At 35.6% G+C, this 143439-nt stretch overlaps 13 protein-coding genes and 3 non-coding genes across 20 annotated transcripts; 9 read left to right on the top strand and 7 right to left on the bottom strand.

The window, feature by feature from the left end:
- Nucleotides 1-3814: 3814 nt before the first annotated feature.
- LOC108221490 (uncharacterized) lies at nucleotides 3815-5233 on the top strand. Its single transcript, XM_017395363.2, has one exon. It carries the CDS (start codon nucleotides 3815-3817, stop codon nucleotides 5231-5233), a length of 1419 nt encoding a protein of 472 aa, XP_017250852.2.
- A 3442-nt stretch (nucleotides 5234-8675) lies between these two features.
- LOC108221488 (uncharacterized) lies at nucleotides 8676-9587 on the top strand. The gene has a single exon (XM_017395360.2). It carries the CDS (start codon nucleotides 8676-8678, stop codon nucleotides 9585-9587), a length of 912 nt encoding a protein of 303 aa, XP_017250849.2.
- Nucleotides 9588-17779: 8192 nt separating this feature from the next.
- Nucleotides 17780-19494, top strand: LOC108220936 (gibberellin 2-beta-dioxygenase 1). The gene is made up of 3 exons (XM_017394836.2): nucleotides 17780-18320; nucleotides 18463-18796; nucleotides 19038-19494. Exons 1-3 carry the CDS (start codon nucleotides 17950-17952, stop codon nucleotides 19290-19292), a joined length of 960 nt encoding a protein of 319 aa, XP_017250325.1. The 5' UTR covers nucleotides 17780-17949; the 3' UTR covers nucleotides 19293-19494.
- A 17604-nt stretch (nucleotides 19495-37098) lies between these two features.
- LOC108219664 (polyadenylate-binding protein-interacting protein 9) lies at nucleotides 37099-43263 on the bottom strand. Its single transcript, XM_017393154.2, has 10 exons — nucleotides 42446-43263; nucleotides 40766-40876; nucleotides 40618-40662; nucleotides 39134-39206; nucleotides 38907-39019; nucleotides 38727-38786; nucleotides 38498-38545; nucleotides 38357-38425; nucleotides 37681-37742; nucleotides 37099-37597 (listed from the first exon to the last, which is right to left on the bottom strand). Exons 1-10 carry the CDS (start codon nucleotides 42773-42775, stop codon nucleotides 37540-37542), a joined length of 969 nt encoding a protein of 322 aa, XP_017248643.1. The 5' UTR covers nucleotides 42776-43263; the 3' UTR covers nucleotides 37099-37539.
- Nucleotides 43264-45018: 1755 nt separating this feature from the next.
- Nucleotides 45019-51691, bottom strand: LOC108223140 (ethylene receptor). 2 transcript variants are annotated; one of them, XR_010291993.1, is made up of 8 exons: nucleotides 51447-51661; nucleotides 48826-49771; nucleotides 48207-48575; nucleotides 47849-48118; nucleotides 47650-47777; nucleotides 47284-47487; nucleotides 45773-45912; nucleotides 45516-45655 (listed from the first exon to the last, which is right to left on the bottom strand). XR_010291993.1 is itself a non-coding variant. In XM_017397241.2 (7 exons), the coding sequence occupies exons 2-7, from the start codon at nucleotides 49726-49728 to the stop codon at nucleotides 45298-45300; spliced, it is 2232 nt and encodes a 743-aa protein (XP_017252730.1). In that variant the 5' UTR covers nucleotides 49729-49771; nucleotides 51447-51691; the 3' UTR covers nucleotides 45019-45297. The 2 variants fall into 2 exon arrangements, 1 of the variants encoding a protein (XP_017252730.1); XM_017397241.2 differs by lacking the exon at nucleotides 45773-45912 and having other exon boundaries at nucleotides 45019-45655; nucleotides 51447-51691.
- A 19476-nt stretch (nucleotides 51692-71167) lies between these two features.
- On the bottom strand, nucleotides 71168-73214 carry LOC108220601 (9-cis-epoxycarotenoid dioxygenase NCED1, chloroplastic-like). Its single transcript, NM_001329173.1, is given in 1 exon segment — nucleotides 71168-73214. A coding segment is annotated over 1 exon segment (1767 nt). The 5' UTR covers nucleotides 73130-73214; the 3' UTR covers nucleotides 71168-71362.
- Nucleotides 73215-81915: 8701 nt separating this feature from the next.
- Nucleotides 81916-87356, bottom strand: LOC108222617 (protein STRUBBELIG-RECEPTOR FAMILY 6). Of its 4 annotated transcripts, XM_064093082.1 has the most exons (8): nucleotides 87077-87354; nucleotides 86585-86714; nucleotides 86267-86404; nucleotides 86128-86193; nucleotides 85988-86050; nucleotides 85598-85896; nucleotides 82918-82975; nucleotides 81916-82808 (listed from the first exon to the last, which is right to left on the bottom strand). In XM_064093082.1, exons 3-6 carry the CDS (start codon nucleotides 86344-86346, stop codon nucleotides 85818-85820), a joined length of 288 nt encoding a protein of 95 aa, XP_063949152.1. In that variant the 5' UTR covers nucleotides 86347-86404; nucleotides 86585-86714; nucleotides 87077-87354; the 3' UTR covers nucleotides 81916-82808; nucleotides 82918-82975; nucleotides 85598-85817. The 4 variants fall into 4 exon arrangements, with proteins under 4 accessions (XP_063949152.1, XP_063949151.1, XP_063949150.1 ...); XM_064093081.1 differs by having other exon boundaries at nucleotides 81916-82831; nucleotides 86585-87356; XM_064093080.1 differs by having other exon boundaries at nucleotides 86585-87356.
- A 7703-nt stretch (nucleotides 87357-95059) lies between these two features.
- Nucleotides 95060-95454, top strand: LOC108221486 (probable glutathione S-transferase). The gene is made up of 2 exons (XM_064093946.1): nucleotides 95060-95223; nucleotides 95292-95454. Exons 1-2 carry the CDS (start codon nucleotides 95060-95062, stop codon nucleotides 95452-95454), a joined length of 327 nt encoding a protein of 108 aa, XP_063950016.1.
- Nucleotides 95455-96459: 1005 nt separating this feature from the next.
- On the top strand, nucleotides 96460-101343 carry LOC108222073 (endoplasmic reticulum oxidoreductin-1). Its single transcript, XM_017395961.2, has 9 exons — nucleotides 96460-96768; nucleotides 97385-97516; nucleotides 98048-98306; nucleotides 98628-98738; nucleotides 99017-99135; nucleotides 99891-99995; nucleotides 100091-100293; nucleotides 100637-100760; nucleotides 100865-101343. Exons 1-9 carry the CDS (start codon nucleotides 96580-96582, stop codon nucleotides 101066-101068), a joined length of 1446 nt encoding a protein of 481 aa, XP_017251450.1. The 5' UTR covers nucleotides 96460-96579; the 3' UTR covers nucleotides 101069-101343.
- A 207-nt stretch (nucleotides 101344-101550) lies between these two features.
- On the bottom strand, nucleotides 101551-108722 carry LOC108222919 (translation initiation factor IF-2, chloroplastic). The gene is made up of 13 exons (XM_017396895.2): nucleotides 108551-108722; nucleotides 106770-108382; nucleotides 106643-106675; nucleotides 106269-106382; nucleotides 106026-106175; nucleotides 105817-105915; nucleotides 105651-105713; nucleotides 105289-105444; nucleotides 105087-105152; nucleotides 104566-104802; nucleotides 103331-103606; nucleotides 102912-103100; nucleotides 101551-102088 (listed from the first exon to the last, which is right to left on the bottom strand). The coding sequence occupies exons 2-13, from the start codon at nucleotides 108315-108317 to the stop codon at nucleotides 101927-101929; spliced, it is 3093 nt and encodes a 1030-aa protein (XP_017252384.1). The 5' UTR covers nucleotides 108318-108382; nucleotides 108551-108722; the 3' UTR covers nucleotides 101551-101926.
- A 6075-nt stretch (nucleotides 108723-114797) lies between these two features.
- TRNAK-UUU (transfer RNA lysine (anticodon UUU)) lies at nucleotides 114798-114870 on the top strand. The gene has a single exon. It is a non-coding gene; the product is annotated as a tRNA-Lys (tRNA).
- Nucleotides 114871-116555: 1685 nt separating this feature from the next.
- Nucleotides 116556-116628, top strand: TRNAK-UUU (transfer RNA lysine (anticodon UUU)). Its single transcript has one exon. It is a non-coding gene; the product is annotated as a tRNA-Lys (tRNA).
- A 1082-nt stretch (nucleotides 116629-117710) lies between these two features.
- Nucleotides 117711-117783, top strand: TRNAK-UUU (transfer RNA lysine (anticodon UUU)). Its single transcript has one exon. It is a non-coding gene; the product is annotated as a tRNA-Lys (tRNA).
- Nucleotides 117784-118023: 240 nt separating this feature from the next.
- On the bottom strand, nucleotides 118024-119294 carry LOC108220144 (CASP-like protein F16). The gene is made up of 3 exons (XM_017393822.2): nucleotides 118874-119294; nucleotides 118618-118735; nucleotides 118024-118506 (listed from the first exon to the last, which is right to left on the bottom strand). Exons 1-3 carry the CDS (start codon nucleotides 119083-119085, stop codon nucleotides 118231-118233), a joined length of 606 nt encoding a protein of 201 aa, XP_017249311.1. The 5' UTR covers nucleotides 119086-119294; the 3' UTR covers nucleotides 118024-118230.
- A 3677-nt stretch (nucleotides 119295-122971) lies between these two features.
- Nucleotides 122972-124596, top strand: LOC108220145 (uncharacterized). The gene is made up of 4 exons (XM_017393823.2): nucleotides 122972-123361; nucleotides 123826-123862; nucleotides 123940-124061; nucleotides 124139-124596. The coding sequence occupies exons 1-4, from the start codon at nucleotides 123116-123118 to the stop codon at nucleotides 124199-124201; spliced, it is 468 nt and encodes a 155-aa protein (XP_017249312.1). The 5' UTR covers nucleotides 122972-123115; the 3' UTR covers nucleotides 124202-124596.
- A 12756-nt stretch (nucleotides 124597-137352) lies between these two features.
- LOC108221485 (flowering time control protein FPA) lies at nucleotides 137353-140229 on the bottom strand. Its single transcript, XM_064093945.1, has 3 exons — nucleotides 140209-140229; nucleotides 139014-140125; nucleotides 137353-138484 (listed from the first exon to the last, which is right to left on the bottom strand). The coding sequence occupies exons 1-3, from the start codon at nucleotides 140227-140229 to the stop codon at nucleotides 137686-137688; spliced, it is 1932 nt and encodes a 643-aa protein (XP_063950015.1). The 3' UTR covers nucleotides 137353-137685.
- Nucleotides 140230-143439: the final 3210 nt, after the last annotated feature.

Raw genomic sequence — 143439 nt, 5'->3', positions numbered from 1 at the left:
AAAGAAAAACCGCCGCTTCTCCTTCCTAATTCAAATCCAAGGATATTCCTTCAAAACAAAGATGCTCAGGTTTATACACGTTTCGGATGCTTCCAAGCCCCTAAAGAGGCGTTTCCGCATCCGAGGGGCATCTGATAGCCCGCAAAGCCGTAGGCCCTAGACCTGATAGCCCGCAAAGCCGTAGGCCCTAGACCTTGGGCTCGTAGACCCGTAAACCCTTAGGCTCCCCTTGCGGAGCTCACCCGCAATAAATCCCAAGAAAGCCGTAAGCCTTACCCCAGCAAGTGACACAGCTACTAATAAACACCCTGCTTACTAATCATAAGCAGCTGGACACATGGCGATCATCCCAATACCCTGTCAGCTACTAATAAACACCCTGCTTACTAATCATAAGCAGCTGGACACGTGGCGATCGTCCCATTACCCTGTCACCCCCGAAATTCGGGATTAACCTCCATCTGTGATATGTAGATTATCCGACTCACCCACCTACATGCTAGACTAGCCAACTCCCCCTCGTAAGCATCCGCCTCCCTTAGTATAAATAAAAGTGCCCAAATAACATAAGAGGGTTAAGCACCATACACATACCCAAAAAATACCACCATGAAGGCTACGGACCAGTATTGACATCCCTACGGCCATCAGGGATAAATCATAAAAGTGAAAAGTGGATGAGCACTCGAAAAACGAGTGTACTGGTAGGACAACGTGGCCAACGGAAAAGACTGAGTCAGCACATTAAATGAAGCGGTGCCGACGTGGAACAGTTAGACAAGAGTTATTGTTCGAACTTCGAAGCCATCATTCGATTTGAGTACAGAGTGTTCACATCTTCTGTCCGTCCCGCTCCTATCGGCTCTATCTCCTCGATATTAAGATTCCATTGGTACCGGATAAAATGGGTTCCGTTTCATTTATAACCGGTTTGTTCAACCATTTTTCAAAACTAACCAGTTTTTTTTCGTATTTTCAAAACTAACCAGTCTAATTCATATGAAAAATGGCGACCCAAACCAATACAAAAACCCAGTGGGGGGCGCCCTTTCAAAAGGCGACCCATGCTAGCCATATGGGGCGCCCTTCCAAAGGGCGACCCCTACGGGGTTTTTTTTCCTCTCCCACGGGTCGCCCGTGGCAAGGGCGACCCGGTTTTTTAATTTTTTTTTATGAATATATATTTAATTTAACGGTTATATAATATAAAATATATAATGTAAAATATATATATATATATATAAATTAAAGATTGAAAAATATATATATATATATATATATATATATATATATATTATATGTGTGTGTATATATGTATATTATTTAATGTATTTTTCTAAAGAGTGTGAAAAAACTTTAAAACGTATGGTCAAATCATCTGTTTGCAATTATGATTTTTTGAAAAGTGTGCATCATCTGTTTATACGGAGACCACTTTTTTTGGAGACCGTGGAGACCATTATGTTCTGCAAGTAAAATATTGCATAAAAACATTACAAAACTCATTATTTTGCAAATCAAAACACATTATTTTGTGAAGTATGTACTACAAATTTCACGAATTCATCAAAATTATTGAAGAACATCTATGTTGAATAAGTGGAATGTGTATGTTCTGCAAATTGAACAAATGTTCTGCAAATGGAACATATTGCGCAGGATAAAATATTTTATAATATTCTACATGCAAAACATACATGATAATCAAGATTTTAAATGATATAATGATCTTTGTACAACATTATTTGCAAATTTATGAGTTTTGCAATGTTTTTATGCATATTTTACTTGCAGAACATAAACGGTCTCCACGGTCTCCGAAAAAAGTGGTCTCCATAGAACTTAACTCATATATATTATATGTGTGTGTGTATATATGTATATTATTTAATGTATTTTTCTAAAGAGTGTGAAAAAACTTTAAAACGTATGGTCAAATCATCTGTTTGCAATTATGATTTTTTGAAAAGTGTGCATCATCTGTTTGCAATTATGAGCTCGTTTAAAGTCATGCAATTATGAGTTTTTGAACAGTGTGCATCAGCTTTTTTCGTATGGTCACATCCCTCACATTTAACACATAGTGCAGCATGCAATAATATCAATGGATTTATGCAGTAGCTTGTCCAGAGAATCATTCATTCAGCAACAAAAAGATTTACTTTATTGCTCATTGATAGATTGACTGCATACCAATAAGTGGACACAAAAAATTGCATGCACTATTGAAGCACAGTGGTTAACTTTGAAATTCGTCCTTAAAAGCTGAAGCATTTGTGGTTGCCTATCCACAAAACCATCATCACTTGAAAAAACCTTATTGGCAAGCTATCAGAACACCAAAACCACCAAAAGCAAAACCACTCCAAAAAATCCAAAACAAAGATGGACGGATACGTAAACGTTAATTTCTTCTGGGGAGGTGAAATCATAAAACAAGATAACGATGTTCTCTACACCTTAGATCCGAAAGAAATGATGTATGTGAAATTGAGCAGCTCACTTGAAGAACTACGAGATATGGTGTTCGGGTTGATGCATATAAGTAGGCATCATTGGGATGTCAAGCTTAGTGTGAAATATCCTCGAATCGGGGTTAGTAACCTCGTTTCGGGGTTCTTTGTGAAGTCTGTTAAATCGGACGACGATGTTCGTAGGATGTTAAGTATCCCCGAGAGATTTCGCTTGGGTGGAGACGTATCATTGTTTATCGAGGCTGAGAGTATTGCTCAACCCAGCCAACACTATGGAGGCGAGTATGGGGGGAACTATGGACAAACCGCTGCAGGTGGCCAAATTTCAAATTATGTTGAAAACTACGGTGGGAGTTTTGGAGGCGATTATGGGGGAAACTATGGACAAAGCCAGGGCATGCAAGGGTGGTCTAGCGGCTACAACTACGGGACGATTGGAGAGTTTGGTGGTGGCTCGAGTAATACGGGTCGTTTTGTTGTTGAAGAGGTTGTGGACGAGGACGATTTGAGTGGTAGACAGCCATCACCGGCTCGTCAAACCCCGAAAAGAGGTGCAGCTATAGCTCTTGCATTGGAGAACGAGGAGGATGATGAAGAGTATGGCTCGGAAAGAGCCATAAGCAGCAGTGACGATTTGGAGTGGAATCTATCACAGGAGGATGTTCCGGAAAGTGAAGATTTCTCGGAGGTTGATTCCGATGAAGAAAGAGAGGGAAACATGCACTTGCAAACACATGCATTGTCTATTCATGAACCTAGAGCTGCATGGTTTGGATCCCAGGATTACGAGCCTGTGATTGTGTCCAACAAGGACGCAGTTATGTCACTCGGGTTTGATCCAGCCACCGATGAGTTGACCGAAGGAGCTCTATTTGCTACCAAGGAAGTGCTCGTAGCTGCTGTGAAACATGCACACATAAGTACAGATCGAAATTTCATCATGGAGAAAAGCTCCACGCAAGTCTACAAAGTTAAATGTGTGGTTTCAAACTGCAAGTGGAAGCTAAGGGCCGCGAAGAAGAAGTCCCGCGACCTTTTTCAAATAACTAAATGTCCAGAGATTCACACATGCCTACTGGATAGACCCACGCAGGACCACCGCAAAATTTCAGCAAAAATGATTGGCTATGTGGTTGCTCCCTACGTAAGTCCTACAATCTTGGATATCATTATATGTCTAAATATTATCGTTTATTATTCATCGTTAATGTTAATATATTTTGTTTCAACAGATCTCCCAGACCCCTCAATTGAAGGTAAGCAACATCATCACAATGGTCAATGATGAGTACCACCATTTGGTTAGTTACTTGAAAGCATGGAGGGGGAAGATGGTCGCCATGGAAAGCGTTTATGGAAGCTGGAAGACAACCTACAACGAGCTCCCTCGGTTCCTTAATGTCATGGCCAGTACAAATGTCGGAAGTATAGTTGTGGTTGAGGTTGTTCCACATCATAAAGAGAGGGGTACATCGACATTTGTTCGTGCATTTTGGTGCCTAAAAGCAATGATTGATGGTTGGCAGTATGCACGGCCAGTTATTTCCATTGATGGTACAATTCTTAAGGGAAAGTATAATGGGAAATTGCTGGTAGCGGTGGAAGTCGACTCTAATAACCACCAATATCCCATATGCTTCGCCCTTGTTGATGAGGAAACAACTGAAAATTGGTCTTGGTTTCTACGTCTTCTACGTAGACATGTATGCCGAGATAGATTGGGGGTTTGTATTATATCTGACCGTGCGACGGGGATCCTTGCTGCAATGAATGACGAAGAGAGTGGTGTTACCCCTCCGATGGGCTATCACAGATTCTGCCTCCATCATGTTAGGAGCAACTTCTCCAAGACATTCCCGGGAAAGGAGCTTAAAATGTACATGTGGCTAGCCGGCAATACGCCACAGATTAGGAAATATGATGCCTACATGAAGAAGATTGGAGAGCTTTCTCCTCAAGGCTTGAGGTGGTTGCAAGGGATAAGTCCAGCCCTCTGGACTATTTGTCATGACACATGCCACGCTCGTTTAGGCCAAGCTACCACAAACATCACGGAGAGCTTTAATGGTAACGTGCGCGTGGCTCGGCACCTACCTATGACCGCAATGATTGAATTCATGTTTTATAAAACTGTTAGGACGGTCAACAAGGAGAGGAACGCAGTGCTTGAGGCCATTGGGGAGGGTCATGAACTTTGTCTAAGGACGAGAAATAAGTTGGAGAAGATTGCAGCCAAAGGTAACACACACCAGGTCGAGACATTTAATAGAGGAACCGGTTTGTTCTCCGTAAAGACGCAAAGGTACATGGTAAAAGGGTGCAATAAGGGCGGGAACACGCAGGTGGTTGACATAACTCAGCGTGCATGCACTTGCGGGAAATGGGCTTGCCACCGCCTGCCGTGTTCACATTTGATTGCTGCTTGCAACCACAATCACTTAAACTGGAAACAGTGGATTGGCCCCTTCCACTACAACTCTACTTTGTTGAAATTGTGGGAGCCAATGATATATCCATTACCAGCAACTGGGTATTGGGATATTGATTTGCCAGTGCAATGGAGAATGTTTGGAACTGTGGTACCGAACGAGGCCTTGCGAAAAAGAAGGCGTAAACGAGGAGAAAGGGGTCAATCCGTCAGAATACGCACGGAGATGGACAGTTCCCGTACAAGTCACAAATGTGGCCGCTGCAAGCAAGAAGGACACACTAGACGTAGTAGAAGGTGTCCATTGTACAATGTTGACCCTACTGTGTAATTTAATTGCCATTTTCTTTTCAGTCCTTGTTTTTTATTTTTAATCTATATTTTCCTTTTCAGTCCTTGTTTTTTATTGTTAATCTGTATTTTTCTTTCCAGTCCTTGTTTTTTATTGTTAATCCAATTTCGTTAATTAATTTAATGTAATGGTGTTGAAGCAATAAATAAACTTAAAGGAAACAGAAGCATTCGGGACAAGATATTACATGTCGTTTTCGGAATATATAATAAAGTAAAGGTGCTGCGAAAAGAAAGGCTCTATAGATTAGACTACACACTGGCAAACCATAGCAAGCATGTAAAGAAAAGATTCTGCTCAGTTAAAGGACTTGTCAATTCCAAAATTATTATCATATCCGAAAATATATTTACCTGAACAATACTCCATTGGCCTATAAATAGGTCTTCATTATGTGGTTGATACACATACATTCAACCAAACAAACACATAAAACACATAATTTTGTTACAATTTCGATGATATCATTGTCTTCAAGCTCTCTCGTTGCATCAAGCAACCACCTCTGTAATTGTGGTTTGAGGGCTGAAATACGAACTTGTTGGAATGATGAGATGATGGCTCAGAGATTTTACTGCTGCGGTTCTCAAAATGTAGGTAAAGTTTTGGAATATACATCATATGTTTACATTCTTTGTGCTTAAAACTGTAAAATATTTCACTGCAGGCAAATAGCTGTTATTATTTCAAATGGCTTGATGATGAGCCTTTGGAGGACGATGCTATAATTACTCGATTGAATGATGAGCGTCTACATCTGCAGGACACTCTACACGCTTATGAGACAAGGGAGTAAGAACTCGAGAATGCAATTATCCTGGAGAGAAGCAGGAAAATGCATAAGGCATTGACTTCCGTAGTAGGATTACTTTGTTTAATGATCGCATTGTTTGTGGCTTTTCTCGTGATTTAAATGTTGTGTTGTTAAATTTGTCGCAATTTGGTTTAAATCACTTGTAATGACATATTTTCAAGTTAGTGTCACGGATTTAATTGTTGTACATTTATCTATCGTGCTTCAGTGCATGATCTAGTTTTTATTGTTATTCTGTATTTTTCTTTTCAATCCTTGTTTTTTATTGTTGTTAATCCATTTTCGTTAACTAATTTAATGTAATGGTGTTAAAACAATAAATAAACTTAAAGGAAACAGAAGCATTACATAAACTTAAACGAAACAGAAGCATTACATAAACTGAAAGGAAATGACATATGATTAAAATGAGAACATGACATAAGTTCTCAATCCTTGGTGATGTCCACAATATAGTCGGAACCATATTCTTCATAATCATCTTCATCGTCCTCAGCGTCAACATCTCCCCAAATTGCCCAATAATCAGCTTCATCACGTGCATAAAGTTTAGCCTGCAATGCATCGCATTCTTGCTTAATTCCAGCCATGTATCGATTGTAGCGAGCATCAGAAACTACTTTATTCAACGGACGAAGTCTGTCTTCTAAAAGTTTATCAACTTCAGGATAACGTCTCCCCTCGTCCTCAACCTCCTGCTCTGTCGGCACCCAATCTTTGCCGTTTCGGGCTCTCCTAGTAGAAAACTTGCGTTGCAAATAGTACGCATGATCCCGATTGATCTTCAACGTCTGTGGTGGTTTGCTTTTACGAGCTACTGCAGGTCGTTGGTTGTTTTGGTTGCTGCGCATCCCTCCCAACAATAGCTCTGGTTGTTGTCTTCTCTGTTGTTGCTGTTCCAGGCATTTTTCGTAGCCAGGGGACATTGGCCTTTTACCCTTTTCCATCTTGGTGCAGTTGAAGTGATGTTTTTTCGTAGTTCAAATGTGGAAACTGAGTTCAATGTATGTGTAGAAGACAGACTGGAGGACCTATTTATAAGACAGCTCCCCAAGGAATTATTGTTAGGCAAAAATTCAAATCCGACTGTATTCTTAAGTATCTTTTCATTAAATGCATGCTTTGATTTCTTTAAATGCATGCGTATTTTGATGGAAGACATGGTTCACATGTGTACAGTAATAAGCCTGACATTTTTAAAAGTTTGAAATAACAACTCTCTGATGCAGTGTTGTTTCTTTGCAGTCTTCTTTTGCAGTGTTGTCTCTATTTTGTTTAAAGTGGTGAGAAGACAACTCATATTTACAGTTTTGTGACAAGGGAAATTCAATACAGGTCTTTACTGCTAAAATGACTACATCATGCACTAAAGCACGATAGATAAATGTATAACAATTAAATCCGTGACATTAACTTGAGAATATGTCATTACAAGTGCTTGAAACCAAATTGCGACAAATTTAACAACACAACATTTAAAGCACGAGAAAACCAACTTAAACTGAAAAGTAGGAAACAATCACGATGCTACTACAGAGCACTTATTCGTCCTCGGACGACATGGAACTATCAGAATAATAATCCGGACTGGTGACCAGTGCAAGGTATTGTTGTTCCTTAAACCAGTCCCCTGCTTCCCGAAACATCCTAGCATCATCGTATAGACTCTGACGATGCAGACGCAGCTGCATGCGATTCTCCTCTTCTCTCGCTCTGAATAGGGCGGCCTCCATCTCCTGCGGCGTCTCTCGAGGCATAGTACGAGCCTTTTGTTTAGGAATTGGAATCCCAGCTAGTGCACAACGTTCCCTGCACACTTCAAGCGTACGCACACGCCACGTCCACTCATCCAACATGGTGGTAATCGACTCAGGGGAGTAGCGTAAATTAGGATTTAAAGAGTACCTAAACTCATCCTCACACCACCATTTCCTACCCATGGCAACAAACAGATCACCTGGTGTGTAACTCATGATTTATGATGAACTATTTATTGTGCGAGTTCTATGGTTGTGAGTGCATTGTCAATATTGTATGTGAACCTATTTATAGGCACAGCATAACATTGCAACGAAATAATGCTCATATTCACATGATCAACAGTTGTATCTCATAATGCTGATATTCACATGATCAACAGTTGTATCTCATAATGCTGATATTCACATGATCAATAGTAGTATCTGATAATGCAGAGGGTCACATGATGTACAGTAGGTCATAAAGTAAAGGTTCTGCAAAAGGAAAGACTGCATTAGAAGTAAAGTGCCTCACTGTAAAGACTAGACTCTACAAAGTTTCTCACTTTATAGATTAGACCCACGTTTTCATACTGCCAAACCATAGCATGCATTGAAAGAAAAGATTCAACTCATTTAAAGGACTTGTCAATTCCAAAATTGACACTGAAATTCGAAAATATATTCAGCTAAACAATAATCCATTCGCCAGCCAACCAGCAGAAAACTAATAGCTTCAACTACAACTAATGAGTGAAAACCAATAGACCTTTGGACCTTAACGATTTTCTCTCCACATATGTGAGAGTCTTTGTTTTCTCTCTACTTTTCTTCACCGAAGGGAAGGTTGTGGGAGTTAGGGTTAGTAATGGCGAGACATGAGGATATTGAGATGCAATTGGCTGAGTTAGATATTGATGGAGAGGAGAACGAACAATTGGTGTTTGAAGAAGGTGTTGACGAGACGGTGAATAAGTTCGAGTTATGCTTGATAGGACGTTTCTTAACAGAGAAAACTATCAATAGTAGAGCGATGATGTCCAAGATGGCGGATGTCTGGAAACCGGCAATGGGGATCAACATCAAAGAACTTGATACAGGTGTCTTTATTTTCCAGTTCTATCATAATGAAGACATGCGGTGGGTGTTGAATGGAGGACCTTGGTCGTTCGATAACGCCATGCTGGTTATGGAGACCATTCCTTTGGGTGTGGAGCCAATGAAGGTATCTCTTTGGCATCTAAATATATGGATTCAGATTCATGACTTACCAACGGGCTTTATGTCAGAGATCGTAGGTAAGCAACTGGGGAACTTTTTTGGAGAGTTTTTGGAGTATGATCCGAAGAATAACTCTAGTATTTGGAGGGAGTGCATGAGGTTAAAGATTCGTCTGGATGTGAGGAAACCACTCAAGAGGAAGAAGAAGATCACCAGGAAGAATGGGGGAGATTTCATTGTTAATTGTAAATATGAGCGCCTTGGTGAGTTCTGTTTCATCTGTGGTCTGGTCTCTCATACTGACAGATTCTGTAGAAGATTTCTGGATAAAAGAAGTGAAAGTGCAGTAAAGGAATGGGGTGTGTGGCTTCGTGCGCCACCACGGCGGGCGGTAGGTCAGCAGAAGAGCAAGTGGCTCCGGGAAGAGAACGACGGTGAGTGGGAGACAAGGATGGGTAGGAGCAACGACATCCCACCTTTTCCGGAAAAGGCGAAAAATGGAGGGAGGGAGATTTTCAAAATATGGATAAGGATGGGGAAGGCGCTGATAGAGCGATAATTAGGGTAACTGAATGTGAGTCAAATGTCTATGCGGGTCCTGACAGTGCTGAGCTGGAAATTATGAATATTGAAGAACGGAAAAGAAGGAGAAGTGAATATGAAGTAAAGGAGAAATCAATTATGGGGGATAGAATCATAAGTAATGTTTTATTTGAAGAAAGTGTTCAAGAGGCTGGTATTTCTGGAACGGATTTCCCAGGCTCTCATGGTTCTGTTTTGGCTACGCTTGCAAGGCAAGCTAGCCAATCAAAATGAATTTCTTAAGTTGGAACTGCCGGGGATTGGGGAATTCCCGAGCAGTTCGCCACCTAGGGGATTTAATCAAATCTTCTAACCCGAACTTTTTATTTCTTTCTGAAACTAAAGTTGGCAGTAATAAGATTGATGCTTTATGTAGGAATTTTCGTTTTGCTCATTATTTTGCAGTAGACAGTATTGGTACAGCAGGGGGTCTTGCTATCTTGTGGAAGAATCATATTTCTTGCACTGTTGTAGATTCGTCGATGAACTATATTGATGTCATTATGCTGGAGAATAATGTTCAGTCGTGGCGGTGCTCTTGTTTTTATGGTATCCCGGAGAGAACTAGACGGAGAGAGTCGTGGAACATTATTCGCAACCTTTCTACAAGATCTCACCTGCCATGGCTTATCTTTGGTGACTTCAATGATATGCTTCTAAGCACCGATAAGAAGGGTGTCCATCCTCATCCTCAATACCTCTTGAATGGCTTCCGTTCAGCAATCGAGGATTGCTCTTTGTTAGAGCTTGACCTTGTTGGTGGTAAATTTACTTGGGAAAAGAGCAAAGGTACCCCAGAATGGGTTAGGGAACGCCTCGACAGGGCTTTTGCCACTGCTAACTGGTGGAGTAAGTTTCCTCTGTGCAAGCTCTCAGTGTCTCATTCCATTCATTCAGACCACGATCCCATTTCTGTTGAACTTATGAACCTGGCTTTTACAAGAAAACAATTTCGTTTTCGGTTTGAAAACACCTGGTTAAAGGAGGCAAATTTCAAGAAGGAAGTATCTCAACATTGGGAGAAGCTGCCAGCTATTCACCTTCTCCCTAAGTTGATCTCAATTTCGTCCTTTATGTCAAAGTGGGGGCGGAATTTCTTCCACAAGTTTAGAGAGAAAGTAAAGAAACAGAAGTGTGTGGTGGACTCTTTATCAAAATTTGAAGATGAAATTAATATTCGCAGATATTTTGAGGAAAGGAAGAAGCTTGATGATCTTATGGTGCATGAGGAGGAGTATTGGCGGCAGAGAGCTAAGACATTCTAGCTCGAGGATGGGGATACAAATTCTCGATTTTTTCATGCCTCGGCTTCGACCAGGAAGAAGATAAACCATTTGTCTTACCTTAGAACAGAGGATGAGGAGGTAGTGAATACGACTCAGGGCATGAGCATGGTGGTTAAAGAGTACTTTAGCAATGTCTTTGCTGGAGGAAATCAGTACTCAACAAGTTACCAGGAGGATGAGGAGGGGGTGATAACTGAGAATCAGAATAGCATGTTAACAGAGGAAGTCAGCTTTGCAGAGTTTACGTTAGCAGTACAGCAAATGCATCCGGATAAAGCTTCTGGCCCGGATGGGCTCAATCCGGCTTTCTTTCAACATTTTTGGGAGATGCTTGGTCCTGATGTTTTCAAGTGTTGTAAATCATGGCTTCACGAAGTGATGTTCCCAGCTGAGGTAAATGATACTAATATTGTTCTCATCCCTAAGAAAGAAAATGCTGATACTATGAAGGATCTTCGGCCAATAGCCCTTTGTAACGTTCTGTATAAAATTCTGGCGAAGGTTCTCTCTAATCGACTGAAACGAGTGTTGCCCTCAATTATTTCTGAGCATCAATCTGCATTTGTGCCTGGTAGAAATATTTCCGATAATGTATTGGTTGCATTCGAGCTCATTCACTATATGAAGCAGAAGAAGCGGGGATCTGAAGGTGATATAGCTCTCAAATTGGATGTTAGCAAGGCCTATGATCGGGTAGACTGGAGTTTTCTACGAAACCGGATGATTAGAATGGGGTTTGATGACAAATGGGTGAAGTGGATTATGCTCTGTGTAACTACTGTCTCATATTCGGTTTGTTTCAATGGTACATCGGTTGGACCTATAATCCCCCAACGAGGGCTGCGGCAAGGCGACCCTCTCTCGCCTTACCTTTTTCTCCTTTGTGTTGAATGGTTATCAAAGTCTATTATATCTGCTACGGAGAATGGAACTCTTAGTGGGTGCAAGATAAGTCCGAGTGCACCAGCTGTTACTCATCTGCTTTTTGCAGATGACAGTTTTCTTTTCTTTAAAGCTTCGAGGGAGCAAGCAGTGGTGGTTAAGGAGCTCCTAAATAAGTATGAGAGCCTCTCTGGTCAGTCCATCAATCTACAGAAGTCGGGCATCATGTTTAGCTCCAATGTGCGGCTGGATAAACAAGCTAAACTTACAAGCATTTTGGGAGTCTCGAATGATCTCAGAACGAGTAACTATCTGGGGCTTCCATCTTTTATTGGAAGGGCGAAAAAGTCAGTGTTCAATTTTCTTAAGGAGAGGGTTTGGCAGAGAATTCAGGGTTGGAGTGCAAAGCTTTTGTCAAAAGCGGGTAAGGCAGTGCTTCTTCGTAATGTTGCACAAGCGATCCCTTCATATTGCATGACATGTTTCTTAATCCCCAAGAACCTCTGCAAAGAAATAGAGAGACTGATGAATGGTTATTGGTGGAAATCAAACACGGGACCGAGTCGTGGCATTAAGTGGGCTTCCTGGAGCAACATGAGTATGGCCAAAAGTAAGGGAGGGCTTGGCTTCCGGGATCTTCATGGCTTCAACCTAGCTCTCTTGGGAAAACACGTCTGGAATTTTGTTAACAATCCTCAATCGTTGGTGGCAAGAATTTATAAGGCGAGATATTTTCCAAATGATCATGTTTTCCATGCTAGAAGAGGAGGGGTCGATAGTTTCATATGGTCGGGGATCTGGCAAGCAAAAGAAAAACTCAAAGATGGCTTCAGGTGGGTGTTGGGAAATGGAGAAGATATTCATGTTTTTTCAGACCCTTGGCTGAGGTTAAAAGAAGGTTTTCATGTCGACCAGTCTCACGAAAATAATAACAGGGAGGACAAGGTTAGTGATTTCTTTTTAGCGGGCACTAAAAGATGGGATGAAGTCAAGATTCGTGAAACTTTTAATCAGACAGATGCTCAGCTGATCTTGAGCACCCGTATTCCCCAGAATAATATCCGAGATCTTGTTGCTTGGTCTAAGTCTACTAATGGGTGTTATAGTGTCAAGACGGGGTATAAACAATGGCAAGACTGCTTTGCTGATTGTTTCAGGCCTCCGTCGTCGACTGGCTGGAACAAATTGTGGAGAGTTGGGTTGCCTCACAAAATCAGGATGTTCTTATGGAGGTTTTGCCGCAACAATGTTCCAGTTAGAAAGTTGTTAAGAGGTAAGGGGGTGAATGTTACGATATCGTGTCCTTTCTGTCGGGATGTGGAACATGTCAGGCATGTCTTCTTAGAGTGTGAGTTTGCGACTCAATGTTGGAGTTACTTAAGGTGCAACCTAGATATAAGCAATGCGGATGATGCGTGCGCTTGGCTGCTGGATTTTTTAAGCTCAGGAAGTGAAGAAGAAATAACTAACATTGCTACGGGGTTGTGGGGCATCTGGTATGCTCGAAATATGCGTGTTTGGGAGAACAAGATCTTGTCTCCAGCTTTGGCCGTAGATTGGAGCAGAAGGCAGGTCACTGAGTGGAGGGAAGCAAGGAGGAAGCATCAGACTCCACAACAAAGCATAGCAGAAGATACTCGACTACCAGTAAAGGACTGGATTGCTCCTAGTCCTGGGGAATTTAAGCTTAATGTCGATGCGTCGGTCAGAACGGAGGATCACTTCTTCTCGATTGGAATGGCCATTCGTGACTGCAAAGGAACATTTGTTAGAGGCAGAACAATGAAATGTGCAGGAACAGTTTCAGTGCTAGAAGCTGAGGCAATGGGAATTCGAGAAGCTCTCTCATGGCTTATTACTTTGCCTCGCATGAAGTTGTCTATTGAATCTGACTCGCTCACTTCTGTCAACGCAATATCAAAGGAGATGGTGTACATGAATGAAGTTGGTCACATCTTTGAGGAGTGCTGTGTTTTGCTTAAAGTCTTGAATAGGGTCTCTTTACATTTTGTTAATAGGCAAGCGAACAAGGTTGCCCATTTGATGGCACGTGTACCTTGTTCTCTTAATTGCCAAAATGATTTTGTGTCTCCTCCATCGTTGTTGTTGGAAACGATTGTCGCTGAAGCTTTGGCTTAATGAAATTTCCATTATCAAAAAAAAAAAATCCATTCGCCTATAAATAGGTCTTCATTATGGTTGATACACATACAAGCAACTAAACAAACACAAAATTCACTCATCACTTAAGCTGAAAATGGATAAGGGCAAGGCACCAATGGATAAGGGGAAAGCACCAATGACCCCCGGCTACGAAAAACGCCTCAAACAGCAACAAGATAGGAGACAGCCGGAGCTTGTGTTGGGAGGGATGCGCAACAACCGAAGCAACCAACAACCTAAACCAGCTCCTAAAAGCAAGGCACCACCGGTCGTGCAACAAAAGCAAACTCGGCCACCGTTGGGACGGATGCGCACTGACTTTGACATCAACAAAATGATAGAGGAGATGAGAGAAGAGAGACGTCTCGAGGCTGAACATCAACAGAACGTGAAGAAGTGGAACATTCTCTTCCGTAAAATCTGCAGGTATGTTTATAAGAGAATTAGAAGGGGCAAAGATTGGGTGATGACGGAGGCGGAAGATGATATCCATAACAGAAAATTCTCTGAAGTTCACAAACTCTATTTTCAACGCCATCGTGAGATGGGTATCCCATTTGGTGATTCTCGCTGGAGGTATTATGCAGATAAAATCGATGAAGAGTGCGCCGCACTGCAGGCTAAACTCGAGGGACGTCAAGAAGCCAGATTTTGGGTCGAGTGGGGAGATGTGGACAATGTAACTTATCAGTGCCGTCGAGTACAAATGCCTACCCCGTGGGCCGATGATGATGTTGAAGATGAAGAGGAAGGCGGTGTTGCTGATGATGGTGGAGACAATGATGCTCACGCTGAGGACGATGAAGATGATGATGAAGGATATGGTTCCGACTATATTGTGGACATCACTCAGGATTGAGAACTTATGTCATGTTCTCATTTTAATCATATGTAATTTCCTTTCAGTTAATTACATTAAATTAATGAAATATTTAGTGGTGTATCCGGCTAGCAACTGCTAGCGGTAGGAATATATATAATTAATTACCTTTTAAGTACAATCTATATGAGCTTAAATATTTAAACATTACAATCTATAATATTATATTATATCATTACATAATATAATAATATAAAATATAATATCACAAATAATGTATAAGAATTATCCGATTAATGAATTTTTTTTAAAACAATATCATTATATGATTTTTTTTATATTATATCATTATATAATATAATATTATAAAATATTATAATATAAATAATATATAAGAATTTTGGGTTTTTTGAATTTTTTTTTTTAAATAAGCCAGGGTCGCCCTTTGGAAGGGCGACCCATATGGGAATATAATCAAGAAGGGGTCGCCCTTCCAAAGGGCGTCCCATGCTGTGGAAAAAAAATGGTTTGGGTCGCCATTTTTCATATGAATTAGACTGGTTAATTTTGAAAGCTCGAAAAAAAACTGGTTAGTTTTGAAAAGTGGTTGATCAAACCGATTAGAAATAAAACGGAGCCGGATAAAATGACTAATATTAATATTTTTGTGATTGAACATTCATCTTACAAGCTCACCATTGTGTCACTTGACTCACTTCTAGATAGGAGAATATAATGTCATTTCGAAGTCTGGGAGCTCCCCCTCCCCCCGCCCACCGGCTCCCTTTCAAAACTAACCAATACGTTCGATCACTTTTCAAAAACAACCAGTTTTTTTTTTCGAGTTTTCAAAACTAACCAGTCAAATTGATTTGAAAATTTTCAAAAAAATTTACAAAATTTAGAAAAAAAACCCTTGGAATCAATGTTAGATTTAAAATATATATTAATATGAATATAATATTTACATACTAATTCCAATTTTATATTTTCATATTAATTCGAATATATTATATGTTTTTATATAATTCGAATATAGTATACTAATTCCAATTTTATATTTTCATATTAATTCGAATATATTATACTAGTCATTTTAATTTTTGTACGTGAGTAAAATATGGTTTTAATAATTATGTTTTACGAATTTTTTTAATAAAATTAAAATGATCAGTATTTTTTGTTCGAGTAATTATTTTTGAAACATAACATATTTGTATACAGTGATTGACATCTTAAATTAAATGATTAAATTTTATATTCATAAATCAAAACATATATAGTTATAATTTATTTTTATTTGAAAAAATATAAGATATATAATTATTTCTAAATCATTACCAGGTCACTACAACAGCAAATAAGGGGGTAGTGTTTGTATTTAATCTCAGTCCACACATAGAAGACGGCAAATCATGTATAGGAGGTCCAGGACGCACGGGTCGCCTGCGTAAGTGGCGACCCTTGTTATCAAACAAGTTTGGGTCAAGGGCGCCTCTCACTTCTCCAAAAATATAGTTTGGGCCTATTTTCAAATCAATTTGACTGGTTAGTTTTGAAAATTCGAAAAAAAATTGGTTGTTTTTGAAAAGTGGTTGAACGTATTGGTTAGTTTTGAAAGGAGCCCTCGCCCACCCATCCCCGAATTTGATATCGATTTTCGAGACTCGATCTTATAAGATGGGTGATATCAGAATTTTAAAATTATATTTAATGATACAATTTTAATTATCACTATTTTAATGAATTTATAAATTCAAAAGTCAGGCGAAACACACCCTATATTTTTATAAGAATGTTGAAATTCGTATAAATAATAGATGCATGGATTTCAATAAGAGGAAAGGAAGAGAGAAGTAATTACTCCATCTGTTTTGAAATATAAGTCGCTTGACTTTTGGCACACATTTCTAAGTACTTTGACCGCATAGTTAAAATCATTATTTCTAAAAAAAAAAAATTTACGTTATAATATTAATCATATATTTTTAAAATTAAAAAAAATGATTTTAGCTACGCGGTCAAAAAGACTTAAAAGTGTGTGTTAAAAAATAGAACGACTTATATTTCAAGATAAAAGTAGTAAACAGACTATGGATTTGACTGGCGGAATAAACCCGCACAGTATCTATCGCTAGTTGCATCATCATGTAACAAATACTCTTAAAATTGTAGTTTCTACGATTTTCCAGGCTTTGCGAATGTACATGAGAGCACACATTGTCATGTCATCATATGATGTGTGTACCTGATGCGAATAAAAGATATTGCAACTATCGTAACAGAATTAAGTCGATCACATGATCAAAATCCAGAGTTGTAACAATCATGCAGACTATTAAATTCCGAGAAAAACAAGTTGATTTTGGGAATTCAGATATTGCAATCGGACCAGTGACTTCAATTTATTTTTTTTTATCAGAGGCTGAGATTGCAGTTCAAATCTTCTCGGATTTACTTGAGTGTGATTAATTATTAAAAATATTAAGATTACTATAACAATGCGGGAACGTTCCCTTGAGAAAATATTGTGTCGTCTCAAACTACTACTTCTTTTCCTTGTGCTGCTAAAGATACTAGTATTGTTATCATTCTTCATCTTCTTCACTTTAATTGGTTGATTTTAGTTGATTTGTAATTATTTTTGATTGATTTTGTGTTCCGCAGCAATATTCATTTTTCGTTATTTACGATTACTTGCAATTTATTTTGTAATTAAAAATAATCTTCAATGATAAAAATTTCATTGTACTTTGATTACATATATTTCTCCATCAACAGCCGCCGGAGATATAGAAATTTCATTGTATCTAGGAATAAGAAGGTATCTAGACTAATATCCTGAGGGAAAAGTTTGTGTGGCGAAGTTGAATATTGCTACCTTTTCCAAAAGATTGTCAAGAAAAAAAGATTTGAAATAAGGAAAAGGCGAGAAATATCTGTGTCTCTCTCCTCGATCTCATGTTAACAGGGAGGGGGGGCTCTTCCCTCCTATAAATAGCTAAGCAATGCCACCAAGCCATGTGTTCATCTGCCTCTCTCGCTCTCTCTCTCCCCTCCCCACTGTACTTAGGTACTACCCCAACTCATCTCTCTCCCTCTCTCTCTCTTCTATATACTTCATTCATATTATTATTATCAACATCATTCTCTCCTCTCGTTTGAATTAATATAATATTCATCCAGCCATGGTGCTCGAGCAACCACAGTTGACTACTCCCACATTGCTTCATGGCGTTCCTGTCATTGACCTCTCAAACCCTGACTCTATTCCATGCCTTGTCAAGGCCTGTGAAGACTATGGTTTCTTCAAAGTAGTCAACCATGGCATCCCTGCTCATTTCATCTCCACTCTTGAGTCACAAGCCATCGATTTCTTTTCTTTACCTCTACATGAAAAAGAAAAGGCAGGACCTCCTCACCCTTTTGGCTATGGAAACAAGACCATTGGACGTAACGGCGACTTCGGCTGGCTTGAATATCTCCTCTTAACAACCGACCATGCCTTTGATTACCACAATCTTGCTTCTGTCTCTGCTCAGACCCCGGAAACTTTTAGGTAACATTTTTTGTTTTTTTTTCTAATTAAGGAGGACATGACTCTACTGAGACTTGAACGTTCAACCTTACGTATCTGTCACCTTATCAAAAAAATTATGATTAAATTCAACCTTAAATTATTTTTTTCGCGTAATTTGCAGGCGGGCCGTGAATGATTATGTATGTGCTGTGAAGAATATGGCATGTCAGATTCTGGAGCTTTTGGCGGAAGGTTTGAGGATTCAAGAGAAGAATGTGTTTAGTAAACTTCTGATGGATGAACAGAGTGACTCTGTTTTTAGGCTGAATCACTATCCTCCCTCTCCGGATAAAAATTTGATTGGGTTCGGAGAACACACCGACCCACAAATCATATCTGTTCTGAGGTCTAATAATACCTCAGGCCTCGAAATCTGTTTGAAAGATGACAGCTCTTGGTTTTCAGTTCCTCCTGACCAAGACTCCTTCTTCATCAACGTTGGAGACTCTTTACAGGTCCATAAACAATTATTAATTCTACGACGTCACTGTCACGTTTTCAACTGTTTGATTCATATTCTAGCAGTAGCAAATCTTTTGCCTTAAATAAAATTAGTGGTAAAATTCATGTTGAAACAGCTCTATCTGCATGGTGATTTCTCTTTATGTACATAGGTTTCATTGTCAATTCCTCTTTTCTTGAAATGGACTTGACATGGAATATTCACCGTGATTTAAAAATATATCGAAATCGCAGGTGATGACTAATGGGAGGTTTAAGAGTGTGAAGCATAGGGTTTTGGCAAATAGTGAGAAATCAAGGGTGTCAATGATTTATTTCGGAGGACCACCACTAAGTGAAAAGATAGCTCCATTGCCTTCTTTGCTCATGGAAGGAGAGAACAGCAGTTTGTACAAGGAGTTTACTTGGTTCGAGTACAAAAAATCTGCCTACAAGTCAAGGCTTGCTGACAATAGGCTCTGCTTGTTTGAGAAAATCGCAGCCTCATAACATGGCTACTCAGTGATTCACAAGTGAAAGTGAAATGGCAGTCATTTTATATTTACCTGTGGTAAGTTTGTTATGACTTGGAGAGATAGGGTTGGAAGTAAAATTTGTGTCATCATGGTTATCTTTTTTGCTTCGGAAATGTTATGTTGTTAATGGCCATCCATTTAGCTAATTGTGCATGGCCAGTGTTTTTTCTTTCTTCTACGACTGTTGTTTGTAAAAGTACCGTCTTCAAAGAAGAAGTTTTATGCGAAACAAATGGTAAAACCAGTGTCGTAAAAAGCGAGAATCATACTTAATCGGTGAAATCACGAAACAATGATTAATCAAGAATTAATTTGATTGATCGAAGATTAATCAGATATTTAATTAAATAATCAGATATTTAATCAGAACGGCAAGCTACAAAATTGAGATTGATTACCACCGAATTGAGATTAATTAACGCCGACATTTAGAAGAGAGGGTAAATCATGTAACTAGTTGATATCCTTTTGTTAGAGGAGAAGAAAAAAGAATTAATTTAATAATTGTAAAGAGATGGGACTGTAGAAAGCAAGGACATATGAAAGTGAATCAATGTCTGCATCTCTGGATGCTAACAATTCCCATAGATAGAAAAAGAAAGAAAAGCTAGTGTCAAGAATCTGGACCATACCAGGCATCACTCATCACCAACTAAGCATATATAAAAGGAAAAGAACAAGTGTCAAAACTCAGAAAACAGCACGGGATGACCTAGCAAGTTCCATAACACGGCTAAATTAAAGTCAGATACTCCTGTCCTCCGTCCATAAGGTCCTCACACTTCCTGGACACGGATCCGTTTAAGAAAAGTAAGCAAAATATGAGAAAGTGGGCGTAAGATTGTACGACCTATTAATACTCTTCGTGTAGATTTTTACCTTATTTTTTAACACGTATTCTGAGGTTATTATAAAATATAATTTCATAATATTTTTAAAACTTTTTTTATTTGAATAAAATTTTAACGTTTAATTTTTATTAAAAAAATAAATTAAACAAATATTATGGAACTATAATAAACAAATGAACTTAAACAACCTGCCGGACGAAAGGCGTATTAGTAAATAAAGATATGATGATGATATCTTCTTCTTTTTTGGTCAGGAAGCACGATCTTCTTGATTGGCCTAAATATATCATTAATTTTCTGAAGAGAATGTTAAACTTTAACATAATCACGCTCAATCTGTTCTGTAATTCTAATTTCCTTGCTCCAAAACAGTCTGCAGCTTATCCTGTACTGCATGGAGCCATGAGACAGTAACCCTACATATTACAACATACTAGTAATTCACTACTCCTGCTGAGTTGTATATACCGGGGACGGGGACGGGGGAATATGAAGAGTACATGCTGCAGCTGTATCCATGAGATTCAGTTTGATTTGAATGTGACCGGGAGACATAAAGCGAAAAAAGAGATTCACTTATAAATTTATTTATATTCACAGAGATGTTAAAATTAAAAAAACGTTATCTGAAAAATTAATGTACTTGTCAATTCGGCAACAAAAGACACATGATAACACAAACGTTGTGTCAATCTCGGTCGGGGAGTCGTTAGGTGCGAGCAGATGGTCGTCGTCCGATAAAAACTTAGCTTGTTATATGCAGATTGTTGGGATGGTAGGAAGCAAGCAATATATAGTTGGATTCTCAGCCTTCTCCAAACATAAAACACTCACTCATAACACGTCCCCATACCAGCTTGCTAAATTCTATGTGAAGCCTTCCAAGAAGCATCTTATTCTAAATCAAAATCATGTAATTCTCTTTTTTGTTGCGCTGGGGCTGAAAAGATCCGCGTGCAGGGATCCAGGATTGGACTGGACATACATGTAACATCTGTTATATTTTCGTATCAAAATGGTCTAGAAATTATTATGTACTCAAAAAATCAAGTAAAGTTTAAATATCGGTTGATTCTCGGCTTGAATATTCCATCTATCCCATTTTAATAGTTAAACATGATTGACATCATATTTAGAAAGGAGCCATGTTACTTATCCCAAATTCTGCCTCAAATCCCCCCAAATGACATGACAGACATGTTGAATAATTTAATGTGCATACAGGATTACCATTATTAATGGTAATCGGTCCATTATTTTTAATGTGAGGGAAACCAATCACACATTATCAATTCGGATTTGAGAAAAAGTTTCGGTAACAATTTTGGGATATTTAACATTTTTTTTTTGAAAGAATCCACATTTTAGTTATATTTCGGTAAATTTAATGTAATTTTAATGAAGAAAAATCAATTAAAACATCATATTTCATATTGTGAAAATTGTAAAGAGATCGTTAAAATGGGACGGAGGGACAATATTTTAGAATGTAAAAAGAACGGAACACATTAGTTAGCTTTCTAGATGTTATTTGATTCCCAACTTGATATCCTTTCGTTTTAAGCAAAGATGAATTCGGAAAGAAAAGGAAGTAAAAAGGAAAAATGAGGAATCTTTAAACCAAGGCCATACGAGCGAGATTCAACAGTCTATATCCCGGCTGGCTTAAAAGAGAGAGAGAGAGAGAGAGAGAGAGAGAGAGACTGAAACAAGTGTCGAGAATCTGGAGCATCAGCTATGAGTGAGCACCAGCTAGGCAAAAGCAAAACAAGTGTCAAAAGTCGGATACCAGGAAGGAATGACCTAGCAAGCTAATTAAAGTGATGCTGTGCAGTGAAAGCGAATATACTACTGTACTCTAAAGCTCCCTGATATTTACAGCAACTAAAACTCCACGTGATTGTTACATGTGAGGCCTTCAGTTTGACAGTACAGAGCTGGTGGTATTTCAACTCGTGATCCACGGGATCACAAACCCCAATTCAAGCTGTCTCACTGTTGCTCTTCGGATATCAATATCAATATAAATTTCACCAGTGTACACCGGTGCTATTTGGTGTTGCAGACAACATTTTTTTATTAAAAAATATGTGAATTTTTTTTTGGTAAATTTAAAATTGATTTTTAATTTATAACTCAAAATATGTAAATAACAAAAAAATTTACTAAACAGCAGCTATGTAGTTTCTACAACATCTTTTCTGACCGCACCATTATATTTAACGACACCCCCAATTATACGTGACAACTAATGGGAGCTAAATAAGGTGGTGTTTGGCGACGCATAATAAGCCCAACTTATGGTTTATAAGTTAGAAGCACTTATTTGTACCGTTTGTGTAAAAAGTCAAGAAGTACTTAAAAAAAGCTAGGATTACTAGCTTTTGTTTCACGACTTCTGCTTCTTTTCCAAACAGTTTAGTCACTTATAAGTCTTCATTTGCTTCTGACTTCTACTTTACTTTTTTATTTTAAGTAAAAAGCACTTATTTTAAGCTCAGCCAAACGGCCCCTAAGACTTAAGGTAGTCCCGAGTTCTATGAATATTTAGGTTTCCTTAACTCTCGTAAATAGGTGTCCTAAATTCAACGAATATAGAGGGTCTCAAACAGCAAGTATGGGTTGTCCGTACTACAATTGCAAGGAGAAAGATTCGAAATGTATATACGCTGAGCAAGTACATAAATGTGTCGGTACGTTTCATTCAACTGAGGACAGAGAGACATAAAGCGAAAACAAGTCAGTTGTATGTTCATAAATATTAAAAAAAGAGAGAGAGAAGCAACTTGCATTATAATATCCAGTAATTAAATTTACATGTCATTTAGCATCAGGCCATCAGAAAACACAGTGAAATTACACACCTAGAGGGGATGAATAGGTGTTATGGTTAATATGACCGATTTTTAATTGTTACTGAATAGTTAAACTGTCACAGACAGCTTGCTGTTAATTTCAGAGTAAACAGTCAGCTAGCTAACAATGCAGATGCAATGCAAAACAGATATAATCAGTAAGCTAGCAACACAGAGAATTTTAGCCAGGTTCGACCCCTAACCCTAATGGTCTACGTCCTGGTCCCCTACCAACTGGTAAGAGATTATATTATTAATCAATAATATAACTCTCTTTAACCCTTGTTCCTGTTATCAGCTTGCTGAAACCCCTGAACCACGAACCAAAAGCTCTCCAAGACCTATACTTCCCAAGTATACTCTTCTAGCTAACTAGTCCCCTTGTTCCCTTGTTTCACAAGCTGGATACACAGCAACAAACCTTTACATTTTGAACAATACAATGTACGAGTGTAATACAACCGAAACTATGAACTCAATATAGATATATATTCAAATATAAGTACTAGAGCTCAAGTAAAGATTTTGCAATGAAAGTGTGTTGTATTTCAGAAGCTTGAAGTGTGTTCTTGTTATTAAAAACGGAAACCACACTCAAGTATATATAAACAAAGATCCAACGGTCAATTCGTTAACAAATTCAAACGTTCTTGTTCCAACCGAACTCACGCATAATTTGTTCCCAATTTGAACGTTTAATCTTGTGAAGTTTACTGAGTAAAAAGCGTCAAAACGTTGTGAATATATCTCAGTAAAACATTTATATAAAAACCATAATTTGAAATAGGATAGGAGTTGTTTTAGATAAGATCGAAATAGAGATAAACTCTCCTATCTTTTAGGAAATCGTTTTTGTTTAAAAATCCTGTTTAAAAACCGAGCTCTAATATTTATATAAGTTATATATAAATATTAAATTCCTTACAAATCGATTCCTAGTAAATCTCCATGATTTTAGGACTTCATCTATATCCGCTTGCTTTCCTGTCAGTATGTTGTGAGCCTGCTGATAGTCTGTGAACTTTCCTGTAATCTTGCTGACAGTGAGCTGTCATTACTTAATTCCTGAAACACTGTTAGCACATATAGACTTCTTTGATAGCTCGCTAACAAGCCTCAGTTTTATTCTATTAGCTTGCTGGCAGTGTGATCATCAAAACCTTGAGAGTATCAATCTCCCCCTTTTTGATGATTACACCATATTTAGGAAAAGTAATAATACTCCCCCTGAATACAGCAATCTAATATCATGAAACTCAACAAATATATCAATTCAGTAAATAAAAACAGATATAACACATATGTCATGTAAAGTAGGGGTGAGCAGAATAAACCGAAACCGCAAAAAAAACCCTGAAAAAACCGAAAAACCACACCGAGAAAAACCAAACCGAAAATAAAACCGAAAATAACCGAAATAAAAAACCGAAATTAATGGTGCGGTTTTATTTTCGGTTCTATGCTAAAACCGCACCGAAATTAACCGAACCGAAATATATACATACATACATACATATATATATATATATATATATATATTAATAATAATAAAGCACCTCAGTCATTTTTACACTTCACGTCTTATTTTTATATCGAGACTTCCTGTCCAGAGACCCTCACTTGTTGAGTCACTTAAATAACTGAAAGGGCACCCAAATATTTGGAGGAGCGCTTACACGAAAACTAGGACTACTATAGTTTGCCACAGAGCAGAAATATTTATGTTGTTAATCTGTAATCAAAATTTATTATGAAACATATTCTACTCTTTTTATTTAGGTACCTTCTTAAGACTTTTTATTTGAATTTTATGATTAGTTAATTGGATAATTATATTGATTTGACATCATCTAATTTCTTGTTGAAATATGTATGCTTTAGTTCTTATTGTGTATAATTTTTTTAGATGAAAGTATGTAATGTTTCCTATATCCTCATGTATGGAAACAGGAGTAACCGAACATACTGTACATGTTTATAAAAATTATATATATTTTTTTAAAAATAATTATGGACATAAGTAGAAAAACCGAAAAAAACCGCAACCGACTAATGGTTAACCGCAACCGAAAAACCGTTTTAATTGGTGTGGTTACGGTTAATGATAATTAACCGAACCGAACCGCATTTAACGGTTTGGTTACGGTTAATGTCCGGAACCGCACCAAACCGCACCATGCACACCCCTAATGTAAAGCAGTAGATATATCAAACAAGTTATGCAAACAAAATTACTAAACCAAGTACTTGCATAGATAATTAAAATAAAATCCTAACCAGGATAAACCACCTGGTATCCAACATTATCCAAAACAAATTTAAACAAATTCAACTCAGGATAAACCACCTGAGGACCAACCAAATTCAACAACCTAACAAACTTAGTCTTAAGCAAACGTAGGGCCAATAAGTACTTAAGCAGAGATAAACACTTAAGCAAAAGTATTATTTTCCTAAATTTTTCCCCCTTAATCATTAAAAAGAGAAAAAAAATTTAAGCCTCGTCATCGTCCACAGCTTTCTCCTTATCAGAACCCAGCTTCTTGGCAATCTCCACAGCAGCAAGAGCTTCAGCCACCATCACATTTCCCGCTGCATCCTTCGAAACAGTTCCAGCAGCTTCCTGAAGAGCATCCATTGCTGTGGGTGGCCTAGGACTTTCAGTTACATCATCCTCAGAAGTGAAGGTAAACTTCACATTAGAAGAACCTGCAGAGCCAAACATCCTCCTACGAAGCTCATAAACAAAGCTCCCAGAGCTACACTTCTCAGGAGAATTTCCTGTCTTGCCCCCAAAAACAATATCTTTCCAGAATTGAAACTGGTTGGCCAAATCATCCATTTGCTCAGACAACAACTTCTGACCCTCAACCAGCTGCTTATGATTATCACGGAGTTCATCCATGAATTCCAGAATCTCCTTAGCAGATATACCCAAATCAACACAAACAGTAGAGGTTGACTGAACCGGAGGTGGAGGTGGAACCTCTACAGCAGACAATGACCCATCTTTCTCAAGCTTTAGATTGGATTGAGTGAGGCACTTAACATCTAGAAATTCCTTGGCCTGGACACTCTCAATCCCAATAACACTAACACCAAACCACTCGAAAATACGAGTTAGCAACAGCCCATAAGGCAATCCAGTGTTTGACTTGCCCTCTATAGCCCCAATCATATTTTTCAGAATCAAATCCCCAATGTCAAAAGACTTCCCAGATAACAACATAGAAACTACAATCACATCCTGAGCAGATAAGTTTGACCTAGTTCCCAATCTAGGACACAGATTATCAATCGAAACCCTAAACAGAGCATGAGCCAGAGGTAGGATTTGAGTAGTAGAAGGAAAAGTTTCAGTAGGTCCATCAGCCCCAAACAACACATGAAATTGGTCCTTAACACTAAAATTATCCAACTGCTTAAAACCTCTTTTAGTGTAAATTGAAACCGGTGAGGGAGGGGTTTTCAGAATTGCATTCAAAAATAGTGGAGACAGAGTGATTTTAGTGTCAGCAACAAAAGACACATACTGACCAGATGCATTTCTGATAATTGTGAATAAAATTCACGAACAAGCGAGAGGTAACAAAGTTCAGGCATATCAACCAAAAACGATTCAAAACCTAAATCGCTAAACAGCTTAACCACACCACAGTTGAAGAAAGCCTTACCAGACAATGGCTTTCCTAAAATGATTTTCCGATCCTCAAGACCCTGACCATCGGTTTTCTCTTCTGCCGACATGCGAGCTCTCTTTCCAGATTTCTCAGCTTTGCGAACTCCCGACTGTTCATCACTGCTCTCAACATCCACCAACTCAGCATCCAACTCGGTGTCATCCTCGTCAATGAGTCTTCGCTTAGTGACCGTTGAAGCAGAGGTTGGAGTCTTCATCGAAGCCCTAGTTTTCTTCTTCATCGCAACACGAGCACCGATCGTCGCAATCGTTAATTGAAAGAAGCGATTGTGTAGGAGAGATAAACCCTAGAGGGTTGTTGAGGGCTTTTAAAGAGGAAACTGTATAGACTCGGAGAGATGATAGATTTTAAAAATCTTTTGATAATGATCTCGGGAGAGGATTTAGGGATAATATTTGTAAAACTAATTTTGGTTATAAACGACATGATATATCTAAATAAATTATCCTGACAAAATCTAGTAACAAGTCTTAGCAGATTTCCACTTAAATAGCTAACACTAAAATTTGAATTTTAAAACTGATCATAGATTGGCACATAATCACGTATTAAAAATTCAACACATAAATTCATGTAAATCAGCACATAACGGATAGTTAATTTATGAGGCTAAACTAACTATACACTCTTGAATTGACCTTCATGCAAAAATAATTAAGATTATGTAAAGTACTGAGAGTAAACTGATAGTATCCGGACCAAGCTTATTAGCTTGCTGACTGCACATCACACATGCCCAATTCCTTTCTTAGCACGACATAGCGTTCTTCAGGAAGAGGTTTTGTGAAGATGTCAGCTAGCTGATCTGCTGTAGCCACAAAAATCAGCTTGACAGCACCCTTTGCAACATTATCTCTCAGAAAATGATGTCGAACATCAATGTGCTTTGTCCTTGAATGATTGACAGGATTTTCTGAAATATTGATTGTACTTGTGTTGTCACAAAAGATAGGAGTTTGCTTGCATTTGATTCCAAAGTCCTTCTATTGTTGTCTCATCCATAGCATTTGAGAGCAACAACTACCAGCTGCCAAATACTCCCCCTCAGCCGTAGATAGAGCAACTGAAGTTTGCTTCTTGCTTAACCAAGAAACTAAACTTTGACCCAAAAATGCACAAACACCACTTGTACTTTTTCTATCAGTTTGACTACCTGCATAATCTGCATCACTATACCCAACAAGATCAAAAGCATTTGTGATAGGATAGAATAAACCCAAAGTAATGGTTCCACTTAAATATTTAAATATTCTTTTAACAGCTTGTAAGTGAGAATCCTTTGGTTTTGCTTTAAATCTAGCACAAACACAAACACTATACATAATATCAGGTCTAGAAGCTGTAAGATAAGTAAACTACCAATCATACCTCTATACATTCGAACATCAACATCTTTACCTTGCTCATCTGCTGTCAGCTTGCTAACAACGCTCATTGGTGTTGATTTCGCCTTGATATTCTCATATCCAAATCTTTTGAGTAGATTCTTGATATACTTGGATTGATGCACATAAATTCCTTCTGGAGTTTGGTTAATTTCGAGCCCCAAGAAATAATTGAGCTCTCCCATCATGCTCATGTCAAATCACTATGCATGCACTTTGAAAACCACTTACACAAAGAATCATTAGTAGATTCAAATATAATATCATCTACATATATTTGAACAACTAATATATCTTGACCTTTGAAGATAGTAAACAAAGTAGGATCAATTTTACCTCTAATGAAACCATTTTTGATCAAAAATTCACTTAACCTTTCATACCATGACCGAGGTGTTTGCCTTAATCCATATAGTGCCTTCTTGAGCTTGTAGACACGGTTGGGATATTTTTCATCCTCGAATCCTGGTGGTTGCTTGACATAGACTTCTTCCTTTAGATATCCATTTAAGAATGCACTTTTGACGTCCATTTGATGTAGCTTGAACTTCTTGAAGCATGCAAATGATAAGAGCATCCTAATAGATTCCAATCTTGCAACCGGAGCATATGTTTGATCAAAATCAATTCCTTCTTGTTGATTGTATCCTTGTGCAACAAGTCTAGCTTTGTTCCGAGTGATAGTACCAAATTCATCAACTTTATTCTTGAACACCCATTTGGTTCCAACAATTGAAGCATCCTTTGGTGGATCTACAAGTTCCCAAACATCACATCTTTCGAATTAGTTGAGTTCTTCTTGCATTGCCATGATCCAATTTTCATCTTGTAAAGCTTCTTGAACATTCTTTGGTTCCTCTTGAGCTATGAAGGCAGCATAAGCACAAATGTTGGCTTGAGCTTTCCTTGTCTTGATTCCAGCTGATTTATCTCCAATTATCAACTGAGGAGGATGATTCTTCACTGTTTTAGTTGATTTTGGTAGATTATGTTGAGATATGACCTCTTCATTCCTTGTAGTCTGCCTATGAGGAGTCTCATCAACAACATTTTGGCTTGCTGATGAAGTTTGACCTCTGGATTCATCCAATGTGAGCTTTGACATCTTATCCAAAGTTTCTTCAAGAGATGGAGTGGATTCAGTAGCTTTATTGCTTTCTGAAGTTGTGGCAGTTGACTTGTCAGCTTGCTGATTTCCAGTTTCCTGCACTGTCAGCTTGCTGCCAGTACCTGTACCTGCACATTCTTCCTCGTCTCTTGCAAGATCATCAGTAGACTCTTGAAATGAAACATCAATAGACTCTTCAACAATATGTTTAGCAAGATTATATACTCTATAAGCACGACTTGTTAAAGAATAACCCAAAAATATAGCTTCATAAGATTTAGAGTCGACTTTACCATCCCTATTAATGGTTTTGAGTATGAAGCACTTAGATTCAAAAACCTTGAAGTAGCTGATATTAGGCTTCTTTTTCCTTAGCAATTCATAAGGAGTCTTGTTGAGAATTGGCCTGATAAGCACTCTGTTAAGAACATAGCTTGCTGTGTTGACAGCTTCTGCCCAAAAGCTTCTTGGCAGCTTGCTCTCCTGCAGCAATGTCCTAGCTGTTTCTTGTAAGGACCTGTTCTTACGCTCTACAACTCCATTTTGCTGAGGTGTACGCGGTGCTGAGAACTCATGTGAGATTCCTCTTTCTTCACAATAAGTAATGAAGTCTTTTTGGAATTCCCCACCATGATCACTTCGAATACCTACAAGTCTTGTATCTAGTTTGTTCTCAAGCAACTTGATTAGTTTCTCAAATTCACTAAAAACACAATCTTTAGTACGCAAGAATAATACCTAAGTGAATAGAATAATCATCAACAATAACAAAGGCATATTGTTTACCTCCAATACTCTTATAAGCTTCGGGATCAAAAAGATCCAAGTGAAGAAACTCTAAAGGTTTAGAAGTAGATACCATTTTCTTTGCCTTATGTGGAGTCCTTGTTTGCTTTCCCAATTGACAAGCAGAACATGTCTCCATCTTGACATACTTAAGCTTTGGTAAACCTCGAACAAGCTTTTTTGCTGACAGCTTGCTGAGATGATCCATATGAGCATGTCCAAGCCTTCTATGCCAAATTTCTGGATTATCATCCACAGCTGCTAAACAAACACCTGCCTCATGTTCTTCAAAGTTCAAAACATATATATTTCCTTCTCGTTTTGCAACTAGAGGAGTTTTGTTAGCACCAACAAGTATAGTAAATTTATCCTTACCAAAGTTAACAATATGACCATCATCAAATAACTGACTTATACTAAGCAAGTTATAAGTAAGACCTTTAACATATTGTACCTTGTTAATAGAAATGATACTATTACCTATAGTTCCCTTGCCAAGAATAGGAAGAGTTTTGCTATCACCAATTGTGACACGTCCACCCTTCTTCATCTTCAAGCTTAGAAACTGAGATTTGTCTCCACTCATGTGCCTAGTGCTTCCACTATCCAATATCCATTGATTTGGCTTTACTTTAGACACGAGACAAACCTACAAAACAAACACAAAACACTCAACGTTTTGGTACCCATATTTTATTGGGTCCTGCAGTGTTAGATGATAAAACATATAGAACATTAAGATCAGATTTCTTGATCCACATTTGGACCACTTTAGAACTCTTCTTCCATGTTATGCTGGTCTTATCAGCATACTGTCCTGGAGCTGTCTTCTATCTGTTTCTGTTGTCAGCATACTGCCTGTGAGCTGACTTCCTTCTCCAGCTTGCTGATTGAGTATTCTTCATTGGACAATTATTAGCAAGATGGCCCTTCTTTCCACACTTATGACAAGTTACCCAAGGCATGGCATAATTGTATGGAATGCTATTTTTCCCTTCATATTTCATTGAAGATGTGGATGTAGAAGCTGCACCAATGCCTCCTTTATCATGAGAACCTTTAGCTTGTTTCATCATAGATTTGAGACTTTCTTCTCCTTGAACAAACTTTCCCATGGCTTTCTGAAGGTTTTTAACTTCTTGCTCCAATGACTTGATCTTTTCTGCTTGAATAGTTATTTCGGCTAAGCTTTGAGATTTGCTCAACTCGAATGCCTCCAAGCTTGCATCCTTTGCTTTAAGATCTGCTCTCAGCGAGCTGAGTTCCTTCATGAGTGTATCATTCCTTCTTTGGATTTGCATGTTGTTCCCTTCAAGTTGTGAGATTTGCTCCTTGAGAGTAGCAATGATTCCACTACTAGCCTTGGCACTCTTTTCATTCAAGAAATCACCTATGACTTTCTTCAGATGAACATTTTCTTTCTCGAGCTCATAGTTCTCATTCTTTAGATCAATGAGCTCCATAATTGATAGACAACTCTTATCCTGCATGGTTAGTTCACAAGATGTTGTATCAATAGAATGTAATTCAGAATTAATAGAATGTACCTCACTATTAGTCTCTGAATCTGAATCAGTTGTCTCCATTGAGCCATCAAGACCAACAAGAGCCAAGTTCACCAACTCATCACTTGAATCCTCAGAAGCTGATTCATCTTCATCATCACTCCAAGTGAGAAGTGCCTTTGATTTCTTTTTATTCTTGTAATCAGCTTGCTGTCTAGGTGGCTTTGGCTTGTTTTTGAGCTTGTAGCAATCCCTTTTGAAATGCCCTTTCTTGCCACATTCAAAACATGCATCATCTTTTGGATCTTTCTTTGCACCAAAGGCTTTGCCCTTTTCTTTTTTCATTTTATTTTTCTTTTCAATCATTCTCTTGATTTTCCGGGACAAAAGAGCTAGATCCTCATCTGATTCTGTTTCCTCATCTGATTCGAGCTTGCTGACAGAGGAGTGCAGTGCAAGATTCTTCATTTTCTCTGTTGGCAGCTTGCTGCTTTCTGAGCTGTTAGCTTCAATCTTAGCTTCAAATTGTTCCAACTCAGCAAATATAGCTAGGTGATCCATAGTATCAATGTTGAGAGCTGATTCCAATGCTGTGACCTTGGCACCATATTCGAATGGAGCTGCATTTAGAATATTCATGTTGATTTCCGATTGAGGAATCTTTTTGCCAAGTCTTTCAAGGCTGTTAAGAGTGACTTGGAATCTAGCTTGGCTTTCACGAATGGATTCTCCCTTCTTGATAGCGAAGCTTCCAAATTCTTTCATGAGCTTTCCGAGCTTGACCTTCTTTAAGCCTTGTGAGCCTTCATGATATGTCTTCAATGCATCCCAAATTTCCTTAGCTGTTTTGAGAGAAGAGACCTTGTCATATTCAGCTTGATTCAGCCCATTGATCAATGTACTCCTTGCTTTTCCATTGGCAGCAACCTTTGATAGCTCGTCCACTGTGAGAACATCAACGTCCTTGACTTTGCCATCTTTATCAAGATATTCATAAGGACCTCTTGGCACAACTCTTTACATTAGGGGATCTCTGGATAGATGAGCCTCCATTTGGCCTTTCCACCAATTGTAGTTGTCAGAACCCGTGAAGAGAGGAGCTCTAAAATCGGACTTTCCCTGAAAGTTATCAGCCATATCGATCGATACTATTCCTGTTACAGAAGTATTAGTACAAACACAGCTCTGATACCAATTGAAATTACACACCTAGAGGGGGGGGTGAATAGGTGTTATGGCTAATATGACCGATTTTTAATTGTTACCGAATAGTTAAACTGTCACAGACAGCTTGCTGTTAATTTCAGAGTAAACAGTCAGCTAGCTAACAATGCAGATGCAATGCAAAACAGATATAATCAGTAAGCTAGCAACACAGAGAATTTTAGCCAGGTTCGACCCCTAACCCTAATGGTCTACGTCCTGGTCCCCTACCAACTGGTAAGAGATTATATTATTAATCAATAATGTTGACAATTACAATGATTCAATAATATAACTCCCTTTAACCCTTGTTCCTGTTATCAGCTTGCTGAAACCCCTGAACCACGAACCAAAAGCTCTCCAAGACCTATACTTCCCAAGTATATTCTTCTAGCTAACTAGTCCTCTTGTTCTCTTGTTTCACAAACTGGATACACAGCAACAAACCTTTACACTTTGAACAATACAATGTACGAGTGTAATACAACCGAAACTATGAACTCAATATAGATATATATTCAAATATAAGTACTAGAGCTCAAGTAAAGATTTTGCAATGAAAGTGTGTTGTATTTCAGAAGCTTGAAGTGTGTTCTTGTTATTAAAAATGGAAACCACACTCAAGTATATATAAACAAAGATCCAACGGTCAATTCGTTAACAAATTCAAACGTTCTTGTTCCAACCGAACTCACGCATAATTTGTTCCCAATTTGAACGTTTAATCTTGTGAAGTTTACTGAGTAAAAAGCGTCAAAACGTTGTGAATATATCTCAGTAAAACGTTTATATAAAAACCATAATTTGAAATAGGATAGGAGTTGTTTTAGATAAGATCGAAATAGAGATAAACTCTCCTATCTTTTAGGAAATCGTTTTTGTTTAAAACTCTTGTTTAAAAACCGAGCTCTAATATTTATATAAGTTATATATAAATATTAAAGTCCTTACAAATCGATTCCTAGTAAATCTCCATGATTTTAGGACTTCATCTTTATCCGCTTGCTTTCCTGTCAGTATGCTGTGAGCCTGCTGATAGTCTGTGAACTTTCCTGTAATCTTGCTGACAGTGAGCTGTCATTACTTAATTCCTGAAACACTGTTAGCACATATAGACTTCTTTGATAGCTCGCTAACAAGCCTCAGTTTTATGGTATTAGCTTGCTGGCAGTGTGATCATCAAAACCTTGAGAGTATCACACAGCACAACACACAAGTGTAATTCAGATTCCGGGTTCCGCAGTCATGAAGCTGCTAGGTGAGAGATTAGATCATCTTCGGTACTATATACATACCATCATGTCCAACAATTTTATTTTAGTATAATCTTTGATGGATTTTAATATTAATCTTTTAAACCAATAATAAAATATATGCCATGAAATATGATTTAGCATGACATTCTTTTTGACGTTCTATCAAATTGAGGAATACCAATAGCAAATTAAGTAAAAAATGTGATCAAAGTACTTTCGGTCAAATTTAGAGCGGATTTCATTAATATATTGAAATAGACTCAATTGGGACAAACCATCAACTAGCTGCTTTGGTTCCGAACTACTTAACTAACTGAATACAAATATATGTAAATTAAAAATATAAATAATGGTTTTCCGAATAATTCAGTCTACATCTCTCGTGAAAATGATAGTTTCAAAACTGATACTCACGATAATTTCATGAGTGGTGCAATGTTCAGAAGACTCGACTACAATCACAAATCTTGCTTACCTGCGGAATCCGACTGCTTTCGACAAATTAATCACAGAGAGAGGAACGGAGTTATGGCTTGTGTAATGGAGCTCGTCTGTGTTGGTGTGTTGTTGTGTGTGCAGTCCTAAAAATAGCTGGAAAAGACAAGAAAGCCTCCAGCTTATTCCATATTTACTAACGAAATTTAGTGAAACTAAGCCCAGTACACAACATGCAAACGTTAAATGTTATTTCCTGAAGCAGAATTTTTGTATCCAGAGCTGAAAAGAATGAAACTACCCTTCATATTGTTTTTTCTTTTGCTGTTATTGTGTATGCACATGGTTGGTTTTGTCTTTTCATGCTTTGTATGTTCTGGAAATTAAAAATCAGCCCTGAATATATCATTTCCCAATTTTAGATAAACATATTGTTTAATTGAAACCTTAAGTACACAAAGTGCACTTAAGGCCTACTACAAGTATACTTCGTGCATTTGTTCTTATAGAAACTGATAAATAGATTGTGGAGAAGTTTTTAGTGTTTAAGATCCACATGCAAGAATTTTACAATGATCCCCCACGTGTTATGTAGTTCTCCCTCCATACTAAGAAGAATAATAACATATGATTGGAGCTTAAGTAGTAAAAAAGCCGATCGCATTTGCGCTGAGTCTTATTCTTTGACAGTTGCATGTTTATCATACTAAAACAGCAGGACTATACAATACAGCAATATACCAGGCTTACTACGGATTTAAGGGCTTAATTTCCGTCGTAAAGAGGCCATTTTGTTGTAGTGGAGAAATGTAGCATGATGATAGTTATATAACTAGTTAGATGCACAGCTGAGAAATTTCTTCCCACGAAGGCAGCCTATCCAGATCACTCAACGACGACACTCGTCTCGAAATCATATGACTACTACCATCAGTGCCCGATACAGACGGAGGAGGAGGGATCATCAGTCTCGGACGTTGTTGAGGTGGAGGCTGGTAATCACAATCAAAGCCGCGAGAATGCTTGCCGGTGAGCCTCTGAACAACGGACTTGAAGTAGTCAGGGTCCGTGTGGATGTATCGAGTGGTGATGATCACCACTCTCACTGCTCCTCCCCTGTTTCCTTCTCCTCCAGCTCTTGACATGCTTTTCTTCAATATATATAAGCCTACACTTTGTATGATATGATGAGTACGTAAATTTGGATTTGGTTGTGTAAATCTGAATGACCATTGTCTACACATATATATGTGTTTGATGTTTGTGAGGAGAATGAGGAAGTGATCAAAACAAGGACTTTGTATCAGAGGGCGCAGCGCAGCAATAAAATCATTAAATGTATCAAGGGGCCGGGGCAGTGGTGAAGCTGATCAACACGACCACTACATCCCCAGATTGACTCATGTTGAGGATTCAGTCAAATTATTTATGGATTTCAACACTAGTCCTTCCGTCCTCACGCATACTTTACGTTCACTGTTTATACGTATTTTAAGACTCGTATAAAATACAGTTCCATAATGTTTTAAATTTTTTTTGTGAATAAAAATTTAAACGTCATACTTTTATTCAGGAAAAAAAATTAAAAAAATATTATGAAACTATATTTTATAGAAGTTTCAGAATTCATGCCAAAAAATAACGTAAAAAACCTGCATCGAAGAGTATCTTTTTAACACAAGCGACAAAAATTACAATTAATGACAAAGAGATAAACAGATGACCTGGATGACGCTTGTTGAAAATCTATGAGAATTAAGAGAAGATTGTACAAACAAGAGAGGCAACCTTTCTTCAAAGAATCTTTCATGTTGTTTACCTGGTCTTCCCAATGCCAGTTGCAAGACCTAATTAATAATGGAGGATAAGCTTTCAATTACAGTACTAGTTGGTAGTTAACGAATGTCTTGTATCATCCGTTCATCCTAAAGCCTACAGGATGCACAATGTTTGGCGGCAAATACATAAATCTTTCTTTCTTTTTTGAAATCCCACCAATGTCAATAAGATTTTCAAGCATTGTCCTTGAATCCTAATACATATATAGATATAATTATATATCAACTTTTCGACATTTTATCAAGAATTCGCACAAAATCAAAATCACATATAATCCATATATATTAAAAACAATTCATTAAAATCTCAATCGAATACACCCCCTTAAACTAAAATAATTTAAAACTAAATGAAATTAAATATTTAAATATTAAAGCTAAAGTCATTTAAAACTGAACAGTTAAGTGATGAAATTTTGGTAACGAGCCTGCTAAAGAGAGGGCCTAATGTTGCCAGTGTGGCAATATCAGACACGACCCGAAACCCGACACGAACTCGACCCAACCCGAAACCCGATTAACTGAGACTGAAACCCGAAAGTGACCCGAAAATCACCCGAAATGACCCAAAATTAGAATTTCATTTCTAATAACTTCAATTTTCAGCTTTATTCAATTTTAAGTGATAAGTGATTTTAGCTTGACCCGAAATCGACCCGACTGCTAACACGAACACGACCCGTCACCCGAAATTGCCACCCCTGCAGCACCACCTCATCTATTTAAACTGTTAATCTTAAACATAGGCATAATTTATTTGTTAAGAAATCATGAACCACATTTATCAGATGATAAGGACTTGAATAAGTAAAGAACAAACTGACATATATGTTGGGTGAGGAAATTTAGAACGGTAATAAGATTTAAAGCACCTGCATAAGCATGATCTGGACTTGCTAATCATAGAAGAGTGTTGTGGAAACTAACAGGTAACAGCATTAGCAATGGATTGCAATTTCTGCTATCAAAGGACCTAGTTTAGTTTGGAATTTGGAATCAAAATAGATAAATAAGTAATAGAAGAAAACTAAACATCGCTATGGCCCCCTTCAACACTTCAATTGAAAAGGCCGGTCTGACACAAGATGTTTTGGTTGTGGAGGAAGTACTGCTTGCTATGGAAAAGATGGAAATAACTGAAACAAAGAAAGTTTCAAAACCACTTGATCAAAACAAAAGTTTATCCTTTCTCTTTCTTGACCGTGCATACACCTCATTCCTTCAGGGGTTCTCGGACTATGATATTCATCTAACCTCATTCATTTCATAGAATATAGATCTCCGACTGCAATAGTCATTTAATGCATACCAGGGCGAGTAACTCGTGGCCTGACAGGTGTCTTGGATGGACTGACCCTACACAAGTATAAAATAAACTAAAATAGTCATGACAAAGAAACAAGAAACAAAAAGAAAATGTATCACAGCTTAAACAGTACCTGACGGGTTGGGATCCCATAATCTGTCCACAACAATTCAGCGCAATGATGGCACTCTCGGCCTGCAAACCACAAATTAAGCCAAGGTTAGAGCGGTATGCTCCCACTGAAATAGAGTAAGATTACTTAAATAGCCCATTGGCTGATAACAAATTACAAAACTCTTCAGGTTTCTTAAATTTGCCAGCTCGACTCCCTATCGATCATATAACATTATATATCCACGAACAATTTTTCCTGATAATAACCAGTGATATATACCTTTTACATAATTACACTCATCAATACAAGAGTGGGCGTAGAACTAGGGTTCACCGATACAAAAAAATACAGCTGGGTTGTCTATGTGCAAAACAAGTAGGCTAAATAACTTAGTTCAAAGTGGAAACTGGCGCAATAAGTTGAAAAACCACCCTGGAATGACATCAGATTTATTTCTAAAAGGGGAGGATATGTTTCAAGAGGGCTGAGAGATCTTAGAATCTCCACTGAACACTTTAGGTCCCGTTAAAAAAGAATTTGAAAAATGTGAAACCAGCCAGAAATTGCTGTACCTACGTCAATGCTATGTAAAAAAGAAATTGAGCCATACGCTGTTTATGATTTGAAGATAACCACAAGTAAATAAATGAAACAAATACAGTCTTTTGTGCATGCAGTTCAAGTATCAACTTACCAAAACAAACTCAACAAAAGCGATACGAGTTGAATGCACGTGATCACCCAAAAGCCTCAGGCGAGAAACCTGCATGTATCAAATTTAGTCAATTTTTGGCGGAGAAGCATCAAGGTATTTGCACTCAAAGGACCATTAGACCTCGCCACATCTTGTTTCAAAAAAGGCCTTCACATCAGCTTGAGAAATCTGCAGAGACAACACTTGTTATCATCTTGATATAAAAGAGCTTAAACAACTCACCCATGAATTAAAAGCTTGTTATTACAGTATACTTTAATATCCCAAAAGTAGAGTTTGTAGATAAATCACACAAATATCCAGGACACACAAAAGTACAGCAGTAGAAGTTATTAAATGTGTTGCACACCTTCTTATCAATATTTGTACAGTAGACTGTCCTTGCACACATCTCACGTTCATCCTCTGACTATACATATAACATTAGAAATATATTACATTAACGTTGAATTAAGATACTCAAAAAGGAAATGGAGGCAACAGCAGTCATCATAAGGATGCTAAAACAAAATTTGAGATGAATTCATACTTTGGGAAGAAATGTCGGATTCACAGGAAGGATAGCAGTTTTTGAAGGCAAGACCTTAACCGGAGAAAACCCCAGCTGTGTCCCGCCAAGGCTAAGTGCTGCTCTAGCAGAGACTGCCAATAATTGCAGATAACATGAGAACTTCGCAAAACAATTTAACCGCATAAAATTTAGCAACATAATCAATACAAATTTAAGAATGCAACTAATTAGAAAAGGTAACTTACACTCATCAGCAAACTCTACAAAAGCAAAACGAAGATGTGAATGTGGATCACCACACACCCGGCAATCTACAACCTTAAAACAAATTACACCAAAATCAAACAAAATCAGTTATATGGAACAGTCTGATGCCAAACCTAAAAGTTGGGTGAAGTGGAAGAGGATTTTAGGAGTAGCCTTGTGGTCACTGGTTCCAATCCCCATCTAAGGGTCAATGTCCTTTCATCAGTTAGCAACACAGAAACAAATGCAGCAAAAAAAAACAACGGGTTCTTGCCAAATTACATTAAGGTCCATTCATCCCTGCTTACATATATATAATATTTAACTTCAGATCATTAAAATTTATGAGGTCAATGATTTTGTACCAAACATCGTCGGAAATATTGATAATATATGAATACTGTTTTGTAAGAGAAGGAACATCTAAACGACTGCTAACGGTCATACATTCATTTATAGATCAAGTTTAACTTCGCGTTCATATATATATGTTTCCCTTTGGACATCTTGATGTGCCATAATGTATATTCTACCATAATAATCTGAACAGAATCTACAAGGAAGTTAATTTGCATTACAATGGAATCCCCTTTCAGAGTTTCAGGTGATCAACATGTATACTACGAAGAATCTGTCAGAAATAAATGACAGCAGCAAGTTGTTGTCTTTCATATTCACTAATATTCCCTACTGAATCTGCGAAAAGAACATTAAAAATCCTTATAGGTACTTAAAATAAGTCCATATCATTCAATGCTACTCATTTCTCTATATGACTTCATTATACGCCAGGAACTGATCACTTGTTAAACTGCAAAGTAAGAAGGCCACACACTCCATTTCATATGTTAACTTTCATATACTGTGATAGAAATTAGAGGTACATGGTAAAAACAAGAGAAAGTTAATATCCTAAAACTAGTTGATGTTTAAAAAAGAATGTATACTTTAAGTGACCAACTCTCCCATAACCTTAAATTGTAGAAAGGAGGACCTAATTAGATCTTATTATATCTTTAACAATCCCCTCACTCGAAAGTCCAGTTTTTGTTTAAAAAGTGTATCACTAGGAGTCCATCTTTGGGGCAATAACCAACCTTAGTATCTAAAATGAAATATATAAGAAACATTGGGGGTTAGGATGGTTCAAACATGAGACCTCTCCCAAACCCAAGAGGCAAGATATATGTTAACTTGCAGCTCTCCAGAAAGTTGGTTACTTAATTCCCTGGAATCTTTTTCATGCACTTTCAGAAATTTGCAGAACAAAAGGTGCAAAATAATTGTTCTCACAGGTTCTCATGCTAAAATAATTTTCCTTTGTATTAACCTATAAATATTTCTTCTATGTGGAAATGAATATCTTGCTTTAGACTTGGCTAAAAACTGCAAATAATTTGTAGAGGCTTGTTAAGCTGATTACGATAACATAAACGTCAATTGGAATAAATTTAAATTATTTTAAAGTGCCAATATGACTTACTTGTCCATAGCCACAAAATAAAGCAGCAAGCTGCTCTTCAGTCACCTGTTTCATAGAGGAAGAATAGTCAGTTGAAGAATATATTAAATACTAGACCATATACATATTGATCAATTTAAAGGTTAGCTTTTTTAAGTCTTTTACTAACATTATGATCAATGTCAGATACATATACTGTTCGTCGAATGCTATCTTCTCTTTGAGCTCTGAATGCTCTCCCATTGAGACGCCTCTTGCCTTGGCTAAAGCCATTTCTTCTCTGCCAGAACATTAAAAAAATTTCAATTAACAATTTCAAGAAGCACAAAAGGTCATATATTTGAGAAATTCAGATTGGCAACCACAAATAAAGAGCAATCATTTAAAGGTCTGATCTGAAAGGTAAGAGAGATTAAGAGCAAAACCTATAGTTTACGCGTGACAATATAATACAAAAGAAAAGAATTCATGAAGGAATTTGCACTTTTGAGGAGGTAGGAACCCACAATCAAACCTCGAGCCTTATTTTTTCTAGCATGCTGTTCAAGATGTTATGAGCAAAGGGGATGACAAGAAGATAGTCAGTAAAGACTCCACAGGTCAACTAGGAGAAGGGAAGTGACAGCTTATATATCTCAGTGGGGATTAGGGGATATAGCATGGCCTTCAGATGTCAACCACCAAATGGATAGAGAAAGAATTATGCTACTGCACATTGAAACCACATACACCTCTTCTAGGGTTGCAGGATGCCAGGAACAATTTCAAACATCAAGAAAGCATGTCGAAGACTAAAATACTAACTTGAACAACGACACTACACCACAGATTAAAGTCCACATCACCTCAAGACCTAAGTACCTCATCATAACACCACAAAGAAGCTAAATTTCAGAAGCTCAACTTACATCTAATAGTTACAGACAATACCCCCACAAAGTGGAGACACTGCGCTGATCAAACCTTCCTAGTAAAGACATCATAAATCATGACCTGCTTTTTGAAAAACTTACAGGGAACACGACACACAAATTACAAAGCCAAACCTGGTAAATTAAAGATCTTGCGTGGATAAGTATGATAACTTTACCATTATCAAGTAAGGGAGTTAACCAACATATGAAATGACTCCACAAATCTTGCTTTGTTCTAAATATTAATTTCCGAAACAGAAATTCTAACAAACGACAAGTTAAACAAACAAACTGGGCTTTCGAAAAAGTTAATGATCACATCACATACCAGTGTATATTATAACAACTGTGCAAGGAAGAAGATGAAAGTATCATAACAAAAACTGTTGAGGGTCATAAAAATTTACAGTACAAACATTAAGTAAAGAGTAACACAGAAAAGGTAAACTTCACCTTCTTAGGCACAACTGATATAATTGCATTTATAATCAAGCCAATACGAAAGACAAATGGGAAAATTCCCTTTTTTATGATTTCTTAATCACTTGTGTCAAACCGCTCCCTATAATCAAAAATTACTAACGCTAAAGCTAAATGCACAACAGAAACTTACAGAGGTGAATTGATCAAATATTGAAATTAGATGCTAAACACCCCTCTTTTACCATTCATACATGTATGATATGATTCAAAACTCCGTTTTAATTAAATTCGATTGATAGGCACATAAATATGCATTTTTTTTTTATGCCAAGTAATTTGATTGTGCATAAAGTCCCAAACACATAAAGATATCAGCCTCCAAAAATCCACGTCACTTAAGGTGGAAACAAGGACAACTCGGTCATCAATTCATAATTAAAACAATAATATCTAAACATGTAACAACAACAAATAATCGCTCGTATTAAATATATTGGATAATCAGATTATACCTTTCTGTTATTAGGGAAACCATCATTCGCTGAATTCTTATCAGCTGGCACAAAGAAATTCCCTGAAAACTGATCAGGACTCCGATAATTCAAGCAATAAGAAGGGATAAACTCTTTAGCCATGGGATTAAGCTTCAAATTGGACAACATATTCACTATGTGTTGCATACGAAACCCCGATTTCGAATCAGAATCCTTAACAACATGAGTCTCAGATACAGCATTTCCACCGGAACCAATACCAGAATCATTGGTTTCAGGTGAAGAAGTGTGATCAGCTACTGGAGCTGCCACAGCTGCCTCACCATTCATTTCTGCACCAGCAGCCATGAAATCAAACCCCACAAAACACAAACCCCAGAAAGACTTAAACTTTACAAAATCGAAACCCCTCAAACACAAAACCCAAGAAGATTGAAACTTTATATAATCAAACCCAAAAAAGTCTCAAACTTTATCAAAACAGTAAATAAAAGCAGCTATCTTTACAACAATTTCTTGAAAAACAGATTAAAAAAGACAGCTTTATTCGAATTTCACCATCTTTATACAAACACATATATAAATAAAAAAGCCTATAGTATGTAAAATCAAAATGAGGGGTTCCAAGAAGATGATCACAACAAGAACACAACAGTGTGATATACACAAAAGGGCATGTATATTATACTAGTGTTACTCTATGATTATATACACACAGAGATACGTAGCTAACGTCTTTGATTATTTAAGGCGAAGCTCTTGTTACTTTCTCCAACAATTAATTATGGATATGTCATCCTTACTGTTTCTTTGTGAAGTTTGTTGGGATTGTAAATTTTTTATTTCCTCAATCATTCCGTGTTAATTATTTTAATTTTATAAAAATAAATAAATAATTCAATCTTAAAAAAGTATAAGAGCATCTCCAAGCTAAAAGTCCTTTCCAAAATTAAATTTTATAGCCAATGTTCACAAAAAATAGAACTCCAACCACAGCAACCTCTTGTGTATAATTATAGCCACCGCCTATGGATAGCTATATTTGTCGATCCGCTACAGATCTGTAGCGAATTCCACGTCATCTCCCGCAATTTATTTTCCTCCTTCACACTGATTACATATTATTTATTACCATATTAAATTGATATATTCTATTTATAACAATCTAAATATTAATAACATACTATTTTTAAATTATAGCCAACCAATATAGCCAATACCATTGAAGCATAATGTCTACAGGTTCGGCAAATTTTACATAATGTCTTACAGATCCAATTTAGCCAACGATTATAGCAACATCATTGGAGATGCTCTAAGGTCAAGTACCATATAAATCAATAATGAAAAATTTAGTTAAAATTTATTGATTATAATTGTACTCGAAACTCTTTTATTTTTATTTCACATATTTGGTAAGATGAAATTATGAATGTATCAAAATCAAATAATACAAAATTTTACTAAATAATTTGAAATCTGGATGTATATTTATTTTAATATGAGTTGATAACGTCGTAAAAAATTACAATTTATTAAAATTATTAATTAATTTCAATTAATTTTTAACTTTTTTATCTGTTATACTAAAATTCCTCCACCATTTCCGGTTTCCGATTTCTGTAACATGATTAATAATAATATAAGTCAATGAATTTTAAGCAAATAATATTCCTCAGTACAAAATTAGTTATTGTTGTACAGTAGCACAAATTTTATAATATTTTTTGTTCATTGGAAGTGCAGCCACTATAATGGCAGCATTTAGCTAGCTGCTTGCTTTTGAATCACTGTACCTCAGAATGCTAATTGATGATTGTATTGATTGGTGGTCCGGTAGGGCAGTGTTTGGAAAAACCAGAATAAAAAAAAGATGAAGCACTCAACTTGGACTGTGATTAAGAAACTCATGGAAGCTGATGGTGACACAACATGTTGGTGGTGGTGGTCATATTCATGTACATGTAAATGGGTCACACCAACAACCAAATTTTATTCCAATGCTTCAAAACTGCGATTTTCCTTATTATAAACAAATACAAACATCTCGTAGATTCGTCCTGCCCCTCTTTTGACATCATACTAGATTCTAACAAGATATATTACCTCTATTATCGAGTTTCAAAATTATGAAAAATAGAGCACGGTTAGATAGCTCAAATGGTTAAGAGTTTATCCTCTGTCGATGACAGGTCTTGTATTCGACCCTGTCTCACCCGAGATCATATAATACACCAACACTACAAGGACAATTGTAACAAGTTTCTATTATAAATTTGAAAATGACCAACTACAGCAACATTCGAGAGTTACTTCACACCATGCACTTATGATTCGTTGAGATTAAATTACTGAATTACTGGTATATGGATATTAGAAATAATATATACGTGATATATACACACCAGATGGGGCATTTTTAACAAGAAATGTTACTCAAAAATACTAGGTGCTTTAATAGGCATTTTTAGTCATATGTCATACATTCATACTAATGATTGATGTTTTCACAACATACCAACCCTACCCCTCACTGCATAGTGTAGTAAGCCAAGGCAAGGTTGTTAAATTATACATCACAATTGTACAACTTATAGACAGATTTGTAAGTTGATTATGGTAAGCAAATCAAGAACATTAGCTCATTACAAATTTAACTAAAAAGACAATGGTAAGTTCTCTCAAAACTGTCAAATGTTCTACAAGTAAATAACCTACCCAACAGGTTTGACAGAATTCACAAATTGCTCTGTGGCACGTCTAAGTTATTTTCCTTGAAAAATATTCCACTGCTGCTGCAAAGCTTGTGTTATGTACAGGAATACTATTCAAAAGCAGTGTTCACTCTCATGCAAATTGTCTTTTCCTGCTTATTGGACATCAAATACACATCCATGCTCTAGCAGTTCTGATAGAACACTTCTCATTTTGTCTACTGAAAAAGGCTTTAATACTAGTCCATCCATACCCACCCTCATGCAGTTCTCTTTCATCACTCTGTCTGCGGTACCCGTTAGTGCTACAACAAATGGTCTATCATGACGCGTTGAATATTTTTCACGAATTAGGACAGCAAGCTCATAACTGTCTGTACCGGCCACACTCATATCCAAGAGAATCACCCTATGCTCTGGAGTTAGAGCTCCCAAACACTCGTCTCCTGAGCCAACAATTGTTATGTCGCAACCTAGGTGCACGAGGAGTCCCTTTGTAACTGACCTGCTAACCCTGGATCACATGGAAAATTGTAGAACATTTAAGACAACAATTGGTAATTTATTTGAGTAATCTACGGTGTGATATCTTTTTTGAATTCTCAAATGATGAGGGTTTTGTCAGTCTTGCCTAAACAGGGTCAACCTGATGTAGGAAGCTCTAATTAAGCAACATGTCAACACAGGTACTGGGACAACTACTGAATCCATTGCTTAAGAATAAAATGGCTGAAAGTCCCGTGTCCAAGTTAATGCAACACATGGCTTCCATTGTAACAAGGAATTTATCATTTTTCATATGCATTACTATTTAATATATGAACTACCGAGTGAGAAAATGTGAATGGCAGACTTTGGCTACATAAACAGAACTAAAGGTGGCAACAATTTTATAAGATAAAACAGCAGTGCTTTCGATGATTCACCTCAAATCCATAATAGTGATTGAAGGAAACAAATTGATTAATATTTTAATCACAGTTGTGGACTTTTCCAGTAGAATTTTTTTTTTTTTTTTGCCAAGTAATTGATTAAATAGATCAAAGATGATTACAAGAAAAGAAAGTCCTGACAAAAACAACTATGCAGTAATATATGCTGCACAGTAGCTAAAGGCAATACATGCTCCAAGATTTAAAATAACTAAGTCTAAAAAAGACCAGCAACAAGAACAGCCGAGAATAGGGGTGGCAATTTCGGGTAATGAGTCGGGTTCGTGTCGGGTTGTCTTACCTGGTCCAGTTTTTAGGTCAACCCGAACCCGACCCGAACCCGAAATGGGTCGAAAATCTCAACCCGAACCCGACCTGTTCAGTACCCGATTGACCTGAAAATGACCCGTTTTGACCCGAAATTTATTAAAAATTAATTATTTTAATTATATTTAATTATAATATATTATAAATATATAAATAATAATTTAATAAGATTATATGTGACAAAAATATTCTTAATATTATATAAATATATGTAATTTTAAAATATAAATATATATAATTAATATAATATATGTAATTTTAAAATATAAATATATATAATTAATATAATATATTTATATATAAATATTTCGGGTCGGGTTCGGGTACACTGGGTCAACCCGAACCCGACCCGAGTTTTTCGGGTAAAAAATTACCCGACCCGAAATGTAAAAACCCCGACCCTAATTCGTATTTTTTCGAGTCGGGTTTGTGTCGGGTTTCGGGTCGTGTCTCATTTTGCCACCCTTAGCCGAGAATTCAAGCCAAATGCTAATAAAGCATAGAAGCTACAGTAGGATCTCTCATGATTTCTCTGTGGAATGCGGGTGAGGAATATAGTTTTCCAGTAGAATATTGTGGATACAGTTCTGGACCTTTTTTTTCTCACTAATAGTCCCTCAGGTTGCTGCATAACTCAAAAAACCGAACATTCTTGTTGGTTAGATGGAGCCCACTACTTCGCAATTTAGTGTGTTTCTTTATTCAATTTCATATAATTTAGGTTCAAGTACTTCTTATACCTTCTGTTACATGTATCCATTGAACCTTATTCCAGCCTATACAGAATTAACAAATTACAATGCTTTTACTATCTATCTAAGAAGATAAATCACAACAATACACCGGGAAAGAAAGAAGAAATTTAAAGTAAAGGATCACTCACCCATTTTCAGCCATGACGAGAACTTTTAGTCCTGGAAAATGTGTCCGCCCTTGAGATACCGGCAACATGGCACCAGGTGCAAAAGGTAACTTAGAATCACTTAACCGCTGTGGATATCCCAGTTTTACAACAAAAACAGCTGTACATCCCTTGCCAATACCTTCACTTTCGAGATAAATGTGGCCTCCCATAAGGTGCACAAACCTGGTTAAAAGTGACAATATAATATTTATAATATACGCAGTTGCAAAATAACTACTGATCAGCCATAGTATCAGGCAACTGCTATGGTGCCCGCAAGGCAAAATATAGGAGTATATAATAAAGTGAGCTTATCAGGTAACTGCTATGGTGCTACGGAAGTACCTTTTGCAAATCGCAAGGCCAAGGCCAGTACCACCGGAGTTATTAGTTGCCAGTGCCTTGCCTTCTGCAAATTTAGTGAAAATTTTGGGGATGTCTTGGGGATCAATCCCAGATCCCGAGTCTTTTACCTGCATTTGAAGAACTAATAAATTAATAACATATATAGTAAATAGCAGCGACCAGTTAAACATTTACCCACCTGTACTTGCAAATAGAAATGATTACTGTCAGCAGGCATAGGGAAATTATCTTGAGCTCGAGGATCTCTCACTGAATCTGGCTTTGCAACAAAGGCAGATATCAAGATGCTCCCCTCTTTCGAGAATTTTACAGCATTCCCAACAACATTTAATATAGTTTGCATAAGCCTCTTTTCATCACCAATTGCAAACTCTGGTAAATCTGAAGCCAAACTCAGTGAAATAAATAACTTCTTGACAGTTGCAATAGGCTTTATCAAGTTAAATACCTGAAACAAGCACAAGATCACATTGCATTAAAAAAGTTGTACACTAAGTTGTAAATATGTTAACCAACAGAAAGATGCACCCTTGTACCTCTCTAAAGAGCGCATGAAGATTAAAAGTTCCTATGTCAAGTTCAAGGCTTCCATCTTCAAGCCTCGATAAATCCAGCACGTCATTTATGAGGGTTGCCAAAAGGTTACTGCTCTTGAGTATTGTTTCAACCATCAGACGCTGCTCAGGTGTCAAATCAGTTTCTTGCAATAAAGATGATAGTGCAATGATGGCATGCATCGGAGTTCTCATCTCATGATTCATAACAGCTAAGAAGTCATTTCGAGCACGAATAGCTGTTTCTGCTTCTCGTCGTGCCAGATCTAGAGCAACATTCTGCTCCATAAGAAGATCTCTAGCCCTCATTGACTCTTCTAGAATTGCAGCATGTGAAAGTGCAACAGCCACCTAATTTAACCATGAGAGCCTAACGTATTAGCAACTTCACTTCTAAAACCATCATTTAGTTTTGAACTGAGATGGACTATTATAAAATATATATATGTCTTTCGTTGAGAGACTTCCTCAACATATCTTTCAACATAAGCAGTCAAAAAAAATAATAATGTGGTTGTAGCTAAGTGTGCTTGTAATGCACGAAGTTCACGAAAATTTGATCTACAACTACAGATTACAGTATAAATCATTAAATCCTAACCTGATCTGCAACTACTTCAACCAGCTCCATCTCATGAACATGCCACTGCCTTGCACTTCCAGAAGGAAGCATTAATACCATCAAAGCATAACGTTTTGTTGAAAGTTCTGGCCAATCATATATCTGGAAATTAGAAAGATGAAGAAGTGGAACACGTACTGCGACCACCTCACCGGGCATATATTTCCCACTAAGAGGACGTAATCTCGCTACCGGGCTATTCGGAGATATTTTTACTGCACGATTGGTACTAAATGCTTGATTAATAACAGGGAGCTGTATGGGTACAGTAAATCCAACAGGGTTTTGATGACGCAGTGTGTATGAGAGTTGAAGCTCCAGCCCTGTTCGTGTTGGCATCCATAGAGCACACTCTTCTAAAGCTAAAGTTCTTCCTAACTCAACAAGTGTAGTTTTTAGTATAGTATGTCGATCAAGAGTACTCCGGATTTCATGAGTTAGCATTCTAACATGTCTCCCTGTTTCTTCCTGGGTACGGATCAGGCCCATTTCTCGATCAAGCTCTGCAGCCTTATTTTTCAAAAATAGTTCCCGAGTTTTAACACTTAAGAGGTCAGGAATGATATGCACTAGAGTAAGAGCAGTGGCACATGAAACTGCAGCCGTCAAAATTTTAGCACAGGTCATGACAACAGCAACTGTTTTGGTATGAATACTGAAGGTCCATAAATTTATAAGATGAGTTGCTCCACAAAGTACAATGAAAGCGCCAAATTGAACAAACACCCACTTATATGGAAATACTGCAGATTTCTTTACAAAGTAAATCAGCTCTAGTGGGATGGAGAAATAAGCAAGGGCAATAAAAAAATCCGAAATATATTGATATTTCATCAAAATTTCGTCAGGTGGCCATTGTGGCTCAATACAATTGCATTCCATACTGAGAAAATGACTTTCAGAAAGTATTTCCTGCCTCACATACCTGAAAAACACAATATATAGAAGTTCATCAACAACTTAACATCAGATAATGAAAACCATCAAGTTGACTTCTAACTGGAACTACCAAATAGAATCCCACAATTCTAAAGCTTATAGTTTAAAACAGAAATGGTTGATCTTTATTACATCTTCTGATAGCATCCATACATATCATACAAAATAATCTAACCCAGGATATGACCTAGAAATGGAGGTGGTCTACGAAGTCATAACCTAGCTACAACGAGACCTAAGTTCCCTGCAGATTCTATCATACACCTATGACCTATTCGCAATTACAAGTTCTACCGAATAAAAGGACCTACATAATAGCAAACTCATAATTCATCCCTAAATTTATGGCTGAAGAATACAGGTGTCAATGTCTATCTCCAGATTTATGCGTGAACTAGACAGACAGAGTTTAAATTTGAAACGAACATATAGTCAACTAGATTTCAACAAATTATATAAAGTCACAAATGACTTCACCAAACTTTATATAATTAAAAACGAATATAACGATTGGTATGATATATAATGACTCGAGCATATATAAACAATAAAACATAAAATCCAAGTAGTATATAAGATTTAAGAGCTGAGCCAAATAACAACCCCCCTAGCAATGCATCATGATGCATCAAGTATTAATTCAATATAACATAGACAATAAATCAATATCTTAAAAAGTTCCAATCTTTCAATAAGGTTTTGCTGCTTTCACATTTTTACAATACTTTAGCTATCTTAAATAATCATTAAATCAGAATCCCCCTTGTATGATTCACTTGCACAACATTGCAGGGAATAGGAACACGAATAACAATCAGGAAAAGTACATCAAAAGATAAGTTTTTAAAGCAGCAAAGTCAAGATAGAGTTCTAATCTTAAACACATGAACTCAATTTGATTCCGAAGAGTTTTGTGAAGCCATAGAGTATTGTACGATCCATATAATATAAAAAGGCTCAGGTGTGTGATACAAATAATAAAAGGTAAACTTCTGATAGTACATTAAACTCAAGAATAAATCACATTTGCATAAGAATGCACCAAGTGTTGCCTCAATATAACATTCAGAAATCTAGTCAACATCTTTAAAGTTCCAATCTTTCAATAGGGTTTTGCTGCCTTCACATTCTTTTCTGACTTTCACGATCCATAGAGTTTAAATGTTAAACAACATCAATCCAATCTGATCTCGAAAACCTTGTGAAGCCATAGAGGATTGTACTATCAGTATGATCTAAAATGGTCTAAAGTGTGTACTATATACGAACCTTGACTTCGACGAGTATATCAAACTCCAGTTATATATCAATCCACCTAATTACTGCATTATTATTTATCAATATCCAATCTTAAGAAGTTCCCATCTTTTTAAAGGGTTTGCTGATTTCGCTTCTTTTTTTTCATAATATCAATTTTTACAATCTTGCCACCAACTTAACAACCAAAATCTCCCAGCAAAGATGCAATTGCACACACAATCAGCAGGCAATAGAGACAATCACAACAATCAAGAATATCAAAAGCTAACCATTGAAGCAACAAAATCAAGATACCACACCAACTTACAAAAATTAAAACTAAAACTACTTAAATGCAAAAGTCAATAACTTGAACCAAATAAAACATCAAATTTACAAAAGGTGTGAAAGAGAAGAGTTACCCATGAAAAATCACTTAAAGTTGGTGGTTTCTCTCTCTGGAAAAAGGGTGCATAGAGAGAGAGAAGCAGAAGGTGATCGGAGCTGCTCAGCTAGCTTAGATCCCTTGTGATCTAGGTTGCCGCTGCAAATTTTTTTATGGGTCTATCTCTTTCAGCTATAATTGGATATGCTATGCAAAGAAGTGCCTTTGCCCTTTTCTCTAACACAAGTGGACATTTAACTTGATGGTTTAAGTCACACGCCTGTTACGTTTCTATATTTAACAGCCTTCTGTAGTTCTGTTCTGTATGCTATGATCAAAAAAATTTCTTCGGCATCTTATTATCATGTTAAATAAATATATTCGTATGAAATATAATTTTCAACAAAAATGATTATAATATAATTTTATATAGTTATAACTGTTTTTGTGAAGTATAATATTTATATTTAAATCTAATGTAATTTTCGGAAGATTCTAATTTTTTTACTACACAATACATTCGAATAAAAAAAAGAAATTTTCTTTTCAAACAATTAAACAATGGCGGTGAAAGTGTCACAGGTGCGTAACGATAACATTTGGTGGAGGATGGGACAGCTGATAGGAACTCAATGGTATGAAAATGTACGAAAATGTCTCGGTGAACTGAACGTAGATTTCTTTATTCCAGTAGGAGTATTGATTACAGTCTGTTTATCTTTCTACAAATGTTATTGTCGCGCAAATAATGGAAATCACTAATTTCTCAAAATAGATTTCTTCCTTCTTTTTTTTTTCCAAACTATATAGAGTATTAAAATTTTGTAATTAATTTGTGATCATCTATAGAATAAATCTTATTTTCTAAAAAATAATTGATGTAGTGTTTGAGTGAGGCTATTCGATTTCAAAAAAATATAATGAAATTTAAACTATATAATGAATAATTGTGAATTATTTCATTCTTTTCCATTTCTTATTGCTTATACTACGGTTCACGTCCTTATTTTGAAAAGAAATAACTCTTTTCCTCCTATGTTCAATTTGTTATTAAATCTCATCATAATAATTTTACATTTTTGTAATCTTTTTTCAAAACTCTCTCGTATTTTTTTTTTGTGTTTGTTTATTTCATTCCATTCATTCAAAACGAAAATAACATTAAAATTTCTTTTTAAAGAAATTTCTAATAGCATAATATGAGTCGTAATTTTCACACACACACACAGATATTTTTACTATTTATTAATAGCATCTCCAACCCATTAAAATTGAGAATATGTAAAATTTTCTCTAATTCAATAGCCATTCTCTCATACGAAAGTTTAGTCAATTCTATGATGTTAGCATTATTTGTCAAATTTTTCGAAACATGCAAAAAAAAATCATATCATCTATTATCATATTAAAATAATATATTCTATTTATAACAACTTAAAATAATAAAAACTAGTATATTAGATATTTAAAATAACTTGAAATAACAAAAATTAACTATTTTTCCTATTTTAACGAGTTTTATCGAAACATGATGTCTTATAATTCTTTATATGATAATATTTAATGCTATTTTAGCAAGAATTGTACTCTCTCTTACCCTTGCACCTAGGATCAAGCAAAACTGAACTACAACCGCACTGTATGACTTTGGTTTGTTGGGTCTTCATTTTCTAAAAATTCGGTCTATACAGAATACATAGAAATAAAATTTGATGTGATCCTGTTTAAAAAAAATATCGGTGTGTTAGTCCCCAAGTATCGTAGAAAATATCGTAGAAAAGAGGTTGATTACAGCATTATCAAACTTTCGATTTTATTGTATAAAATATAAATGAAATTCGATTTTGAGTTCAACAAACACAAGTTCAAAAAATATATCGTATAATGACAATTATCCATAAATTATCACATTCTCTATTTTTTAAATATCGAACTTGCCTCCTGACAATAAAATAAAATAAAAAATATCGAACTTGCCTAGCAACGTGCTTGTGGTGTGTGTATAAAATGATCTGTGTATTGTTGTTTTCAAATAAAACACTCAGCACATATTGATAAGCTTCACGTTCTAACCATGGATAACCACATCATATAGCATTTTTTTTTTTGGGAAATTCTCAATGGTACACTTATAGTTTTGGCTTTTCCAAATGGTACGCAAAAAGTTTTTGGCTTCTCAATGGTACACGTACACTATTCAAACGTTCCGCGCCATACTCCTCCCGTTAACAGCTGTTAATAAAACATTAACTTCTCCTCAATTAACCCTTAATTAAAATTAAAAAAAAAAACTTAAAAACATAAGAAATTACAGCAGAGGCGGGTTAAAGTCGGGTTAGGTAAAAAAGAGGGCTTAGGTAAAAAAGAGGGCTTAACGGTCGAGTGCAGCAGCAAGGGTTTGTACGAGAGAGAGCACACTCATTTCGTTTTCTTCTCAATCAGGAGTGCACACTCGATTCTCCATCTGTTCAATCTGCAATTCATCTTCAACTGAGGTATATTTCGTTTTCTCCGCCTTCTGCTTCACTTGTGTTTCGTTGTTCTTGTGTTTGTTGTTTATTGTGTGTATAAATATGTTGTGCCCATGCATATTCCACTGTATGTATACATTGTTGTACGTGTATAGCTGTTTGTGCTGCTATTTCTTTAAGTAATGTATTGTTATGTGTAGTCTGGTATGTATGTTCTTGTTGAATGTTTGAGTTTGTTTTGTACTGTAGAATGGGTGATCATAAGGTTTTGACGTTTAATTGGAGGGATAGCAATATAGATATTAAGATCGACATAGATAAATGCTCATTGTTGGACCTAATTGTGGAGTATGAAGATGAGGCTAAAAGAAGGGGTATTCACTTAGATTTTGGTTATCCAACCTTTGCGTATGCTTGGAATATGAGACACAGATGGTTAGAGAATGATGCCCATCTGATGCAAATGTTCGAAAGATTTAAAGACAATATTGAGATTATGATCTGGGTTGGGACAAAGATGCAACCCACTCCCCTGTACAAGCTGGTTATGAATCTGAGAAGGCAAAATGAGCATAAGAAGACTGTTGAGGTTGATGGTAATGCAGAAAATGAGGATGAGAATGACACTGAAGATGAATTTGACGTGTCTTTGAATGATCTTGAGGACACTTCAGTGAAACCATCCACAAGTAACCCAAAACAGAAGCCAAAGACTACAGCCAAACCTAAACCTATAGCTAAGTCAAAGACTAAAGCCAAACCCAAACCTAAGCCTAAGCCTAAGACTAAAACCACAATCACACCTAATATCCTACCCTCACCTCCTATCTCACCTAATACAGCCTTCAAGAATTTGAAGATTAGGAAGAGTCCCAGATTTTCCCCTTTACCAAACACAAACAATGACACTGCCTCTGCTAATGCCTCTGCCAATGCCTCTGTTAATACCTCTGATCAGTCTTTATTTGGTCGTAAAGTTCCAAGAACAACAGCCTTAAGAAAATGACTCCCAGTGGAAAGTGGCAGTAGTGGTAAAACAGCTAAAAGAAAGGTGGATTTTCAGACTGCAAGCAAGGACAACTCTGCTGAAGACAACACTGCTGAGGAGGGTTCTGCTCATGTTTACAAAGAGCACTCTGATTCAGATTCAGATGTTGTGGCTAAAGGAGCATGCCCTACAGATGAGCTAGAAGAGGTTGTCACTGTTCCAAAAATCAAAGAAAACTGGAAAGTGGGGAGTTGGCATGAATTTATTTCAGATGAGAATGATGATGGTTATTACCAGAGATTGTATAGAAATGGTGAAATATATGAAGACAAGGAATTTGGAAAAATTGTGTTGAAGCCATGGATGATTTTTCTGGATAAAAATCACTACAAAAACACACTGAAAGACTACTGTATTCAGGAGGGATTTGCTATCACTGTCATTGCTGCTGACAGTAGAAGGCACACAAGTGCTTGCCTTTCCAGTTCTTGTGAATGGAGAATTCATGCAAGCAGGTTGCCAGATGGCATGACTTGGGCAATCAAGAAAATTGAACCCAATATTCATACATGTAGGGGTTTGGAAACTTATAACCCTCTCTGCAATGTACATTGGGCAGCTGAGAAGGTCATGGAGGACATTAGAGCAAATCCAGACATTCCTGGTAAGGCTCTAAATGAACTTTTATTTCAGAGATTTGGTTTGAATATGAAGCCATCAACCCTATATGCAATGAAAAAGTATGCACTTGAAAAGCTTTTTGGAGGACATGATGAGTCCTACAGCCATCCGCCAGCATATACAAGGATGATTATTCAGACTAATCCAGATTCAAAGGCACATTACTCCACTGTTGAATCTGAGAGTATCCCTAGGGAATTACTTTTCAACAACATCTTCATCTCATTCTCTGCTACGTGGAAGGGAATCTGCAAGGGTGTAGGCCTCTCATTGGAATTGATGGCATGCACTCACCTAAAAGGCAATTATGGTGGAGTTCTGCTATCAGCAGTTGCTATGGATGGCAACAATGAAATATTCCCTCTAGCATATGCTATAGTCAGTGTTGAGGACAAAGATAATTGGTCCTTCTTCTTGTGGAACCTGTACCACATAGTCAAGGACTCAAATAGGACTGACTGGACTATTATTTCAGATAGACAGAAGGTAACTTTTAATTTGTAATTTGTAATATGTCTTTTAATTTGTAATTTGTTTTGTCTTTTAATGTGTCTATTTTTACTTTGTCACAGGGTATTGATCTGGCCTTGGAAAATGTTTGGCCAACTGCTAAAAGAAGGTACTGCTGTAGGCATTTAAGTAGGAACTACAAAAAGCAGTTCTCAGGCCCACTTATGTATATTCTATTCTGGAGGGCTTGCAATGCTACATCCCAATTTACTTTCAAAAAAGCTATGGAAAGACTCCAAAAAGCAGGGGGAGATGCAGTTATGACATGGTTTGCAAACTTAGGAGATGCATCCACTTGGAGCAAACATAAGTTTGATCCAAATGTCTGCAATGACTCAAACACAAGCAATTTTGTTGAGAGTTTTAACTCCACTTTAGGAGTTGATAGATGCAGACCAGTGTTGACCTTGATTGAAGGTACATTTATACTTGTTTTTTCATTCAGACTTGGTTTTCATTGCCTGCAAACATGTTCTAACTTTGTCTCTTTTTTTTGTTTAGGGATTAGGAGAGTTTGCATGGTGAGAATGGCAACTAGACAGCAAGCTGCAAGTACTTGGCATGATGATGACCTCTGTCCAAAGATTGTCAAGATTTTGAAAGTTATAAGCAAGTAGACAATCAGTTGCAAAGCTTACATGTCAAAACCTGGAGAATATGAGATCCATGAGGGTACATCTCAATTTCCTTTATCTTTGAACTCAAAAATTTGTTCTTGTGGTGTTTGGCAGTTGTCTGGAATACCATGTAGGCATGCCATTAGAGCAATGTTGCATGCTAAAATCGATCCCCATAAGGTAGTAAGCACATGGTATTCAGTGAAGACATATAAGCAGGCCTACAGTTTTGGCATCAATCCAATTCCTGACAGAGATAAGTGGCCATCATTTGAAGACATTCCTACTATTAAACCACCAACACTCAAAAGAGGTGTTGGCAGACCTTGCAGAAATAGAAAAAGAGAGGAAGGGGAAGATCAAAAAGGCAAGAGAGCCAAAACAGTAAAGTGCACTAAATGTGACTGTTATGGTCACAATTCAAGGACCTGCAGAGGAGGCCTTACTGCTAAACAAAGGAAGGAAGCACAAGAAAAGGGTGAACCTGTGGTGATAAGAAATCCAAGAGTGAGAGACCAATCCAATGCAGCAAAGGCAGCAGCTAAGGCAGCAAAGGAAGCATCTAAATCATCACAGGCTACTGAGATTAACATTTCTCAGCCTGCTTCATCTAATATTTAAGAACATTAATGCATTCTGTTTTTTGGTTGGTGTGTTTAGAAAGTTTATTATGATGTTGAGACATGAACTTCTGTTGCTTCTACTTGGATCATGTTGGAATTTTTAAATTAGTGTCTATGAATCTTTTTGGATCATTTTTACTGTTTTGTTGGCTGGTTTTTACATTTCTTATCATGTTTATACTGTTTTTATGGAAAAATTAACGTTTGGTTAACAGCTGTTGATGGGAGGTGTATAGCAAAGAAAGGTAGAATAGTATGAGTGTACCATTGAGAAGCCAAAAACTTTTTGCGTACCATTTGGAAAAGTGTACCATTGAGAATTTCCCTTTTTTTTTACAGAATCATATGGCATATTTTGAAATGATTATAAAATGATTTTATAAACATGATCATAAAAATACAAATAAATAAGATTAATGACTATTTTAAACAGGAAAAGCGATCGGGATTATGAAATTCAGATTGCAATATGTGGTACGAAAAAGACAGGTACTCAGTTTGGGACAAATTTAAGATTACCGACTATAATCTACTCTTTGTTATATATTAAGTGTATGACTCTTGGCCTTTTAGCTTTCACCGTTATTATCCATGCCTTTTGGCCTTTCATTTGCTTGTAACTCACAAAGTTTGAGCCTATATAAACTTTGTAAACTTGTGCTTAGTGGTATGAATAAAAGATGATCTCTCTCTATATTATATAGCTCTTCTCAAGTTTATATTATCTATAATGAATAAAAGATGATCTCTCTCTCTATTATATAGCTCTTCTCGAGTTTATATTATCTATAACACGTTATCAGCACGATAGTATATATATATTAGGGGTGTTCGCAGTGCGGGCGGTTCGGTTTTTTCCTAAAACCGCGAACCAACCCGCACATGCGGTTTGAGGAAATTCGTAAACCGCAACCGCACCGCGTAATATAAAAACCGCGTAAACCACACCACAAAATTGCGGTGCGGTGTGGTGCGGTTCATGCGGTTTGCGTGGTTTATACATTCATAAAAAATATACTTTTGAATGACAATATAAATATAATTTTAAACTATATGTATTTAAAAATAATTTATACGCGCACACACAAATATAGAGTTATGAGTGAAAAGAAATATAAACTAAAATATGAGTATGATAATGATGAAGATCAAAAGATTTCAACACTTACAAGTCATTTTATAGAAAAAAAAATAATTATAATATTTAATTTGTCGTCTTAAAACTAACATTAATTTGTATTGTAAAATTATTAAAATTAAGTTGAGTAACTTGAACATATATACACACACATAGAAGATAACATCATAATAAATAATCTACCTATATAATATAAATATTTGTAATTATATGTGATATATTTTTATATATTAAAAAATAGCGGTGCGGTGCGGTTTGAACCGCACATGTATAATGTCAAACCGCAACCCACAACGCACCGCGCGGTTTGTTAAAATTTCAACACGCGACCGCACCACGAAAAAGAAAAACCGCATTTTGCAGTGTGGTGCGGAGCGGTGCGGGCGGTTTATGCGGTGTGGGCGGTTTGATGAACACCCCTAATATATATATATAAAAGGGGTGGATAAGCAGCATTTTTGGACAGCACTAGTATTCAAGCACGAGAAAAAAAAGAGTCGTTAATCAACTCAAAATTTGGAGGGTTTTATTTACGGGCTACGATGTAAGTACATTTTCCACCAGCCTAGATGCCATTTATTTTGTTCTAGTAGTTGATTTTTGTTTAAACTGATCCATTGCACTACTATGTTTATGCAAATTTGGAACATGGCTGTCTTGGCAAGTTGCTTACTGTGACTATATGTATTATTTTATTATACTACTCGGTAAAAAAATAGTCGCAACCTTAAGTCAGAGAAATAGTTCTCTATATATAATTATCGATGAAATGCCTTCTTGTTTGCCTTTGTCTAGTTATTTGGAATTTTGTAAGTGATTTTTGCATTTCTATGTGTCCATATCAACCTAGGACCATATAAAATTTTATTCTTTCTTTCCTAACATCATAAATTTTTGATGATTAATATAGAATTGTAAAAGTGATGTGTAATTAAATAAATGGAGTAAGCTGACAAGAGGATGAAAAGAGGAGGATAGATGATGTTCATTGCCAAGTTAATTTAATATTCCTTACCCATGTATACTTGCTCATGTACCTGCATATGCATGTGATCTTGTGATTATTTGATGACATTTACTACATTTTGGGTTAACATTGTTAGTATAGTTTTTGACTATCAAGATGTGGGAGTAGTTCTTTTATCATATATGAGATAGTCATTTAATTGAGTCCTGTTCTTGTATAAGTGATAGCAATTTTTTTTAATGTAATTGTATTGATTTTCCAATAACAATTGTAGATAAAAAAAAATATGATATGTGCAATTTGGTTGTTTGTAAGATCCTGGATTGTGAAAGCCTATTTCCACATTCATAATTTAGTGATTAAATTTTATGATGAGAATATATATTAAAAAAAATGGTTAGCACCTGTAAATATAACTTCAATCTTGCATCTCCTGCCTATTTGTTTATTTAACTTATATGTGCATTTAGTTGTCAAACTCTTATTAATATGTGAATATATGTTTACTTCACAATAGCGATGGCTGATGTGTGAATGTGTTTCCTTGATCATACGTGTTTGTTTTCATGAATTATTTATATAAATTATGTTTTTGAAGAAAGAGAAATGACAAATCTCACGAAACTTGAATTCAACGCACTTGATGTCACCAATATATATATATATATATATAGAACAAAGTTCCATGTAGTCCACATATTTATTGTAGTAACGTAGACCACATATGTTCTGCAAATATAGAATGACATAAAAACATTGCAAAATATGTTATTTTGCAAATTATGTTCTATAAATATCATTATTTTGTTAAAAATTTTGACAATCCTAAACATTCTACAAGTTAAATAGTGAAAAACACATTATTCTGCAAAACATGTTAAGTTTGCAGAACATATTTACATATTACAGAACATATGTGTTCTACTTGTTGAACATAAATGATTTTCAATATTTTTCATGAAATAGTGATATTTATAGAATGTATTTCACAAAATAACAAGTTTCATACATTTTGCAATGTTTTTATGCCATTCTATAGTTGCAGAACATATGTGGTCTACGGTACTACAGTAAATATGTGGACTACATAGAACTTAACTCTATATATATATATATATATATATATATATATATATATATATATATATATATATATATATATATATTTGACATAGATTTTGGATGTGGAAATCCATCTAAGTGCTATAAGCCTTGGTGACACAATAAACGAGGATAATGAGACCTCTGAGCAAGATAAGAGAAAGGCTATGAATATCCCTCCGCCATCATCTTGATGAAGGGTTGAAAAAAGAAATTGACTATTAAAGATCCACAAACTATTTGGAAGGATCCAAAAGAAAAAAAAATAAATATGACCATAAAAAAAAACAAGAAGAGGAAGTGATACTTCCCGAGGCTCGCTATGATTGGCTTCACTTGCGCTTGCAAGCCTATAAAAGTGTGAGCGAGTATACTTTGCAATGTTCAAAATTACATCTCAACTGAAGTTATGTGGAAGAATATGCTCTTGAAACAATAATATCGTGAACATGGTTTCACAAAATATTCTGAGCTTATTTTAGTGTTGCTCCTTGCTGAACAAAACAATGAACTGTTGATGAAAAATCATCAAGCACGTCCGAGTAGTTCAACACCATTCGCTGAAGTGAATGTTGTGTCTACTCATGATTATGAAAAACAAAAAAAGACTTTTGGACGTGGTTTTGGGCATGGTCGAGATCATGATCACGATATTTTTTCTAATTTTAAAAGAAATGCTCACCGCCAGAAGTAGAGGAAAAATGAGGAGAAACCAAAGGAAAATGTGATGCCTCAAAGGGTTGAAAGTACTTGTAACCCATCTTGAGCCACATATTGGTGACCAAATTTGGTGGTGGCGATAATTAAGTCATATATTTAAAAGCCTTTCTTTGCTTCTTGAATATATAAAAAAAAAAATTATGTTTGAACTCTGAAATGATTGCTTGAGTATATATTATGAAATCTCCTTCTATTTAAATTATTTCAAATATTATATTTTCTAAAATATTTATATATTTTCTTTTGAAGAAATATGGCCGGTAGCCTCTCATTATGTGACATGAAAGATGAAGAATCATTTTGTTTGGCGGATAGTGCAACAACACATACAATTTTGAAAAATAAAGCATATTTTTCGCATCTAACGTTAGCCAAAGCTAATGTCAATACAATATCGGGTGCATCAGATATAATTGAAGGCTCCGGAAGAGCAAGTATAATGCTACCTAATGGTACATGTTTATTGATTGAGAATGCAATGTTTTCCGCTCGATCAAAAAGAAATCTTTTGAGCTTTAAAGATATACGCCACAATGGCTATCATATTGAGACGACAAATGAATGTGATAATGAATATTTATGTATCACGACTACAGTCTCAGGGAGGAAACATGTGATAGAAAAACTCCCATCATATAATTCTGGATTATATTATAATTTCATAAATTCAGTTGAGTCACATATGACTATTAATAAAAGGTCTGTTGACTCGAGTAATTTTATTATATGGCATGATCGTTTAGGCCATCCGGGTTCAACAATGATGCGAAGAATCATTGAAAATTCAAATGGACAACCACTCAAGAACAAAATTGTTCCATTACCCAAAGATTTTTCATGTGTTGCTTGTATTCAAGGAAAATTGATAACAAAACCATCTCCTGTGAAAGTTGCCATTGAATGCCCAAAATTTTTGGAGCGAATTCAAGGAGATATATGTGGACCAATAACCCCATCTAGTGGGCCATTTCAGTACTTTATGGTACTCATAGATGCATCAACAAGATGGTCACACGTTAGTTTATTGTCCACTCGTAATGTTGCTTTTGCACGACTCCTTGCTCAAATAATTCGATTACGAGCACAATTTCCAGATTATAATATAAAGAAAATAAGATTGGACAACGCAGGAGAATTTACATCCCAATCTTTTAAAGATTATTGTATGTCTATTGGGATTGAAGTGGAGCATTCGGTTGCCCACACACACACTCAAAATGGTCTTGCCGAGTCTTTCATTAAAAGGCTACAATTAATTGCGAGACCATTACTTATGAGAACAAATTTACCAACTACTGCCTGGGGACATGCAATATTACATGCGGCTTCTTTAGTCCGGTTAAGACCGACTTCTTATCATAAATATTCCCCAATACAACTGGTAAATGGTCAAGAACCAAATATCTCCCATTTGAAAATTTTTGGGTGTGCAGTTTATGTTCCAATATCCCCTCCCCAACGAACAAAAATGGGACCCCAAAGAAGATTAGGGGTATATATTGGATTTGATTCTCCCTCAATTATTAAATATTTGGAGCCCAATACTGGTGATTTATTCACGGCATGATTTGCCGATTGTCAATTTGATGAGACAGTTTTTCCTGCATTAGGTGGAGATAAGACAAAATTTGAAAAAGAAAAGCAAGAAATTTTGTGGAATGCAGTACCCCTGTCTCATTATGATCCTCGTACAAATTAATGTGAACTTGAAGTTCAAAAAGATTATCCACCTACAAGAAGTCGCAAATAGATTGCCTGATGCATTTACTGATGTAAAAAATGTGACAAAGTCACATATACCAGCTGTTAATGTTCCTTGTAAGATTAAACTTCCGGAAGAAGATAATAAAATCATGCTAGCAAATGAGTCTAAAGCACGCTAGAAGCGTGGTAGACCTATTGGATCCAAGGATTAAACTCCAAGAAAAACAAGGAGACTTGATAAGGAAGCTGGAACATCAAATGACATCATAGAATTGATCACTGAAGAGACGTCTTGCAAAGATGATCAAACACCTGAAATTGTTGACAATGAAAAGATCTCGATAAATTATGTCATTTCAAGAAAGAGGTGGAACAGAAAAGAAATTGTCATGGATGATATATTTGCATATGCAGCTGCACTTGACATTTCTGAGGAAATCGAGGATCATGAGCCTAGATCGATCTATGAATGTAAAAGAAGAAATGATTGGCCAAAATGGAAAGAAGCTATTGAAGCAGAACTGAAATCACTTGAAAAACGCCAAGTTTTTGGACCTATTGTCCAAACACCCGCAGGTATAAAACCCGTCGGATATAGATGGGTTATTGTGCGTAAAAGAAATGAGAAAAATGAAATTGTGAGATATAAGGCACGCCTTGTTGCTCAAGGCTTCTCACAAAGACCGGGAATCGATTATGAAGAAACTTATTCCCCGGTAATGGATGCAACAACATTTAGATTTTTAATAAGTTTATCAATTCTAGAAGGGCTCCGAATGAATTTAATGGATGTTGTAACTGCCTACTTGTATGGCTCACTCGATAGTGACATTTACATGAAAATCCCTGATGGATTAAAAATGCCTGAAGCATATAGTTCAAGACCCCGAGAGATTTACTCAATTAAATTACAGAGATCATTATACGGATTGAAATAGTCGGGTCGTATGTGGTACAATCGTCTCAGTGAATATCTTTTGAAAGATGGATATACCAATAATGTAATATGTCCATGTGTTTTTATTAAAAGGACAAAATTGGGGTTTACTATCATTGCAGTATATGTTGATGATTTAAACATCATTGGAACCCCGGATGAACTTCATGAGACGATTGGATATTTGAAAAAAGAGTTTGAAATGAAGGACTTGGGTAAAACAAAACTCTGCCTTGGTTTTCAAGTGGAACATTTATCTAAAGGAATCTTTGTCCTCCACCAGTCTTCATATATTGAAAAGGTTCTTAGAAGATTCATTATGGATAAGGCATATCCTGTGAGTACACCCATGGTTGTACGATCCTTAGAAAAGAATAAGGATCCATTCCGCCCAAGAGAAAAGGGAGAAGAACTTCTTGGTCCTGAAGTACCATATCTTAGTGTCATTGGTGCACTAATGTATCTTGCCAATTGTACACGTCCTGATATTGCATTTTCTGTTAACCTTTTGGCAAGACATAGTTTTGCTCCAACACGAAGACATTGGACTAGTGTGAAACAAATATTTAGATATCTTCGAGGAACAATGGATATGAGTTTATTTTATTCCAAAAACTCAAAAGTGGAATTAGTTGGTTATGCAGATGCATGATATCGGTCTGATCCACACAAAGGAAGATCACAAACAGGTTATGTATTCACATATAGTGATACCGCAATATCTTGGCGGTCCACAAAACAGACCCTTGCAGCAACTTCTTCAAATCATGCTGAATTATTGGCACTACATGAAGCTAGTCGAGAATGCGTGTGGCTAAGATCCTTGGTCCATCATAGTCGGGAATTATGTGGTCTTTTCGTCAATAAAGAAAACCCTACTATTTTATTTGAAGATAATGAAGCATGCATCACTCAGACTCGAGAAGGTTATATTAAAGGTGATAGGACAAAGCAAATTGATCCAAAGTTCTTCTTTACCCATGAACTTCAACAAAGGGGTGAAATTGATGTTTGTTAGATTCGATCATGTGAAAATCCAGCAGACTTGTTCACAAAGGCGCTTCTCACAACTTCTTTCGAGAAATTAGTTCAAAAGATTGGGATGCGTAAATTTCGAGATTTATGTTAAAATGAGGGGGAGACATGATATCAAAATATGAACAACACATGTACTCTTTTTCCTTCACTAGGGTTTTTCCCACTGGGTTTTTCCTATTAAGGTTTTAACGAGGCATGTTGTTGGTGTGAGTCATCCAAGGGGGAGTGTTATATATTAAGTGTATGACTCTTGGCCTTTTAGCTTTCACCATTATTATCCATGCCTTTTGGCCTTTCATTTGCTTGTAACTCACAAAGTTTGAGCCTATATAAACTTTGTAAACTTGTGCTTAGTGATATGAATAAAAGATGATCTCTCTCTATTATATAGCTCTTCTCAAGTTTATATTATCTATAATGAATAAAAGCTGATCTCTCTCTCTATTATATAGCTCTTCTCAAGTTTATATTATCTATAACACTCTTCTTAATATCTAATCCTCGTGTCCTATTCATTTTTGCATAATTTTCTTTTTCCGATGTTTCATTAGTTTTATACATTTCAAAAATAATAATTTTTAATAATATAATATATTATTACAGTTAAAGCTTTCTTACACTATCTTTATTTTATAATAATATAAACATTATTATCCCGCTACTTTCGTCCACTATATGTCTATATCAAATTTATTACCTATTAAATATAAATGGGCTTTACCATTTTATCCAATTTTCATATAATTTTACTCATTTTTAAAATTTTTATTTTATTTTTGTGTCAAACACTCAATATATATGATTGAGTAGGAGTGAGGGAGTATATTTTATGGTCATTTGTTTACATATTGATATTTTCAACGTAAAATTTGTTTTAATTGTTGGGCCGCATCATGTAGAATAAAAATATAGAATTAGGCCCAAGAGTACTAGAACGATACACTCCAGAAATTTGGGCCGCGTCGTGTAGGAGGTTTATTGTTCAATTCAGACTGCCCCGATACACTCACATATGCTCCTTGAGAGCAGTTTTTTGTTAGCTGTCCTGGCTATTATTCTTGGGCCACAAATGTTATAACAAATGTTCTAAAAGCAGCAATTTTATGTATAATTAATCTAAGGTATAAAAGATGTCGTGAGATAAAAGCTTCTAAGTGTACAATAAACCAGTGATAAAAGTTCAGGTGAGAGTTTCTTAGTATTAATATTTTTTTTAATAAAGTGCTAAATTGAAGTACCAGCCTTCCTTGACAGGCTGTGAAGATGCTACTGGCATTCAAGAATTTGTTTAGAAATGCCGTTAAAAATTATTATATTGTCAGAAAAAGTATCACTAAAAAATTTATTATGTTGTCAAAAAAAAATATCGATAAAAAAAATGTTGCGCTAGAAATCAGATAATTGTTTGATATTTTTATATTTTGAGTTATAATATGGAAATTAATGTTTTGATAGTAAAGTAACATCTTCGTACAAAAATTAAAAAACAGTTTTTTGCAAAAGCACCGTGAAACTCGCAAAAACTGCCGTTCAAAAAAACTGTTTATAGATTTATCAAACAGTTTTTCATTTTTCTTTCTAGTTAAAGGTTGTTGTTTGCGATGACAATGCCGCACCAAAATTATAAAATTTCCCACTTTTAGGAAAAAATTAGTTACGGTGAAAATTAGTTACGGTGTATCTAGATGTTGAAATATAAGGTATAAGATCTATAAAGAGGCCTCATCTAACATCTTAAGGTTTTAGAGCATCTCCAACGGTGCTCCTAAATCATTCCTTAAACAATAATATAAAATGTGACTCCTAGTAAGTTAATACACTAGAAAACGTGAGAACTCCAATGCTACTCTCTATACTTGGCTCCTTATCCACATTTTATATTTATTTTATATAAATGAGAGGAAAAAATTAACTAAAAGAGAGAGAAGATTGAAGGGAAAATAATATAATATTGAGTCAAGAGCTACTAGATGCTCTTTAAAAGAAATGAGAGAGTAGGCTCCTAAATTTTTAAAGAGCATCTAGGAGCCCATTGGAGCACTAAATTTTGATTTGCTCCTAAAATTTAGACTTAGGAGCTTGTTTAGAGAGCCCCTTGGAGTTGCTCTTAGAGGGAATGGTTCTCTAAAATGGGCGCCCGTGATCGACTCTTCAACCCAAATGAAATATAAGGTATAAGAGGGAATGGTTCTCTAAAATCGACTCTTCAACCCAAATGAAATATAAGGTATAAGATCAGTAAAGGGGCCTCCTCTAACACCTTAAGGTTTTCAAAGGAATGGTTCTTTACACAGACACTTGTTTTAGCTGAGTGTGTTTTTTTGTCTTGGACACTCTAGTAACTAGTAAGTTAGTAGTTCTGGTGGCAATGAAGAACTTTCCATGTGGTTTATGTATGCTTCTGGAATTTTTCTGATCTGCAAGGCTGGAATGAGGTACTTGTGGCATGGCATGTTCTCTATATTAATATGTTCCTCGTATCATTCAGAGTCGCAACCAAATCTTGAGGTATTATTTGGTTCATTTTTCTTTTGATGATAATATTCTTAATACACAATCCAATCAGCAGATCTTCTTGATAGTTATCGTATGGTTTCTCAAGAGCCACGTCGGAGTTGTAATCACCTGCCAGACTAGATTATTTCTATTGTTATCTTAGGTAGACGCACAGCATCTCATCCAACCGTATGTGCATGCGTGTCTGTTTACATATGTGCTGCAACAAATTTTATTATCTGGTGATAGGTGTTGAAGGTATATGATGCTTGAGATCATAAGATGTTAGTCCCTCCGTCCCATATTATATGGCCTTCTTTGACTAAAATGATTTTTAAGAAATGAATACTCGAATTAATCTTAACTACATAAAAAGAGGTAGTGAGTTTAAAATTTGGGTAGTTTATGAATGTGTTATTGTAATAACCTTAAATAGATGTTATAAATGAAAAGTTCATTCTTTTTTAGACATTCAGAAAAGGAAAAAGATTCATATAAAATGAGACAGATGGATTATTTAAATTGGAATATGGATTATGAATGTGGGGAATCATGTGGGTGAGGTATGCAGTATCTGGACAATGGCTGAATAGATCACACTGGCTGAGACTGATGAATCAGAGAGGAACACATGGCTAGTCTGAGTCAAACTCAGCAGTCAGTTCCTCTTTTTGAATTTGATTCATGGGGACCAACTTTATTTTTATTTCTTCTTATGATTACTATTATTCTAATTGTTCATACTTGGCAGTTGAGTCTTTCAATTATTTGAAGTTTTAAACAAATGTTAGGATCACACTCTTGTCTGTGCTGTCCACCTAAATAGTGTCATTCACAGATGTTGGATAACTAAGAAATTGTTTATTGTGCAGGGTTTTTACTGAAACAATTTTTTGATTTTAAGCAGGGGTAAAGCCTCTGCACATTACATTTCTCTGATAATATTTCTACTAGGTGCATATGTGATTTGGTTCTTTACAAATTGTATGGTTCACAGAACAGCTGACCTGCAAAAACTGGGTGCCATGTTTATAGAAATTTGCATCCCGGGACTCGTTGTTAGGATACTTAATACCAGAGCCTACTTTTCTGTTAATAACTAATATTCCTCCAGAGCCCTCAATCATGTTCACCAATTATTAGAAGATATACAACTGGTGTACCTTCAGTAGGTCTAGAAACTTCTTTGACTCCCATGGTTTCTGTTAGGCAGCAATTTGAATTAAACAAAACTAAGTGTATACACTAGAAAAGCTTAAACAAGGTTAGCCTGTTTATTATACATGTTATTACAATTCACATCTGTTAAACATATGTATGCACAAGAGTAATTGCAAAATGCATCTCTCTAATTGAGGCCAATTGCAGTTATTACCTAAACTTTAGATAATTGCAGAATGCATTCTTAACATATTTTGGCGCCTCACCTTGAACCCTTTTGAGTTTTGGCTCATTTTTGTTTGTTTTAACTTATCAAAGTGGAAATCAAAAGGGTGAAATAGACTTAAAAATTAACTAAAATGTAATGTTAGAGGCTCTTAAGTCTATCATACCCTTTTAATCTAACATATTATTTGGTCAAAATAGACGAAAATTGGGCAAATGATTCAGCATTTGACGCTAAAATATGTTAACCGATTGGCCCAAACTAAAGGGATGCGTTTTGCAATTAATTCTATGCGCAATAATAATTGAATTGCACTCAGGACCTGTTAGTTCTGTACCAATACTCTTGTTCGATTATGTTATTATCTATACTCTGGAGCAAAGAAATGTAATTTAAACTTATCTTTATCATGTTTTCAATACTCTGAAAACTGTGTGATTATTGCTCTGGTATTTCCAACATTGGTATAGAATTAAAGAGCTAGAATAGCATGTGATTTATGTGTAGAAATCATTAAGTCATCGAGTGTATGCAGTCCTGGGGAAGGTGGAGTATAATCAGAGCAGGCCAGTAAGAAGTTACAGAAATTTAGGCTATCGTCCAATTAGTACTACTATGAAACTTGTGTTGTTTTACAATTGTCATTGGCTACCTTAGCTGTTTCTGCCATTTTTTACACTTGAAAAAAGCAATCTTTTGTTTGGTTCCAGAATTCCAGCTATTGCACATTCAAACACTAATATGAGTACGGTGAACATGCAGGCCGCGCTGCAAGATCTCTTATGGGGACTAGCCAGATCGTCGTATCCTGCTTGGGAATTTAAGTAACTTGCTTTTTCCCATAACTATCAAGTTCCTATAAAATGGCAGTACCTTCATTATTTATATAAGTGTATATATTTTGCTTCAGTCAAAATAATAATGCTTGGTTAGTTTCAAAAAAAATATAATGCTTGGTTTAAAAGCCGCATTTTTTGAACTGCACTACAGTCTTCATGTGCATAAAAAAAGACTCTGTTTAATCATCATGCATCCATAATGTTGTAAGTACTAGCTGTGTCTGTGACTGAAATTCTTACATTATTATCAAACATATACTCTAAGCATATTCCCTGTATTGTACAACAACCAGTATATCTACCACCAAAAACTTGCTAGTCGACTACCAACTTTCAATTTTGTTTTAGTAATGGTGGTAGAAGTCGGAGATTCAGCTTCGTTTATTTGGAAAAAGATATTCTGAAGAATCAGAAAATATTTAATAAATTATAAGTTAAGTTCATTTATCACTTATAATTCTCTTAATAAATCACTTCTTTTAAGTTAAGCTAAACGGCCCTTATACATGAAGCCTCTGGAAAAGGTGCTGATACTGAGAGATGCTCGGCACCACGAGTCCTGTAGACATCCGGTTACTCACCTAAAATCACCTACAAGTGGTAATCGCGGCTAAATTTCATCCCATCAATTATTGTAAAACCTGTATAATCGCATAAAGGTATAATAATATCTCCCTAGACGTCGAAATCACTCCTTTTTGGCTCTGTAGATAACAAACTGACTCGTGGAACCTACTTTTTCAATACAGTAGATTCAGTAATCTTTCAGCCTGTAATTGGTTGGTGCATGATCAAATAACGAACATCACAGCAATCTCAGTGATTTGAATACAATCAATCACACATTGCCACACAACACCTTCTATCTTAATTCCATCATTTCAGAAAGGCCTTTACAGTGCCAACCGCAAATATCCTAGTGTTGCAACAAAAAATTCTTTTCTTATAATACAAACAACGCGTACATGGACAGAGGTTTATGATATTAATGCTGTTTAGAAGTAGACTCCTCTTGTCGGGGTATCTAGACAAAATAAAGAAACAGACACTTCTCTGTTGGTACCAGTAACAAATATGCATATCTTGCCTTGTATATAAGCCATGTGATGTTGTTATTAGTGTGTTTTAAGAAAGATTTAGTGGCCTTTGGGATTATGGATGGCTGAGAGAGGCAGAGTATGTCTGAAAATAAAAATTATCATTTCAGAATAATCAAATAAGAAATTATAAATTATAAAGTAAAGAATTTATCTGAGTCTTCCGATTTAAATAATACTCTCTCTGTTCCGCTACTTTCTTTATCTTGGAAGACAAGACTTGACATGCATTAAGCTTCCGATAAAATGTAATTTTACAAATTATTTTTAATTTTTTTAAGCAGAGGCTGAGGTAAAGAAAAACAGGGGAATGCACAGTAGATTTATGTGAAACTGGTAATTCATATAGGCTATAGCACTCGCTTATGTACAACCAAATGGGATAGAATATGCAAGAAACCAGCTGAGCTCAAATTCTACCTACACCAAAGCTTCAAGCTGGTTCTTCAAATCTTCCCATGAAATCATTACATATAAACAAGATAAATGATACTATCCGAACTCTTTTGTGACAACCAACAAAAGGTCCGTAGTTTAAACAGCTCGGGGAATTTCGGGGACGTATGATCAATCCCTCTGATAATTCTCGGCTGCAATAACAATCAAACTAGCAAACTATTGATCAGGCCAAATTGAGTATCAGGCCTGACTTTCTAAATCTTTTGCACTAATGAATGTGCCATGGAATCCATATGGCACCCTGGACGGAAGCTGGACCGTGGCCTCTAACTCTAGAGTCATGGCATTAACGATCTGAAGCTCCGACTTCCATGCCTTCTCGTCGTGAACAAATGCTAATATATAGCCATCATCTTCATTCTCAGAATTCGGGTTTTTTGGGAGAAAAAGAGGCTCACCTCCATACTTATGATCCCCGTAAAAGAACTTCTGGACTTGACCAGTGAAGAGATCAACTTTCGCAAAACCAGAAACTTTAGGCCAAGGCTCAGCAATGGCCAAATAAGCAAACTGGGTTTTTCTTCCCAGCTTGTTTTTGTTCACCATCCCTGCCTCCAGATTCACTTGATCCTCCGATGACATAATTGGCTTTCGTGTTGATTTTCCTGTCTTCAAATTGAGCCTAATTTCAGACAGAACACTCTGTAATCCTTCATCACATTCATTAAAAATAGAATCAGCTGGAGTCATACAAGAGCCAATCACCACAATTTCATCACTTTCTTCATCTTCCCAAGCATTCCACAAATGAAAACAGAAACAATCCGGAACCTCAACCCACTTAATTCCCTCCCCATCTTTCGCATACTTGTCCAAAACACCAAAACGCGACACTTTATTCTTGTCATACACCACTGGTGATCCACCTTTTATCATTTCCGAAATCTTGAACACCACTTGCTGGTCAGGAATCACCACAAAATTCTCCGTAATTGCAAAATCATGCATCATAGTCGGGTCAGCCAATTCAATATCAACATCATCCGACTTGACTCCATCAGGTGAAACCCGAAAGTACTTCAAATAAGGTTTCTGAATCACATTATAACTCAAAGCAATGAGCTCCTTAGTATCCGGATCAATTTTGGGGTGAGCAATCATCGTGGTATCCAACTGGCCATCAAAATTGTACCTCCCAACAGTCTTAAGATCACCCGAAGAAGTGATCTCCACATGATAAGGCAAGTCATCTTCAGACATAGCTAACAATCGGTTATTAAAATAAACCAAGCCCGCGTTGGCCACGCCAGTGCCCTGAGAATGATCAACAAGGCCAAACAAGCCGCGAGCGTAAAACAAAGCAAGCCTAGCAATCCCTGAGTGGCCATGAAGCTCGCCAATGGCTTTGGGGAAAACAGGCTTCCCCAAATTACGCTCCTGGATGAGTCTTTCTGTTTCAGTGAACCTGCAAGCGTAGCTAGCAGCCCCCTCTTTGAATTGGACAGCATGAACCATCCCATCTCCGTCGAAAAAATGATGCCCTGCAGTGGGTTCCAAATGGGGGTTGGCCCCGTTTCGAACATAGACTCCGGAAATACATTCAGGTATCTTTCCGGTGACTGGGAGGCGGTGGCGAACAGGCTGTTCTGGGACAGGAGCGAAGTTTCCGGCAATTTGGACTTGAGGGTCAGCTGTTTTTGGCAGAGGGTGTTCTTTTTCTCGCGCAGCAATCACATTTTCAACGGCATCTAAGGCCATTGAAGCTGCTTTTTGTAGGAAATTCCATTGATTACTCGACGAAGAATCTTGATGTTTTGGCTGGGCAATGGTGGTTGGAACACAAGGTGTTTGATATATATGGGGTGATTGTTTGGGGAAATGAAGTATAGAAGGAGACTGCAAACTACAATTCACATTGTTTTTTCTGTAGGCCTTTTGTGATTTCACTTCTCTTTGTGGACAAGAAGTTAGAATTTTTGGTTTAGCCCAAGTAGCATAAGTGGCCATGGTATGTGTGTGTGTTTATGTTTTGAGTGTGAAAAGACAGAGAGAATAAGAGAGACTAGAGTGGTGTTATTGTAGGTGGAGTGATGATACAAGGGAGAGTGAGGAAGAAGGGTATATATAGTGAGGGAGAGGGCAAGTAGAAACATGTAAGAGAAGACCACGTGGAGATTGATGAAAAAGAGAAGTATAAAAAAGGAGAAGCAATAAAAGAGGTGGAGAAAACATAGCTGCTTCAAACTTTGACACGATTGCCTTCCACTTCACTCTTCTCTTTCCCACCCCTTTCAACCAATCACATCTCTTTTCTTTCTTCCGACTAATATCACGTCTTTTCTTTCTTTACCTGCTAATATTATGTTTCCCTATTTTTCACTATTACACCCACTGCTTCTCTATTTTATACTCTTTTCCTATTAAATAAATACTATTAAACCTACTATTAATACCATTAAACTTACTATTTTCCTCCACTATCTCAAATATGTAATTAAATTTTGATAGATACCACCACTTTACCCACTTTTCAACTAAATTTACTTTTTTTTACTACTTTTTCTTAATCTCCGTGAAAGTCAAACAATTCAATCTTTTTGGGACGGAGGGAGTATGATTTATACACAGTGTGTTCAGAAGTTTGAAGTTTGAGATAAATTAGAGGTTTGGTTCTTTCAGGAGTTTTACCATTTCAATTCGCTAATATTAGATTTGATAGTTAGCGGATTGAAATACAGGTTTCAGTTCAAAAAGTTAATTTTGAAAAACTATTTTGAGAAATTTTTTAGGTTAGAAATTTTGATATGTGCCATAAAAAGTTAATCAAACACTTATTCACCAAGCAATTTTGCAAGAAATCGCTAATTCAATTGGTTAGTCAAAATATCTATTTCAATCGGCTAGTCAAAACAAATAATTCAATCGCTAACAACTAACCGCTAATTCCCGCTAATTCCCAAACAAGACCATAGTCTTGTTATTGTGTATTAGTTAGAAGACATTCTCGAGATGAGTCAGGGTCAAATTCCAAATTTGACCACAGGAAATAAACACCTAGTTATTTAGGTTATCCAATTATGCTCAAAACTATAAAAATAGAGTCTTTCTAGTGTGTGCTCATTGACATTTAACAATAATTTTTTAGTTGGGAGATTTTGGCTGATGAAGATTCTTTTGCATGCATGGACCATCATTATTAATGAAATAAGAATCAATAAATATTCATCACATAGACAAAAAATGATTGTTAGTGTATACCATGAGCATGTACCAGAAAAACACCATAAAATATACCTATAGATAATTATACGGACTTCGAATTTGGTTTTTTTCTTTCTGAAATCTGCGAACTAAAAATCTATTTTTTTTTTTGAAACAAAGGTGTTTATCTAATAACAAAAAGCCATACAGTATCTACACTAATAATCGAGTCGAACAAATAGTAAATTAGAATAGTCTATTCTCATAAAGAGACAATTAAACGACATTTTGAAGAAAATGTATATACAAATACAAATACCCGCTTCATGCATCCTCGTTGAACTACTGGTACCCTCTTCATCATGTCCTGATAGAGCTATTGTTTGAGCTATTGACCAAAACTGTGATTCCATACAATCTTTTATCACCAAAACAAAACCCCGCTTACAATTAATTATGAAGCGAAAAACAAAGCTTTCACTAGGGAGAGAAAACAACCTTAGATCTGAAGCGGAACCACAGAAACAAGAGAAATCGGACTGAAAATCCACCTTGAAACAAAGAAGAAAGACAGCGAAATCTCTGATTATTTTAGATCTAAGACTCGCGAGAATATATCTGGAGCAGAACCACAAAAACAAGAGAAATCGGACTGAAACCCACCCGCTTGGAAGAAAGACAGCGAAATCTCCGATGGTCTTAGATCTAAGTTTCCCGAGAAGAAGTATTATTCAAAAACTAAGAAGAAAACAAAACAAATAACTGATTCGGGACTTTCCACCGCTGAAATCGATGAAAGCCCCAAATGGCTACGATAAGAGAGAGACCAGAGAGAATTAGGGCCAAGAGAGAGAATAAAACCCCCTGCTACTTCAAAATTAGTCGTGTATACTCAGCTGTGCCTTTTTCCATATTTTTCCGGGAAAAATTTATTCCAAAATATTTGTTCCTTCCGTATTTTGAAATCTGTTCTAAAAGTTGGTGATTAATCACCAATTAATAGATTAAATCTCCGATCAACCAGATTAATCCCCGATCAATTCAATTAATCTCCGCTTAATCCTTGTTCCGTGACTTCGCCGATCAAGTCCGATTCCCACTTTTTACAACACTGATTTTGAAACATAATTTCTCACTAATATACATGTACAATTCAGGTTATTCACAGTAATTACTAGAACATCTCTCATTATGTTGCTTAAAATTGATTGACTAAATTATAAATAACACATTAGAATTTATTGAACCAATAAAATATTTTACTTCAATGATAGTTATAATGTTTCATGAGACAGAATAATTTCAGTTCAAAATATGATTGATGAAGATTTTGAAATGAATTAATTAATTAAATACTATACCATGTTGGAAGTATATGTTAAAACTTTATCACAAAATTAATAAATTAATAAAAAATTATTCGAGAATCGATTCAAGAATGCGAGGATAACAAAAATAACTCTTAAAATAGGCTAACCTCTGTTCATTTATCATTTGTATACAGTTATATACAACTCTAAATATTATTCAAAAATCCGACTTATCATGTAGGTGTCACTCATAAGCGGAATTGAATTTCATGGGTGATAAAGATACCATGCATGTGAATTATCATATTTGTATACAGTTATATACAACTCTAAATATTATGCAACAAAAAGAAACTCTAATCATCACATCACAAAAGGGTTTCCTCGATTCCAATAATCAAATTTGTTAAAGAGCCCATTATGTTGGTTTAAAATAATGACTTACAATTTACATTAATTTATTATGATAAATGTGTAATTTAAATTGTCTGTATGTGTATTATAGATGACTTATTAAAAATATAATAATAAAAATAAATTTGATAGGTTATTTATTTAAGTGATGAAATTAATTTTTATTGAAAAATTAGCAAAAAATATAATTTGTTCAAAAAAGTAAATTCTACCAACTTATGTCTTTAAATCAGTTTCTGACTTATACTTTAATTCAGCTTACTTTATTATCCAAACACACATTTTTTATTCTAAAGTCAAAAATAACTTAAAGTTTGGGGTGATAAGACCCGACAAACAGGCTCATAATCTAATTTGTTGATATATACTTTCTTATAGTTTATTGTTAGGAATAAAATACAATATTCAACTTCTATTACAAAACGCGCGCACAAATATATATGACACGAAAAATCCACATCCTAACTTAGATTATTAATAAAAATGTTATCAATAATATAATCAATCAAACTATGATACTCAAGCCTAATAATACTCAAGCACCCGTTCTCAAGTACCTAAGTTTACAATTTGAGCATACATAACAAATATAATATGATTATGTATATATAGCCATCTCAGACTTTGTTAAACCATAATCTAATCCTAAAATACCTAAATTAAATCATAATACAATTTATACTCGGTTAGTACTGAATAATATGTCACATATTTTGTGACCAAGACATACTTTTGATAATAATTATATAAATATACAATTATTATCCATACATGTTTCTAATCATGCAAGTCCATGTTACCATTATAATGGGCTGATACCTAACACTCCTCTCCTTCAGTCTAATACAATTTCATAACTGAATCAACAATCACCACCAAGACATGGGCGTCCATCCGCCAATGCTTCCTTTTAATAAAAAATCTCCTCTTCTCATTCTTCCGAAATTTGAGTGTCATTAAATTCTGCTTAGTGACCTCCAAACCACCATTCTTCATCATAACGACATATCCATTTACAAAATCATGCGCATCAACAACGAGTGTCCTTTAATTTGATGAGTTCCCTAATCGTCACTTTCACAATCTCCCGGTCCCCAAAAGAACATCATTAATATTATCCAAATAATTCACCTGGTTGATCAAATCATTAAAACAAGTACAATGATCCCTTCCATTTTCTTTCATCTCGAGTCCATCATGATTGACCACGCTGCAAATCAACCGTCATATATATATCACATGTAACTTTGTCTCCTCCTACTGATCAGTAGTTTCTGCTAACAAAACCTTCATCGTACTCTATATCCTCAATTGAATACCGAATTTTCCTCCTACTTCATCAATCACAATCCTGATCTTGACTCTTGATACCATTTGTTATGAATAAAATACGAGATTCAACTTCTAATGCAAAGCGCACACAAATATATATAACACGAAAAATCCACGTTTGAACTTGTATTATTAGTCAAAACCGTTATCAATAATACAATCAATTAAACTATACTCAAGGATAACAATACTCAAGCGCGCTCTCAAGCGATATCTAAGTCCACATTTTGAACAAAAATGTAACAAACACAATATAAGTATGTATATTTAGTCATCTCAAACTTAACTAGATCAAAATTTAATTATGATAACTTCAATTACGATACTTATCATACTTTATGACCAATACATGCATTTTATCATAATTATTCAAACGTACAATTACTATTCATACATGTTTGAATCATTCAAACCCATGCTAATGGACCGATACCTTACATTTAGCATATATCACCTCAAATCCTCTCATATATTATTTACAAATAAATATTAGCTTTGAAATTATGAAAAATAATTATAAAATATATTATTGGAATAAGATTTCCGTTATCTAAAATGATTCTTATGTTATTATATTTGGATAATGCTCTCGTGTACCAAGAACCAAAGTCTTTCCTGTGGGTGGTTCAAATAGAAAATACTATAAGCTAGTTAGTTTAATTTTAAAATGGAAAAGAAAGTAGTGAGTCCTAGATTAGAAGGAGAATATTGGGGAATAAACCGAGATTAGAGGGAGTAGATAAGAGAGTAATGGTGGTTAAGTTAGGTAGTAGTTTGAAGGGTGAGATTGTGTTATTGGAAGATTACATGACCATAATCAAAGTAAGAGGTGTTTAAAGATTGGACGGTGCGGTGGGGAAGATTAAATAATGAAATCGGGTTCACTAATCAAATGCCTAAAACCCGCGTTTATTCCTCTAAGAGTGGACACTCAACATACATGGATTAAGAGTCACGTCATAATACAATTTCCCCAACGCGCCTATTTGTCTCTTCCGAGCTCATTTTTGCTATTGCTAGTGCTCATGTTTCATATGTGTGCAACACCCTTTTCTCCTCATACCCTACACCAATTATAGTGGAGGAGCTACGTATACCCGCTCAAATTTATCTAGGTCGAGCTCCAAATCTTGACTTTTATGTAAGATTAGTATTTGGTTCAATTGAAATTTCCCCATTGGTTAACAATGTACAAGTTTACCCGGTATCAAGCAAATAAATTCATATAGTGATTATACACACACACTTTAAAGTGCTTCTAGTTTTGTATCGATTATTCATCAAGTTCAGTGACAGTTTAACTCCATTTATATTTCAGAAGTAAGGACTTATTTCTAAATAAAAATATACGATATTTTTAGCTTTTTAACATTTATATTTATAAAAATCATAAAAATATGTATTTTTTTTGGTGTAAAATATATACCCTTAAATTCGAAGAGTAAATTTGTCTAAACAGACACTAAATTATGTCTAGAAACTCAAATTGGATTTTCAAAATTCATTTCAAATAATATAATGTTGATGATGTGTCAGTTTAAAATTTTTTAATTAGTGTAATTATTTTGTATATGTTGTGTTTCATATTCAATAGAATTATGACTAATTACATTAACCAAGTACGGTATTTATGATTTTATTATGAGGTTGAAGTTAGATACTTCAGTAATTTTCTTAAATTATCTAAATATCCACAATTTGAGATAAATTTAATAACTCAATGGAATATCAGTAGGTTAAGCCGCTAAGGCTTATCGGCCCTAGTTGACACTGACGAATGCTTGCTCGATATAATGGATTCTGCCTTTTTACTCATGAGTCATTTTGAGATGATCGTTAAACTTTAGCAATATAATTGTGGCAGATATTTTGAGAAAATATTCCGGATATATATAGACATGCGCTTTCAGTCATGTATAAGTCAATGGCGGCAGATTCATAAGAATCTAAAGAATGCAATTGATTTCACGAATCATGAAAATATTAATGATTATTACTCATGGGCAATTTAATGATTCTTATTGCGACAGGTTACCATGAAGGGTTTTTTTTTGTGCACGAGGTGGAGTATTTTCACTAGTTATGATTTTTGTGCATATGCAGGGGTCACGATTATTAATGAGTTTTAACCAATAGACATCCTCCACCAACTAAAAAGTGATTGTTAATGTACATCCATGAGCACACACTAGAAAATAAATAAGAAACTTATACACTGCAGCTTCATTTGAATTTGACAAAAGTACTAGTAGTATCTCATGCATCTTATTCTTTATTAACTAATTTCAGATTTTGCGTCCGACATCTAAACTCTCTATCTATGTGAAAGGAGAGGATAAATATCGTCTTGAATTTGTTTTGTACCTGTAATCAGGATTGGTGGAGATATTTCTATATTCTGTTGTCACTTTTCTTAACACAAAAAGTAGTTTATTTGCGTCCAATGGGAGAAGAACAAGCATGCCCCTACTTTTTAATATACCAATTTATTTCAATTGTTTAATCACATTTTTTATTTCCCTAATGTCATGGATGACTCTAATCGGGGCGAAAAGCAGTTTATATCTCCTATAGTTAAGAAATCAAAATCAGGGGTCAACATATTTGCCATGTATTTAAATATTAGCGATTTTAAAGACAAACTTGTAGATAAACTAACTATTGCCATGTGACAAGGATGCATTAAGCTGATCGCTAAATTAGTTTATTTATCGCTCTTGTAGTCTTGTTGCATATATGCATGCATCTAATAACAAGAGGGCGTTTAAATCTATGATCTGAATGAGAATGAAGTTAATTATGATAAGGATAATACAGATTTTGAATAGATGATCAACATAATCTCTCTATGAATGAGATTTTCAATATCCTAAATAAACAAATTATGATTTTAAATATCAACATTTTATATGTCAACAATAAATAAAGATGCCGATCATGTAAATACCAACATCTCCTCAATAGCTATTTGCAGTAACTTTTTGTATCCGTTAACTATATTTAACCGGGACTTAAAACTGTTTCAAAATTTTATGCTAAAAATGTATGTTTGTGTAGTAAGTCAGAAGTTGATTTAAAATCAGAAATAAACCAAAAATTATTTAAACCAAGAAGTTAGTTTGAGCTACTTTTTTCATCGAATTAACTTTTTTAAAACTTTTTTTGTAAATATTACTCATAAGACATAAGTTATCTATAAATTACTTTTATTTTTATAATAATATTTTTAATGAATCATTGATCATTAATATAGTCAAAATTAATTACTCAAATAACTTTGTTTTCCTTTTTTAAGAACTCAAATAAATATTTTAAATTTCTAACTTATCGTATAAATCTTGTTAGATCATAAATTATAAACTCAGTTAAACAGACCTCAAAGTCCTGACAAACCGACTCACATGACACAAGGATAGATGGACTTATAGAAGGATAGATGGAAATATGGGTGTCGTTTGTCTTATCCCATGAGGAATATTGCACATAGACTTGGTTTCTGTAGTGTTCAGCCTGATTGAAAATTTTAGAGTTCCAAATACTGGTCACTGAATTATGCAGCAATCGCGTGGTCATGAATTATTTAATAAAACTCTACTTCTTAAAAAATTACTAGCCTATAACCCGTGCGAAGCACGGGCGACCATATAATTTTATTGTGAGTATTTATAAGCTTAATATTATTTTATTTGTGTTTATTTATTAATTAAATAAAATGATATTAAATTATATTAGTCAATTTCATATCTGAATGTTTATTTATAAGCTTAATATAATTTTTTAATGTTTTTTATTAATTAAATAAAATGTTATTAAATTATATTAGTGGATTGGTTATATTCACTTTTGAAAGTTTGTCTTGTAAAATATTAGTATTAACAATCAATTTGTTTTTCCATATGTGAATGTTTTCTTAATATTAATATATGATAATGTGGTTTTTGATTAATATTACCTCATATTATTCATATTCATTGCATAGCACAGGATACTATTGTATTTGAAAAAAATTAGTTATATTAAAATATTGAGCTGAAATTGTTCGTTATTGGAAAAAAATCTATTCATTTAAAAATTTTAGTTATTAAAATGTTTTTATCATCCATATGTGAAATTTTTCTTAATATTACTATATATGATAATATTAAAAAATGCTACGACAATAAGGATGATGTCTCCAGAATTTTTGTCAATAACTGTATTCTTGTTTGTCTAATGTGTGGAGAAGGTGAACTAACAGATTTATATATCAGATGGGTCGAACTTCTGCAATGTTCTCGTTAATTTTATTATTATTGAATAAGCAACTCGACTACAGAAAATTCACCAATTTAAGGGAAGGTTTAGTATGCATCACTGGCTGTCAAAAAAATGTAGCTTTTGAAGAAGAGCTGGTAGGAGTTAAATCTTGTAGCTGTTTAAAGACGCCAAGCTTTCTATAATTCTATCAAGGCATTAACAATCATTCCGGCAGCAGAGCAGTCAAATATGTTCATAACAGGTGTCAGTAACTGGGAGGCGATATCACTGAGTGGTAAAACGATGTATGGTGTATAAGACTAAACCAAATGTTGGAGGAAACATATTTTCAAAAAAAAAAATGTTGGAGGAAACATTGAAGAAATGGCATTATGTTCCAGAGCAGTAAATCAACCTTATCAAATAACCTAAAATTTTCATTTATCATTTGCACACCATGTCGATTGTAGTGAAACAGTACCTTGTCTGACTTAGCATATTTGCTACATGTATTACCTAGTTTCTTTCTCTCTTTAACAGTATGTTCCAACTTAATCTTGTATCTTGTCTGATATTAACCTTTAGAAAATAAAAGACTTGGTGAAAATTTTCTGAATTGACAGAGAGGTTGTCTTATATCACTTGTCCTCCCCGTACTCTTAGAAATCTAATGCAGTGGCAGATCAATGCGGTGTATCATCTTTAGAATGACTAATAAGATCATCGTAGCAAATAGTTTGCTTATGTGTCACATATATATATCATGTCACATATATATATCATTGAAATAAAACAAACAAGGTGTATCAACTGATTAACAAAGATTAAATGGCACCCTTCTTGAACTCAAATATGTCTGGATCTAGTTATCTAGTTTGGTGGGAGAGATAGAATGAATATCAAAGGTTGGAGCTAAGTTATGAAGAAAATTGGTGAAAAACGACATTGGAAAGGGTATAAATTATGGGATGGAAATGGTATATTACTCATTGCAAACAACAGCCAAATATCCAAATGCCAAAAAACACTATAAACTAAAATTTAATGGATATACAAAAAGTGTATGCCATTGCTTATATCTTGGCCAAACTGCAAGACTCTTGAATCAATGAGTTACAGAAATTTTCATTTCCGTTCCAAAGCATTTGTGATCTTTGATATACAATATGCCGCACTCAATGGGTAGCCAGAAACTGAGCAACCAAAGTAGATATAACTAATAAGGGGAAAAAACAAGACAGATGAGTTTATCAAAATCCAATCACAGAGGATGCAATAATATACAAGTTCAAAACAACTTACTTGATATAAAATCGTCTACAAACTCCTTTTCAATTTTCTCATGGGCCATTGCACCAACCTGTTTACATAGGATTAGAGATGATAGTCATACAGTTTATCCCCCATAAGAAAATCGACAACCTGTTGACCTCTGAAAGCCAATTTATACTCTTTGTAATCCATAAATTTATTTAAATTCTACTTCATCATATTTTACACTAAATATAAACAAAATTACACAATTTATTAATATTACAATCCTATCTTGAAATATAGTATATCATATATAAACAAATGTTAGAGTTATGTCACAAATTAGAGGCTAGAACTTGGAATACAAAAGCAATTATGAACACAAATATGAAATGGGTTATGTGGAAATTAGCTACACTTTTCTTCTTCTTTGCAATGGTTCCTGGTGCAAAATGTTGATTAACTAAACATTTACTGCAATTAATGGTGAGTATCAAAGGTCATTAACTAAAAAAATGGTTTCATTTTTTTGACCACCTCATTTCCTTTCCTTCCAACCAAATGGGCTGTAGACTTTATGATGGAGCTGATAAGTCATATAATGGTGAGTATCAAAGGTCATTCAAAAATTCCATTATTTCTGCTCAGTATATAATTTGAGCCGGTTGGTATTTGGGCCTATTTACGGGCTTCTTTATTTTAAAACTTATTCAATTAAGTCAAACCTACTTTAATTACAATATCTTCATATATTATGATTTAAACACATTTGTTGGGCCTATATATTTACATATATTAACGGGCCTAATAGAATTATATTAATCCAAGGACATCCTTAAGACTAACATAAAAAAGTGAAACATAGAATTTTAACCCAAATACATCTCTTGAACAAAATTAAATGTATAACAAAATTAAATATAAATAAAAGTTAACAAATATTAAAATTTCTTTGTGCATCGCACTGCATATAAGCTAGTAAACTGTTAAAGCCAAAATATTAAAAAATTTGGCCGGTCCATACTTGGGAAGGTTGACGGGCCTTTTCATTTTAAAAACAACCCTATTTTATTCTTATTAAAACACATTTAAATATTAAAAATATTTAACCTAGGCATAATTTATATTCAAATCTATTGTAACACATCCAAGTATTAAAAATAATTTTACCAGACTTACTTAAATATATTAATTCAAACACATCAATAAGCCTAATTATCTGGATCTATTATAGAAGGCCGCCTCAAAATTAATTAAATATTAAAACTTTATTATACTACTAAACATGGGATATAAGCTAGTAAAGCTTAGGTATGAGCGTGGTTCGATTTGGTGCGGTTTGAACCAAAAAGGGCACCGTAACCATATCTATTCGGTTTCTAAAATCAAAAACCAAAATCAAACCAAATAATATTGGTGCGGTTCGGTTTTCTTAATTCGGCTTCGGTTTGAAATGGTTCGGTTTTGGTTTTAAAACCAAATAATAAAAGATGTTGGCAAATTAATATTTTTGTTGGAAAAAATCTTTTTTTACATCCCAAAAGAAAGACTTCCCTGACTATGACACTGTGTCCAATGCTAGCAAATTAATCTACCAGAAGTACATGCCTGTATAATCCATTTGCGGCTGTTATTCCTACTCAAGGATTTCTGGTAATCTTCTGCAGCCTGTAATAGAAGATACATAAGACCAAACTCAAATATTTTAGTTAAACAAGGTGGCAAGCAAAAAACAGATTACAGTAGTGAAGGAAAAGAAGCAAAGAACATTCTGAACAAAAAAAAAAAATCTAACCTTTAAAGTACAATCCAGAAGAGCAACAGCAATATGTTTACCATCCAGACTAACAAAGTGAACTTAACACAAATCCTGAAACAATTGGGAAAAACAAAGTGGAAGGACTAATACAATGTTTCAGGGTAAGTATTTTTTATAAGAAATCAAACCTTTTTAGTTCTTTGGTCTAATTTTAAAAGTAAACTACTCTCACACAGGATTCTCATTCATGTAGTGTCACGTAAGTCCAGAAATATCAGATAGATTCATATGCATAAAGATTAGAAAAATCACACTTTTGGGCAACTACAAGTGTAATTTGAGCTAAGATGGTATCGACAAAATCAACTTACTACTGGCTAATGTATGATTACGTACATTCTACATAAGAAGACAAGCAAGGCCAACCTATAAACTAAAAATAAAAAAGCATCAGAATAGTCCCCAGGCTGTTAAATAGAATTTTGAATATAAGCCAAGCCAGAACAGTCAAGCACAGTGGCAGACTTGAAATCCAGGACAGTCAAGCAGTTAATAGAAATCTTCAAGATCAAAGCATATCTGTTAAATAGAAAAGAAACTGAATCAAAGTCTAGCAGTTAGATATAAATCAAACTGAAATCACAGTGGCAGACTGGTATGCAAAATAGAATTCAGATTACAATACAATACATATTACAATAACAAAAGAACAGGACATATCCTGATATGCAAACTAAACAGAACAGTCCTCAGGCAGTCAACAGTGATAAACTAAACTAATGGTGATACCTAAATATGACTACCTATATAGCTGAAATATATAGAGTGGTCTTCTATTATTGATATCATATCTTAAGAGTGTAATTTCAGGTCTATGATTGTCGGAGGTGGGATTCTGAGAAAAAGGATAAGACTAGTTGAAAAAAGATGTTAAGCAAGTCTTTTCTATTGGATGGAGAAGATTGGTACCTTGGACTTCTTGTGAAGCGTAAGAAGTGAAAGGCTGACTATCAGCTTTCTCTACATCCGCAGATGATCTTTTGGACCTTTTCTTCACTACAAAGAATGCAACCACGGCTCCAACAACTAAAATGGATATCACAATTCCTGCCACACCACCACCGCCTATACCTGATTTCTTACTTCCATTATCATCTGATGAGTTTTTATTGTCATTATGTTTTCTATTTCAGTTGCTACTGCTGGATGGAGGAGTTCCAGGTAGAGGAGGTGGTGCAGGACCGGAACTCCATGAGTTGCCCTCTCTCCTGTTAAAATAATCATGTATATACTGCTCAAAAATAAAATCCCCTACTTAATTAAGACCATTGTAAGGCGATTGATGTGAGAATGTCTTACTGAATATTTATGTTTTTTAATCTTTCAGGAATCCAACCGCTGAAATAATTATTTCCAATATTCCTGAGATTGTAGATACAATCAACTTATTAGTACAACAATTGAAAACACTTTTTAAGTAATAGACTTGTATCACTCACAAATTATGCAGGGGAAGATTAGAAAGGACATCAATAGAGCCTGTAAACTGGTTGTTTTGCAAATACCTGCACAACAAATATCTTTGAACACAAAAAAATCTTATAAATTTAGATACTAAAACTATGACAATATACTTACATATTGGCCATACTTGAAAGAGCGGTAAAACTTTCAGGAAGATCACTTGTCATGGAATTAAAAGAGATTACATATGTCATTGTGTCAAGCAAAGCAAAGCAAAAATTTAACTCCTGGCAAGTGAGAAATTGAAATGTCCTTGCAATGTAGATCAACACAAAGCAAATTTCATGAGAGAAAGGTGGCCAGTATGCTGCACTTTCGGTTCCCAGGATGAATGAATAAACAAAACTCAAATTTACAAAAAAGTAACTCCATCAAAAAAAATCACAACGAAAGAACATTAACGTGTATGAAACTGGACAGGATCAATCTTACAAAGTAGAGAGAGCTGAAAGCGATCCAAATATGTCATTTAGCTGGCCCTGTAGTTGAATGCGACTAAGATTTCTCCACAGGGAAATAGAAAGCTCAATTTTCAGGAACAACCACCTGAAGCTCTGTGTAACTAAACAACATGAAACACACAAAATTAGCACGATCATCTCTATCTTGTATATATTTCTAATAAAGCCAACATTAAACATAGTAAAAGCATAGAAAGTTTCTTCAACTATGAAAATCATAGTGATGATAGTAAATTAGTATGAGGTGAAAAAAAGAAATTCAGGACATGAAAACAGGGGCCTATCAATCACCAAAAAAAAGCAAATTAACAAATTGTACTAACGAATTCGAGCAAATAGATTCATAGAGTATAAAAGGGGAGAGAGGGAGGGAGAGAGAGATTGTACTAACGAATTCGAGCAAATTGATAAATAGAGTTTAAAGGGGAGAGAGTCAGAGAGGGAGAGAGAGAGACAGAGAGACCCGTGAATTCGACGCTTGTCTATATCAATTGAGAGACAAAGCTTCTGATGGTTTAAAGGGGAGAGAGCCAGAGAAGGAGGGAGGGAGAGAGGGAGAGAGAGAGACAGAGAGACCCGTAAACCACTGCTTCTCCTCCTCCTGTTGTTCCTGTTAGATTCGTCTGTAACTCCTGCGTCGATCTTTGCTGGGGGGAGAGAATCCTAATAGGTGTTGGGAGGGAGAGTCCCGGTAGGAAACGGTTTCTAAACATTAGTATAGCGGAGAGACGAAAAATGTGAGACGAAACCAAAAAACGGGAACAAAAAGTGGGACTACAAATTATATCCATGTTGGCTTATTATAGTATAGTATAGATAGTACTTAATAATCTCATCGCCTATTTTTGAAAATCAAATCTGACATTATACTCTAACAAAGTAATCTTTACAAAGGGTGGGAACATATCTATTAAAACAAACTTTCCTGCTGAAAACAAGTTTCGATTAAGGGGACTTTGCAGCAAAACCCAACTCGGGCGGAGGAATAACGATGAGGAGAGTTTTGTAGTTGCAGAATTCTTGACACCAAGTGATAAATAATAAAAATGAGATACAAACTTTTTATGCAGAACAATCTAACATCGTAACGACTCGAGACTTGTAAGATGAAACATACAAAATTCATAACAAATCAAACAAAAACGCAACTCATATACAGAGCCGGGCCTGAGGGTGTGCGGGTTGTTCAACGGAACAGGGCCCTCAAATATTAGGGGCACAATTTTTATGTAGGTGTATATATGTATAGTTAAAATGAAAAAAACAGCAAAAAAAGTAAATTTTATTTTTAAGATTAAAAAATTGTAAATGAAAAAAAATTGAAAAGTTTTATACATTTCAATAATTTTTAAATGTTATCTTGAATAAGTTATATAAATTCTAAAAAATATTAATTATATCATAATCATGTTAATAAAAATAAATACTTGTATTGAAAAATAATTGCATTGAAAATTGTCACAGTTAGATAAAATTCTAATTTAACTACTAACTTCAATAACTTCATTAAAGTTAATTAATTTAACTACTTATACTTTTTTTTTCTTTCTTGATGACCATATGCAGTAATTATATCATTAAAATAATGATTCAATCTTTAGTAACTAATTTATTTTAAATTATATTCATTTTTAATTTATACATGCATATATATATATATATATATATATATATATATATCAAATATGAAACAAGTAATTTAAATATAAAATGTAGACTATAAAAATAATTTGTTGTAAAATATAGACTATAAAAATATTATTAGAGGGTTTGCTTCAAAAAATGCTAGAAAAACAATTTTCAGATAATTTTATATTATCTATGTATTTGTTTTATTTTTTTACAATTTTCAGTTAATTTTTATAATTTGAAAAAAAATATGTTATGCACTTTAATTGTAATATGATTTTTACAGTTTTGTGTCAATATTTATTATTGCATGTACTCATATATTTTTAGCCTATTAAGGCACATTTTTTACATTTTGCACAGGGCACTTCAAATCTCAGGCACGGCCCTGCTCATATAAAGTCCAGCCATTCATTCGCAAATCCTCTAGCATTTTGTATTTCCAACAATATATATCCATACATAATTCGATTAATACCAAGAGAAAAAATAGCGATAGTTATTAAACTCAAATTATTTTGATAAATATCAGATACAATTATGAAAGTATTCAAAGTAGTTTTGTAGAAAAAAAAAACAAACGGTTGATTTTTGATAAATGAGTAAATAAAGAGGTGTGAATAGTAATATGGGTAAAATGAATATATTTTTGGTTTTAGTGGCTTAAATGAGTCCTGATAAGATAAGATGGGTGTGTTAAGTGAGATATTTTGCCGCAACGAGTGACCACTTTGATATAAAACCCATTTTTAAAAAATAGTCGATTAATATGGCCAATATCGGAAGGTTGACTATAAATATACACAAGAATTTTGTACCATTGGATAAATATTATAAATATATTTTATTTTTAACATGTCACATATATTTTTAGCGCGGGTTTTGTAGGGTTAGAGATGCCATGAGAATATCTCTAAATAAAAAAATTCAACTCCAATAAAACATTCCTCTTGTTTATAACTGAAGTACGTCGTCCCGTTGGTTATATTTGATCAACCTTTAAAGATTTCCTCTGCCACTATGTACTCCCTCCATCCCAAATTAGATGAGTTTTTTGCTCATTTCATACATATTAAGGAGTATTAAATGGTTGCTCTTTTTTTTCCATCTTTACCCATATTTATTGTGTTGAGCTAGTGGTACATTGGAAATGATAAATAAGAGAGGGTGAGAATGAAAGATTGTTGCTAAATATGCATTGAAAAGTGAGAGGCTCAACTATTTTGGGATAAAATTTTTTCTCAAAAGGATCATCTAATTTAAGATGGAGGGAGTAATTACAATGTAATTACAGTATATTCTATTATAATACTTTAAAGGGAAATTATGAATGGTACCACTGTGTAATTGGCTTTTACAAGTGGTACCACTGCAAGTTTTTGACTTACAAGTGGTACCATCGTGTATTTGACAACCTGTTAAAAACATCATTCTGTGAAGTAAACGTTTAAGCTGCTGTTAACTTATAAAAAAAGACAGTTAAGTACAGGAAACTTGAAATTTCCCGGGCTTTTAACCTCTGCAACAATACAATCCAACAAAACATATATGTAGACAATATTCAATACCAGAATGTCCTGTAAACTGGAATGTGCAAAAACCAAGCAAGCAATAGTTTCAAATCCAGCAAAAGTAATTACCAGGACATCAAAAACATGTTAAAAAACAACATGAACAATTCAAGAAAACTAAATCTGTGATTGAGACTGTGAAGGAGTGCAGTGTGTGGTATTGGTCTGCGATGCCTGAGTTGCTGTGTCCTTTGGTTCCTTAGCCGCTTTAGCTGCATAACTTTGATCCCTCACCCTAGGATTTCGAATCACCAGAGGCTTTCCACTGGCCTGCATTTCTTTTTTTTGCTTCTCAGTTAGCCCCCCCTTGCAGGTTCTGGCATTGTGTCCATAACATTCACACTTCTTGCATTTGACAGTCTTGGACCTCTTCCCTTTCTGATCTTCCCCCTCTTCTCTCCTCCTGTTTCTACATGGCCTCCCAACACCTCTCTTCATAGTAGGTGGACTCAGAACAGGTAAGTTTTCATAGGTTTGCCACTGTTCTTTATCAGGAATAGGTAAAATGTTGTAGTTATAGATTTGTTTGTAAGTGCTGACATGAAACCAAGTATTAACCACCTTTTGTGGATCAATCTTTGCATGAATCATTGCCCTGATTGCATGCCTGCAAGGGATTCCAGAGATCTGCCATGCTCCACAAGAACATACCTTGTTATTAATTGACAATGGGAACTGAGATTTACCTTCATGAATCTCATATTACCCAGGACTGGACATAAAAGCTTTGCAGGTAATGATGTCCTTGCTTATAGATTTGAGCAACTTCCCAATCTTGGGACATAGATCATCATCCTTCCAAAGTCTTGCTCTTTCAGCTCTAGTTGCCATCCTAACCTCTCTTTTTAGCCTCGTCTTCATAGTCAATAACAACATCCATAATATTACACTTATCTACATCTACTTTAACTTCAATCACACTAGCCCTCCAAAAAAATCTCAACACTTTGTTATCACCCATTCTGCAGATACATGAAAAAACTACCAATAAACTAACAACTAATGATTTAAACACAAATAAATCACTACAAGAACAAATATGTATATATATGTGCATGCATCTTTTTTCAAACAATCGCTACGGATAGTCATTTATGCATTACAGGAGCAAGAAGAGAGCAAGAATCAATACCTGTGATCGAGATTGAGAATAGAGAAGAGAGAAGATGCAAGCAACAATATACTTGTACAAACGCTCCGCTCCGCTTAAACCCTCAATTAGAGACGAAGAAGAAGGGTTTTGCCCGTTATAAGACGGGCCTTTTGTTTTTATCCGCTGCTCAACACGTGTCTCCGTATTTTTACCGTATTTTTTATTTATTTTCAACTGCTAATACAGCATTAAATACACTTGTACAAACGTTTGATTAACGGTTGCTCGACGGAGTGGTTTCGTAGCTTGTAAATTTAAACACGATGGTACCACTTGTAAAAGCCAATTACAAAGTGGTACCATTCATAATTTCCCTACTTTAAATAATAAGAACTTATCATTTTCAAAATATAAATATAGTCGATCAATCTGGTGTCACCAAAATAAACTCTTATAAATTCATTAAAATTTATATAATATTTTATAAATCCACTTTAGCTAATCATTTATATGGACGATATAGTTAAATATGCTTTTATAGCCTGAGGAGCAGGGGCGGATCTAGACCCAAAATCTTAGGGGGGCACCAAGCAAATTTTCAGAAAAAACCTATATATTTTCAAATTTTGGGGGGGCATTTCTATAATTTTGTAAAATTTAGAATGGTGGAAAAATGTAAAAAAAAAAAATTTAGAGGGAGCACGTGTCCCCACGTGCCTCTTCCTAGATCCGCCCCTGTGAGGAGGAACGTTTGATCTGTGTGTATAAGAGATATTTACGAGATCCTACGAGTATTGCAGATGGAGATGCAGCAGCTAGCATTAATAAAACACTTGGTTTTTGTCGGTATATGGATTTTGCATCTTCTCACAGGGTTGGTTCAATTTTATATGTATTAAATAATTAAATTCTGTGTTCATAAGTTACAGATATTTTAGGCTTATATTCTCCGATACTAATATATTCTCTAATAATAATCTTAGCATGTTACACACATGCACATGCATGCCACATGTGAAATAGTTTATTATTGTGTGATAAGTTGATTATGTACACATGTCATATTCATTATCGATTTTACATGTTACTTGGGCAATCATCTTCAGCATTTCAGGGTTTCAGACGGGTAATGATTAAGATTTGTTTATTTTCGACCCTGGCTCACCCCGAGAGTTTCGTAGAACAGATACTCATTTGTAAGGCTATAAGCCAAATTTGTCAAAAAAACATACTAGTCAATGCTTAATACCTGATTATTCGGCTGATCAACAATCTGAATCAGGGTAGTTATAACTGCTAGATCCTCTTCCCAGCTGAGAACCCCCACACCGCTATTTTCCATCTGTCAAAAGTTATAAATGGACAAATCATACTCCCCAAAGTTTTTTGGCTTTTTAGATGGTTAAATTGGCCGAAATTATATCATATTTTATATATTAGTATTTTAGAATTTCAAACATTTTAAAGTGAACTACATATATATTCTAATAATATAAATATTATAATTTGTGATTATAACGTATATTTAATTTATGATCAAAATTGGATTGTTCGATCAAAACACTACAACAGAAATTGCATTTTGCAAAATAAATTTTCGACGGCAATTAACAAATTCTGTCAGCAATCACGTTTAGCAATAGAATTAGCGACGGAAATTTTCGTTGCAAAATTCACTTGGTAACGTATTACAACGATTTTTTTTACGAAACTGCAACGGTTTAACAACAAAATTCTACTTATTTTTTGCACCTTCCATGCACCAAAATAACGAAGCAATATTCCGTCGGCATTTTCTATGACGAAGCTGCAACAGTTGTTCAGAATTCTAATTGTTTTTTGCACCTTTAATTTACCAAAATAGTGACGGAATATCCGTTGCAAATGTAGTGCATGGGGAATACCAAATAATGATTATGAAATTTGTATAATCTATAAGGTGATGTGTTACATTATATTTTGATTATATTTTTAAAATATTATTTTTTATTAATTGAAGTCGGGGTCTCTAATAGTCGATAAATATAACAAATATGGTGAGTTTGGTTACATTTTTACACAAGAATGCATGGTCGGAGTCTCTATAATATTTGTATATGGCATCATTTATCCTTTATATCGGAGATTTTTATAGATGCATTTTAATATATTTTTGTCCTTCTTACTTTAAATCATCTAAATATTATACATAATATATGATCAAAAAATCCCAAGTATGTTGTATCCAAGATTTCGTGGCTCAAATTGATGACATAATAATTATTATAATTTATTTATTAATATTAAACTCGTAAATGGAACCAACAAAAATTGAAAGAAAACAGTAGAAAGATTTTAGACTATTTATTTCACTTACATTTCTTTTGCATGGGTCGTTGTCTACTTATAAACCAATAATTTAAGTGAAAAATGAATGAATATTATATGAAAAAGTAATAGATCGACTATGATGGAATGAGTTCTTTTAAGAGGCTGCTGATCACAATTGAAACAAACAGAAAAACACATAACCACTTAGAGATGCTGGCAATCAGTCAACTAATCCAGTAATTGTTAATGAAGAGCAGAGACCACAGCGACATGTTGAAATAGTAATTAACAAGTTAATCAACTTGCAATTAACAATGCTCCCATATCTATGTTACTAATATTATAGTAACAATATATGCTTCTAGTACTTGCATTTAGTTGGATTATCAAACGTAGCCAACCCAACCGACTTTACCTGAAAAAACTACTAACTGCCGGAGCCGGAACAATACTTTAATACCTTTTCACCTCCCACTATAGTATCTACTTAATGATACACTTGCTTTAATTAACATATACTGTTATTGAACTATAAAATCTTAAAAATTTTAACCGACCAATTTATGAGACTTTTTGTTTTAAATTATACTCTATTGAATAAATAAATTTATTTTAGGAAATCTATGTATTTATAATTTATACATCTTTTAAACTTGTATACTTTTAAATATTTTGTCTTAATATATCTGATAAAAAAATATTATTTTAAATATATATATTCTAACAAATACATCTTGGTAAAGATGAAATATGATAGTAATATCCTAGATATTAAATATAAACTGCAATCAAATTGCTCGACTCATAAGTGGCATAGTTATAGACGTGTTGTAAAAAGCGGTAATCAGACTTAATCGGTGAAGTCACGGAACAAGGAGTAATCGGAGATTAATTGAATTAGTCGGTGATTAATCGGATTGATCAGTGATTAATCGGATTGATCGGTGATTAATCGAAGATTTAATCAGTTCGGCGAGTTACGGAACATGGATTAATCGGCGATTAATCGTGATTAATCACCGACTTTTAAAACAGATGTTATAGCTGTTATCTCTCTGTAATATATGCTTCAAAAAAGGGCACATTACGTGCGGGATATGAATAAATTTATAAATTGATTATCGGGATATTATGTTTAAAAGAGATTAGATGTTGCAATATCCAAATAAAAATTTGCACCAAAATTAAGATCAGAATTTTTTTTTGTCGCTAAAGATTCATGCACGGCAAACAAAAAGCTAAGACCAGTTATAGGAATTTTTTTGCCACTAAAGATTCATGCACTGCCAAATAAAAAATTAAGACAAAATACATAAACTTTTTTGCCGCTAAGAATTTTATCCCACCGTTAAATATTAATATCCGACTGAAATTTGTTAAAAGGTTGTAAAACATTAAATATTTTTATGTTGAAGGATGCAGTCTGCCGACATATAAAAGTATGAAATCGAATTGAAAACATGACAAGAGTTGATGGGTGCAAAGTGCTTATTACAAAATTAAAATTTTCTTCGTAACGTTGATCATTAATTTTTGACAAAAGTTAGTCAAACGAGTACAATGTGAAATTCCCAAGTTATGAGATGTACTTAGTGTGATTCAAAGTTCAACGCCAAACCGCAAAAACAATCAAAATTAACAGGTGCAAAGTGCTAATTACCTCTTTATTATCATATATTTAATAATTAATAGATTAAAATTACTCACATTTTAAACTCTCAACTTATCATAAACGTTAAGTCATAAGTCAGGAGTTCTGTAAACCGGCCTCTTTGTTACTACATCTTCTTTAGCTTCTTTTTTTTTTTTTTTTTAATATTTGAACAAACAAACATGCAGTAAAATGAAACGGCAGGTCTATGATGCTGGGAAGAGAATTTGGACAACAACGGGGAAAGAACAAGAGAGAGCTAAGAAGGATTTGATCAACAACCTCAAGATGTTGGAGAATGAGCTTGGTGACCAGACTTACTTTGGTAGTGAAACCTTTGGGGTTTCTGGATGCATGTTGCTCTTTTTACTTACTATTGTAACTATTGTTGGTTTTACACCTATGAGAATTTTGGTAACTTCAGTATTAAAGCTGAGTGCCCCAAGTTGATTGCATGGGCAAAGAGGTGCTTCCAAAGGGAAAGTGTTTCCAAGTCATTGGCTGATTTCAAGAGAGTTTATGACATTGTTTGTGATATACTAAAACAGAGGTATGGAATACTATGGATGGTGAAGTGGAAGATTTAAGTGTTTTTCAGTTTAGTCCAGGCTGTGTCTTTTGTTTTTTTTTGGTTGTAAACTTGTAATAATAACATTAATAAGATCTAACTAGGGAGATACCTAATTGTGTCTTGTGAATCCTGCAATAACTCTATTCTAAAAGTCGGTGATATTCCGTAATTCGTCGAACTGATTAAATCTCCGATTAATCACCGATCAATCCGATTAATCTCCGACCAATTCAATTAATCTCCGATTACTCCTTGTTCCGACTTCACCTCCTTGTTCCGACTTCACCGATTAAGTTCGATTCCCGCTTTTTACAACACTGTACAATAATAAGATATTGATTGTGAGCTATAAATCCTGGAAGTCATATAAAATGTGTGTGATGTTATATGCGTCGTTCCTGTTTAAACTTTTAAGTAGTACTCATACATGAGTCGGGAGAAATAGTCCCGAATATTATTTATTAATGTCAAATAATTTATCATTTTATTTTTAAAAAAGAATACCAAGGTCTACCTTCTTGGCACTAAAAACAATATATGAAATAGATTAGTGTAGCGTCAAAAAGGAAAAGGAATAAACACAAGATAATCTAGTATTTTGAATTGTAAAATGATAAATTAAAATCATCTTCTCTGATGTTGGTGTTTTGGACCATTTTCCTTATGGTAGTCTGACCAACACTCCATTCTTATTTATAAATTTTTTAAAACAAATAACACAAATAAATTGATAATAGAGAAAAGAAAGTTTTAGGCTTTTAGCCCAACAGACCATGTAGTGGGTTCTCCCGTCAAACCCATAAACAACCAACACCGTTTACTTAATTACTTATCCCAGGAGCCCAACAAATTAACAATCCCTGTAAGAATATGTTCATCAGTTCATGTTTATAAATTCCACCCACGAACTTGTACTAGAAAAAACAGTTGCCTCTCTGTTTACTATTATTTCCTTGTTCTAGAATGACGACCACGACTTTTCTTCAGTTCAAACTATCCGTGTTCCTCAACGCTATTCATCATGCACGTATTTCTTATTATATATTATACACACATATCTTTCATCTTTCCATCTTGGAGTTTAGCAAGTGTATGTATATATTTCTCTGTTTGATGTTGTGCATGTTGAGTTGACATTGAAATGGTGGAAGCTAATGGAGATGAAAATATGAATAGCCATAGGAAGAACAAAAAGCCTTGGGGATGGAGATTAAATACAGGGATCGGAACAATGGTGATTGCTGTTTTATTAGCTGTGGCTCTTGCTTCTAAGCATTCCCCGAACTTCTCTCTGTTCCTCGATCATCACAAGATTTGTAGGTGTTCAAAGGTACCACTTTGTTTGATCTGTCATCTTTCTCTTCCTCTGTTTTTAGGAATATTGTATGTTTGTCGTGTGTGCTTATTTTTAAAGTTCTTGCTCCCCAACAATTGATTGTTGATTGTTGGGTATCTTTTAACAGACTTAATGTTTTCGGCTGTTGGACGAATATTTAGCGGTTAGGATTATAAATTTTTTAATATGTCCGGTTTTTTTTAATCACGGACTAAGTAGAGGTGAACGTGTTAAAAAATGATGTTATAATCTTAACCGCTGGATATTCATCCAACAAAACCACTTTTTACTTAACAAGGTCAATTGTTGAATATACACTACATAATTTAATTATGACATCCTTCTGACACTATAAAGTTTCGCTAGAGTTAGTTACTTATCATAATACGCCAAATGTTTAAATTTTAATATTTAATTGTTTGTTTGATTGTCCACTCCTCGTATGAGTTGAGTTGGGTGACCTCCTAACATCTTAAGGTTTTAGAGTGCGATTATTAATGAGTTTTAGTTGCAATTTAACACACCCTGTTACTTCATGCTTAATTCCTATTTACGTACCAAGAATTAAAAAGAAGTGTTCTCATTTGGTATTTCTGTGTGCTTTCTGCAGGATTCTGGTGAATTATCAGGAATAATTGAGGATTCTTGTTGTGATTACGAGACAGTAAATCGTATTAATGTAGCAGTGTTGAATCCTATATTGCAGCAGCTAGTGAAAACTTCATTCTTCAGATACTTTAAGGTCTTCCATCAGCTGTACCTTTAACTAGTTCAATGTTTGGGAGCAATATATATATATATTTAAAGTTCTTAATTTTACAAATGTCTTTAATTTCGTAAGATACTTCTATTAAGAACTGCAGGTTCTTAATGCCTATTATAAACTTGTGGGGTCTTTAATTTGCTTGTGCTAATTCTCTAGGGAAGTTAGTTTGACCGCAGAGATTAGTTGAATCATTCACCTGAGTGTCAATAAATTATAAAGTGTGTGCAATTTTTTCGCCATGAATATTTTCAGACTTGAAAGGGTCTCTTATGTTGCAATGCAACCCCACTTCTGGTCCACTTCAAAACTTTTTGAAAATATAACTGTATTGATATAACATCTAGTGCTTACATATACCGAGTATGTCATTTGAGGGCAGTGAAAGCCTTTACTTCATGTGCGGTTTCTTAAATTGATAAGTACCTCGTATGAGTAACATATTGCAGTATATTGTGGAACAATTGCAGTGTGATTATCTCTAACTTGGTTCCAACTTCCAATCCTCAGGTCAAGCTTTGGTGCGACTGCCCCTTCTGGCTTGATGATGGTATGTGCATGTTGCGAGATTGCAGTGTATGTGAATGCCCTGATAATGAATTTCCAGAATCATTTAAGAAGCCACCACACGGAAGTATTTCATCTAATCCACTAATATGTCAAAGGGGAGATCCCCAGGATACTGTTGACCGAACACTGGCCACCAAGACCTTCAGAGGCTGGATCGCAGTTGACAACCCATGGACAAATGATGATGAGACTGACAATGGTAAATTCTTTTCTTTCAACAATGTGCCTTGGATGCTGTTACCGTGTATGAAGTCCCATTAAATCTTTATGTTGGCTTCTGTCTCTTTAGCAGAATGAATGTGAAATATTAATTTGATTTATAGTTCATACATCTATAACAATAACTCAAAAGTGCCTGATTCGTTCTTGACAAACTTCAAGAGAGTCAAAAAAATCCAGCTTAGCCATATCCATTTACTTTTCATTGTATAATTCATGATTGTTCATACAAGCTATATTTGATTTCTGTCACAAATTCTACTTGGATTGCAAAATGAAGACTAATAATCTTTACCTACAGATGAGATGACATACGTCAATCTGCAACTAAATCCTGAACGTTACACCGGTTACACTGGGGCATCGGCTAGAAGAATATGGGATGCCATATATTTGGATAGTTCTCCAAAATGTGAGTTATTGCTCCTGTGCATAACCGATTGGCTGAATATTCACATAAGAAACATATTTGGAGAACTTTTCTTCATAAGATATTTAACTTGATTTTAGTACCTAAACTTACTCTTTATAACCCTCAACGCCACAGCTCTCTCACCTCCTCACTCAGAACAGAAAACTGGTGGCGAGGGAATAATTGTCAACCTATATATGGTTGTATCTTCTTATTTTAAGCTAGTTAAAATTGTTCGAACTATGATATATATAGTATAACTTAATTTATTCCTGTAGATTCATCTGGAGAAAGTTGCCAGGAAGAAAAAGTATTGTACAAGTTGATATCTGGTCTTCACTCCTCAATATCGATTCATATAGCAGCTGATTATCTCCTTGATGTAAAAACTAACCAGGTTCGTTTTTTCTTGTTCTAAATGCTAAACTCTTTACATTCCATATTTAGAACTTTAATTCTCCTTTGCAAGATCAGGTAGTGACTCTGGGGCGGACGCACGTAGAGTTAAGAGGGTGCCCAGGAACCCACTTGGGCCTGGGCTTAAAGAATAACTTGTAATAAATGTTGTTCTGGAACTCATAGAAATTTTAACAAGGAACCCATTTAATCACTTACCCAATTCGATATGAGTAAAAAAGTAAAGGACACGTTCCAACATAATTCAATCTGTCTCAAATTCTCAACTCATTGTCTCAGAGACCTTCTCGATCTCCTCTGCGGCTCTGCCCAACTACCTTACGTCTTGGTCATTGATGAATCAATTTATTCCACAACTAGATTAATTTAAAAAATATTTCTCATGTTAATGTATTTTGTACTATTTACAATCATTATTACGTTGTTTCTTTTTTTTTTAAGGATCATTATTACGTCGTTTTATTTTGACATTTATATTAGGAACCCACTATAATAAATTTCTGGGTCCGCCAGTAGTGAAATCAGTTGGTTACTGGTAGAGAAGACTGTGTAAATGTGAATTTTCTTCCTTGATTTCGAACTTTGATATAGTATGATATAAAAGAAGTTTAGCTTGCTTGCATTCTGATTTCTGAGGAATATTTTTGAAAATTTGGCCCAAGTCAGATCACAAATTGATATGATCCCTAGGCTCATGTATTCTAAACTGCGAATCTTCTTTTATGGATATTTCAGTGGGGTGAAAATCTTCAGCTGATGTATGATCGTGTACTAAGATACCCTGACCGTGTCAAAAATCTGTATTTCACTTATCTGTTCGTCCTCAGAGCTCTGACTAAAGTAAGGACCGCTGCCTTCGGTAATTTTTAACAAGATATGTCTATGTGATGAAGTTTTTGTTAAAACAACTTGTTTGTTCTTGATATGTTTTACAGGCGTCAGATTACTTGCAGCAGGCTGAGTATGACTCAGGAGATCATGCCGAGGATTTAGAAGCGCAGTCCTTGATGCAGCAGCTATTAGAGAACCCAGAACTGCAAGATGCATGCCCACTTCCATTTGACGAGGCTAAATTGTGGCAAGGCAAAAATGGGCCGGAACTGAAGCAGCAAATTCAAAAGCAATTTCGAAACATTAGGTCTCTAAGAACTTTTCCCTTCAAAACACTTATCAATATTATGTGAATTAATGATATTTTGCTACAAATAAAGTAGGTAACTTAAAAAATCTGATTTCTAGTGGTTAAGAATTTATCCTCTATCGTCCCAGGTCTTGCGTTCGACTCTGGCTCACCCAGAGAATTTCTTAGAACAAATATTCATTTGTAAGGCTATAAGCCATATTTGTCAAAAAAAAAACTAGCATCAGTAGATATTATATTTAGTCAAGTGTGTGAATATATAGTCCTCGAATCAAGTTCTCAGAGGAGCTCTTGTTGGTTAAAACTTACTGTACATATTTTGTTTACTTTTATGATGCAGTTCCCTAATGGACTGTGTAGGATGTGAGAAGTGTCGCCTTTGGGGAAAGCTGCAGGTTTTTGGCCTAGGAGCAGCATTGAACATCCTTTTCTCAGTTGATGATATGCACAACCAGGGCCAACCAGTAAGCTCCTGCACCTGTTCCTTTTACAAAGTTTTTTATTTTTCAAAAATTTTCAAGCTGAAACTCTGATTGATTCTCGGTTTCTTGTGTGATTATTATTGCAGCTGCAGTTACACAGAAATGAGGTGATTGCGCTAGTAAATCTTCTCAATAAACTATCCGAATCAATCAGGATTGTCAATGAGAAGGCATCCTCTGTTGAAAGACTAATGAATGGGATACCTATAGAACCCCCCAAGCAAAACATCAAGTTATGGCAAGAATTATGGAAAACAGTCATCAATTTTGGGTACAGGTCACAGATGTAGCTGAGAAACCTCCAGAGCTTTTTACAAATTTTTGCATAGAAAACCACAATGTATATTAGCATGTCAGAGGATAAATAAATTATCAGAAGAACAAGCCTGTTAGGAGGAGGATTTTTTTTTTTATCAGATAATATTAACTTCAACATTAGTAGGCATTTCTGTTTGTAAATTGCAAAAGGAGAATGTGATCTGCCAGAATTGTACATATAAACATTATTTATCATGATAGATGTTAATTTTTGTGAATGAAATACTTGCTTGAGATTGAACAAGAACTGCATCCTGGAATTTGGACCTTTAGCAAAGAAAAAATATGAAGGTAATCAACTTTCAAGCCTTTTATTTACATTGCCACCTTAAGAAAACATTATGTGCCAGTTGAAAAACCTCAGCATTTGTATCCAAATACCAAATTTACAAGACTTTGCAAGACTCTGTATCAGCATGTTCAGAGCATCATCATGCTCAGAAAGGTTAAAAACTAAAAAGAAAAAGATATCAAATGGTCAGTTTTTTTACTGACAATGATCCTTTATGACAGAAGCATGTGCCCTGTAACGGATTGTATGTAACAGCTTGTATGTTACTGTAAATTGTGCACCCCGTGTTTCTTTACAAAAAGGAGCTAGGATCTAACATATATCACTATTTACAGTTTTTTCAGCATACAACAATGTACCCTCTGCAAAAGCTTCTATCTTCTTCATCCGTGCATGGAGCTGGTGGGATTCATCAAGCTTGTTAAAATCGCACATGCTGGATCTTGTCAAACTGCTGGGAGTCAATTTTCCTGGTCTATCAGGTGTGAGTCTGAAACCTCATGATGCAGGAAGCAAAGTATTATATTGTATTTTTATGTTATCTCTCAATTCCCACTTCTTCAAGCGCTGCTACCATTGATGCTGATGCCTCTTCGAGTGTTCGGTTCTTCTGCACTGTGTTGAAAGCCTCCAAAGTGTCTCCAGCCTCCCAGTCGTTGAAGTCATCAATCCCAATTCCACATTCTAACCCAGCACTTACCTGTCCATGTTGGCCATAGATAGTACTATTTAAAACTTAAACCCGAAAGGCTAAGATATTCATGTATTTTACATTAGATTGAACATTCGAATTTTACTTTAATAAATGATGACCAAGATAATATTAGAGGTTGTAGATTAAATGCAATGAAGGGGTTCACAACCTATGAAAGAAAGGCATTGCAGAAATGATATAAAGCATCGGTTTTATTTTTAACAGAATAACTGGCAGAGGCGTAAACCTATTTTAATGTTCAACAATACTGGTATATGCTAAGGTTACCAATGAAGAAGTGCGGAGCCTACCATGTATGTTAACATCAGTACTATTAACTGCTTTTTAAAAGGGTTAATTGACAAAATTAGTTTAATAGTTCATAGGACATATTAGATGGAAATACCGATATTGCAGTACAGAATAATCCAGACAATGTTTAAAACTACGGATAGAAATAAGTAAGAATATCAGCAATTGGACTTCTCCTAACTGTTGCTAAACGCCACATCAAGCTTAAGGCTCAAAGATGGACCACAAAAATCTATGGATTGAAGAAATATTGCAATGAAGGCCAATACGACTAAATTTTATATTTATTTGCAATTCCAACATTGAAGAAAAACCGACCCTTGTTTGTCATAAAATCATGCTCAGAAGTTTAAAAGGAAGAAGCAAACCTAAAATTTGTTCTTACCAGTTTAATATCTGATATGTGGGCCATCGGTCCACACGATATCAAATTTATTTTTCGAAGGGGGAAAAAATTAAATCTAATATAGCCAAAAAAGAACCTAAAATTAGGAAATAAAGGCTTTTATATGCTTACCTCTTTTACAGCCTCTTTAATCCGTCTCAAAGAATTGAGAACACCAACATAAACTGTTCTACCCTTTCTAAGAACTCGAATTCCGCAATCCTTTACTACTTTTCCTTCTGTTACCATACATCCGGCAATACGACCACTGCCACTGCTGAATACAGCTCGTACTTCTACTGAACCAATTGGTATTTGATCCTGCCAAGGTACAAAATGTCATGACAAGAAACAAGCACATCTATTTAGATATTATATTTGGGCACTAAGTAAGGCAGTACACTTATCTTAATGTTTAAGTGCCTAGGCTGCTTTTCATTTCACTAGTTTAAGCATACTGTAGGCTATCTATTTTAATATATACTGCGCACCGGAGTGATATAAACTTCAGAAGACAACTACAGACAATTAAGTTGATAATTTGAATATACCTCAACAGTCTCCAAGAGGCCCTCCATAGCAGTCCTCACGTCATCAATAAGTTCATAAATAACTTTGTACAGTCGAATTTCAACTCCTTTATTGTCAGCATAGCTCTTAACAGAACCAGGTGCCTTGACATTAAACCCAAAAATAATTGCTTTACTGGCAACTGCAAGATCAACATCGCTCTTGGTCACATCTCCAGCTGCTTGCAAGAGGAACTTCATAGTGACATTGTCTTGTGGAAGGACCTGTAGGGCTTGTCTGATTGCCTCAATAGATCCCTAGACAATATGAATCAAACTCAAATGTCAGTAAAAATACTACAAAAATTAAATATCCTACAACAGTTGAACATTAAAATCAAATAGACATATATGGAATGTATTGAACACATTAATGCAAATATATAAACATATATGTATGCATCTTAACTTGTTATGAAATGCGAAACATAATTTAAAGCACAAGTATATTTATATTTTATAGCTCTTCAATGAATATAATTCAGAATCCAATTTAAATTAGAACTTTATATAAACAATAACAGTTGTAGGACATCTTCCATTTAGTAGAATATACAAATATGCACACCTTCGACGCCCACTTAGTACATATATCATTTGCATCAGTACTATTAACTGTCAAGTCTATTACAACAAAAAGGCCAATAGATAGGAATAACATCTTTACCCAGACATCTTAAAAGTTAAATAGTTTCATGTAGATCTGGAAAAAAATGGCACACTTATTTAAAATTTTTGCAACCCTTTTACTTCCAAAACAACTATCGAAAAGCAAATAAGAACACATGCTGCATTAAAGTAGTGACCCTTATCACCTTTACAAACACTTTATAATAGTGGTACAAATACTCCACGTAACAGGACAACTATGAAGTAATTAGATTCCCTAATTGGCAAATCATATTAACACTTGATAACTGACTTTATTAGTACATTTATCATTAAACTATGTTGTCCTAGTTTCTAGTGCAATACTTACACTGTTTAAGCTACTATTTTGTACAAAATTAAAAATTTTAAGTTACTCTTACTACGCACATGTTTTTTTAATAAAATGATTTTAAACAGTGAGCACGCCATTAGTTTAACTAAATATAGTTTATATCTATTTTATTATGAATTGCGCCATCTTTACATTTGTATTAATATGTAAGCTATTTCCCACACTCTAACTAAATGTAACAAATCTTTCACCATAAAATAATTGTTACGCTTACCTGGAGGTCAACCTTCATTATGATGACCAGTTGGTGCAAATCTAACCCAGTATGCGTTCTTGATGAAACAGCCGAAGCAAAGGACGAAAGTGTCACCTTTCCATCTTCAGCTTTAGCTGAAATGCGCTCAATTCGTAATGATTCGGCTCTTGACTCAGCCTTTTCCCGTGCAATATCAAGGGTGCTAACAACCTCAAACTCATCACCAGCAACCGGAACATTATTCAACCCGATAACCTGGAGAAATATGTCAATAGCAGACCAAGTGGTGTAAGAGAAGTCAATTCACATATATAAACGTTCTAGAAAGGACAGGCTTCAATCATATATAAAATCATTTGTTGTGAACACTCTTCACATGGCCCTTTTGGATGGAAATGGAACTTAAATTTATAAAAGGTGCATATAAACAGAACACAAAACCATTCTTAGCTCATTTCAGTCATCTTTTTGTTTTACGTGCATATAATCAAAGATCTGTTGTTTTCAGAAATTTTAAATAGAGGATACAAATTAAAAACCTGAATTGGTAATGAGGGTCCAGCTTCATCAACACGCTTTCCACCATCATCAAATAAAGCCCGTGCCTACGCATATAAAACGACAAACTTCTTCAGGATAGACATAATGAAAAGCAGCCACAATACTTTATTACTCCAGGTGACACAAGGCAATATGTTTCTGTAAGAATAATGTTGTGGTTTCTTGTTTATATTCACCAACCTTTCCAAAAGCTTCTCCACAAACTATTATATCCCCCTTTTTTAGTGTGCCATTCTGCACAATGAATGTAGCTACTGGTCCCGTAGATTTATCAAGACCGGCCTCGATGACTGTCCCTTTGGCATTTCTGTGAGGATTAGCCTTCAACTCTTGCAACTAAATGATAAAAAAGCAGATTTTAGATTAGATAAATATCTGAAAACTGGAACCACTATAAGCCAGCAAATAAATGCATTTCTTTCCAATTTCCAGTGAAGGTAAAAAAAAAAAAGCACAATCTTTAGCGGGAAAAAAAAAGATTTGTTGCGCGATATGTACATATTAAATCTAAAATAGCTTGGGAACAAGACAAAGTAACCTACCTCCGCAACAAGCATGACAGTTTCCAACAGGTCATCCACATTTTCTCCTTTAAGAGCACTGATCTATTGAAGTTAGTAGCCCCCCAAAGAAGAAAAAAAGCATTAAAAGATATGACGTGACGTTACTAGATAATTTACTATTAATTAACATGTTGCATTCACAGACCTGGACCATTGGGATGTCACCACCCCAGTCTTCTGGCATTAAACCAATTGAAGAAAGCTCTTGCATCACTCGCTCAGGATTAGCACCGTCTTTATCTATCTGGAGGGGAGTGGGATAAAGAGGAGATGTATTAAAAACGTGGGCAACTTTAAGATGGGAACAGAAAGCCAACTGTGACATACTGACATGTAATACGCAAACGAAGATACCTTATTTATGGCAATCACTATTGGCACTCCAGCAGCTTTGGCATGAGCTATAGCCTCATTTGTTTGAGGACGTATTCCATCATCAGCTGCAACCACAATAATAGCAATGTCTGTTACCCTTGCTCCACGAGCTCTCATAGCCCCAAATGCCTAGCAAAAAGAACATTGATACCATTTAAATATAAAGGATAAACAGAGGAATCGTTGTCAATAACAGAGAATTAAACAGAAAAAACAAAACACCTCATGTCCGGGAGTATCAAGGAAAACGCATGGTCGCAAGTTTCCGTCAATAGGTACTTGAACCTTATAAGCCCCAATTCCTTGGGTAATCCCTCCAGCTTCAGATGCCGCAACCTATAAATGTCAGTCATGATTTCATATCCAATTTATGGGCAACTACGAAACATTTAACATTTGGGCAGCTCGTAATGTGTAAAATGTTCTATAAACTTTTTTTTAGTTCCCTCATAACAGTAGCAGCATTATTATTTTCTTTTCTTATTTTTCTACAAGAGCATGGATATCTATAAGGCAGTCTAGTAGATCTACACGCAACTGTAAAATCATTAATGACAAACATCTAGATCCTAGACCTGTAAAGTTTCAACATATACCTTCGTTTTTCGAATATGATCCAATAGAGTAGTCTGCAAAGGAACAAAATTGGATGTATTAAGAAAGCACTTAATTTAGAATTAATCAAACCTAAAGTCTTTTACTGAAGAAAGACAAGATCTCTACCTTTCCATGATCAACATGGCCCATTATAGTGAGTACCGGAGGTCTATCTTCTAATTTGTCCAAGTCTTCTTCATCAAAAATTTCCTTCTTTTTTGCCATGTCCTCCACTCTAAAAGGAGCAGCATCAATCACTTCCACATCATACTCTTTGCACACCATTTTCACAATGTCTTTATCAAGAGTTTGCACACCATCAGGTTTAATCCCCTTTGAGTACAGAAACCCAAGAATTTCACCTTCACTAACAGCCAAGTTAAAGGCTAAATCCTCAGTTAACATACCATCTTCATCCACTTCCATAATTTCGGCTTTAACTGGTTCGGCGTCTCTAGCTGCCTGAAGTCTAGCTGCTTTCCTACTTGCCTTGCTCCATTTTCTTCCTTTCCTTGCTGTAACTGTACCAGGAATAGAAACATTAAGTTCTGATGCATCCTCATCAGGAATATCGTCCTGAGCCATACGTCTACGTGATCCTCCTGCACCAGTTTTTCTACGGTAGTCATCCTTGTACCTTCCAGGTGCAGGTGCTTTCCCAGGTTTGGAAGGTGCTGCTAAAACAGACTGTGCAATTGAAGGATCTACCACAGCCTTCTTGGATGCAAACTTGTCAATCAGTATTGGCTTGCGTTCTTTCGTCTTTACAGCTGAGTTAGTTCCATCAACAGCCGGTGACTTTGTTGCTGCACTAGCATCTGGTGACTTTGCTGCTGCACCTACATCCTTCAGGATAACAGCTCTCTTGATCACTGGCTTTGGAGCAGCAGAAGGTCTCATTTGCAGCATTGGCTGGACTTTTTGAGGCGGTTGAGGTGGTTTTAAAGGGGCAGCAGGTGGTGACTCAACTTTCATCACTGTATTTGTATCTGGAATTTGTTTATCAATCTTTACAATCTTTGGTTGTTCTTTAACTACCTTTTGAACGGAGGCAACTGGGTTTCCTTTTCGCCACACACTTTTTAAAGTCTTAGACTTCCGAAGTGCATCAGGATTAACCGCTGCACCATTTCTCTGGTCAGTGCCTGTACTGGATGTTGGAGCCTTTCTAGCTGGTGTAATCACCTTCTTACGAGTTTCTAATTTTTCAGCCTTTTCTAATACCTCTCCCAATGACTCAATCACCTTATTCCTCTCCTCTTCCTCAACCTTTAACTTCTCATCTTCCGAATCCCCACTTGGCTTCAAAGGACCCCCCTTTAAAGAATTAAGTCCCGAAACGGGTTCAACCTTAGGCCCAGGTTTTAACACAGGTCTAGGTGACGGCTTCAAAATAAGATCACTCCCATCCTCCTTACTGCCTTTAAATGTCGAATCAAGTGATACAGAGGTCCCTTGATCAGCAATGTAATCAGTCGTAATCGAGTATTTACATACAGACACATACCTCCATCTCCTCCCAACCTTAACTTTCCGAAAACTACCAAAACTTTGAGACAGAGAAACTCGACTAACCGACGAAAGGGAACCCTCAAATTGGACAGAAGAGCAACTACAAACACTCCCCAAACTAACCAGGGAAGCAATTGAATTCATATTTATACTTGTTAACATTCCAGCACCAGCTTTAACTCACTACTAAATTCAACAATTCAAAGCCAGAACTTCAATGTCATAGCCTAATGACAAATAAAAATCATATCTTTACTTCAAGAACTGTAAACGACCCAAGAATAGTAACACACAATTGAGCTTGCAAACACTATATATGAGAACATAAGTTCGATAAACACAAACCCAACTAAGGATTAGATATCAAGAGTGCATAGTCATTGAAAAAATCTTACCTTTAAGAGAACTGGAATTGAGCTTGTTGAAGATGGCTAATAAAAAAAGAGGGTGTGGCTGTAGAGAATGGAATTGAAGATGGACCCGGAAATGAAAACAAGTATCACAATTCACAAATGGTTAGATATCCGGGTGTGTGGCTATTTCTGTGCCTGTCATCGTATATGCAATGTGTGTGATAAGGCTTGGGTAACATCTTTCATTACAAACTTCATTGTCTTGTGCAGTAAAATTTTGCCCCATTTTCGTAAGTATTAAATTAATTGATATCTTTTAGATTATAAAAATTATTGGTTTATTAAAATTCAAATAAAATATATTTTAATTTAATTAATAGATATACATAAAAAATTACTATATTTATATTAAAGGACAGTACTAGAGAGAGAAAATACTATTAATTATACATATTTATTAGTTTCGTTAAAAAAAATATACATGTCTTATTGATTATGTATCAAATCCTCTACAATCAAATCTATAAAAATTATGATAAGTATAACATTACTCTCATTTGCATCTTTTCTTCTATACGTGTCGACTAAAAATTCAAAATTTAATATATGCGGAACAACTTTATTATTTTGCATCTTTTCTTTTACATGAACTTTATTGTAAGCTAATCCTCTTATGAAGCGCAATATAAAAGAGAAATGACATAAGAATAGGATTACACTTGTACATAGAGCTGACTCATAAATAACTAAAAAATCACACAGACCAGTGCTCGAGATATGATCCAGATTGGATCACATAAAACTGACTCATGAATAACTATAAATCATATAATCAATGTTGGAGATATGATTCAGATTGAATTAGAAATTGGATGACGCTAGTAGTTCGGCCGCCAAACCACATGTGACAAAGGAGGCAAGATATATGTAGTTATTGATCCATCCCACAGTGACATGGTTAATCCCCAACCTGACACTTAGTTGAGATGAGTTTCTTTAGTTTGTATTTAAACTCGTCATGATTATCGAACTAAGCTAAGAACTTACCATGACGAGTAATAAAATTATTGATGGACGTGGAGCTCAAATTCATTGGTTCTGGAGCTGGATCAATGATATAATTTGTTCAAAATATAATTACACACAATCTTCATATTCATGACATTAAAGTTATCAATAATGGAATGATTAAAAGGTCAGTAAATCATTACGGCCTTCAATCTGGGAGCGATGGCACTGGAATTTTAGTATTTAGATTTTCTCATATTTGGATTGATTAGCAGTTGTTCTTCATCATCTTGGTGTAATTAAAAAAATGTTGTGCAATACATAAAGAATATACAAAACCATATATCAAAATCATATATTATATGAGTTACTTCAACACCACATATGTAATGCCCATCCTAAAATGTCTAGATCTCATTAATTGCACTTTATTTTTCACTTTTATTTTTTCAGCAAATTTTTATTTGTCATTCTTGCCGATGCTTCTTCAGTATGATTGTCGAAATAGATTTGTGGTTGTTCAAATCAAATAAATATACACATAATCTCTAGCATATGTGTCTTAAAATTTATGAAACAAGTATGATAAAATTATTCAACCTGGAGACAAGGAATCATAAATTTCTTGATTTATAACAAATTTACTTGGGGTTGAGAAAGTTTGGTTTATATTCAAAATGCATAATTTTGAAATAATTTATGAGTTCAAAAAGAGGATTTGTGTTTTGTTAAAAGATATGACGGTTTTTTTTTAAAAAAAACAGTATGATATCAGGGGATGTCCTAATAGTACAATTAGAAAAAGGGGTTGTTTAACCTGTGCCCTCATGTCACAGGTTAAGGTGTATTTAATAAAGCACAGTGGTTGTTGACAGCTGTAAGGTTATGAATTTCAAGGTGTATTTAGTTTTATTAATTCTCCTCTTTTTCATCACTTCTCAACACTTATTTTTCTAATTATTATTTTTCTTAACCTAACATATAATTTTTTATATTTTTATAAAAAATAATGATGAATAAAAGATATTTTTTAATATAATAATCTATACCCCGTCATTGAAATTTTTACAAACTAGAAAATAACATGTATGTGTATAAAAAATATAAATTATGATTTCATCCCACAAATAATAAGGTGCCCCCCCTGCATTCACACTAATTTTCTAATTAAAATTAACCTTCTAATCAAAATCAGTCAATTTGATATTTAATAAATTTATTTTTTATTATTTTAATAACATTAAAAATATAAATGATATAATTCTAATCATTTATATTTTTTTAATTCTATTTTTAGTTAACAAATTAGTGTGATGGTTAAAAAATAAAAATCAAAAAAAGTAAACATCAAAGTGTTGAAAGATGAAAGAGAAGGAAAAAAAATTAAGAAACTCGGGAAAAATGAAAAACAGTAAACATTATATCTCCACATGAGCAGTCAACAACAGTATTAAATGCACCTTAACCTGTGCCTGAGGGCACATGTTAAACACCCCTTGAGGGCACATGTTAAACACCCCGTTAGAAAAAAGATTAGAAATGTTTATAAAATATATCAAAACAGGAGGAGTCGGAGTATCAGCGTGTTCAATCAAGAATAACGAAAAACAAAATAAATTGGGAAACAAAACCAAAACTAGAAAACTGGTAGTATACAGTGGTAAATTAACCAATCATATACCCAATTAACATTCCATATTCGTATCGAGTCGATCAAGAGTTCAACACGCGTAAAAAAAATTTAAACCAACACGTACAAAATAGACCCACACACATAATTTTGAACACTCTACTTGTTATGAATAACTTAAGAGAAACATAATTCAGTGGCTAGATCCTAACACATACAATGACTTTAAGCCAACAAGTATAAAATAGACCCACAAACATAATTTTGAACACTCTATTTGTTATGAATAACTTATAATTAAGTGGTTACACATACAATGACATCTAAGTAAACAAGAGCGGGTATGAGGTTAAAGAGCTTAAAACCCATCTCTCGAACAGTAAAAAAAATCGGAATTAAGAACCGGTGGATGTGTAATATTTTTTAATAATATTACATGGACAAAACTGAATACAAATCGACTGTAGATTTGCGGAGAGTTGTTGGCAATCTGTTGATCTCAAGTATAACATGAGGGAGGTGTATTCAGCTCCAGATTGGTTACTTCAGAAATTGGCCACTGCTAAACATGAAGAGATTGTCTCTATCTGCCTGGTGCTTTGGGGTATTTGGTTTTGGAGAAACAAAAAGGTCTGGCAGAACCAATGGATGAACCCTACAATTGCTATGGAGAACACGTTTAAAGTGTATAATGAGTGGAAGTCTGCTCGTAAAACAAGTGTGGACAGGAGAGCTGTGAACGTTAAGGGAGCCAGCAAATTGAGAAGATGGCAACCTCCAGAACCAGGGGAGCTGAAACTTAATGTTGATGCATCATTTTTCCCGGGACATGAATCTTTTTCTGTAGGCATGGTACTTCGTGATCAGGAAGGAGCATTTGTAGGAGGTAAGTGTATTTCGTTACCCCGGCCAGCAACTGTAATGGAGGCTGAATGTATTGGTGTAAGGGAGGCTTTATCATGGATTATGGAACAATCAATTCAGAGGGTTACTCTTGAATCTGATTCCCTGCTAGTATGTCGAGCACTGATGGAAGGCACGGTGAATTTGCTAGAAGTTGGTTATATCCAGGAGCAGTGCAGACTCATGCTTCAAGATTCTCCAAGTATTCGTTTATGTCATGTTCGTAAGCAAGCTAATAGGGTAGCTCATTGTTTGGCAAGAGTTCCCTGTATGTTAAATTGCTTTATTGTGTTTACATCTCCTCCTACTCATTTGGTGGAGATTATTTTGGATGATTTGAAGAAGTAATGAAAGCCTTTTGTTTCAAAAAAAAAAAAAAAAAAAAAAAAAAAAAAAAAAATGATGTTTTAATTGATACTATTTATGTGAATATAGAAAACCCATTACTGTCAAAACTTAACGCATTTCATTTTGAGAAAAAGTTTGTACGCGGTCTGGAACATAAAAAAACATTTTCATTTTTTTCACGGAAAATTAATTGTTTGCGGGGCTCCAAGTCCAACTGTCTACTGTGGACGAAGTGTCCGGAGTTTCTCATGAATCTTGTTTTTCAGAAAAACATGAATAGACAGACATGCGAAAAGGCTCCAAGTCATATTCTTGACCTCCAACCATTTTTCACAAACAACCTGGGGCTTGTTTCATCTGGGCAAGCGTTTCATACGAGCATGGCTAATTGACCAATAATATCAAACACTAGTTGTGTGTGGATGATTGAAAAGGTACTATTCAGGTATCCTCCGTAGAACATAAACACATTACTTAGCCTCATTATGCGTATTAATTTTTTACTGATTCGAAACAAAGGGTAAGATGTACGGAGAACTTGATTTTATCTTATAATAGAGAAATTGTTTTTTGAAAGTAGTAAAGTATTACGACAAACATGCAACACTTAACTAAGTAGAAAATCCATAGACTCTTCAAACCCAACATGCCTAAAAAACTCTATTGCTCCAAACCTCGTTTGTTTCCTTTGATAGGTGACTTGTAAGTTAAAAAGTACTCTGATAATTATGTTAAGATTTACTAGTTGTGTAATATCACTTATAAGCAGTAATTTTTCTACTTTTTTTGACATAAGTAGATTCTTTTAGTAAACATCAGGCAGAGCAACAAGTGGTAGAATATTGAGAAAACCAGAAGATGCATTGGAATTTGTTTGGGATATATATTCTCCATGGTGTCATATTGATATTGACTTTTTCTGGTGTTACCGCTTCCCAATACTATCGGATACTAATTGCCAATGGTTGTGGCGATAACCCTTGAGAATACCCTCATTGTAGATGAATATTAGAAAGAAATTACCGAGAAGAAGACAATTAGAAAGAAGAAAGTAAATTTAAGATTATTCTTTTTACGTTGAGATGATGGATTATTTCCCCCGTCTGGTTCTATTTCATAGTAATTCATATTGGTTAAACATTTTGTTAGGGTTGGCTAAAACAAAGGCGAGACTAACAAAGTTAAAATTTTGATGTCAATGTATGAATCACTAGTGAGAAAAACCAATACTACAATGGTATTATTAAAAGTATGCAGTTATTTATTTTTCAGTTGCTCCAGTTACCAGTTCTAGTGCTATAACTATGGCTATGTGGTTGACAGCTAAACTAGTTTTCATGTGCTAATTCCAGTCACTTGGACACATTCCTTATCAATTCCAGGAGTCTGAAGTAGCTCCGCCTCTTTACAAGATTGGTCAGCTTGTTCTGGTAAGCACATGTGTTATTCTTATTCTTATTATATCTTTTTTACATACCTTTCTCGTTTAAACACAATTTTGTTATTTCTTTTTGAGAGTGTGAGACTGTCTCTGTATTAAGTTAGTTTGTCAGAATTTATTTTTGAAGTTCATCCAGTTCTATCAGTATAGATAGTTGGATGTTTGAACTTTTGGTGCTAAAAGATTTTTGAAGTTCCTGCCTATATACTACGATATGTGGATCTAAGTTGTTTTGATTTTCTTAGGATTATCATTTCGCCACTGGTATTAAACTTGTGAAAGAGAAGCCACAGGAGTAATTAATTTCAAATATCAATCTGCATTAATCTAAGTGTTATTTCCTTTCCTTCTTTAGTAAAGTAGTTATAAAGTATTAATATCAATGTTTACAATAACTGATATACTTCAAACATGTGTGGCTATTGTCTATACACGAGTAAAATTGTATGAATGTCCTGTTGGAGCACCGGCATTTCCTTTTCCTTCTCTAGTGAAATAGTTATATCAATATTTACAATAATTGATATACTTCGAACATGTAAGGCTATTGTCTATACACGAGTAAAATTGTGTGAATGTCCTGTTGGAGCACCTTGCTTCTAAGTGAAGGTGATCGGCAGAATGGTAGATGTCCTGTTGGACCAATCATCTCTTTTTTATTGTGTCGAGATAAATCAAATGTTTCAATACGAATTATATGATACAAATTTATTTAATTTTTTACCTGTTTAGTGATTTATATGCCGTGTATACTGACTTCTCTTTTTAGGTATATATCGTGTCAAAATTTTTGAAAACAGAATGCGGAACTGTTGACTTGTAGGTGAAGTCTGGTTAGCTTTCTCAGTTTCATTTGGGTTTGCAGAAGTGTTTGGACTATCACTCCCTTCCACTGGTTGTTGGCTATAAAATTGTTTTTTCTCGTGTTTTATTTTTAAGCGGGGTTCATGAATACATGAGCCGTCTTAGCTCAGCTGGTAGAGCGCGTGACTTTTAATCCCGTGGTCGTGGGTTCGATTCCCACAGACGGCAATCTTAATTTTTTTTTTTTTTAGACAACCTTTTACTCGGGGACTGCCAATGTGGTTCAAATTGTTATTGCAGATTCTCCACATGTTTGTTTGAGCCCTTGAGGAAGATGACTGAACCTCTATCTTGGACTGCAATTTACTGAGATGACAGCTCCATTGATTGTTATGAAGTTTCTTTATGAATCAGAAATGTTCATTCTGGTTTTAACTTATAATAGCTGGCAAGTTTTTCAGGGTTCTACATCAATGGTCTGTTCCTATTATATTTGCTGAGGCCTGAAAACTATGTATTGTCTTTGTAGTTGGCTTGTCATCTAATAAATGCCGATGTCATTCTTTGTATTTCTTTTTCCATCTTTATATCTTCATGATGAAACATTTCTAATTGTTGGTCTGTCTTGTTTATCTTCTCAGTAACATATTTTTGTATGTTATCAAGAACCAGTTGCTGCCCTTGGGATTGATGGTAATGCAGCTTCAACTGGTTGATGTAGTAGTACTCTCTCACGCCTCTCTAAGGTTGTAGTTGTAATAAGTGGCTTCAGTTCTAGTGCTAGCACTATGTCGATGGCAGCTGAAATCAAATTCCATGGTTGATTTACAGTCACTTAGACCTGTTCTAGCACTGGGAGTCAGAAGTCTGAACTAGCTGCGCCTCTTTATAAGGTCGATCAGGCTCTAGTAAGCACTCTTAAAAGTACTATTTTATCTTTTCCGCATTTGATTACGTCTATGGCCTATTTTGAAACATGGATTTCACTTGAAATTCTGAATTTGGTCAAAGACATGGTTGGATAAACAAAAGAATTAGGATTTCAAATGAAATCCATATACTTAGAGAATTTGAAATGACAACTCAAATCATGTCATTTGAAATCCATCATTTGAAATCCAGCATTTGAAATGCATTACATTTTCCCAAACACAATCTTATGAACATTTTTTCATTCTCCTTGATGTTGATATTGTATTTAGTTTATTTGTGATAATGTATATTAATGAGGTTCTTCCAGTACCGCCTGTGAAGATAGCTGGATGTGTTAGTTTTGCTGCTGAAAGTTCCTTGGCATAGTCTCATATAGTACAATTATCTAAGATGTTTTTATTGTTTCAGGTTAATTATATAACTACTATAACTAAATCTGCAATACATAAGTGTGTGTCTTTTCCTTTTCTTTGTAAGTAGTGATGTATTACAATTATATCTTTAAATAATTGATGGCTTTTGGCTATATGGAAGTAAAACTATGCGCATATGTCCTCTGGGATGCGTTGCATTTTTAAGTGAATGGGATCAGGAGAGTTGTAAATAATACAATCTGGCTAGTTGTGCAGCAACCATCCTTCCTTTTTCTGTGCTGGGATGCATCCATTGTTTACAAGTAATTGTAAATTTGTAACCTGAACACTTCGCATGGTTTATGTACTTTGTAACATGACTTTTCATTTTGCATAGTTTACAGTGTTAAAACTTCTGGAGGTCTAAGGCGCAATCATGGGGGCTCAGACCAGCTGTCTTATTATGGTTTCCTTTTGGCCTAAGAAAACGTTTGGGCCATGTTCTCCTTCATCCACAGCTGCACACAGGGCATTGTAATTGGTTGCCATACAGTGCATTCCAGTTGGTTGTTTTCAAATTGTTGCTTTTGTGGGTTACTCTGATTAAAGTGGTTTTTAAACACATGAGCCGTCTTAGCTCAGCTGGTAGAGCGCGTGACTTTTAATCCCGTGGTCGTGGGTTCGATTCCCACAGACGGCGTATATCATTGGATGTACAGATGTTTTATATTATATTTGTGGTGAAGGAATGATCCGGGCATTATCGGCTTAGACATTATTTGATAAGATGTGTTTTATGAAGTTTTGTGGAAACTGGAAAGGAATAGATGTGTGAAAATGCAGTCGTGAATTCCGGTTACTTGGGAATATTCTTAATTAAATCCAAAAGTCTGAATGGGCTGCATCCTTTCACAAGGTCAGTCATTTGGTGCCATGTTCTCTTGAACTGTCTCTGGTTTTTTTGTATGAATATTATTTAGAAAGCATTGGTGCTACTATTCTCATATCTTTTCTGCATTATGGACATCCTTTTATTTTCCATGACCCTGTCTCTGTATTAAGCTTCGCTTTTATCTTTTTAAGTTGTTCCATTTTTTATCTGTATAGATAGCTAAATGTCTGAAGCCTGAAGGGGTGTTTGGTTTAGCTAATATCAGAATACGAGTAGTTAAAATTTTAGTATTGTGCATATTTTCGCACCTTTTCTGAGGAAACAAGTGCTTATTACATTGCTGCTGAAAGATCTTCAGCTTCCTGTCTAATATAGTACAATATCTTGATGACTAGATCTAAGCTGTTTTAAAATGTTTAGGGTGATCATTGACTTTCTAAGCATGTGTAGAAGAATCAACAAGAGAAGCTGGCTCTAAATTTTGATCTCTAATGATTTGAACTGGTATAATTTTTTCCTTGTTAGGTAATAATGGCTATAAGCAAGTAAACTTTGTGCCAATGTCGTAATGGGTGCCTAGCATTTTTTACTCTAGGTTATATATCACTGGAGTTGCACATTATGCACACTGCCTAGTGGTGCACAAACAGTTTTTCTTTTCTTTTCTCTTTGGTAGCTTGATGGATTCCATGTTTCCAAACCAGTAATAATTAATAAGATATTCTATATCTAAAATACTTGAGCGTTGTTTGTTCACTGTATGCTAGCAGAATTGCTGCCATTGCATTGCACTGTGAAGGCAGTGTGTGAACTGCGGTGTGCTTACATTTCATTGAGATAGCAGGCTTTCATATTGTTGGATTTTGTAGCTTAGTGCAGTAGCAATATATGCCGTCTTAGCTCAGCTGGTAGAGCGCGTGACTTTTAATCCCGTGGTCGTGGGTTCGATTCCCACAGACGGCGCCTAACATTAGACTATGTCAGCATAATTTTTTTCCCAGGGCGATAAGACAGTACACTTAGGTATTGTAGGTGGTGCACTGCCTCCCTGGTATATTGATTATTGAGATTGACTGGGAACTGAAAAGTGAACTATCATAATATCCTTATGACTAGAGAAAGAAGTTTCACCACTTTCTCATTGTAGATGCTGCACTGTATCACAATTTTACTTATTTGACAGAAGAAAATAAGAACCCAAAATGAACCATCAAAATATATATCATTATGACATGAGAATTCCATAAAGAGCTTGTAAGTGACATGATAAGTAATGGACAATAACATGATTAGTTAATAGATTTAGATCTCTAGTGCATCCGTACATGTTAGTATTTTACTAACTACTGTTTCATTATTTTGTTTCAGACTTTAGCAAGTTGTTCCCAGTACAACACGCATAACCACAGATCAGGCATAGAATGCAGGTGTTATCTCGATTCCTTTACTACTGGTGTTTACTGGGGCATCATACTTGCTAAAGAGCTTGTAAGAAGAGATGAGGGAAAGCACGGCATAGCATATAACTACTCCGAAAGTTAGGGCCAGAGCTGATGTGGCTTTGTGACAGAATAACCCAAATGATCCACATGCTGAACTCCATGTTATTGCTGCATTTCCCTCGTATGCAAGGTACATGACCTCCGTGGATACTGCCCCAGCTCCCAGTATTATGTATGTAAATACCTATATTATATATGTGATATGATTAGAAGTTGTGTATGGTGAGACTAATTAGAATGCATCACAGTGAGATTTTGTGGTAAAAATAAGATATGTGAGATGTAATTAGCGAACCTGGTCAAGAACGAAAAAGGTCCAGGCTCTTGGCATGGTTAATGGACGAGGAACAGCTGAGACAATTGCTGAGAGGAGGGAATAACCTGCACAAACACCATTCGCGTGCACCAAATACCTGTATATACAAATTTAGTAAAGGGATTTAAGTCCTTAGTATAAGATTTTATCCCTTAAACACTCAATATTAGGTAGAAAAAGTCTCCTGTTAGGATTAGAGAAATAAGTGATAAATGAGAAGGTAAAGATCAAGGACCTGAAAGCACCAAGATCAGAGTACGAGAGGGAACCAAAATCATTGGACTGGGAGTTTTTGAGCATTATAACAAGCGCGGAGAGACAGAGAGCTATAGGCAGCAACCGCAACAAAGTCTCTCCAATATTCTTGCTTCCCTCTTCCCTTGATGGTTCCATCCCCATCCCAGCTGCTGAATCTCCACCACCGTTGCTACTTTTCTTGTCCGCCATGCTACTAGCAGTAGCTATTATTAGTGAAATGAAGGAGGTGATGGTGGCACTATCAGTGTTGGCTGCTAGCTACTTATAAGTAAAAAGAAGAGGTGGTTGAGAAAATTGAATGATCTGAATTGTATTTGTTACTTGTGTTGTGTGACATTAATAGCTTTGATTCCTCCACTCTTTTTCATGCATGCAGATCTGGTCTAGTCTTTTTGTATCTGTTCATTTAAGTCTCTGTACATCTTATCTATACATGCATCTTTCAAAGAAGGAAAGATTATGCTTCTAGGCCGCCTCCAGCAATTATATGTCTACAACAAACTTACATGCATCCTCCTTTGATCATTTTTTCTTCTCTTGTTTGTTTCTTAGTGACAATAACAAGTTCCTTTTGTGTTAAAATTAATTCCACTATTATGAAAATCTCTTTAATCATAGCTCCAAATCTCGTGAGGACTCGGACTACGGTGGTGTTTCGCAATCGATTATAAGTCCGATTTTTATATTTATAAGTTAGAAATACTTATTTGTACCGTTTATATAAAAAGAAATACTTAAAAGAAGTTAGGATTCCTAACTTTTGTTTCAGCACTTCTACTTATTTTCTTAATCATTTATAAGTTTTGACCTGCTACTTCTACTTCACTTTTTTATGTTAAACAAAAAACACTTATTTTGAACTCACCAAAACAGCCCTTGTATGTCTTTATGGTGTTTCTTTATCCATTTTGTGGCTCACAGGCGGATTAACAAATTTTGAAAGAGCAGGCTAATCATGTTCTTGTCAGAAAAAGAGCGAAAATCACGTTTAAAATTATGAATTATGACTTATACTCTTATAGTGACTTAATCTGAAAGTGCTGAATTTAAATTGTCTATTTGATTAATTTTATATTTATGAAGAAATAACAAAAATGAATTTGATAATTTATTTATTTTAATGTTGAAATTGATTTTAGTGGAAAAATTATAAAAATAAAAGAAGATGATTTCTGACTTATTTTTAAAATTTTATTTTTAATTCTAAACCAACTTTCACAATAATAAATTTAAAATCGAAAATGGTTTAAAACCGTATAAACTCACTCAAAAGATTAAAAACTCAGCTGCAGGCATCTATGCTCAATATATTGCCTACTCTACGAAATGACTGATGAGCATTTGGGCCTTAGGAGTGGGCTTAAGCTCAGATACCCGATCCCTGTAGGCCTCTACACCTGCAATATTTCTGAAGACAATGCTATCCGTTAGCAACTACTTTTTGCACCAAAATCTACTACTCCCTCCGTTTCTTTTTTTTACTTCTCTCGTTTGATATGTCGGGACTCTTCATAACATGAGATAAATTACTAATTTACGTCTAATTTATAAAATTAAATATATTCATGAGTGATCTTGTTGGATTCGTATTTACGAATACTTTAATACGGTGAAATTTTTATATGTAATACCAATACGAAATTAAAGATATTAACCATAAAAAATGTGTGTTGGCAAACGTGATAAAGAGAAACAAGAAAAGTATTATGGGACGGAGGGAGTAACGTTTATCTGACCAGCCTGGAGTAGAGGTGGCCAAACGAACGAGTTCAAACGACTCGACTCGTATCGGCTCGCCTTTTAACTCGTTGAATACCGGTACGCCGCGAGACGAGTTAAAACTCGCCTCATCTCGTTAAGCTATACGAGACGATCACGAGCCTGGGTTTGAGAAAACGCGAACGTCTCGTCTCGGCTCGAACGTATCGGCACGCACGCTCGCTCGTCTCGGAGACGTCTCGCCCGCCTCGTACGAGCTCGTCTCGTCTCGCCCGTGCAGAGCAGCATCTGTCTCTTCAAACTTTTATCTACGAACAGAGTCAGTACATAGCATATTTCAAGAGTGCTTACACTTTGGGTAAAACAATGAAAATCCACATATCTGATACACCATACATCAAATGTTACATGATCAAACACCAGGATACACAATACAAATATCATCAAGGCATAAAAAATAATTATTTTTTGGGTGCTATCTTAAATTCTTGATGGGTTTCTTGGTGGAAGAATCATGAGAATCAATTTCCGGTTTTAGCTAAAATTGCGAGAGACATTTTAGTAGTTCCCGCTTCTACAATTGCATCGGAGTCCGCTTTTAGTGCGGGAAGAAGAGTATTGGACGAAAAAAGATCAAGTCTATCTCCGGATGTCGTAAAAATATTAGTTTGTAAAAAAGATTGGGATCAAGCCGCAAAAAGACAACAAGGAAGGAAAGAAGATGACTCGGAAGGAGAAGACGATGTTTGGATGACAATGGACACTTTATCGGAATCGGGCACGTCGGCTATTCCAGAACAAGAAGAAGAAGAAGAATAAAAAATTAGTTTTGTGTTTTAGATTTATATTTCAATTTAAATGTAATTTTTTATTTTTATTTTGTTTTGAATATAAATGCGGTTTGTTCCGTTTTTTTGAGAGGAGTCCTCTCAAATCAGTTGTAATTTTTTTTTAATTAATAAAATAAATAGAGGTACCGTACTCTTTTTTTTATTACATAATAAATTAATAAAAATTAAATAATATATATTTGAAGTAGAAGTGCACGGCTACTGCCTACTGGTACAGGAAATTGGAAAACCAAAAAAATCAAGTCAACAACAGTAAAACAAAAGAAGGCGAGTTTGGCGAGTTGGTCCCCTGAGCCCACACACACTGTGTCCCTACGTAAATGAACTGTCCAGCTACAGCCTACAGGCTACAACTGCAGAAGAAAAAATATGTATAACTCGTCTAACTCGCCAAAACTCGCGAGTTGGACGCGAGTTTAATATTTTGAGATTCGTCTCGGCTCGGCTCGTCTCGCTAGTCTTACACGAGACGTCCACGAGTTCAACTTTCATCAACTCGTCTCGCCTCCGACTCGTCTCGTCTCGTCACGGGACGCCCGTATGCCACCACTAGCCTGGAGTCTAAAATAATTTTGACTTATTAATGACATATGGGTTATTAAAAATATAATATAAAAATTGCTTCAAAAAAAAATATAATATAAAAATAAAAGTGTTTTATGAGTAACTTATGATTTATTGGTAATTTTTACCAAAAAAAAAGTTAAAAAAAATTAGGTCATCGGAAGAAATACCTTAAACTAACTTCCGGTTTTAAGTCAGTTTCTAACTTATTTCTGACTTTTTTTGATAAGCAGAAATATATTAATTATGGGGATAAACCACCCCAGCCAGAATTTAGGGCCAAGCCCTAATAATATCCATAAAAACAAAACATATGAAAAGAAACTTATTTCTGTCTTTAAATGGACATATTTACTATACAAACAAACATTTTTCATTGGAATTGGAAACAACTTTAAACCCCAGCTTAAAGCCGGACAAGCAGGCTCCGGACACAGTGTTAAGGATTAATTCACATATATATTGAACTTTCTATTAATTGTGTTTTTTTATATTGTAATATTACTTTTAAGTAGCATTATGCTTGTGAATTCTTACAATATTATATATACAGACTTTGAGTAAATGAATAATACGCCCTCAGTCCCACGATACATGTCATTTTGACCTTTTGCACGTAATTTGATGTGCAAATAAAACATATTTCTATACATTATTTTTCAAAGTTTCTTTTTCTAAATAAAAATATAACATCCATATCTTTATTCAGAAAAAGAAAATTTGAAAAATAATCTATAGACATATGTTTTATTTGCACCTCAAATTACGTAAAAAAAATCAAAGTGACATGTATTGTGGGACGGAGGAAGTATTATTTTTCAGCCTAGAAGGTAGGAAAAGAATTACATCAAAACATAAATTTCATAAATTTCTTGAGAACACTTTAAAAATTATTATGTAATTTTAAATAGAACAGGGAAATTTCATTTCTTTTAGAAAGAAATGTAGTAGTTGTGAGATTGTGAGTTAGTTATTGACCACAGAAACAGAAAATAAAGGATAAGCAGGGGATGTGAGTTCTGAGCTGCTCTCTGATCACTTCACCAAGACCAACTAGTAAAGGGCAAGAGATACAAGATAATACAATGTCCATTTTACCCAGCAGCTACTGCTACTGCCATTGCAGCTCACAAGTACAGCCCAAAGTTTTGCTTGCTGATATATTCAAGTTGAATGGATCATCAAGTGTTAAGCATACTAGAAGGAGATCATCATCAGTTAAGTTGACAGGCAGGCCAGCATTGCGCTGCATGAGCATTTCAGCATCGCTTCAAGAACTCGACTTAACGGAGGATAATGTGAAGCAAGTCCTCCTGGATGCTAGAGAAAAGGTATGCGCTCTCTGCCTCAATGTTGTAAAATTAAATAAATGAATCATATAAGCGGATGTTTGGAATCGTGCATTTTATTTCAAATGATGAATTTCAAATGACAGGATTTGAGTTGTTATTTCAAATTCTCGGGTTTATATTAATATTTGAATGTCTGGATTTCAAATGGAATACAGGTTCCCAAGTGCTTGTAGTAGTGAAATTTATGACGAGATTATTTTGAATTTCAACAATTACAATTAGTATAAGAATCTAATTTAAAGACCAGGGGGGTTCAAGCTTGATTCATTTTGTAAACCTGTACTGTGTATCAAGTTAGACGACCATCTGTATGAAAATGCTAAAGTGTTTGCAGAAAAACAGGATTGTTTTCGACAATTGGAATGATAACTCTATTCTTATCTGGTATTCTGTATGTACATGATATAATTGTAACAAAAACGCTCTTTTCCCTCAAAATGCAGTTCTCACATATCTTTGACACTTCGGTTGGCATGACAGGTGACTTACTTTTGTACGCTTAGGTATATGCTGAATTCTGTTTCTAGTCGTGCTAAAATATAAAAAATGAACTTCAGGAGTGGCAGAATTAGCTGAAGTGGATGGTCCATATGTAAAGATTAGTCTCAAGGGCCGGTTTTGGCATGAACGTTCTTTAATTTTAGCAAGACTTGGTAACTACTTGAAGCAGAGGATTCCGGTAAAAGTCATGTACCTTACAAAGCCCTCAATCACTCATCGTCTTCTGTTTAATATTTATTGGGTGTTTTTCTGCAGGAAATCTTGGAGGTAGATATAGAAGACGAGAAACAACTTGATGATAGCCCTGAAAATTTCTGAGGTATTAAAAGTTGTGGAGCATTTAATCCAGTTCTTTGATTCAAAGGCAATCTATCAGAATGGGAATTTGAGCGTACTATTATTACTTCCGAGGGAAATTGTACACCATAATAGTTATGCCAGAAGCAACAATGAAGATAAAAGCGGAAGCATTATCAAATGGGACACAATGCATGACCACAATTACATGAATCGGGCTACTTCTGCACTAAGATGGTATTGTTTGTCACTGCAGCTTTGCTGGGAACTAATTCTTGTAAACAAAGTCCAGGCAATTGGTTTTTGCTTGGGAGTTCAGTATCTGATGAAACCTTAGATAATAAACATATAGAACATTCATGAACATACTTCATATTTGAACTCTTAATGTATGATATTTCAAATACTTTTATACAGTATCAGACAATGACACAAAATTTGGCTAAAATCTTACTAGGCTGGTTCTGTTTGTTTTTTCCTACAGCTTTGATGAAATCTAATTTCTTGTAACAAACCTTAGATAATTAATACAGTTTCTTTCCAGTAATTTATGGCCAGGTTATAGAAAGAAAACTCTAACACAATAGACAGCATTCAAGTGACATCAGACACAGTATCATTCTGAATTGGAATGCAAAGAGAGGACTGTTGCTATATTTGATTTACTGCAAAAACAAATGTTATCATCAAACTCTTTATACCTACAAACTGGTATACATCTTCAGGAAACATTAAGAAAAAGAATCGACAAATCTCATCCCAGCTAGCTACCTACAAACTTAGTAAATGAAGTACATCTCCAGGAAACATTAAGAAATAATCGGCAAATCTCATCATAGCAAGCTAATAAGATCAACCGGTAACTATAGCTTTCTTTTTATTTAAATCTTTATATCCCAAGATCATCGTGGCCCTGAAGATTTCCATACTTTCTTCTTCATTAATGTGCCCCAAAAAACCACCAGTCAAAAGCTCATCTGCTAATTGCCTCTCCTTGGGATTCGTATCCAGACACACTGCTACAAAATGACCAAAATATTCATCAAACCTTGGCGGGTTCTTAAAATCTGTGGGAAACTTGAGGAACTTTCTTGTCGGGTGATATTTCAAAATCTCCGCTTCAAAAACTTCAGTCCTAAGTTCCTCCCATGTATTAGGCAGAATTCCCACATTGCTTATGTAGCTAGCAATTCTAAGCAATTCATTGCGACTTGCCACTTTGATTTTCCCATAAGCCAATTCCAGAGCTGCAATTCCAATAAACCATATATCAGCTGCAAATGCGTCGTATTTACGTTTTAAGGGCGATTCTTTCACCATATCAAGCTCTGGTGGTGCTCCCCATGACAGCAACTTGTTTATTCCAAATTCACCAGATTCTTCAGGAGCATAAGTCCGGTCAAAACATGAGGCTGCATAGGCAAGTTTGATGGACTTATCTTCAATATGATAGAAGATGTTAGCTGCTGTAATTTCAGAGTGATCTTCACCCTTAGAGTGGATCACATGGAGCGCCCTTAAAACGTGCAGTAGAGAAGCCGCGATACAGTTTTGAGGAATCCCATCAGCATATTTTGGGCGGCTTTGAATGATTGAGCGGAGAGACAACACTTGAGCATCAAATGGCAGTACCATACAAATTGTTTCATATTTCAATTGTTTAAGGAAGTGTGCGATTAAGGGTAGAATATTGATATGATTGACTGAAGTACTTTTCTCCAGACTCTTTTCGGCCTTCTCATAAACCTCACCTTCATTGTTCTTGACCATTGTGAAGGCCACGGATCGAGGAGAGGTATCATTAAATCCAGTGGTGGTGACTGCTTCATAAACTATATGACAGTAATCTTGCCCCCATGTCCCAATAGGTTCCATAATTGTGTAAGTGATGCCCTTTTCACGAATCGAAAGATGATCACTCTGTTTTTTCTTTGGAACTCGATCAAGAAAGCGGTCTACGTGAGGATCCATTACTGTCAACATATCATTAAATGTCTTCATGGTCCCTACATTTTCCCACAAGAAGTCATGCCCATGAAGCAGCTCTTCTGCAGATGCCCTACTCTCTGGATCAGGATCAAAACACCAGGCCAAAAAGCCACCGAAACGTTCACTAAATCTTGTCTGCTTCACTGACAAGACATTTGGTGGTTTCACTGGATCAGCACCCGGATCAGACTCTGCACATTTAGTCCTCAACTCCTCCCAAGTATCCGTCAAAATTCCACGTCTCCTTATGAAACTAGCAATGTCAAGCAATTCTCTGCGATCCTTTACTAGAATCCTCCCATAGGCTAATTCCAAAGCCAAGATTCCAATAAGCCAAACATCAGATTTCTCCGTGTTGTAAACATCCACAAAATCCAATGATTCATCTTGTTTAACTTCAGGGGCTAAACCCCAGGCCAGCATTTTGTCTATAGGGCGGAAATTTGGATTACCAAGATTCGGATGAGTAGTCCGCTCATATAGAGAAGCTGCATAAGCAAGATAGAAATTTGGTGCATTAAAATTATAGAAGACAGAATCAGCCGTGATCCTTTTGTGATGTTTGCCAGATTGGTGAATTGCATCGAGGCCAGCCAAGACTCGTACGAGCACTAATGCAATCATCTTCTCATCCATACCTCCAGAAAATCTTGGATTCGACAACAGCAGAGGCCGAAGAGACATGACAGTAGTATCATAAGGCAAGACAATGCAGAAATGTGGAACATCTTCCACATTGGCCTTAAAAGATTCAAGGACTGGCAGAATGTTGGAATTTATTTGAGAGGCCAAGACTTGAGAGGCTTCGACATCTTGAATGGCCATGTTGAAGTATTCCTCTTGAGTACTGCTGATAATCTTTAAGGCAACAAAGAAAATGTAAGTATTGTTGTCTTTGGGGGAAAGAACGGCAGCTTCATAGACTGGGAGAGTGAATGCAGGACCCCATCTTCCAATGACTCTCAGAATCTTGTAACTTGCTTGTCTTTCGCTGTCTGTGACAACAATATTGATCAACTCATCCATGGAAGTGCTTGATCAAGATTTGTGAAGATCAAGAAAGCAAGAATGTACTCGAAAACGAAACGATGCAAGAAGCAGTGGATACAAGTTTATGCAGGTATGTCAGATGGGTGATCAGTGAGTTGATAATGATGAAGATGAAGTATCAAGAATCAGAGTTTACAACATGTGTATATAAGTGTGTAGATGGGTGATTACAGAGCAAGTTGAAGATGGGTAGAGTGGTTTAAATAGATTTCTTGGTGGTTCAGGGTTATATTCAGTTTGCCTTGGCATAATTTGTTAGGATAAATTTTCAATTCATTTTTTTTATAGTTCCCTTCCTGATATCAAATATAAAGTCATACATATTATAAAACACTACTAAATTTTTTTATGGGATGTTTATATATACAATTTTAATTTTACTTTCTTTTTTTTTGGGTAGGGGGTGTTTAAGCGCCCGAACCCTACTGGATCTGTCCCTGACTTTTTCTCCCTATCTGCGATAGCGTATTTTGACATTTTTACAGATGGTAAGAACAATTTCAAGACTGTCAGTGGAAAATGTGTATTTAAAGGACTGGAGTTTATTGTATAATTCTGTAAAGTTATTTTGTTAGTGTTGTGATGCACATAGTCACTGTTATCTGAATGACTGGCTTCATCCCATGAACTCTTGTTTCGAGTTATAGATGTCTCAAGGTTCGGTTTTGGCATGAGTGGTCTTTAGTTTTAGCTAGACTCGGCTCAAGGGTCAGCTATGGAATGAACGTTCTTTAGATTTAGCAAGATTCCGTAATTACTTGAAGGCTAAAGCAGAGGCTTCCCATAAAAGTTATCTAGCTTACAAGGCCCTCAATCACTCGTCGTTTTCTGTATTTCCCATATTAATTTCTTTTATCCTCCATTCCGTCTCCAGAAATTCTCTCAGGTAAATGATGAAGATGAGAAACGACTGGATGATAGCCCCGAAAATATTTTGAGGCATTCCAACAATTTCATCCATTAGTAAACGTGTCTGTGAGAAATTTAAATTTTTCTGTTAAGAGCTGTGGAGCATTCTAACTAGTTCTTATCTACCAAAATGGGAATGAATACATTTTTTTTTCCCAATAGGTCATGGCCAGGTGATATATTATACTTCTGCTAGTATATAGGAAGAAGACTCAATCACCAAAACAAACTCTGAACAAAGTAGATAGCATCCAAGTGAAATCAGACATTGTATCAATGAAAAATTCAATGGAAAGGGAAAGAGAACTGTTGCTATATTGGAATTACTGCAAAAACAAATGTCATCATCAAACTCCTTATAATGCCAACCTAGTAAATGAAGTCAATGTCTTGAAAACATTCAAAAAAAATGATAAATCTCTTCACAGCTAGCTATGCAGAACCGATAGCTACAGTTTTCTTTTTGTCAAAATTTCTATATCCGTTGATCATCACAGCCTTGAACATTTCCATACTTTCTCCTTCGTTAACGTTCCTCAGAAATTCATCCATCAGTAGTTCATTTGCAAGTGGCCTCTCATTCGGTTCTGCATCCAGGCACATTGCTACAAAATTACCAAAATGTTCATCAAATCTTGGTGGGTTCTCAGGAGCTGTGGGACACTTAAGGAATTTTCTATTCCTTTGAGTTTTCACAACCTCTAATTCATCAGCTTTAGTCCTAAGTTCCTCCCATGTATCAGGCAACCTTCTCACTTGGCTTATGTAGCTAGCTATTCTGAGCAATTCTTCCCGCTTCACCACTGGAATTTTCCTATAAGCCAATTCCAGAGCCGCAATTCCAATAAACCAGATATCAGCTTTAAATCTGTCGTATTCATGAAGTTTTCTGGCTCGTGATAAGACATCAACCTCTGGCGGGGTTGCCCAATAAAACACTTCTTGGATTGGACACTCACCAGATTCTTCAGCAGCACTAGTCCGCTCATAACAGGAAGCTCCAAATGCAAGTTTGATGGATTTATCTTCAATATGATAGAAGATGGTACCTGCAGTGATTTCTAAGTGATCATAATCCTTGGTGTGGAGCATGTGGAGCCCCCTTACAGTGTGCAGTAGAGCAACAGCTATACAGGTTTGGGGAATCCCATTAGCAAATTTTGGGCGGTTCTGTAAGATTGAGCGGAGAGACAACACTTGAGCATCAAATGGCAGTACTATGCAAAGTGTTTCGTGGCCTTTTAACTGTATAAAGAAGTGTGTGTTAGAGGGTAAAATATTGATATGACTGCAAAATATATTTTTCTTGATGCTGTATGATGCTAGATCAAATAAAGGAGCACGAAGGCTGCTGGCCATTATGAAGGCTACGTGCTGAGGCGAGGGATCATTTGATCCAGAGGTAGTGACTGCTTTATAAACAGGTAGAGTGGTTGAGCGCCCAAATGCCCCTAGCCCCCATGTCCCAATAGGTTCAAGAATTGTGTAAGTGAGGCCATTGTGACAAAACGAAAGATGATCACTCTGTTCAGATGAGAGTGCATCGTGAGGCTTTGCTCCTGCAGTCACCATATCTCTGAATGTCGTCATGTTCTCTACATTTTCCCTCAAGAAGTCATGCACATTAAGTAGCTCTGCTGCAGATGCCCTGTTCTCTGGATCAGCATCAAGACACCTGGCCACAAAGCCGCCAAAACGGTCACTAAATCTTGTCTGCTTCACTGTCAAGACGATTGGCAGTTTTCCTGGATCACCCCCAGAAGCAAACTCTCCAGATTTAATCCTAAGTTCCTCCCAAGTATCTGTCAAAACTTTTGGGTGGCTACTTATGTAATTAGCAATGTCAAGCAGTTCTCTCCGATCCTCCACTAGAATCCTCCCATAAGCTAATTCCAAAGCCAAGATTCCAATAAGCCAAATATCAGATTTATCCGTCTCGTATACATCCACAAACTCCAGTGATTCATCATGTTTAACTTCAGGGGCTAAACCCCATGCCAGCATTTTGTTCACAGGGAGACAATTCCAAACATCAACATTCTTCAGACTAGTCCGCTCATATAAAGAAGCTGCATAAGCAAGATAGAAAGTGGGCTCTCCAAGATCATAAAAGACAGTATCTGCTGTGATTCTTGCATGACATTTGCCAGCTTTGTGAATTGCATCAAGGGCAATCAAGGCTCTTTCAAGAACCAATGCAATCATCTTCTCCTCGAGGCCTTCAGAGAATCTTGGATTCGACAATAGTAAAGATCGAAGAGAAGTGACAATGGTATCATAAGGCAAGACAATACAGAGAAGTGTACCCCCTTTTACATTGGCCTGAAAATACCTCATGAAAGGCAAGATGATAGAATTATATTGAAAGACTTGAGAGGCCTTAACATCTTGAAAGGCCAAGTTGAAATAGTCCACTTGACCGGTGCTGATGAGCTTGAAGGCTACTAATGAGAGGTGAGTCTTGTTGTCTTGAGGGGAAAGAATGGCAGCTTCATAGAGTGGGAGAGTGAATGCAGGACCCCATTTCCCAATGACTCTCAAGAGCTTGTATCTTGTCGAGTCATCTTTGACGACAAGATTGATCAACTGAGACATCAAAGTGTTTGAGTATGAAAATCAAGAACGTGAAGATGGAATGAAGCAAGATTGATGAATAACAAGAAAGCAAGAACGTAAAAGGGAATGATCAAGATTATGGTTTATGGACGTAGAGATGGGTGATGATGAGTTGTTATGATGATGAAGATGATGTATCAAGAATCAGACTATGCAACATTATATCTTCATGTATAGATTGTATAGACTGTGTGTGTATTATGTATAGAGAGATGGGTGATGATCTGTGAGCAAGTTTGAAGTTGGGAGAGCTGTTTAAATAGATTTCTGGGCGCTTCTCTGTTCTAAAATTTTGTGACAAAACTGTGATGGTAATTTTTTTTTTAGAATTTAAATTCTGAATGTTGGTAATGAATATAGATATTTAAAATATATACTTGTATATTTTATATATAATTATTGTGAAATTGATAGTCAAAACCATTACATTTATTAATTTTTACTAAATCGGTGTATTTAAATTAAAATTTTATACATGAAATTTAAGTTACCCGTATGGCCGAGTTTATGACTTATGACTTAACTTGATTTGTGACTTAATGTGACTTATTTACGAGTTATTAAAAATATAATAATAAAAATAAAAATGATTTACGGAAAATTTATAACTTATGGGTAATTTTATCAAAAAAATTTAAGTCAACTTTAAGCCGAGACTTATTCACAAACATAGTTTAAAATCAAAAAATAACTTAAATCGGGGCTTTAAGCCCATGCAAACAGGCCCTTAGACCCTAGTTATCTGCCTCAATGCATGAGCATTAAAAAAAATCCAGTGATCACTGTGAGACAATGAAATGAAATTTGACTATTTCTGCAAAGGGTGGCATTGATTGTATCTGCAACTTTGCTGGGAATGTATTTCCTGTAAACAAATTCCTGCACATTGGTTCCTGCATCGGAGTTTGGCATCTAATGAAACCTTAAAGAATAGGCATACAGAGAATATATGAGCATATTGGATGTCTGATGTCTAGACTTTTGATATTTCCGGTACTTTAAACAGTAGTTCACATTGACAAAAAATTGGAAATTCACTTTCTTCTAACAAACCTTAGAAAAATGCATAGATTTTGTCCAGGGAAAAGGGAGAAAGAGAACTGTTGCTATACTTGAACTACTACAAAAACAAATGTTATTATCGAACTCTTTATAATACAAACCAGTAAATGAAGTCCTGTCTCAAGAAAACATTAAATTGAAAAATCTCTTCTACAGGGTTCTTCTAGTCCAAATCTGTACAGCCCTTGATCATCACAGCCTTGAAGATTTCCATACTTTCTCCTTCATGAACGTTCCTCAGAAAATCATGCATCAATAGCTCATTTGCAAATGGCCTCTCATCCGGTTCTGTATCCAGACACCATCCTACAAAATCACCAAAATATTCATTAAATCTTTGTGGCTCCTCAGCAGCTGTGGGAAACTTGTGGTTTTTTCTGTCCTGTTGAGTTTGAGTCCTAAGTTCCTCCCATGTATTAGGCAACCTTCTCACTTTGCTTATGTAGCTAGCAATTCTATACATTTCTTCACGATTCACCACTCGGATTTTCCCATAAGCCAATTCCAGAGCCGCAATTCCAACAAACCAGATATCCGCTTTAAAATTGTTGAATTCATGAAGTAAATAGGCTCTTAGTAAGCCATCAACCTCTGGCGGTTGTGCCCATACAAACAACTCATTAATTGGACACTCATTGGATTCTTCAGCAGCACAAGTCCGCTCATAAGAGGATGCTGCAAAGGCAAGTTTGATGGACTTATCTTCAATATGATAGAAGATGCTACCTGCATTGACTTCGTAGTGAGGTTCATCCTTCGTGTGGAGCACGTGGAGTCCCCTTACAGTGTGCAGTAGAGCAACAGCTATACAGGTTTGGGGAATCCCATTAGCAAATTTTGGGCGGTTCTGTATGATTGAGCGGAGCGACAACACTTGAGCATCAAATGGCAGTACTATGCAAAGTGTTTTGTGGCCTTTTAACTGTATAAAGAAGTGTGTGTTAAAGGGTAAAATATTGATATGACTGCATGGAATACTTTTCTTGATGCTGTATGATGCTAGATCGAATAAACGCTCACGAAGGCTGCAGGCCATTATGAAGGCTACGTGCTGAGGCGAGGGATCATTTGATCCAGAGGTAGTGACTGCTTCATAAACAGGTAGAGTGGTTGAGGGTCCAAATGCCCCTAGCCCCCATGTCCCAATAGGTTCAAGAATCGTGTAAGTCAGGCCATTGTGACAAAACGAAAGATGATCACTCTGTTCAGATGATGTTGCCTGTTTCATTTGGTTATCTCCATCAAGAAATTCACCTACGTTCTTTTTGTCTAAATGTTTATATCCCTTGATCATCACGGCCTTAAAGATCTCTATACTTTCTCCTTCATGAACGTGCCTCAGAAAACCGTCCATTAATAGCTCATTTACAGATGCCCTTTCATCGACTTCCTCCAGACACATTGCTACAAAGTTACCAAAAGATTTATCAAATCTCTGTGGGTTATCCGAAGCTGTGGGCAACTTGAGGATCTCTCTCAAAATATCCGCTTCAGCAGCTTCAGTCCTAAGTTCCTCCCATGTATTAGGCAGCTCTCTCACAGAGCTTATGTAGCTAGCAATTCTAAACAATTCATTGCTATTCGCCACTTGGATTTTCCCATAAGCCAATTCCAAAGCCGCAATTCCAATAAACCAGATATCAGCTGCAAATACGTCGTATTCATAGATCAAGTCCAATTCTCTGACAATCTCTGGCGGTACTCCCCATGACAGCAACTTGTTCATTGAAAATTCACCAGATTCTTCAGCAGCATAAGTCCTTTCATAACATGAGGCTGCATATGCAAGCTTGATAGACTTGTCTTCAATATGATAGAAGATGTTACCCGCTGTAATTTCACAGTGATCTTGACTCTTAGAGTGGATCACCTGGAGCCCCCTTAAAGCGTGCAGTAGAGAAACAGCAATACAGATTTGGGGAATTCCACCAGCAAATTTTGGGCGGCTTTGTATGATTGAGCGGAGAGACACCACTTGAGCATCAAATGGCAGTACCATACAAAGTGTTTCATATCGTTCTATGTGTTTCAGGAAGTATGTGTTTAAGGGTAAAATATGAAAATCATTGACTGAAGTACTTCTCCTCAGGCTGTCCGCGGCTAGGTTGAAATACACTTCAATGTCCCTGGTCATTTTTAAGGCCACATGTTGAGGACACGAATCCTTAATTCCAGAGGCAGCGACAGCTTCATAAACAATCAGGTTGTTTTCGAACCCCCATTTGCCAATAGGTTCCAAAATTGTGTAAGTGATGCCATTGTGACGAAAGGTTAGATGATTTCTCTGTTTAGATGATGTTTTTTGTTTCTTTCCAACATCTTGATGAAGAAACCGGTCTTGTCGATGATTTGGCTCTCCAAACATACCACTGAATGTCTTCATTTTCCCTACATTTACCCTCAAGAACTCATGATCCATAACAAGCTCTTCTGCAGATAGCCTATTCTGCGGTTCAGCAGCAAGACACCGGGCCAGAAATTTACCAAAACGCTTACTAAATCTTGTCTTTTCCACAGGCAAGACAATTGCTAGTTCTAATGGATCAGCCCCTCGAGCAAACTCTCCAGATTTAATCCTCAGTTCCTCCCAAGTATCCGTCAAAACTTCAGGATCACTACAAATGTAATTAACAATGTCAAGCAATTCTCTCCGATTCTCCACAAGAATCCTTCCATAAGCCAACTCCAAAGCCAAGATTCCAATAAGCCAAATATCAGATTCTTCAGCCGCGTAAAAATCCACAAACTCCAATGACTCATCATGCTTAACTTCAGGGGCTAAAGCCCATGCCAGCATTCTGTCCACCGGGAGACTATTCCAATCACCGCGATTCACAGGACCAGTCCGCTGATAAAGAGAAGCTGCATAAGACAGATAGAAAGTAGGATCATCAATATCATAAAACACAGTGTCTGCTGTGATCCTGGTGTGGCGCCTCTGACTCTGGTGAATCGCGTCAAGGCCAGTCAAGGTTCTTCGGAGAATTAAAGCAATCATGCTCTCTTGCAGGCCTCGAGAGAATCTTGCATCCCAAATTTGTAAAGACCTTAGAGACGTGACAAAATTATCATAAGGCAAGACAATGCAGAGAAGCTTAACCCCTTTTACCCTGGCCTCAAAAGATGACATGTATGGCAAAATATCGGGATTACGAGAGTAGAATTGGGAGGTTTCGATGTCTTGCAGAGCCATGTTGTAGTAGCCTTCTTGGAGTTTGCTGATAATCTTGAAGGCCACCAATGAGACGGGGGTCTTGTTGTCTTGAGGGGAAAGAACGGCAGCTTCATAGAGTGGGAGAGTGAATGCAGGACCCCATTTCCCAATGACTCTCAAAACCTTGTATCTTGTTAAGCCATTTTTGATAACAAGATTGATCAACTGAGACATTATGAAAAGCAAGAATGTAAAATGGGAATGATCAAGATTCAGCGAGTAGTAGAGATGGGTGATGACTGAGTTGATGATGAAGAAGATGAAGCATCAAGAATCAGAGGTGTAGATTATGTATGAATAGAATAAAATAGATGGGTGATTATTCAACAGATTTCTTGGTGGTTATATAGTGTGACTTGTTGATGATATTCAGTTGCGCGATGTATCAGCACGTTTTATAAATTAGAAATCTTGGTTCAATAGTATCTTTGTTGCTTACTGGGGTGTTTCAATTTTATCAATTTTGCGGGTGCATTAAGAAAAAAGAAAATTACAAATAAAAATAAAATATATAATAGACTAAACTACATCAAGCTTCGTGTTGTGTTCTGTGCAGTGTGTAAGGTTTGGTAAAAAATTTAAATATTACATTTTCACATAGCAAATAAATTAAGAAATTTAGAAATTAGAAAGATATATTCGTGGACAGCTCTACTTCGCATGTGAAATGCATAAAATTTAAGTTCCATACATATACTTAAAAAAAAAAAAAAGTTCTATTTTATAATAGGTGATGGACATTCAATAGTTGATGAATTATGGGATTCATTATGCAGCAAAACAGTTCAAGGATGATTTTATGATGAGATTGATATATGGGGTAAAGCACCAACACTGTTTCTGTTCAAGATCTTACTATTTATACATCTCAGTATGTTTGAGAAGTTTGATTATGTTATTTAATTTTGACATTATAAACAATTTTTTGAAAAAAGGCCCTAAATAACAAAATATTAAAGTTTAATGCCCTGAATAACATATTTTGTAAAAATGGCCCTAAATAACAAGTAAAGACGCTAGTGAAGTAGCGTGTTGTATAAAAGGGAGAACGCTAAACGCATTAGCGTTTATAACTTTAAGCCCAAGCCCAACTCCTTTTGTTTCTTTTTCCTTTTTTTAAAATAATTTTCTTAATTCCTAATAAAGTAATAATTGAACGTAAATTAACAGTCAGTTAATATTTTAGGGTTCATATTTGGGTTATTTGCAGGGCCGAAGGCCCTAAAGCCGAGAGACCGACGGAATAAATAAATTTACAACCGTTAACATTTAGGGTTTAGGTTTGGGTTGCAGAATGATTAATTCGTACTGTATATTAAATTGGCCGACGGTTAGGGTTTAGGATTGAGGGTGTAGGGCCGGTAGGCCCTACTCCCTCGAGCCTAAACCCTAATTAAGCGAGGCTGAAGGGCCGAAGGCCCTGAAGCCGAGACGCTGGCGGAATAAATAAATTTACAACCGTTAACATTTGGGGTTTAGGTTTGGGTTGCAGAATGATTAAATTATACTTGAAAATTAAATTTTTCCGCCCGAAAGCCGAGAAACCAGTTTAAAAAAGTGAGCTAATATTTAATATTTTTAATATTTTAGGGTTCATATTTAAATTTTAGAAAGATTTATTTATATCTAAAATTAAGTTTATTTTATGAAAATTAAAAAAAATTCAAACAGCACAAGATGTAACGTTTATTAATTTTAAGCTTTTGAAACACAGCCTTAAACGTTGCTTTTAGTAACGTTTTATGTTTCATATTGAACACAACGAATATAAACACTTTAGTGGTTAGTATTTTGACTTTAAAAAAAATTAAAAAATCAAAAAAACCACAGAGGCAAACGCTAGTGATAGTAGCGTTTTATACTTTAATTTAAAAAATTTACAACCAAAAGGCTGCACGATACTCACAATAGCGTCTTCACTTCTTTTTAAAAAGAAAAAACAAACTAAAACGCTACACGATGTAGCGTTTTGGTTTTTTAACCAAAACGCTACACCATGAGCGTCTCTACATGTCAATGAGGGCCATTTATCGGATATTTTGATATTTAGGACATTAATACCTCAAATTTGGATATTTGGGGCCAACACCCCAATTTTTTGGATCTTAAGTGATTATTTTTTAACGACGAAAACACCGTCTCAAAACATAACTTACTAACATAAATAATTAAAATACGTTCAAATAAAAATTATATAAACTTGAGAAAAATACGCCCATGACAGCCAGGCACACTTTTTTGGTGTCAATAACTCTAAAAGGGAAATCGTTTTCCAGGAAAACCCATATATACACGATCTTCCAACAGTAATTTAGAAACGCAACCTCTTTAAAGTTTAAAACAAGATATCCAAAGCAACATGTAATTATCTTTTTCTTTAGTCACCAATTAACGAACGATTGTAGCTGCATGCAATGATGCAAAAAGTAAGTATCACCATGACTTCACTTTTCTTCCGTTTGCCGAAGTTGGTGAAGAAGATCTCCTGCCAGCTTTAGTGTTGCTTGCAGCCGTTTCTGGTAGTTTGAGTCTCCATCTTCACGTGTACCTGAATTCTGCTGGAATGGTTGTACTTCTTGTTGCACTGTAATTGCTGAAACCTCCGACTGATTTGTGTGGCTCGAGGGGCTGGAATCTTGGCTTTCTGACGGGACCTCTGGTTGCCTTAATTGCCCAAGAAGAGATGCTGCCAGCTGCGCAAGTTGTTCTGGTCGGAGAGTTGCAGACGAAGATGGTGGTGTTTCATGGGAAGGGTTAGTGCTTCCAGCAAAAGCGGTCCCAGAAAACCCTGGTGGGTAGTCCGCATAACATGGCACTGTTGCAGAGTTGTATTCTCGGCTGACAGAATCGAAGGGAGCGCTGAATGGTTGTGTTGCTCGGTTTCCAGCACCAGCATTGTGGGTTTCCAGATTGCCTGCCAGCCATTTTGAACCCTGTGATGGGTTATGCTGATACATATGCCTGTTATCATTAATGGTGGGAGGTGTAGTTCTAGGCTTCTAGCAATATGATCAGGGCCTTCAAAAGATGCAGGTTGGGGAGTAGGAAACTTTGCCAGGAAATGTACATTCTGTACTCCAAGGTTTCCCTGATCTGAAAAAGGAGCCACAGAGGAAGACCCGTAACTTGTGTCGTTTCTCTCAATCGGATTATGAAGAGACTGAATACTGGGACCAAGATTTTCAGACCTTAAAATAACACCAGAGATACCAAGTTTCCCTGGAACTTTTAGTACTTCGTCAGAAAATTCTGAAGGAGGAACAAGAAATAAAGTGGTGTTCTCGTCAATTTTAGCAACTGCAGCTTTCTGCTTTTTCCCCAAATAATTCATGAGTTCATTGTAAGATGCAATATCAGCGTCGCTATAAGGAAAAAAAGTTACTACCCAAGAACTGACAGATTCATAGTAATGCTTTGCCAGGATGTCTATATCGGTCTTTGTTGTGCAATCCAGAAAGTCAGGCCTGCAGCATGAATAAATTTCAATGCACAAATAGATGCTAACATGCAGTGTAACAATAACAACAAATGCACCTTGCAACAATTTTAACATGCTAGTTATCTTTTTTTTTCCAGATAGAGAAGAGTTACTAGAGTAGCTGAAAGAAACAAGTAGATGGCAAAGGAGAAATCTATGAAATCAAGTTCCACAGTTCAACACTTCAACTTCAAAAGAAAAAAAGATCTTCCTTGTTGGTTGGAGCTTCGTCCAAAGGCCTTTTGTGCTCATTATATTGTTTCCATAGCTTCTATATAGCTATCACTAGCTTTAATTATAATATATTGTCACGTCTAATATATTGAGAGAATGACAACTATTGATCATAGCAAGATTAATTAGTAGGATTAGAAAACAAAAAGAGATAGCAAATGTGAACAGATAACAGATGAAATAAACATGAAGCTTGTATTTCTGAAAGATTCCTATCTACCAAGACAAACTGAGGCAATTTCCTGGAGATTTTGTAATGATCAACAAATTTAAGAACTTACAGTATAATATCCAGCAGTTTTCCCACCGGAGAACAGCGAGCACGACAAACTGGAGTTCCTCTTTTTGCGATAGTTCCTTCCCATTCCCAAACTTCATTTGGAGAAGGCTCATTCAACTCTTCAGATGGTCTCTTCCATTTGACATGATTTGGAGGAAATGGAACAGGTCTAGTCTGGAAACCATTACTTGGTTTATTCCAGTGTTCACTTCTCTCACCAAATGGCTGCTTTTCATTTATCGCTCTATCAGGGATCTGTTCATGCCCAAAAGATCCATAACAGAAGTTCTTGTTGTAGGCATCAAGCTGGTGGTAATCGGGTATTTTAGGCAACTCACGTTTTACTCGTTCAGGATCACAAAAATAATACTCGGGAAGTTCATTTTCATGTGGAAAAAAACTGATCTTTGGTTTCTTAGATTCATGAAAAAGCGTTGGATCTTCTGGCAAGTTCCAAGCATTATCATATAACTGACCTTGTCTAGGAATATCTAGTTGAGAATAATCACGGAAGTGGGCACCTCTATCTCTTGGAGGACTACTTTGGTGCTCATAAACACTCCTCGGAGGTCGCAGCTCTGGACCCAGATCTTGGAATCCTCGTTCAGATGCACCATCAATAATAGGCTTTTCATTACCCTTCCTCTGGAAAAGCACAAGATCAGGATCCTGGGACTCCATATCAGTAATAAACCGAGGGGGCGCCAATTTGGGAACTCTAGATATGTTCTCATAGCTTCTTTTATTATGTCGCAACTTCTCATGAGAAGCTTCAATGCGTGAAAATGGCCTGATATCTGGGGAGGAAGGGGCTTCCACAGGATTCCGTCCCCTGGAAGTATACTCACTCTTTGCAAAACAAATGTGCACACGAGGATCGCCAAATAAATTTCCAAGAAGAGTATCTTTAGCCCTGCAAGCTGACCTTAAACTTCCGAAGCGGACAAAGGCATAGCCGCGACCAGGAAATGCAGTAATGTTCACAATTTCACCAAATAGTGAAAAGGCATTTCTTAGAATTGTCTCATCCACCTTCAGCACCGCAGGAAACCCAATCCATAAGACTTCACTAGGTTCTAAATTTGTATCCACTGATGAAGATGAAGATTTCTCCTGTGACAATAACAACATTAAATAAAATATTATTATTGTAAGATTCAAAAACCCCAATGAGTCATTTCTAAAAGACCAGGTACATTTAAACTTTGATATACCATTTAGATAAAAGTCATACTATCAGCACTTCTGCTGAGAACAGCCAGATTCAGATATATGGGAATTTCTTAGTTCAGAAAACATAAACTCCAAAAATGCTGTCCAAGAACATGAACAACTTGTCACAGTAAATTCTCACACAGAATTACCATGTAATGAGTAATACAATAAGTAGCTTCAAAATTAAAAGGGTCGTCTAAAACATATACGTGCTAAGCTCTACTATCGAACAAGATGCGGAAGCCATATGGTATAAAGTATAAACACATCACCAGATAAAAAGTATTGTCGAAAAGAAGGAAATTTGTTTTGCAGTCGAGTACATTCAAAGTACATAGAAGCAGTTCACAAAGAAAAAGTAAACAGGTACTAGATCACACAACACAACAGCCCCAAAGACACTGTATGAACACAAACTAACCTCCTTCCCAGTTTCCTAACACCAAAACAGGAAACAACTTGAAAAGGTAATTTTTAAATAGGCAGAAAGGCAACACCAAACCCCTGTTTTAGAGGTTCTGAGGACTAGAGTAAGATAAGGTTTTCATTAACAGAGTTCCTAATCAAACAAATTTATCATAGCACCCCTAGTTTACAACAAGCCTACAAAAAAAGAGCATCAATGTTCGACAAAGATATTGTTTACTCTGAAATCACATGATCGGTAAACAGATTGTACCAGGTAATTTCTGTATTACACAACCTGATGGGGCTACAAGTTTACTGCAAATATATTACAAAACCACTGGCCACTCAAGTAAAGTTTCATCACTAATCACAGACACCACCCACATCAGAGATGTAGTTCAAACAGAAGTCGAGGAGACTAACATCAGCCAAGACGCTCTACTTTGCCACATAGAACCAGAATCCAGATGATCAAGTAAATTGCTCACTGGCTTAATCAGCTGTTACAACTTACAACATGTAATACTATAACCATCATTTACCACTTGTGACCGTATGTATCGCATCTTGAAAAAACATTCATATTTTCAGTAATATGAGTATTTTGGAAGCTCCTTTCTTCATCTACTTTGTAGTAAACATTTTTGGGATGTTGATGATGTGCATCAATTGTTGATTTATGCAAAACTGCCTTTCTTGTTAATATCCGTGGCTAATTGAGCAATTATTGTTGGCTGCCCAAAGGTTCTCATCAAATTTAACTACTAAATCACAAATTTTTTGTGCTGATGGGCTCAAATTTAAGTTATACTACTTTATATATGTAACAATGACAATAACGGGTAAGTAGGGAGATTGATGTATAACCTTGAGGTAATATTCCAGTTCTTCATATTTGGAGCTTCATAGTTCACAGTGTTCAGTAACAAATTTTTTGTAGATGTTAGATTCGATGAGGGATCTTTGCTTATTGGAAAGAAAATAGAGAGCGGCCTATTTTAAAGCTCTGATCAGCTTCGTTTCATTAGCTGGCGAGTAATTCTCATCCAGTGTTTTATACTAAATGAAAGCACATAAGAAACAGAAAGATATACCTCTTATTCTCTCAATGTATTAGCTCATATATCTTATTGCTTAAATACTTAATGGCTTAAAATCTTAAAACACTTTCGTTTTTTTTACAAGTAGCACTTCCTAATATAAGATAAATCCAGTTAAAGCTTCTATAATGATGTCAAACATATCAAAATATAACTACTATCTTCTCTGATCAAGCATAGAAGTAGGTAGTATCATAGAATCGTTCAGAATGCACACAGAGATACCCAGATAACATAAGAAGAGCAGAGAAAAAAAGCTTTAAGCGACCAACACCAACAGATACTCTAACCTATGATGACACCCATAATCCTCTCTTGTGATAGCACTTCCAAACACAAACCAAATAATATGACAATCCCTTGGAATTAATCCAAATCCACTCAATTGTGTTCTACATACGAAGTAAATCTAAAGTTAATAGCTCTCAGGTAACAGCCAAACTGATATTTATTTTTTTTGCATCGGTTCATGCTTAAAACAGATTATCAAAAAGCCTCGCTACAACTTCTGAAAAGGAATGCTGAATGAAGTATAACCATGAACAATATATAATACTTGTTGTGCATCTCATGACCTTTATATGGTGGAAGTTGATTATCAGGCATTCAGGGTGCTGTTACACTTGATATGGAAATTTATCAGGCATTCGTTACACTTGATATGAAAATTTATCTAAAAGGTTGTGGATATCAAGACAGTTTTTTTGATAATAGGTTCAGAATATGCCGGGATGAATGTTGTTAGATGTTATCATGACGTATTGACAATGTAAAGCTGATAACGTCCTGCTACTCACTCTTATTGGCCAAGGACACTTGCTGGAATAGAAAACCTAACTAAAGCCAGTATATCTGGAAAGATAACTGTCAATAGATAGATCCCTCATAGAATCAGATACTTCTTGACATTAAGGTGGCAGAAAAAACAACAAAAGAACAAGAATTTATCCGTGCTGATGCAGTTGCTACACATGGAAATGATTGGAGAGACCTCCACTTCTGTATTCAGTTTTTTCTTTGTAAGCCATTAGCATACAGATGCAAAAAGAAAAAGAGGAGTCATTCAAGGATCTCATCTGTTTCCATTCACTCATTGGCAAGCTCAAATATGCCCAGATAGAGCATATAGAATCTCAGATTGCCAACACAAATGTATTTCTTGAATTTCAACAATTTGGGCTTTTTTTTTATGCATCCTTTCAGAAGATATGTTTAGGCATCGACCAAGACTCTTCAGTCCTAGACTTGAAGCAATTTGCTTGAATCATATTTTGTACTTTGACTAAGTATATATTTATATGAGAGTTGTGGGAAGATGAAAGAACCATTTCTCCTCCAACAGATAACTGCCCACTACAAATTGAATTTCCTCGTAAACCACGTATATCTTAACATTATTATATCTGTAGCATTTTTCATTTGCGTTAAATAGAAAAAATCTTATGTATATGGCAATTTTGCATCCTAGAATATATTACTAAGTCAGCTTATTTACTATGCTATCCCTGCAGAATGGGAAGCGTTGGTTCTAGACTTCTAGTAGTGACATAATTAAGTTCAGTAAAGCAACTTTGATTATGTAGTTGGGATTGAAATTGCCTCAGCACCCTGCTTTCTAGAGACAACATACTAAATGAGATTGTGATAAGCATCACCCTTTGCTTTATGTATGATGTGAATGTGGTAGAACTGTTTTAAGGAATG

The sequence above is a fragment of the Daucus carota genome, chromosome 5 (genome assembly GCF_001625215.2).
Source record: "Daucus carota subsp. sativus chromosome 5, DH1 v3.0, whole genome shotgun sequence".
Lineage (NCBI taxonomy): Eukaryota > Viridiplantae > Streptophyta > Magnoliopsida > Apiales > Apiaceae > Daucus > Daucus carota.
Note: the sequence above shows the minus strand (reverse complement) of the source record. Positions and strands in the feature narration are given on the sequence as shown.

What these genes read in the sequence shown, in the direction of transcription:
- LOC108221488 (XM_017395360.2), top strand. Translation starts at nt 8,676, where the DNA reads ATGGCGAGACATGAGGATATTGAGATGCAATTGGCTGAGTTAGATATT.
- LOC108220144 (XM_017393822.2), bottom strand. Translation starts at nt 119,085, where the DNA reads ATGGCGGACAAGAAAAGTAGCAACGGTGGTGGAGATTCAGCAGCTGGG. An exon ending in TCTGATCTTGGTGCTTTCAG is followed by an intron (nt 118,736 to 118,873) that starts GTCCTTGATCTT and finishes TTGTATATACAG; the next exon opens with GTATTTGGTGCACGCGAATG. An exon ending in CCTTTTTCGTTCTTGACCAG is followed by an intron (nt 118,507 to 118,617) that starts GTTCGCTAATTA and finishes TATATAATATAG; the next exon opens with GTATTTACATACATAATACT.
- LOC108220936 (XM_017394836.2), top strand. Translation starts at nt 17,950, where the DNA reads ATGGTGCTCGAGCAACCACAGTTGACTACTCCCACATTGCTTCATGGC. An exon ending in CAGACCCCGGAAACTTTTAG is followed by an intron (nt 18,321 to 18,462) that starts GTAACATTTTTT and finishes CGTAATTTGCAG; the next exon opens with GCGGGCCGTGAATGATTATG. An exon ending in ACGTTGGAGACTCTTTACAG is followed by an intron (nt 18,797 to 19,037) that starts GTCCATAAACAA and finishes TCGAAATCGCAG; the next exon opens with GTGATGACTAATGGGAGGTT.
- LOC108222919 (XM_017396895.2), bottom strand. Translation starts at nt 108,317, where the DNA reads ATGTTAACAAGTATAAATATGAATTCAATTGCTTCCCTGGTTAGTTTG. An exon ending in GTGGAGAAGCTTTTGGAAAG is followed by an intron (nt 105,153 to 105,288) that starts GTTGGTGAATAT and finishes TTATATGCGTAG; the next exon opens with GCACGGGCTTTATTTGATGA. An exon ending in TAATGAAGGTTGACCTCCAG is followed by an intron (nt 103,607 to 104,565) that starts GTAAGCGTAACA and finishes CATATTGTCTAG; the next exon opens with GGATCTATTGAGGCAATCAG.
- LOC108221485 (XM_064093945.1), bottom strand. Translation starts at nt 140,229, where the DNA reads ATGGTATATCAAAGTTTAAAT. An exon ending in TGGTATATCAAAGTTTAAAT is followed by an intron (nt 140,126 to 140,208) that starts GTACCTGGTCTT and finishes TTATTGTCACAG; the next exon opens with GAGAAATCTTCATCTTCATC. An exon ending in AAACTGCTGGATATTATACT is followed by an intron (nt 138,485 to 139,013) that starts GTAAGTTCTTAA and finishes TTCATGCTGCAG; the next exon opens with GCCTGACTTTCTGGATTGCA.
- LOC108221486 (XM_064093946.1), top strand. Translation starts at nt 95,060, where the DNA reads ATGAAACGGCAGGTCTATGATGCTGGGAAGAGAATTTGGACAACAACG. An exon ending in TTTGGGGTTTCTGGATGCAT is followed by an intron (nt 95,224 to 95,291) that starts GTTGCTCTTTTT and finishes TGGTAACTTCAG; the next exon opens with TATTAAAGCTGAGTGCCCCA.
- LOC108223140 (XM_017397241.2), bottom strand. Translation starts at nt 49,728, where the DNA reads ATGGAATGCAATTGTATTGAGCCACAATGGCCACCTGACGAAATTTTG. An exon ending in TTCATGCGCTCTTTAGAGAG is followed by an intron (nt 48,119 to 48,206) that starts GTACAAGGGTGC and finishes TGCTTGTTTCAG; the next exon opens with GTATTTAACTTGATAAAGCC. An exon ending in CTCGTCATGGCTGAAAATGG is followed by an intron (nt 45,656 to 47,283) that starts GTGAGTGATCCT and finishes CATGTGATCCAG; the next exon opens with GGTTAGCAGGTCAGTTACAA.
- LOC108222073 (XM_017395961.2), top strand. Translation starts at nt 96,580, where the DNA reads ATGGTGGAAGCTAATGGAGATGAAAATATGAATAGCCATAGGAAGAAC. An exon ending in AGATTTGTAGGTGTTCAAAG is followed by an intron (nt 96,769 to 97,384) that starts GTACCACTTTGT and finishes TGCTTTCTGCAG; the next exon opens with GATTCTGGTGAATTATCAGG. An exon ending in CATTCTTCAGATACTTTAAG is followed by an intron (nt 97,517 to 98,047) that starts GTCTTCCATCAG and finishes TCCAATCCTCAG; the next exon opens with GTCAAGCTTTGGTGCGACTG.
- LOC108221490 (XM_017395363.2), top strand. Translation starts at nt 3,815, where the DNA reads ATGGAAAGCGTTTATGGAAGCTGGAAGACAACCTACAACGAGCTCCCT.
- LOC108219664 (XM_017393154.2), bottom strand. Translation starts at nt 42,775, where the DNA reads ATGGCTGCTGGTGCAGAAATGAATGGTGAGGCAGCTGTGGCAGCTCCA. An exon ending in CTTTTGTTGAGTTTGTTTTG is followed by an intron (nt 37,743 to 38,356) that starts GTAAGTTGATAC and finishes TGTGGTTTGCAG; the next exon opens with GCCGAGAGTGCCATCATTGC. An exon ending in ATGGGATCCCAACCCGTCAG is followed by an intron (nt 37,598 to 37,680) that starts GTACTGTTTAAG and finishes ATACTTGTGTAG; the next exon opens with GGTCAGTCCATCCAAGACAC.
- LOC108222617 (XM_064093081.1), bottom strand. Translation starts at nt 86,832, where the DNA reads ATGATTTTCATAGTTGAAGAAACTTTCTATGCTTTTACTATGTTTAAT. An exon ending in CTTTCAAGTATGGCCAATAT is followed by an intron (nt 86,194 to 86,266) that starts GTAAGTATATTG and finishes TTTGTTGTGCAG; the next exon opens with GTATTTGCAAAACAACCAGT. An exon ending in AATCTTCCCCTGCATAATTT is followed by an intron (nt 86,051 to 86,127) that starts GTGAGTGATACA and finishes CTACAATCTCAG; the next exon opens with GAATATTGGAAATAATTATT.
- LOC108220145 (XM_017393823.2), top strand. Translation starts at nt 123,116, where the DNA reads ATGTCCATTTTACCCAGCAGCTACTGCTACTGCCATTGCAGCTCACAA. An exon ending in CACTTCGGTTGGCATGACAG is followed by an intron (nt 123,863 to 123,939) that starts GTGACTTACTTT and finishes AATGAACTTCAG; the next exon opens with GAGTGGCAGAATTAGCTGAA. An exon ending in ACTTGAAGCAGAGGATTCCG is followed by an intron (nt 124,062 to 124,138) that starts GTAAAAGTCATG and finishes GTTTTTCTGCAG; the next exon opens with GAAATCTTGGAGGTAGATAT.